At 39.7% G+C, this 144179-nt stretch overlaps 3 protein-coding genes across 6 annotated transcripts; 1 reads left to right on the forward strand and 2 right to left on the reverse strand.

Annotated features, from left to right (window-relative positions):
• Positions 1–11031: 11031 nt before the first annotated feature.
• On the reverse strand, positions 11032–73739 carry RNF144A (ring finger protein 144A). Of its 4 annotated transcripts, none has more exons than XM_048935938.1 (9): positions 73479–73738; positions 57970–58059; positions 37926–38071; positions 22825–22929; positions 22570–22630; positions 21344–21551; positions 20109–20256; positions 18726–18815; positions 11032–15633 (listed from the first exon to the last, which is right to left on the reverse strand). In XM_048935938.1, exons 3-9 carry the CDS (start codon positions 38058–38060, stop codon positions 15502–15504), a joined length of 879 nt encoding a protein of 292 aa, XP_048791895.1. In that variant the 5' UTR covers positions 38061–38071; positions 57970–58059; positions 73479–73738; the 3' UTR covers positions 11032–15501. The 4 variants fall into 4 exon arrangements, with proteins under 4 accessions (XP_048791895.1, XP_048791896.1, XP_048791897.1 ...); XM_048935939.1 differs by lacking the exon at positions 73479–73738 and adding an exon at positions 72963–73076; XM_048935940.1 differs by lacking the exon at positions 57970–58059 and having other exon boundaries at positions 73479–73739.
• A 1335-nt stretch (positions 73740–75074) lies between these two features.
• On the reverse strand, positions 75075–82160 carry RSAD2 (radical S-adenosyl methionine domain containing 2). Its single transcript, XM_048935935.1, has 6 exons — positions 81830–82160; positions 81192–81353; positions 80322–80551; positions 79180–79329; positions 78110–78142; positions 75075–77574 (listed from the first exon to the last, which is right to left on the reverse strand). Exons 1-6 carry the CDS (start codon positions 82158–82160, stop codon positions 77410–77412), a joined length of 1071 nt encoding a protein of 356 aa, XP_048791892.1. The 3' UTR covers positions 75075–77409.
• Positions 82161–87895: 5735 nt separating this feature from the next.
• CMPK2 (cytidine/uridine monophosphate kinase 2) lies at positions 87896–94067 on the forward strand. Its single transcript, XM_048935948.1, has 5 exons — positions 87896–88226; positions 88306–88420; positions 89245–89446; positions 90828–91061; positions 92502–94067. The coding sequence occupies exons 1-5, from the start codon at positions 88137–88139 to the stop codon at positions 92620–92622; spliced, it is 762 nt and encodes a 253-aa protein (XP_048791905.1). The 5' UTR covers positions 87896–88136; the 3' UTR covers positions 92623–94067.
• Positions 94068–144179: the final 50112 nt, after the last annotated feature.

Below are 144179 nucleotides of genomic sequence, written 5' to 3' on the forward strand. Positions count from 1 at the left end.
AAAAAAAAGTGAGCAAATCAGGGAGAGAAGCTCAGCTTTGAACTCTGCCGCCCAGTACTGTGAAATGAATAAATGAATGACTCTATAGAGTAGAGGGCAGAAAAAATCTGGATGAGGTTTAACAGAAGCAAGTGTAGAGTCTTGCATCTGGGGAGGAATAATTGCACGCGCCAGTACAGCTTGGGGGATGAGCTGCTGGAGAGGAGCTCTGCAGAGAGGGACCTGGGCGTCCTGGTGGATGACAGGCTGGCCATGAGCCAGCAGTGTGCCCTTGTGGCCAAGAGGGCCAATGGCATCCTGGGGTGCATTAAAAAGAGCGTGGCCAGCAGGTCAAGGGAGGTGATCCTCCCCCTCTACTCTGCCCTGGTAAGACCTCATCTGGAGTACTGCGTCCAGTTCTGGGCTCCCCAGTACAAAAAAGACAGGGATCTCTAGGAAAGAGTCCAGCGGAGGGCTACAAAAATGGTGAGGGGCCTGGAGCATCTCTCCTTTGAGGAAAGGCTGAGTGAACTGGGTCTGTTCAGCCTTGAGAAAGGAAGACTGAGAGGAGACCTGATCCAGGTCTATAAATATCTAAGGTGTGGGGGGCTGAATGGCGAGGCCGGACTCTTTTCAGTGGTGAGTGGAGACAGGACAAGGGGAAACGGCCGGAAACTGCAGCATAGGAAGTTCTGCACAAATGTGCACAAGAACTTCTTTACAGTGAGGTGACGGAGCACTGGAACAGGCCGCCCAGGGGAGCAGGTGGAGTCTCCTTCTCTGGAGACGTTCAAGACCTGCCTGGATGCCTACCTGTGCTACCTGGTGTAGGGAACCTGCTTTGGCAGGGGGGTTGGACTCGATGATCTCTGGAGGTCCCTTCCAACCCCTACAATTCCGTGATTCTGTGATTCTGTGATTCTGTGAAATGAAACACACCAAACATAAATACTGCAAATCTATCATTGAATGAGTATAAGAGGGAGATAAAAATATATTTTTAAGAAATAAGGCTCCCTTGCAAATCTCTGTTAGTTTTAGACACCTTTTTAATGTCGCAGTGTGTATCCCAGACTGATGTGGGTTGGGAACTTGCTGTGTTACTGCAAGGTAACTAAGGTAACCAAGATGTTGGTCTTAGTATTTGCTCCTAACGCTTGATATAATAAAATGCCCATAGAAAGAAAGTATTAGAAAATCAGTCAGAGATTTCAGAAAAGCAGTATGCAGACATACTTTATTAGGAAGACATCAAGTCCCTACCAGCAGGGCCAGCATCAGCTGGAGCAATGCATCCTCCTACAGAGTCTGCAGTACCCAGACCTGTCTGTCTCTTCAGGGCTTGAAACCTTTCACCAGCTGTGTGGGGTCTGGCTGAGAAGTGCCTCTGGCTCCCATTAGCTTCCTATCAGCATGCTTAACCTCTGATTTTGGGAAACAAAAATACTGACTGGCACAACACCTCTGAAAGGGTGCCAGTCCCTGATTTCAGCCCATCTTCTGCCAAGGTTAAATTCTTTTCTAGTTTCAGTTTCATTTTTTTTACTTCCGGTAGTCAAGAGGAGTTTCCCATGGGCACTTCATCTGCTTCATCAACCTTTACAACCACATGACTCTTAATAAATGTTAAGTGATGAGATACTGTGGCTACAAGCTCACAGGTTTTGGTTTGTGAACTTGTCCTGTATTCAGAAGAAACATGCCCTCCTTTCCGTGACACTGGCACTGAGGGAAAACAAATCCATTTGGGTTCAGCCAATGGGAACTCGGCTGTCACTAAGGAAAGCGTCCTGCTGGCTGCCTAGGCTTGAACAGATCTGCATTGTGGGTGCAAAATAACCTTGATATGCACTTTTCTACACAGATGGCTTATCAAAAACAGTAAAAATAGTATTTTATATAGGTGTTCTACTAAACACTGTATGCATGGCTTTTCACACCACCGTTTTACACTTGCTTAATTTGCACTTCGTGCTTTTTCTCCTTTCCCTTGTATTTGCTTTTTTTTGTGTGTGTGTTTATATTTTAATTCACAGATGTTTGCTTCCTTTTTTTTTTTTTTTTTAAATAAATGCAGTGTCCTCATCTACTTTATTCAATGCCTCTCCCCTATGTATTTGTCTCATTTTTTTGTCCCTTGTCATGCTATAAATTCACCCTGCCAGATTTTCAACTGACACTGCTCATATCCAAAATATTTCTCGGTTCTTAGTTCTCTTTCACTTTTAGTTGACTACTGGTTAAAACATATTCTCTTTGGCTACCTGTGTAGTCTTGCTGTTTCACTAACTGAGTGTGCAGAAGTGGCAATTTAGGAGTGTGGTCATGGGAGAGAAGGCTTATTGGTGCAAGTCAATGCTCTTGATTACTGCACTGACTACGGCATTACTACTTGGGTCTCATTAACTTCATTCATTGAAAATAATGTTATTGGAAACAATATCTCAACTAAATTACAATAGCAACCATCTGAAAGCATTCTAGAGCAATTCAGGTGCTATGAACCTTCCAGTATAATCTGTGGTCAAAAATAAATAACAAAGATACAGAACACAATTTCTCGCTTGTCTCTTGCTCGCTCTCCTTTTGCCTTCCAGGTTTCTTCAGAAAGCAGATCCTAACAATACATGTATCCAGTCTGTGAAAGTAATGACAAACAAAAAATTATTTATTTATTTATTTATTTAAACTTCATTCTTCCCATCCAGCATCCTTAGAATGTCCACAGAAAATACTCCAGCTATTCCCCATTCTCCGTCTGGGGGAAATGCTTGTACCCACTGAATATTTCTGTTGAAGAACTGAGCAATTATATTTCCTTCTCCAAAACTTCATTTAACAGAATGTCTGTGTCTTTTGGTGCTCCACGTGTGGAGAAATCAGGAAATGTGTTTGGACCTCTCTCATCCATCTGGTAAATGGCTAGATTCTCCAGCACTCTGCCTGAAGGGTATGTGCCAATGCGTTGTTCAGTGCTTATTGCTACTTTTCTCATATGTTCTTAGTCAATTGTTGCAATCTGTAGCTATTGTTCTGAGTTAGGAATTAGTAACAATATCCAGAAAATAGTTGTGCAATACCACTAATTCTTGACGCCAACTTTGTATATCACATCTTGCATCTCCTGGAACTTCCACTGTCATCAACACATCTTACGCAATATCTCCTAGAACTTCTGTTGAGACATCATAGGCAAATAAGGATGGAAGACTTCCAGTTAAAGTGCCCTCCAAGTAACACTGACTGCTTGCTGAGGCTTGAATGATGGTGGTATTCACAAGTCTTCAGAACTGCCTAGTGCCTGTCTTCTGAGGGATTATCACCTTAGATCAAAGACTTCTCTCACAGCCTTCATTTAATCAAAATTTAAATGTGAAGTAGTACCAGAATACAGCATTTTTTTTCTCAGATGAATATTCATCCTGCCATTAAATAATGGTAGGCTGCTAATTTTAGTTATTTAATAACCCTTAGCTCACAAATTATTAGAATACTGCATTTTTACCATGCTGATATACTGGTATCTTAGTGTAGCCAAATCTATAGAAGGCCTGAACCCATCATACAAGTCAGGTCCTAAATAGCAAATAATAAAGTAGGACTAGGGGATCAGAGCAGATACAGATATCTGAATTTAGACAATGTAAACAATGTGAATCCCATCCAAATCTGTCTGTATGACATTTGTCTGTATGTCTTTACTTTATCAGTATGAGAACACACTCATGGCATTCCAGGCCCAGTTCAAAACCAAAGCTAAAAGTGATATTTGAGATATAACATAAATCTAAATTCAAAAAATTCAAAGTATGTGTAGAATTTAGAATGTGTGCTAATTTAATTGAAAGACAAACAAAATCAACACAGAAAGTCATACAGATACTGTTCTGCCCTTTCAAAAGCAAACTTGTGTAAACTTTCAATGGTAAGACCATTTACTTTCCACAGAGGGTTAAACATGTTTGGAAATCATTTAGAACATTCATTCCTCTGCAAATGAAATGAAATGAAATGAAATGAAATGAAACAAAATAAAACAAAAGAAAATAAAACAAATAAAGATAAAATAAAATAAAATAAAATAAAATAAAATAAAATAAAATAAAATAAAATAAAATAAAATGACTTCCAACAGGGAGCAGCATGCAATTTATAAATTGCAGTGTGCATATTGAAATAATTTTCATTTTCTACTTTACATATCAAACAACAGATAGTCTGGCTACAAAATTATACTGACACTTTTCAGAGGAAGCTGCTGGTAAACCTCATCGTATATTCAACAAAATATTCTTGCTTGTCTGCAAGAGAAGTTGGTTGCCACTTTGCTCCCAAACTTTGTTACTCCGTTTTAGTTAGAGGTGAGAGGAACCCTGCCTGTATCTGCTTTGCGATTCTTTGGTGAGCCTTTTGTGTATTTTAAAGTCGACAGCTTAAGAGACACAGTCTGAGAGGAACTGCAGAGCAAGGAACTGAATCAAAACAATCTGAAGTTTTGGAACGTAAACCTAGTCCTCCATATCAGAAAATGAATGCAGTATATGACTTTAGCAAAGCAGAGCATAAGACAAAAATGAAGAAGTTGGAACTTTGTATATGAATGAGCAAGTGAGAAGCCTGCTAGGCCTCATCAGTTTTTCATTGAGTTCCTTCTGTGTACCACCAAAATACCTTTCAGGCTAAAGCATCACCATATCAAGGCAGGCACTGAATGTTTCTCAAATGAAATACATTCCCATATCTAAGCCTGTAAATCAAATAATTTTAGATAAATTGTTAACAGCAACACTCATTGAACTGTTCTTATTAAAAAAGATCAGGTTTTGTTTTACCCATAGGTAGAACTTACTAAAGACTGATAAGATCTATTTCTCTTGATCATTTACTGTTTTGTGGTTTTTTTTTGTTTGTTTCTCTGAATCTTGTTTCGTATCACATCTTAATATTAATTCAGTCATAATGACCATTGGCAGCTTGCTACATGTTCAGTTCAAATTAGTGGCCACAGAATTTATTCACCAGAGAAAGAGAAGTCTTCCATAGCAATGAGTGTCATTGATCTTATTTGGGAAAAAATAAATCACAAGGCCAGGCTAAAATCAACATCCTATAAACACAGAGGCCATCTTGCCTGGATTATACTTAATTTTGAATTCTTTCTGTTGCCATGATACCAGGCATGAAAAAGAACAAGCCAGGCATTGAAAAGAACTCAAGAGCTGGTTGGAGATTTGTTTTTTCTTGTGTTAAACATTGTAAGAAAATCCCATATTAGTGAAATAAAAGTAAGCAGTAACAGCAGAAGGGATTTTCCTCTTTGTGAAGTGGAAGGTTGTAGGACAAATATCTTTTGAAATCTTGCTTATTTAAGAGAGTAATCATAATGATTCAGAAATGTTTTGTTAGTGCACCTGATTCTCCTCCTGGCAAATCAAGTGATTAGCACCTTCTCTAATTCATGCAAGCTACCTTTACTTACTACTCCTTTGCACCCACCCACTCCCTGCCAGCAGGAGCAGCGCTCAGCCAGAGCGCATACAAACCTCACACGGCCTGCATGTTAGCTCCTCAGAGATGATAGGAGAGTTGAGTTCCTCAGGGTGCAAATGTCTATTTTCAATGAAGGACATAAAAGACACTCCAGAGAGCTGTGGAAATTTTTTGGAATTTCATGTTCTGACCATTTTAATGGACTTTTAAGAGACTATGAGATTTTCTTCTAAATAGAAAAGGTTTTCTTTCCCCTACCAAGAAGCTGAACACCCCTTGTATCCAGAAGCTTTTATAGTTCCCATGTATCATGCATGTGGTTGATGAACTCTCAACACAATAAAGCTCTGTAAAATCCTTCTGTTGAAGCATCATTAGTGTTTTTTTATTGTGACACTCCACGTAACACAAACTCCCAACTGAGACCAATAACTGCTGCTTAAAGTAAGGCACCAAGAACACCAAAGTCATCTCTAGGGGCCTGTCACATACCTGGAGACTATCACCTCTAGAAGAGATGACCACAGGCATTTCTACTGACTGCTCTCAGATGACGGACAGGGAATGGACATATACTGTGCACTAAGCAGAATGGCACTAAGCACCATATTTCATTTCTCTGTCACCTCATTATATATTCAATCTCATGTTATAGAAGTAACAGATAGAGAGGTGCCCTTTTCCAATGCATCTCTGCTTTTCTGCTCGGGATCTCCTTGTTTTCTGTTCCTTACCTTGGGAAGCAGTGAAGTGGGTCCTGCAGACACATCTCCCAATGGTTGTCCTTGACATACAAGTACAATGCTGCTCTGCACCTAGAAACCATTTACCACTGCCAAGAAGCTGTGACAGTCACAAGCAGCACCAAAAGACCAGAAGTGACCTGCATTTGAGAAGTTTCTCATTCTGTACCCAACTGATCATTGCTGAAAGCTGTGGAAAACTGTTGAACACGTGGTGATATCAAGAACAATGTGCTATCAGTCTGGTAAGACACACTAAGCTGCACCAATTGTACTTTTACGAGGGTGGACAGTGATATGACAAGGGGGAATGGTTTTAAACTAAGACAGGAGAGGTTTAGGTTAGATGTTAGGAGGAAGTTTTTCAGACAGAGAGTGGTGATGCACTGGAACAGGTTGCCCAAGGATGTTGTGGATGCCCCATCCCTGGAGGCATTCAAGGCCAGGCTGGTTGTGGCTCTGAGCAGCCTGGTCTGCTGGTTGGTGACCCTGCACATAGCAGGGGGTTGAAACTGGATGAGCATTGTGGTCCTTTTCAATTCAGGCCATTCTATGATTCTGTGATTAGATATTTGTGGGGTCTTGCAAAGGACAGCTGGAGCCAGCTGAAAACCATGCTCCAAACACATCCCAAACAGGCTGGAACTGGCATGACCCAGAAGGTTCATAGGAGTCCCTGGAAATTTGGCAGGAAGATGGCAGCAGCCGGGACACCACATTTATATAATCATCAGCAGTCATGGTTTGTGTTAGTGCCAGCAGGATCCTGAAACACATCTCCATGCTACAACAAATACTAGAAACTAACTTTTCACTGTGAATTACACAGATGTGGGGTGGGGGGAGGAGACACAAACATTTGGCTGCATATAAATAGAGCAATAGAGAACCAGAAGGGCTTACAGCAAACACTCATTGTAGAGTGCCTCCTCAGCCAAACATGTTGACTGCTAAACGGATGGCTGGAGTTATTGTTTGGACAGTTGCATTGTTTCTGCTGAACATCTGTATTGACGAACACAGATACGACAGCAGGCGTGGGTAGGAAGGGAGAAGAGAATAATTTGGCTCAGCAACAACATCCGTCAATTATAAAATATAGGGAAGGTGCAATATTATTAGCCAATGCATTATCTGTTTGGAACTAACTGATTTTTAGTGTTCCCCCTCCTTTTCTTAGTGTGACTAATCAGTGCTCTCTGACTAACTGGCATTTTGAAACAGACCTTTCTCTCATTTTAGATTTATGGACTGAAACATCTCTGTGCTTAAATCAGTTTCCTGAAAGTTCAAACACACAGGCTTTTCGACTTTCAGAAAAGGTTTATATACTGAAAGAAGAGGAGCAATAACATATGTTAATATCCAGAGCATCAGCATAGTGTGCAGGCTCATCACAGTATTGTTATTTTTAGACAAGACATCATTACAATTAATTCTGTGCAAGTTTTGAAACATATACTATAAAAACTTGAGATAGAGATGTCATTCATATGGATTTCTGTTCAGTACTCTCAAAGACAGCTATTTCTTTTTGCTTGTAATGGTGTTCAGAGACTGCACCCTGGTGGCTCATGGCAGCAAAAGGGCTTAAAATACGCTTTTGAGCGCTTTTTAAAATGCACTAAAGAAACACCTATCCATATTCCAGCTCAAGTGTCATTCATTTGAGCTGTACACATCATAGAAGCCTCACATACACAATCAAAATGAGTGCGTCTAAAAATAAAGAAATAAATGCTGCATCATTCTCTTTTGACAAGGCAATTTTCAGATTAAATTTTGCACAATCTGTATGCGTTTCTTCTGCAGGTAATCCCACAAAATGTCAGTGTTGTCATCAAAACATGAGACCTCAGGCTTTTGAGGCAGCATTTCTGCCACCCATTAAAACACCATTTCAAGTGACAAAAGAGGAAAAACAATGTGTGTGCTTGTTTTTAATCATTCTCAAAGAACACAACAGTGCAGATCTCAGGAACGCCCAAAACTGCAAACAACTTGTGACAATTGAAACAAGTCATTGGCAGAGAAAATCTGTTTCACAAGCACAGCTCCCTTTTGTACATGCTCACTCTCACAGCAAAGTGAGCAGGACTACTAAGAGGAGCCTGTTGCACACCTTAAAATTGAAACACAAACTCACTAAAAGTAACATGAATATTAACCTGTTTTAATGGGCTCTGAGCATCCAATTTGTAGCATACATGAAGTACTACTTACACCTACAGGCTTCTATTTTTAGTTTTCCAGGTGCTTGGGGGGGAGGAAGGCAGTGTTCTGAAAGAAGAAATAATTAAATTTTATTCCCAACACACTATTTTCAAGCTGCCAAAAATATCCCAGAGTCTTTATCAGTCTATTCAGTATGGACAACTTACTTTGCTCCAGGATCAGATTTCTTGTTCTACAAATTTATGCAGTAGAATTTCTACTTCCTGAAGACATAGATATGCTACACTAACTAGAAGACATATTTGACATTTAGGAACATGCTGTGCATAAAAATAAAGTACCACACATAGGCTAGACACACACATTTACAACTGGATTTTAGAAAACAATATTGAGTTAGGATACCTACAACTTACTCTCAGGGCCTCTCTTCTTTGGGACTGAGGTTTAAATTTAGCATTTTGTACTATTATTTATTACAGCATTCAATTCAATTTCAGGTAGGAAAAATTAAAAAAAAAAAAAAAGCTGAATTTCTGTTGTTTGTATGTGTGAGTTGGTTTGCATCATCTACATCACTGAAACATTTGTCTATGTGAATCACAGTCATTATCACAGACATTCATCTGGAAATTCCATATGGGAGCAGAGTGACCTGGTTCTAATTTGCACCTGGTATCTGAAAGCAGCATTTGTGCTAAGGACTATAAGAGTAAAAAGATGCATTGCTCAGTTTTAGCTATAGAATCATAATATGCCTGGACAAAGCCTGTGGCCTAGACTTCTGTGGTCAAAGTGGGTGGGAAAAAAATAAGTATCTTTTAAGTGGCTGAAAAAAAGCTGATTAGGCTGTCCAGACAGCTACCTTAACAAGCAGCATAGGAGGGCAAGGGAATATCACCTTCCAGGAAATGGCTGAGCTTTTGCACTGACTGACAGCAGTTCAGGGAAAGCTGAAAGTTAAGACAAACCTCATACTTAGGTGGTGTCAGATTCAAGGCTCAGTCTTCATTCCCAAAAAGCTGAGTGTGGGTAGAAAAGGCTTCCTATACTGCACAAAATCAGACTTTAAGTCTAGATGTGCTGCAGTCGGGTAAGCACAAAATCTGTAAGAAACATCCTCTATGGTCTCAGAATAAAACTAAAACTGAAAGCCAAAATAACGTATTGTGGAAACACTTTCTTCTGTGTTGTCAGTGGCAACATTTAGCATCACCTCATAGTGTAAGTAATTCAACCCCAGCAGTTATATGTCTATTTAACAATGCTACATTTTTGTGCTGTATTTGACTGTCTAAATCATTCAGATCCTGGAGGACAGTTACAGGACTGATTCTGAGTCATTCTCCCACCCAGTGCCCAGGTACAATTTGGAGTTACTGTGGCATTAGGACTATTCCTAGTTTGCTTAAATGCTCTAATTTTAGACAGGTGGGACCCTGAAATCTGTGACTTCACATCCTCTTTCCACAGTTTCTTGGTTCTCTTATTATAGACCTTTTGTACAGAAACCTAGTCACATAGTTGAAGGCATTAGTAAGAAAGGCCTTGTGTGGCAAGGTAAGCTGAACCTCGAATAAAGACTAAGGAAATGCCCAAGAGGTTGAATGTTACCAAACTGCAGGAAAATTAATTGCAAGTGACTGAAAACTAACTCTCCTCTCTGAAAGAAAACTGCAAGGCAAAACAAAGCCTAATTGGAAGCTAAAGACCTTGGTAGCAGAGGAAAAAAGCAGAAAGATTGCTTTGTTAATGATACCTGCTCCTAGAATTGTTCAAATCCCCCTGACATTCATGCACTGCTTTCTGACAAAGTAATTGAAGAAAATACCTCTTCTGCTCTTCTCCTTGAGGAGAAAAATCATTATGTTCAATTAAAGGTGTGAATGAGTAGCAGTGAATAACTGCCTTTTCTTAAATTATAAAGGGTGGAGCACACACTTTTATATGAGCTATGCACACCTTATTCTTTTTGAATAGATTGGGCCTTTTTTTTTTTTTTTTTTTTTTTTTTTTAAATAGGGCAAAATATTTCATAACAAATAAGAAAGAAACTGTGGGGACCAAAGAAAAGATTGCATCCAAAACTGCAGTTCAGGCAGAATATAAACTGCTTGTTAATGGAATAAAGAACATGAGAGCAAATTCCCATTGTTACACAGCTAAGGATGTTCTGTTGTTCGAGAGGTTGGGCTTTGCCTTAAAAATCTCAACCTCAGTACCAGCAGCTGAGGTGAATACAAACTACTCACTCTGGAGAGATCTGCTTCAATCCTCTCCATCAGAACCAAACTGTGGTGCAAGCACATACTCATGGCTCAGAGTGATGCACAGCGGAGCAAAATTCACCCAGGAATCGCCTACAAGAAGTGCCTGCAAAAGGGGCTGTACCAGAGACTTGGTTGTGGGTTGGGTCCATCTCCAGAGATGCCCAGATTCACTCTATTGGCTCAGGTGGGAGACCAGGAGGCAGAAACCTCAGCTATGCCCAGAAATGAGGTAGAAAGCCGTCAAAGTTGTGTGTGCTCTGAAGTAAGGAGAGGCAGGTAAGCAGAAGCAGTCCTACCATAACAGAAGTATTTTTCTTTAGCGGACACATAACCTTGAAAAATGACTTGGAAGAATCACAAGAGACATATTCGTTTAAAATATCTATTGAAATTACAAATTAAACTCTTCAATATGATTCAAAGTACAAAACACAACATTAAAAGGCATTCAACAGCTCTTTTATACATCACAGTGTTAGTGGCACAAAATGTACTTACATTTCAAATACATCAACAGAACTGTTTTTACACTTGGTCAAATACATTATTTGTACATATGCATGACTTCTTCATGCTTATCCCTATGCAAGTTTAAAATACATCCATGGTAAAATGATCAAGAAAGGTTCTGTTATGTACCACGTACCTGTACCTAATGTTTCTGGAATTCTGATGAGAGATACACAAATCAAAGCAACAAAGACCGTAGGGCTCTAAACACAAACAGCATGCCTTACTTAGTATAAGTGCACTAGCAATTAAGCACTGATGCAGGTTTTTTTGATGTCCTTAATATCACTGTCATCAACAACCACCATTCTACCTGTTTTCCTCTGGATTGTAGATAATATGTGTGAAACGTATAAGCTTTGGTTTTAAAGAGCTAACCTGCACAAAGCTTTATGCATGCTGCACCGTATTGGGATGAAAACTGTCTATATTAAGTATATTAATTCCTATGCAGTAGAAGAACTACAGATGAAATGCATGAAACTTCATTTTTATTTTCCCGCCCATTCCAATTTTAAATGAAAAGCACTTCATCTTTTTCTGATCTATGAATCTTTCATTGGCAGCTCTATAAGCAAGAGAGCTTTTCTCTAATTTTGATTGTGTTTCCTGCATGTCAGGGTATTAACTGTAAGCTCAGAGTTCCACCATTCAGCTCTTATTTGGGATTTTGCCTGGATATTTGAGGGAAGATCATGCTGCTTGGTACATGGGAGAAAGTATCCCAAATTCTTGACATGCTGAAGTCAATAGTAGGAGGTTTTAGGTTGACAGACAATATGAATTAAATTGAAGTATTAATGTAAATCTATTGCAAGCATTTATATATAACCTTTCATCAGAGAATCTTGAAAGACCTTAAAGCCAAAGAATTTGTCCTCACAACTCTCCTGTGAGGTAGGTGAACATTGGTCCATCCGTGTAAAAGATGGTTAAATTGAGAGAAAAGGAGATAAGTGACTTGTCCAATGTCACGTAGGGAAGACCCAGTCTACTGCCACTGTGCTGCTGATCTCTCTCGGGGCTGACTTGAGCCCAATGGTAAGTCTAGGGAGATTCAAAGTCTCTGGAGCCTGGACTCCACGCTCAGTCCGATGCTCACAGGACAAGACACTATTTCACCCCAACAGAACGTGCAAATAATGTGCTGTTACAAACAACATTAAAAACAGCATATAAGATAATGCTAACAAACTAAATAATAGCATAGCTATAAAAATGCAACAGAAATCATGCAGCAAATCTCATTTTTCTGATGAAAATCTAAAAAGCTGTTGTAACAGACTTTCAGCGGAAAAGCAGCAGACATTCACCTCTCCATGTCACGGGGCTTAAATGTCAGAGTTTATAATAATGTATTTACAATTCCACGTAAGGGTATCAAAACTCACACTATCAACAGAAACTATAACATAAGAATATCCCAAATTCAATGTACCATTGAATATGGATGAATATAGACAGACATACGCTATGTTGGAAAAAGACCCAACATTTAAAAAAATTCAAAGAAACAACAACAACAAGAAACAGAACAAAACCAAATCCCCGAGAACATACATGGAATGATACTTAGCATACCTGAAAGGATTAGGTATTTGGGAAATATGTGCAGGCATATAGTCGACCCTAACATGATATGAATCAAGAGATATGTAATGAAAATCTCCCGTAGCAATTCAAGTACGTTGAGATCAGATATGCTGGCAGAAGTACAAAGTCTTCTGATTACACATAATGTTATCTGCAAGTATCAATTATATACATTTTTTAATGTCCATATTTTTGAAGGAATTCTTTATCTTTCCCTTTTAAAATTTGGAAATGCATTAATTTTGACATTGATTATTAACTGGCCACAATACTGTGGGAATCTTCAGCCTTACTATAGTGCCACAGAAAGGCTGTCTCTAGGTAAGGCACAGTAGAAATCAAATCTCAGACAAGGACACTCCAGGTGCTGTTAGGAGTTGATCACACCTCTGCTATTTCCTATCATCAGTCACTGCCACATACAGGGAAAACCCTTAGCGCTTCTAATTAGAGGAAATTAATGACCCAGGAAATCTTTATGTCCTTTCATCCATTTATTTTTCTGCAAACTACAGGGCCAAGGATGAAAGACCGTAGTTGAGCTTTACCACCCTGCCCTTATGAGCTTACCTGCAGGAAACTGTCCTTTGCAGAAGGGTTGCCATTGATTCTGCACCTGGAAGCTGTGACTTGGGGCACATGGGCTTAGACAGTGCTCTTCCACCAGGGATGGGATACACACTATTCAGGCTTCCCTACAGATATTTTGGAACAGCTAAATAATGTTTAATAACAAAGACATATGAAAGGACTATGATAACAAAAATCAGATATTACAGTTAAAGATCTGAGCTGTACCTTGCCATAAACAAGCTGAACACATCAAAAAGAGTTCAGACTGTTGGAAACCCGCTGTCCTTTTCCTTCATATAATCATGGCTGTAGTCCTTAAAATCAAGTAGAATAAGTGAATTGCAGATGACTTCCATTTCCCAGAACTAACACCTGTGTTTAGACACATTTTGAATTTGGATACCGTTAAACTGGGAAAGAGAGGGAGGGGAAGAAATCCAAGAGATGTTTTACCAAAAAACAGCACCCTGTATCAAAACTGTACCCTGCAGTCTTTATGTCTAGCGGGTGAATATAACAAAATAAAAGGTAATGAAAAGCAGGAGTTATTTTCCTATGCTTGAGCTATGAAATCAAATTCCCAGCCTGTGAGAACAGCCAGAAGCTGCTGCATTTAAGAGGCTTAATACATTTTCAGTGCAAAGTTATCCTGGCTTCAATGTATTCATCAATCTCAGCACACTGACAAAGCACAGAAATAAATGATGAAAAAAATGTAGTCAAACTTCAGTCTACACATCATTCAGAAGATTTTCCTCTGGTATTACACGCAGACACGCACATCAATTCAGGTGCTTCATATTTCATGGAGACAAGTTATTAATCAAATTTCTGCTGGCTTTCAAATCAAAGCAAAATGGTTTCCAAATAAAATATTACTAAAGAGAAACTACAGTGATTAACAGTAGGTTGACTAGCACACTTTATTACCCTGGAAACACACAGCACTGAATTCTGCAAAATTATTACATCGAGTTAGTGATTATTTGTAAAATGAAAGCTTGTTTCATCACAGTATTGTTATTAAATAGCACACCCCATAGATATTAACTCTGATAATGGGCTAAGTAGTTTAAATGTTAACTTCCACAAATATCCCAGGCATTTTTTTATTATTAACTTGATGATCTTGATGTATTTTTATACGTAGAAGGAAAGATTCACTGATAATCCAAGAGCCTGCTAAATAGTAAAACTAGTCCTGTATTTTTAATACCTGCCCTAAAGACAGAAGCAAACTATTCTGAACTCCCAAAATATTTCAATAGCACAGCTATTTACACATTTGGTTTAAATAAGATTATCTATCTATATAAAAAAGATTGAGATACCTGGATTAGAAGTTACATAGCCCTGTAAGTGTAGCAGAACTCCAAACAGCAAAAAATAACAATTCAGAAAAACACTAGTGGTCCAGCGGCAACAATACCATCACTTTTAAAAGAACCTTGATTAGATTGCAGGTTTGTGTCACCACTCAATCATACAGCTTCATCAGTTTGTTTTTAAAATGTAGCTTTCAGTCAAACAAATTTCTAATAAGACTTCAAAATATTCCAGGAAGGCAACAGGACTAACTTTGTCCCTTAGTCCCTCCCCATACTTCTAGAAAGGCATTGGATGGCCTATATGCACCTTATTGACTTTGTTATACTTGCAAAAATATGCATTAAAAAGGATGTTGTGATAGCATTAACAAAAACACATAACAAACATGGTAAAGTCACAAAAAAGTTGACTATCCAATTAAAATGATAGACAACTTACATACACACAGGAATAAGACATCAAATTTTGAAGCAAACAAATATGCAGAGAGTTTTGATTTATATGCATTGTTAGCTTGTGCTGTTGAAGTCATTCAGCACAGTTCCCAGTCCTCCAGCAGGGCCAGAGAAACCTTTTGCATTATGTTTTAGCAATATCACCTCTTCCTTTCAGATAGCTACCTGGGTCCATGGTCTCCCTTAAGCACCAAACTTGCCTTTCATTACTGTCTTTGTCTATTACCACTTGATCTACGCAACAGTTCCTGGAACCAAGACTGTGAGTCAGTGAAAAGCAGAACAGGGCAAGTAAGGCTACAGCAATGTAAGTGCAAGAGAGAAACATCAACAGCAATAATAAAATCAAAACACATGTTGTGATGAGTCCAATTTTCCCTTGGTCTAGGTAGGTAGAGGGTCATCATCTCCTTTATTACATTTGCACTTGCAGCACAGAACAAATGGTGTAGCAAGTAAAAGGAAAGGGGAGGCCACCAAAAGTAGAAGACCAAATCCTGCAAAGATTCCAACCACCTGCAAGACAAAGGAATAGCACTGTTAGGGATGATACCTGTCTAGATTCTGATGACATCAGCACAAAATCAGTGTCTTTTGGAAGGATCTCAGCAACTGCCACTGGCCTCACCAGAGCTGCAGCTTTTTCCTGTGTGTATACTATAGTCAACTCCCCAAGTCAGCAAGCACAAGAGAGTAAATGTCCACGTGTTGTTGCTACAGTCAGAACCATGCTGCAGAATTCAGCTCCATCACACAATGTGAGGCAAACAGCTATTTGCCTATTTTATTTTTGTTGCATTTGGAATAGCTAATGAAGCAACTAACTAGGCATTTTTTTCTTGAATCAAGCCTATTAAATGTCATGATCGAGACTACAAGACAGGCTCCTACTTGAGATGCTCCTCTCTTTTCCTGGAGAAAGTTCTGAAAATAAGCAGTTAAGGTTCTGGTGTCGTTCTGGAGAATCTTCTCACCAGCAGAAACAGAAGCTTGGAAATCCCAGTCACAGACTACAAACACTATGGGCTGAAGGCCAGCTATGCATATGCCTAATGCTTTTTTTTTTTTTTGCAGTCAAACCAGAGCTAATCCTGCTCTTTCAGGGGACGTGACCTAACTCTACACAAAAGCACTTGTTTTTTACATTTACATTATTGATCATCCCTTTCACAGAAGGGGCAGAAGGCATCAAATCATCCATCTTCTCAGTATGTCAAACTATTAGTCTCTACAGAGTTTAATTTGGATTTTTAATTTTGTATTTTTTATTATTTTTTTTTTAATTTAAGCAGAGGGTCACTGCTTGAGGAAGTTTCTCATTTGTCATAGACAGCTGCAACTGTATGCCTGCAAATTATTGAAGAAAATCACTTAGATTTATTCACATGAGAGTGTCTGTGAATAAGTTTGAATAACGGAGGCAGGAGGGGAATGCTAATCTGCCAGCAACTCCTTGAAACAGAAGGCAAAATGAAATTACAGTGCAGTCCTCATTAAGAATTCTCCTAGCCAGGGCTATATAAGCCACTTCAACTAGCTGGCAAATATTTAATTTGCCTGGGAAGAGAAGGGATGATTTACGAGTGCTTTTGCCCGCCATGCACCATTTCTCTTGCTGATTGCTAGGTACTTCTCTCTTGCAGTTCTATGAGTGAGGCATTTTGGAGCGGCAGTGGCAGGAGATGGCGCTGTGGGATAAACAGCGCAGTGATAAGCAGCTCCCACTCAGTCTCCTCACCTTGCACCAGGCTCTTCCTTCGGCCTTTGGCTGTCTAGGCATAAGGAGATCAAGCCTCCTTATTCTAATAGTACAATCTCTTGCCAAGAGAAATTTCTTTTGCAGCTCTAGTGCTGTGCACATTTCATTACTTTTTTGGAATTGCTGACAATCTGATGCAACTTCCATTTACTACTCTCTGCATTCATTTGCTACTGACATAAAATAAAGCTAAAGCTTCTCATCTTCACAAACCATGAGCTGTATGGCTTTGCCTATCTGTTTGCAGCTCATGCAATAAAGTGCACTAGAGGTGAGATAGAGCCACGCTGGTAGATGCCGAGTCACTGGACTGGACCGACACCTGCCAATATTTATGAGATGCCTATTTACAGCTTCCTTTCAGCCTCATCATGGCATTATTAAAGACATGGCTAGGTTTCACTTGAATTTTCTGTTTGTTTTGTGGTGGTTTTTTGTTGTTGTTGTTGTTTGTTCGTTTGCTTTTTATTTCATTTTAACAGTAGGTTGCTGACTGAGGGTTACTTATTTTCCACTTGGTTCCGTTGCTTCTGAAGAAGTCACTGCCCTATGCAGCACCAAACCATTCCTTCTGGACAAAAGAAATATATCATTTTTTTTAAGTCACAAACAATAAAACAAAGTCTCACTTCAATTTTCCTTGGATAAATACTCAAAGAAACTTAACATAAGGAAATGAATTCAACACTGAATTGCCATTAGTAGGTTCAGCAGAACTATATTCTCATTGGAAGAAAATTCTCTCTTTTTTCTCAACAATGACTGGAACATCAAACATACTGTCAATCAATCACACTTGTATTAACTACTGTTGCAAAGAACAGATTCCAAATATAGAGTGAATCCCCTCTATTACAGATATATAAAGAAAGCTTACGTACATTAACTTCAGTGCTGTGGAAGGAGAAGGCTGTGATCCTTCTCATATCATTTGTTTGTCCAGAATTCAGTTTATTCTCAAACAGAAAGAAACCTGTACTTCAAGAAACTTAATTCCTCCCAAGCTAAGATAAATATTTACTGGCAGACAGTTAATTTAGGAAGAGATGAATTAGATACCTAGATGTTCTGTTATCTCTGAAATGACTGCCTAATTCACAGCAGTAGATTAGACAAAGTCACACTGGCATTTATATTACATGAATGAAAGTAGTGAAGACAGTGCTTTTATTACAAGTATTCACACTGGGTCCTGTCAAACTGATTCTAGACTACAAGAGGTATCCTCAGACTCTTTGTACTTGTCAGTTTGAATCCACATTTGGAACTACTAATAAGATCACTGGGTTACACGCTAGACTACCAAGCTCTATCTAACCTCCATGAGTGAGTCAACTTGAAGCCATAGCAAGATACTGAGCATAGAACAGCCTGGTTGAAAAGGACCACAGTGATCATCTAGTTTCAAACCCCCTGCTATCTGCAGGGTCGCCAACCACCAGACCAGGCCGCCCAGAGCCACATCCAGCATACACAGGCTTATTCCTTTCCAGTTCTGTACTGGAAGCAAAAAACCTCTTGGAGGATAAGTTTCCCATCTGACTGTAGGGTGTTGGCAAAACAGGTTTCCACCGCATTTACTGAGAACAGATTTGGACTGGGACTTTACTTATTTCAGCAAACGTAATCCTTTATAGTTTTCCATGGCTTTCTGCCACAGGGTGTCCTTTGCGGGAGAGCAAACTGTTTTTCTCCAAGCTGCTGCCCTCTTTAAGCTTGCTATGGACATTAGCTACCATTCAGAACAATTTTACTCTGAGATGTTAAAATTAATAAAGCAAAGGAAGGCACTGTTTCAGTATTGTTTCTCTGTAGATCCATACAGTGCTTTTAAAGATCTGAGTTTTACCTGTGTTCTGTGCCAAATAACAGATGCCCTGGAGTGTCCCAGCTTATTTCGACAAGGTCCTTTGTCATAATGTATGAGGAGAAAGTCATCCTACAAAATATTAAATAGAAAAGTAGGCAATATGCAGAAGTACAAACTGTTCTTCAAATTATAGAATACCACTTCCTGAGAACTTGAAACCAGGAACTGTACAAGAAGGTAAAAGTTTGATAAAGTGAACATGACCAGGTTCAACCTTTCCAAAGTGCCTTTGTTTACAGTTAAGTCTCTTCACAAATGGGTTTGTATAGGAAGTCTTAAGTGTATATAAGGAATCTGTTCTCTCAAAGGCTCTTAACTCAAATATTTAATGCTAATATCAATTTTAGAAAGAGGATCCAGGAAGAAAAGCTGTCCAAGATACATATTATATACGCACACATAAGGAACAAAGGAGAATAAATACTTGTACCACAGGCTTCCCAAGCTTGGTTTATTTTATTAATTGAAAAATAAAAGTAAGGCCAATACCGATTTTTGAGAAATGATTGTGCCATCTGTCCTACCATCCTTTTACAGACAAGCCAAGTACCAGGGTAATACTCCTTTTTAACTGCGCATTTAACAAGCTTGCAATTGTAGGTCTGTTGGTAAAACATTAAAACGGGACAACCATAGGATTTGATCACTTTGAGTAGCTTTTGGGAGTCTAAAACTTTTCCTTTGCTATTGTTAACAATGCTATAAAATAGAACGGATGACATGGAAACAGATGTTGTATATTGTATGTATTCTGATCTTCGGGCACAATAACAGGCTGGTTTAAAAAATGTAAACACAGCAGCAGCTTACATATTGACAAATTCCTGGTATGAGAGTAACATTGCATTCTTTTTGATATATGAGATCTATTTCTTGTCCCATGGAAACAATAAGCAGTAAACACATCCAAGTTCTAGCCCCCTGCATGGTGACACACCAAATCTAGTGTTTGTTTGTTAAACTTCCACAGAACTGAGAACACTCCTATACTTATCCTGTAACTTCTTCACGAAAGGGAACATTGAAAAGTCAGTGCTAAATAAAGCAGTATTAAAAAAAGAGGCCAAAAACTCCCACGATAAATGCCTCATAAAGATTGAAAACAGAATATTTTCACAAAATTTTACTTCATAATGATTATTTACTAACTCACATGGACAAAATACTAAGATCACACAGGTCAGACAAGTAAAATGGAATATACAAGTTCTACTAAATTACCAGCATCAGCTCTGGTGGGTCCCAGTGCATCAAGTTATGCAGAAGATAATGATCTAGTATTAGCTGATAAATGAGACAGCTGGATAGCAAAACAATGAACTTCTAACATCCTGAGAATGAGAGTGTAGTGCATCTACTCACATCGAGAGATTCCAGACAGTACCAGCAAAAGGCATGTTTGCAGTTCTTACACATCATTTGGGCACAACCCTCGTCTCGTTCAATGTAAACTTTACACTTTGGACAGCGCTTGATTGGAGCATCGTCTTCTTCCATCTTAAAAACGGAACTGTCGGAGACAGTAAGGAACTTATAAGATATGGGGCCATGAGAACTCAGAGAAGAATTTTTAAGAATTGTGCTCAGAAGTTATGCCTACTTTTTCAAAAAAATCTTGAGATTGCATGTTTCTGCTTTCCTTGAGAATCTTCTCTAGAAATTTCCCTCCAGAACAAAAACCATTTTTGAGGAATGCTGTTATTTCAGAGTTGATCTCTTCATCTCTAACACTATCCTAATGAAGCATAGTTCATAAGTTACAATCAGCACCTCTTCTTCTTGTCTTGTACCACTACGTAAAACTGTAGGACACTCCATCGTGCAGTGGGCACAACAAAGAGGAAACAGTGGAAGAACATTTAATTCCACGAAGTAGCTTTATACCCTGCAGAGCTTTTATTCATGCCAAACACTGAAATATGCCTTGAGAAATGTAACTTCCTGTAGCCACTGCCAGTGGGAGATACAAGATTAACTGAAGGGGAATCAACTGATTGCCTTTTAATCAGTGGCTGGATAACAGGACATAAAATCTTTAGTCATACTATAGGCAACCATGTCACAGAAAAATGCTTTCAATACATGAAGTGTGTATGAAACTCCAAATGCAGGTAGCACAAACTGCTACTGGCACATTAAGCTCCAAAATACTAAGGAAAACTCACTTTAATTTTTACCTAAGGTAAAGAATGAAGTAAAAAGTAAAAGCAATGAAAAAAGTAAGGAAAATAGATCAAGCATTCTAGCTTTCCATGAAGTTAACAGAGATTCTATTCTAATCAAGCGTACACAAGAGCACATGAACAGGAACTCATCAGGACAACATCCTAGTCAAATTTTTCCCACTGGGGCAAAAGAGCTGTTGATAGAGGTTGAAGGAGCTCCTTTGTGCTTTGCTGGGAATGGTGACAAGGGGTGAGGCAGCTGAGAGGTCTATTCCATGTTTGAATACACGTTTATAAAAATCCAAATGACTAGATGAAGGAAAACATCTTTAAACTAAAAGTCTGGAAATTGCTTCTTTACTATTCATATTTATATTTGTTAAAAGATTCAGTGTTTTGTTTCCAAACACTTGATTCTTTGCAATACTTTACCTTGTTTCTCCTGGAAGAAAAGAGATTGGCATGTTCTCCTGACAGCCTTGACCTGGATGCCAATTAGATTTGCAAACAGAGCAGAACTCAATGTCACAGGCTTTGCACTGGACCAGCTGGGGACTCTGTGGGCTTGATTCCTGGAGCTGGCAAACTGCTTGGCAAGTAGAGGATGGACACCAAGTCCGACATGGATCCAAAAGCACTTCTGGACGGGGACATAAAAGAAAAAATTTCAAAGGACCGGCCTTACACAACAATATATTTCAGCTGAGGTTGACTGGCAGGGCATTCAAAACCACACGTTTTCAAAGGAAGCTTTTTAATTTATTCTACTCACTTAGACATAAACCTTGCCTGCTTATCAAATAGGCACCAAAGTAAAGTGGGTTTCCAGCATCAGAATTAATTATTCATTTTCATTCACTGAACTAAACTTGTTCCGAGAATGAGATGTGGTATTTTTCTTCAGTTGTGCTTAACAAACAGTTATATACAGTTATATACCTGTATAACTATACAGCTATACAGGTATAATGTATCAGAAAGTGCTTTTACAGTGCCTTGCTCAGTAGGATTATACTTTCAGTTGGTTTCTGCACTAACAGCCACAAGAATAACAAGTGTTATCCACTTTCATCCCTCTCTCAGAGGCTGTTTACTGGTAAGTTATTTCATATTTCAAAGCCCACTAGAGTCAATAAAAACTCACCACTGACTTTAGTGGTCTCTAGGCTGGGCTCTTCCCTCAGCAAAAGCCTTACTCTAAGTTCTCTGTGGTCACATACTATTTACAAGATTTCACCCAGTTCCACATCACTGAAGGGAGCCAGTCAGCTTATATCTCATAAAAATTAACAAGAGTCATATTATGATTACATACATAACTGCCTAATATTTATGTACCAGATTTTAGCATAAGGGATATTGGTGGCTTCTTAAAAAGAAACAGGCTACCTCTCAAGCAACACTCAAAATAGAAGTCACTCCCTCTCTCAGTTACACAGCAACACAATACATAGTAATTTTCTTTCCTTGGTTTATTCCTAGAACATTGCAATGGGCATCACGCCAACAAAAGCAGAAACTATGTATACATTTTTTCTTTCTGACAATCACGCAATTAACGCTCATGATCTTGTGCAGAACCAGATTCTGACTTTTGGGGTTGCTGAGGAGTGATACCATTCCCAAAACTTTGCACTGAATAGCGTTACATACATTACCTCTTTCAAACTGTAGTTTCTTATACCTCTGCATGATTTCTGATGCAACCATGCACTCAATCTGTTGAAGGAAGAAAAAGATAAATTTCCAATTAAGAACAGAAGGGACATTTTCAACAAATGGAGAGAAAATGTTTGACCTTTTGAGAATTGTTAAAAATGTATGCTGGCAACAATGACAGCGGTAACATAAGAGCAAGATACATATAGACATTATGGAAAGAAAAAAACCAACAATCTGCAATAAAAACATACCTCATTTTCTTGCAAATGACCTCTCTTTGGGCAGGCAGCATCAGGGCAGCTGATTGCTGTTTCTAGACCTTCTTTGATCAAAAGTTCCACATACTGTTTTAGGCACTGTAAGAGAGCCAAAGACTGAGTTAAGTATTCCACCAAGAATAAGCCACTCAGTATTTTAACACTCTTCCTCTGGAACTCTGAAGAACATAAAATTCTTTGACAAAAATATTGATGTGTCCATTTTACTACCACGGCCTGTACTCACAGCATGTATTGTGGTTATACTCTCAGGTAAAAAATAGCAAGTTCACTTCCTCATCAAATAATTTTTCCTCAAATTAAAATATGCAGCAAATTAAAAATAAATAAAATAAAAATAAAATAAAATAAAATAAAATAAAATAAAATAAAATAAAATAAAATAAAATAAAATAAAATAAACAATAGTGGGGAAGAGACAAATCAAACAGGGAGCTAAGGGGAAAAAAAGTAAAAACCTGGCTCCAAAAATCTTTGTGTGATGGGAAATCACAACACAGCGTAGTAGGCAGCAACTACCCAGAGATAGATGTCTGTCAAGCAGACCAGAAGCAAGGAATGTATCCTGCCTTCTGTTTCTAGAGAATAATTATGTAAACTTCATGGTATGTCTCCGTGCTCCATAAGAAGCAAGAATGTGAGAATTAGGACTCCCAGAAGAAGTACAGTTTCCATGGGTACTGAATAATAAATATTAGTGGTACTAATACTTTTTCTCTCCTAGCAACCGTAGCACCTTACCTAAGTCATAACTGAAAACATTGCATCTGACATATTGGCACATAGCATGACTGTCAACAAGAGAGAGGGCAGGGGATTACTTTAGAAAAAGGGCAAGCCAAGCCCAACCCTCATTAGGTTTTGAAGAAAATCTGTCCCTCTACCTCCATACTTCTCCCATCAAGGTAAGCACACAGATGCCTGCTAGGGAGGTGAGGGCAAAGGCTAAGGGAGAGAAACCGTTTTCTCTGCAGATTCCTCAGCTTTAGTCAGCCTGGTGCTACACAGTAAGAACAAATGAGGGTCTGTTTGCCACTGGGCAGGTCACACCATGGTGGACACCTCATGAGTTCAACTAGTACCAGTATACAGCACAAGCCCAGCACCAGCCTGGAAAGGCCAAGGGCTGAGTCAGCCCTGCTGAACCCAGCTTTCTCCACTGGAATTCACTGGACAAAGCAGTCTCTGCCCTGCAGTCAGGTCACAAGGCATGTGTTTGGCCCAGCCCTGCGCATGTGGCTTGTGGCTGCTGTGGTCCAGGCTTTGAGTCTACTCACTCAGCCAATCCATCTTCAGTTCCCTCTCATAATATGTCTTTGCTGCTTCTTTCAGTGAACCTATCATATAGCTTAGTGGTTTGTTTTGGATTTTACCTCTCACATCCTGATTACAGCAAAAACTTCACTTTCTACCCACATAATTTCAGCTGCTATGGTACATGGCTCTGCTGGTGACAACCTGCCATTGCCTTGATAGCTTGCAAATCATTTCTGATTCTCCTTTCCTGCCTCTCTTACTCAACAGAGACAGCAGGTCTATTTTTGGGGGAAAAGAAAAACAGACTAGATAATTGATATCTTTAGAAGTTTTATATGCATTAGAAAAACCCTTTGTGATGAATCAGAGCCTACATCTTTATAAGCAAGGATTTACTGGAGATAACAGTTCATTTAGCAGATGTTTGACTTGCAAAAGGTTTCCAACATATCACTTTTATATCTGCAGAGAGGTGTAGTGGTTTGAGAGGACTGCTAGCAGCAATGACAGCAGAATGAGCTCTGCAAGAGCCAGGCCCTAGGTTGCGTGCCTTGGCAGGCTATGATTTCAGCTGGAATGAGGTATTAGCATGCCATAATGACACTATTGGCTCTTCCCTTTCCCCTCCATTTGCAGATGCCAAGTGTGGATTAAAGCAAAAACGCATACAATTTTAATGCCAGCACTTAGCACTTACAGAAAGTACTTTTCGAGCTGAATGAGTTTTGCTATCATTAATCATTAATGTGGTTAATTCCCTCAGCCTGTTTGGGAGCATCGCCAAAACACATTTGATTTGTTTCTCTTTCTTCACATCTTCCAAGGAAGAATATAGCTCATCCCTGCCACAGGCAGTGTCCAAGGCTTTCCCTTTCCACTGATGTGGCACTGGCACTATATACTCAAAACGAACCCAACTAAGGTGCACTTACGATGCTGTGCTTTCTGGGAATAGAGATGCTGTCTTGAGGCCATGAAGTATCAGTAGTCAATTATGCAGAGGATTAAACATTTTGTTCACTCAAGACTTCTCCAGTCTAGAGATTTTTCAGGTAGAAAAGGGGTAATCCAGAGAGGTTGCCAGGAAGTTTGAAGCAAAGGCTACCTGTGCCATGGAAGCAGATACAAAACGTGCCACTTGCAGCAAGAAAAAATTAACTGGTGCAGTACTGGAAATGCACCTCTGTGAAAGTAATACAATACAGTGTGTAACTGGGCATCTAATTCTAATGTAAAATTCATTAAAATACAAATAACTTTTATAAAAAGGCAACAAATTGCTGCTCATATTCTGTAATGGTGTTAGGGGTCTCATATTGAGAGAAAATATCCTAACAGTCTTCCCACTAAGGCAATAAGGTACTGTATATGATGATTAAAAAAATGTATAAATCACCCAAAATAACATTCAAAATGGACTGTATTACATAAAATTCCTCAGAGAAGTGGGAGCTGAAATTAGGAACGTAATGACAGAATAAGGAAAAGTGAACAAGATATCCTTCCTTTTGTATACTGGCTCTTACAAAACTAATATGTGTCTTTATTTTTCTTTTAATTGACACATGTCAAGGGAGAGTTACTCATACTTGAAGCAATACTTTTACTGAATTTAATTGTTTCATTCTTTAAAATACTTTGTATTTCAGTAATTAAGTATCTAAATATTTAATTGAGTCGTACTCAGGGACACTCTAAACCTGCTAAAAAATGGCACTATTTACATATACAGCTTGATATAAGAAAGCCGGAATAAGACTAGTTATTTTAGAAAAATTAAATCTTTACTCTGAATTAATAGGTAATAAAAATAAATGTTTCCTTTGCTTTCAGTTTTGTACTCAATTTCTGTACTCTGACAGTCTTCATGCTTAGACAGCATGAAGAAGGATCAAGTGTGTTGTAGTTTGTTCCTGTAGTTTCAGTAATCACTAAAACCATATGTACTCCTACTCCTTTTTGAATACTGAAGTAAAACATGTCCTTTTATGATATTCTTTAGTCAAACTACTGTATTTTACAAGACAGCTGCAAAAACAGGTGTTTGTGGCATACATTTCTGTCCAGTGTACGTATCGTAAGCATACCGAATGATTTAGGGGAGAAAAGGAGTCATTATGGTATGACAGCAATCCAGGAGATTACTAAATTGAAGTATACAGATCTACAGCATTTTACAAATCTTTGCATTTTCCATGGAATCATAGAATTGCCTAGGTTGAAAAGGACCTCAAAGACCATCTAATTTCAACCCTCTGCTATGTGCAGGGTCACCAACCACCAGACCAGGCTGCCCAGAGCCACATCCAGCCTGGCCTTGAATGCCTCTAGGGATGGGGCATCCACAACCTCCTTGGGCAACCTGTTCCAGTGCATCACCACCCTCCGAGAGAAAAAATTCCTCCTAATATGTAACATAAATCTCCCCTATCTCAGCTTAAAACCATTTCCCCTTACCCTATCCTATCCATCCTCATAAACAGCCATTCCCCCTCCTATTTATACGCTCCCTTCAATTACTGAAAGGCCACAAGGAGGTCTCCCCAGAGCCTTGTCTTCTCCAAGCTAAACAAGCCCAGTTCCCTTAACCTTTCTCCATAGGAGAGGTGCTCCAGCCCTCTGGTCATCTTAGTGGCCCTCCTCTGCAGCTGTTCCAAGAGCTCTGCATCTCATTGCACAGCATGTTTCAGGCTGCAAGTCAAGACTCATTGCATGCCTCAGTTGCTGTCAAACAGCATAAGATCAGTAAGAGCAGACTGGTTAGTTCCCCTGAGCAATACACTTATGCTTTTCCCTGTGATTGCATACTCTTTGTGTGTTCCTACTCTGTCCTTTTTCTGTACATCACTGTTGTCCTTTCTTACCAGTTGGTGTCTCAATGACTATCTTCCACCTGGTAATCTAAGAATCCTCTTGTCATTGCTGTTCCCCTGACAAAGGGCTGGATAGCATCCATTGGAGGAGTTTAGGTCTAAACCCATTCTCCCACAAAGACCAACTGAGAGCCCAACTCAGGTTTACTATGAGCTTCCAAAATAAGCAAGGTATACTTCTTCATTTTATTTTATTTTTGTCTTTGCTTCAGCGATAGAGGGCTAAATAAAGGAACAATTTCCCACCTGAAGCTGCCAAGCACAGCCAGATATTTAAGACTCTGCCCAATGAATTGTACTTCTAACCTTTGTACATCAAGGACCGTGATGCTCAGAAAGGTAGAATCACAATGACCTCTGAGGTGCTGTTGCTTTAGAGCTGAACATTTTTGTCCAACGCTGTAAAGATCAAAGCGCCCTATGAGGATCTAAACTTTCCCTAACTTCCAGACTTTAACATATAATCTCACTCTGCTACATTTAACTCAAACTAAACTGCACAGGACACAGCAAAATCTCAATGTAAAGAATTAAAATGTCTGGATTTTTTTTTTTTTTTTTTTTTTCTTTTAGAATTCCTGCAACAATTATGCCTGTTTCTAATGAAGATGCTTTGACTTGTTTCTTCTGACATTCAAAACCAAGATAAAACTACCAAAACACATACGAAGAAAACTTCTGTTTTTCCCATATGGAACAAAATCTACCATCTACTTTGAGGGGAAAAAAAGTGTTCACTTGGTCTTTAAGGTAAGTTTGCAATACAGATGCACTGAATTAAAAACATTTGGAAGTACTTATGGTGAACAACTTCACTGTTTGAAACAGAAGACCACAGCTTTTCAAAAAGTTATAGCAAGATTGCCATTAAGAACACTCTATTGCTAGTATCACAGGAGATAAGAAATGACTTTTTAAGATTACATTTTTCATTTGAGAGTTGGGCAGGCAAGAAGATTATCCTGTATTAATTCCTTAACTGTTGCTACATGGATTTTCTCATAATGCAGACTTCTAACTATACTAATGCTGCACATATAAGTATCAAGTCATCCGGGAAATTTCATAAATAAGTCAATGGATTTAGAAAGGCCGAAAAGAGTGACAGGATTGCAGAGCCAAGTATATCATCACCATAACATTCGATTTATTTCTTAAAGCTTTAAATTTATTTTAGTGCTAGCATTAAGCCACAGTCCATCCCAAAACAAAATGTGCACTCACAAAAATCATCACATGATGGCATTGGTAAAACAGCCAGGAGAACAATCCTTCACTTTGAGCAGACAATCTCTATGTACTGCATTCTACTTCAGGGACACAAGGTTTGATGTGCTTTCTTCAATGTGGGAGATTGCTGCTTTATTTTTTTAACAGAAATTCTGATTCTAAAATTAGTACTCCTGACTTCCAATGCAAAGAGGGGAAATGGAAAAAAACATTGAAAATAAAGTTCATACTGAACAGTAAGACATTTCCAAGACAATTATTAGCTAGACCAAATTAATAAGAGTCCAGCAATATCTCTATCATCTGTAAAATAGGATTAGATTAACCTCCATAAATATGCATACATAAAATAAATGTATGCACTCACCCATATATTTATTGAAACTTACATTTAACAACAGGAAGAGATAGGAAATGCTGGTTGGTATTTTAAGCTTTACATTACAAATGACACCAGTCTAGGTGAATATAATCTTTTCTTTTGGCCTAATAATCAGTGAAGAAAATAAATATGAAAAGACAAGAAGTGAGGAGTATTCAGCACCGTTTTGTAGCTACACATCTTTGTGCTAAAAATATACTGAACCAAAATTTAAAATCCATGTGATAAAGGTACACTGATAAGTAGGAAATATTAAAAATACATTTCAAAACAACTACTTAAAATAGTTTTGTAACATCTTTATACTCTGCGTCCCAGGATTTTTTCTTTATGTTGCTCAGAATTGAATATTGGGAAGGTGGTACCTTTTCTTGTCAGAAGAGAACATGATACCAAGGTTATTCCACTGCTCTGTGCTAATTCCATAAGCCAGTTCCACAATCTGTCTGGTACATAGGTTTTTATGCTGGTAGACACTGTGTAAGTCTTCAGGGTAAGGTGATGTAATGCTAGTTTTTAGCTTTGGATTAGAATAGCAAATAGGAAGCAGAGTGCAATAATCTCAGAAGGGAACTGGGAGAGATAGCTAGGGTATGAGAGAATGAGTGATTGTTTGCTACAAGTAAAAAGCAGAAAGATGAATTTGGGTGCCCATGTCTCAGATAGTGGCTATTATCTTTGGAATAATGCTTTCCTTCCCTTTAGTCAATACAGAAGATTCACTCTGAACTGGAGAAATTTTCCTTGAAGAAATTATTGTCTAAAGGAAAGCAAAGCTGAACAGTTCCAAAAGGAAAAACTCCTCTAAAATAAACAACAGCCTACAGCTGGATATTGTCTGGAGAGGACTGAATCATGACTGCACTAGGTTTGAGCCTGAGGCTTCCTTAATTTTTGAGGAGTAGGAATTCCAGTAGCCATATATTACAGCTATATGTTACATTTCTCAGTGTTTCTGTAGATCTCCTAAAAGCAACAAGACTGGCAATCTGGTGCTGAAAAAAAAAAAAAGTGCTTTTAATGTTAGCATTTTGTGGAAAGAAAAAAATACTTTGTCAGATTGCAGCGGTATATTTAGAAACATAAACATGTGAGAAGAAAAACATTGTAGTTTTCTTGGAGAGCTTTTAAGCTTCTTCCAAACTTACTGTTTTTTGTGGTATTTTTTTCTTTTCTGTGTGTGTGTGTTAAGGAGTTATAATCCTGCTCAAACTTATTCTTACTTAATCACAGGCTCAGCTTTAAAATGCTCTTGCATTGCTCTTGCTGCTCCCTTGTGCACAATTCCCTATTGCAGATCTACAATCTGGCTTTTTAGTATCACCTTAATCCTATTTAAATGACAAGTGATTTACAGGGAAATATTTATGTATGCTGAATCATAAATATCCCTAAGGCATACACACAAGCACAGAGGTGATTTTTTTCTCTTTATTAGATATACTGTCACCTGTTACAGACCAAATCCAAGAACACAATCTACATGCAACATCACAAACCTCCTAGATCTGAGACAGATGTACATTAGACAGATGTTTAAAGTAGAATCAGAAACATTAACAAATCATTTCCACTTACCTAGATATTGTGTCAGAGATAAGAATTTACTTTCAAAAAAAAAAAAAAAAAAATGCAGACTACCAAAATTGCATTTGTTATTAAACTTCTATCTGAATCATCATCCTTAATAAATCACATGAGAAAACAGTCACTTGATACTTCAAATCGAATATCTGAAAGCAATAAAACATTCTTGCCCAGTTACCCTTTTTTATATCCTTACTTTGGCTGAGGCAAAAATCATGCTACACAAGCGCACAAAAATTCACTCTAATACAAGAATCTACATGGTTCTCAGTGGAGAAATATCTAGTGCCAAATTTGGTTGCTTTTTCAGTCAAAAGACATGCGCTGAGAAATGAACCTTGGCCAGCAAAAGAGGTGGAAAACATGACAGGTGATAACTGCTTAGTACCAAAGTATATTATCCTGCTATAGCCCATATTTTCAGCTTAAATTCAGTCACATCTTCTTGCCCATGGATAATGACCAAATGATAGCTTGTCTGGAGAAGATACCTGCAACCTGTTCTACCATGCCTCAGGACAAACTCCCTGGGCATCCTTCCCTCAGATATAAAATTTGTTGTCCAAAGGTCTTCATGCTCTCATGAGCTGAGAGGACATCAGGCTAGGAAACAAGCCAGCTGCCAGCCCAGAAAGAGATTCAACTGGTGCAAGTGTGACTGTGCTTAGTGCAAAGGAACAGCTCTTGATTCATCCTGCGGACATCAGGGAAGAGTTGGCTGCATTAGTTCTGCCTCTTTCCAAATACTTTCTGACTGTACACCCAAATAGCAAAACACTCACTGGCATACACTGCTTAGTTGATGCAAGCAACTTGCAAAGATTATGTATGTTAGTGAAGGGGTGCAGCATTTGTCTGCACCAGTGTTCGGCTGTGTCAATTTGAAGACAGGGAAGTTTCACTTATACTGCCATCCGTCAACAAATGACTAAGTGAAGCAATAAGGAACATAGCATCATCAAGATGCAGCTATTTTCAAGGAGAAACATCTCTTAAAGAGAAATCCTGTTGACTTCTTCAGCAGGACAAATGTCATTAGAATAAGGCTAATACTCTTTGAGGCACAGCAAGTGATGTCTAGGGAAGATCATTAGCAGGACCAAGTAGCAGAAACTACATAAAACTGAAAAACAGCTGTGTGTTTCCAGCTGAATATCTCAGTTGAAAAAGGGAAGGCAAGGAAGACTTACAGCTGCCTACATTCTTAACTGTTTTTTTGTATGGCCATGCATATGTATCAGAAAACAGTCTTCCCTTATACGGTTGCATGAGAGAAGTTACATTTTATTTTTCCTTTTTAAAATTTCAAAACAGAATGAGTACTTTTGATTTGGAGGCCAATACCCCTGCAGCAGAGAAACTTTGCCTTTCACATGCAAAACAGTAACCAAACAATAAGAAACTAGTTTTCACAACATCTTGATAAAGACAACTAATGTTTATCTTGCCCAGTAAAATCACCCTAGAGAGGGGAGAGATGAAGGCTCTTAATCAAGCCCAGCTTTCACTTAGAGCTCTGCAGTTCCCAACTGCACCTTACTGTGCAAACAGGCCAGTTCATTATTAAAGCAGGGAGCTTTGTCCTCATAGCACCTGTGAGCCAGAACCTGAACTGCACTGTGAACTGCTATGTAAACACAATGACCTGTGATCACAAAGCCTCTACTGAGGCACCACGTGTCAAGATTAGTATCAGTTCTCTGTTAAGGTTTCAGGGAAGTGAGAACAAGCAGCAAGCTCTAAGCATTGCCAGAAGCTGGTGGGAAACGGGGGAAAACGTTACTGCTGCTAAAAAGTACCCAGAGCTCTATAAAAATGGCACAAACCATTTGGTTTTCCCCTTCCTCCTGTTTCAAAGCAAGTAGGGCAGCTCCCTTAGCTGTATAGGGAAGGCAGCCAGGCTCTCATGCACTCTTCCCTGGTATCCTCACTGCCTGGGGAAAGCAGAAACTGCCTCATTTGGAGTGAGGGAGAATACTGAGTAACCTTTGCATTTTACTGCAATTCAGTAATGCTCTTTGTGCTTTCAGTCCAATGGAATTAAAAAAATAATGCTTGCTGCCACTTACAGGCAGCTTAATAATGTTTGTCTTGTTGCTCATAGGTCTTCCATTCAGGTCTTCATCCTACCAAGGAGCTCAGTTTGGGAAATGTCTAGAATTAAACTGGTGTGTACAGACAGCCATGATTAGGCAGATAGAGTAATCCTGGTTAAAGAGGGGTACTGATAGCAGGATAGTCTATCACTATACCTACTGTCATGCTACCTGAGACAGAATATGCTTAAATAAACATTCATATCATTTAAGCCAAACTCAGAGGGACACCTAGAGCACCAGAAAAGATGAACCAGCTGTCTCCATGGCTTAAGGTGAGACTGTGGATAAGAATCAGGGTATGAGTATCTCCTAACGGAGAAGTTAATACTGCTATACCTGTTTTATAATACAGTCACAGGCAGTTATGGAAGCAGAAAGTAAGGCTTAAATAGATGTTGTTTTATTTTCTAATTGCAGAGCTTGTATCTTGCATCTGAGTAGCCTTCCTCCTTTCCACTGGTAGTAAGTTAGCAGATGAGTGATTAAAACAGATTTCTCCATCAACAAAGACAAACTCTCTTCCAGGCTTTGCATTTCTTCAAGATACTTGCTTCCATGAACTCCCCACTTGATTTTTTTTTTTTTCTTAAATTGAGAAAGAAAAGCAATGAATCCATTATTACCAGTATGATCAGTACTACATAAAATCTTGAATAGAACTGAACTGTCTCATATCAAGTCAAGAGGATCTTAGCTTGGCTTGAGAAAAAGTGCTGGCATCACTGTACTTGCAACACTATTTAAAATCATCTGTATGCTTTATACAGTATTTAAAAAATGCAACCTGGAAACAGATCTCAGCAGCTAACTTATTAACTGGAACAAAACCAGCTGTAACTTAAGTACATATACAATTGATAAGGTATCAAGGGAACATCCTGTCCCATAAAACACACAAGAATTTCAACATAGATCATGAAGTGGTGAGAACTGAAAGCAGCAAATGGACTAAATACGCTCCCCTTCTACCTCCTCTAAGAAAGTAGACAAAGGCTAAATAATAACTAAAGGATTTTGGAGCAGTATCTACATACTTTGAACATACTCTACATATAATAGATTCAGTAGACTGTACTAAGACAAGTAGAAATACACCTGGCGAAGTATTTGGCCTGCAGGGTTTTGATCTTGATAGACCAAGTTGTAACTCTATATAGATATATATGTACAGAGAGATTTTATATGTGTGTACATACTACATACATACATTTGTGTGTGTGTGTATATATATATATGTGTGTGTGTGTGTGTATATATATATATATATATATATATATACATACATACAATTTTGTTCTGGCTTCTTGCTTTTATGTCAAAGACTGGAGGTAAACGGTGACCTCTGCAGTGATATGAAGGAGGAGAGAAAGAACAAGAAGTATCAAATAGAAGTATGAAAACTGTTTTTGCCACAACTCTTGCTCCTGACTCTGAGCCTTCAGTCTAAACCTCAGCAAGCTGAGACAGAATATTACACAGAGACCTTTTAAGTGCAGCATTACTGGCCTGTAGGCAGAATTCAGATCACCATGCAAATTCCTCAATCCTGTAATATTTCTGTCTGCAAGCCTTCACTCCCTTATAAGAAGCTCTGTGGTAAAGACTGTCTCTTGCCAACACTTATACAATAACACAAAATTGCTATTCAAAAAGACAGAATGGGGGTCTCCCTCCCTGGTGGAGCTGGGTTGAATAGAGCAGATTGCCACTCCTGAGCTGATGATTCAGAGAAGCTACAATTTCCCACTGTATTATTTTGCTAGTTGTGGCTACTAGTACAATAAGTCATCATGGTTTTTTATTGTTATGATTGTTAATGCACACACAATGCTATTGAGCTCTCAGGTTTTTGTACATTTGCATCCATTAGGAATATACCTGTTGTTTGACTGTTTGATATATCAGAGAGACAAAAGTCTAGAGAGCAGAAAGGAAAATAAGCTGCCTGCTGTTAGCTTTTTGTTTCTTCATTTTCTGAGTACTGTCAACATCTTTGTCCTCTTGCAATCAGGTCAACAGGGGAAATCTTGTGTGCTTTTTAAACTGAATCAAAAAAGTAAGACATTAAAGCATTTTAAAGTCAATTTTTCATACTATAAATTAGCACACAGGAGGTAGCCTTAAATTTCAAGATCGTATGTCTCGTAGCAGTTGCTTTTCCCAGGAGAAGTAATTAATTTTGCATGTTTTGCTCAGAAAGCTTTCATGATAACATTCATCTCCTTATAGATGGAAATTGAGAGTAAAGCAAACACAATCACTTCATTTTTGTTAGATTTATTTTGTGTTATGTGGGTTGCTCTGAAAGTAATGCCTCCTACTTATTTCCATGGTAAGTACAACAGCTACAAAGAGCACAATAACATCATCTGATAAACCAAACTCTGCACCAGCAAGGGTGACTCACTGTTTCACAACAGCTACGACAGTGTCACTGCTAAAACACACCACCTACTGCCTCGCTGTGCTCATATCTACTATTCGTTCTCCAGAACTGTTCAGCAAGCACCAATTAATGTTAGTGAGAGTAATTTCTTTTTCTTGCATGGAGGAATTTAATTGCACACTTTTATTTCATACACACTTCCATGTTGGATGCCACTTTGTTAGAATCTTCCTCTGCTACCATTTGTCACATGGCAACAAAATGTGAAAGAATGTGAAAGAATAATCTGGCTGTTTTCACCATTTATATTGAGGACTACCCTGATTTCCAGAAATATCAGGTTTCCAGACACATGAAAGAACACCACAGCTGTCAATTTCTTCCTACACATGAGTTATACAGACTTTGGCCTGACTAATTATGGAAATATTTTCATAGGAAACTTATTAAGCTTTAGGTTGTCCAGAAGGTAGAGATGAAGGCCTTGTGTTCCCATCATTCTGAATTCCTGTTCTGCCCAAATCAGTGGTCTGCCCCTTCAAATGGCTGAAATTGATTTCCTACCCTCAGCCAATGAAAGTAAGGGTAACTTTATTTTACTTTTACTTTGCAAGACAACTTGGGGCAAATAAATTTTTCAGGGCACTCAAACATCAGCTCATACAAATCCTGAGGTAGACAAGATAGGCTTGTTCTCCTGAAAAGGTCAAAACAGAATTAACTATTCAAAACAATCAAATAAGGATGTTAAAAATGATCATTCCAGCTGAGTAGAGGTGAATACAGGAATCTAATTTTAACATGGTAAGTTTACTTAGCCTGCTCTTAGAACCTGGTCTATTAGTGAAGGTTACTTCACTATATGGTGTATACTTCACTATATGGTTTAGTAGCTTGTGGCACTGATAGGAATGGGAGGGTGGTTGGACTAGATGATCTTGCAGGTCATTTCCAACCTTGTCATTCTGTGATTCTGTGATTCTTTATCATCATAGTATCTGTAACAGGTTATACCTTCCAAAATGACACTAAGAGCAAGTAAGCAGACGAAATAGAAGATAAGGGATGGCAGCAAACCTCAGAAGGAACAAGATGGCGCGGAAGAGGCATTTGACAATTAAGCCTTTCAGCTACCTCGTAAGAGTTACTGAAAAATTATTGAAAATAAAATATTCTCTACACAGGAAACAGAGACACAGAAAACTCAGCTGTAAATACCAGAACTACCCATTGTACAATAAAGAACAGTTTTCACGAAGTCCAACAGTCTGTTTTTTTGTGAAGCCTGTTATTTTATATGCTTTTGCATGCTTGAGTAAACACTTCTTTCAGAAGTGCATAATGAAGCAGTGCTCATTTTTTAATTGTACAGAAATATTGTTTACAACAGACTTCATCTGTTTACCTGCCTGTGTATGCATCTCTTTTCCCATGGAACATCAAAGGGAAAGCTCTTTGTGACAACTTGGATTTTTTGGAGTATGACATGTATTAGAATCTGAGCTGTTCACATTGCTTCTTTTTTGAACAGTAACAAAAAGGAGCTGTCTCTTTTGTTGGCAATTCTTGATAATCATCATCAGAAGAAAAAAAAAAACAAATTATGAAAAAATAAGTAATATTTCTAGATAAGAAAAGAAGCAGTAAAGACCACTTAAAAATTCTGATGCCAACACCAGAAAAATTCCACTGAAAAGAGCTTTCAAGTTAAAAATCAGGTGATCCCATATCTGAACCTATAGTTTCTCAAGAGTTTATGATGCTCAACATCTTTGAGTAAGACATATCCTAGAAATTACGTTCTTATTGGTGTTACTGCAAGTTTTCCACTGCTGAACAATTAGAAGATTTTCGGTGTACTTGCAGTCATCACAAAATTAAAGGATCTGATATTTTTATTCCAAATCACCATTAGGGGTGGGAAGCTACTATTACTATTATTTCTCTGTTTATAAATTAGCAATATTCACGTATTGTGAGGATGATCCTTGCTAAACATTAGATTTGTGTTCATCAGTGTTTTCCACTTTAAAGCCATTCCAGGAATGTATTTGTGCAATACAGCAATTAAAAGAAGCCAACAAACTTTAAATGATTCTAGTGTTATAGAATAAAAATTAAGATCAATAATATATGAGACACTTCTCTACTTCTTCTGGCAAATTCACAGCAAAACGAAACAAACAACAACAGCAAAAAAATCCAAGTCACACATAGAAGAGAGAGCAAAGTGAATAATCTGGCTAAGGATGTAGCTGTGTACAACAATATACTAAAGCACTAAGTTAATTTTATTTACTTTTTTAATAGGAAAACTGAGATATTTATTTGCTAGTCTCTGTGTCAAGTGTGCAGCACCAGCACCCATTAATGGGATGAAGTCCAACAAGACCAAGTGCGAGGCCCTGCATTTTGGCCACAAGAACCCCAGAGAACACTACAGGTGTGGGGCAAAGTGCCTGGAAGACTGTGTGGAAGAAATGAACCTGGGGGTGTTGGTTGACAGCCAGCTGAACACGAGCCAGTAGTGTGTCCAGACAGCCAAGGCCAACAGCATTCTGTCTTTTATCAGAAATAGCGTTCCCAGCAGGGCAGGGAAGCGATCATCTCTCTGCACTCAGCACGGGTGAGGCTGCACCTTGAGTACTGTGTTCAGTATTGGGACCCTCACTACAAGAAAGACATTGAGGCCTCTGGACATACTTCAGGAAGGGCAACAAAGCTGTGAGGGGTCTGGAGCACACGTCTTATGAGGAACAGCAGAGAGAACTGGGATTCTTTAGTCTGGGGAAGAAGAGGGTCAGGCAAGACCTTACCGCTCTCTGCAGCTATCTGAAAGGATGCTGTGGTGAGGTGGAAGTTGGCCTCTTCTGCTGCCTATCTACTCATAGAATTAGAGCAAATGCCTCACGCTGTGCCAGGGTAGATACATGTTGGATGTTAGGAAAAATTTCTTCACTGAAAGAGTGGTCAGGTGCTGGAATGGACTGTCCAGGGACGCAGTAGAGTCACCATCCCTGGAGGTGTTGAAGAAATGTTTAGATGCTGTACTAAGGGACATGGTTTAGTGGAGAAATACTGGTGGTAGGTGGACCGCATGACCTTGGAAGTCTTTTCCAACCTTGGTGGGTCTTTGATTCTACTTCTAGTGTAACATCAACACTTCAACGTGAAGCACACTCAGTAAAAATGCATATAATTTCTTCAGTTAAGAATTGCGGATTGTTTTTTATGCCTAATTAAAAACAAGGCAAACTCACCAGAGTACAGAAGATGCATTGGCATTGTGCTATTGTTGTCATCTGCTCCACAGGATATTCACCAAGGCAGAGCTTGCAGGACACTAATGGGTCAAGTACCAAGTCCCAGGTAGGCCTATATCTTGCTGTAGTCATTGCAGAGCAGTCTGAAAAACAGAGCAAAAGTCAAGATACTCCATCACTTCCTTATATTGATACTCTGCACTCTTTTGCTATTGCAAACCCCATTGTCAGCCTCTGCCTGCTACATATTTGGAAGCAATATAAATAGCAATGGTTAGTTGGGCAGTGTCAGCACTTGGAGTAAATATACACCCCCTGACTGACAAGGCACTCAAGCAAAAGGAAAAAGCCATGGGATGCACTGACAAAATGTCATGTGAGCAAGCAGGATACATCCTTAGGACATGGATTTACATCTGACATAATCTCATGCCTAATTCTTGTCATTTTCAGCAGGAGTTATTAGCTCACTTTGACCTACATTGATTATCCATTATTAAAAATACATTCCCTAACGTCTCCCTGCTCCAGCTACCCAAGCGATATATGCAGCATTTCTTCCAAGAGCTAAACATCCATTATGTCCCTTTTCCAACCTGATGGTATTACAGCTCACAGCACCAGATATTTTTGTTCCTAAGAGCATGACAGATTGATCAGTTTGCTAAGCTAATTTTAGAAAAAACGATATTCTGAGCATCCTCAGCATTTCTAAGCTTGCTTTTTTCTCTCAACCCTTGCACTATGCTGAAAGCACAGCTTTGCTGCAGCGGTAAACAACTGGGACAAATAAGATGACAAAAAATGTGCTATAAAAAGTTTCTATAATACTTATATATCATCCTCAAGACAGCAAAAGGATAGGACTATGCAGAGCATCTTTATCCTAGGTTTCAGGGCCCAGATGGAGAGTTGTCAAATGACTAAGGAGAAAGAAACAATCTCACACATAACAAATGCATTATCACAAAGAGGAAAGATAATTTAAAAGTTGCACATATGGGGAAGAAAAAGCAAACAAAAACCACGCTCCTTCAAATCAGTTAGGGAAATTTATGTAGTATATCTAATCTTAATGTCATATTTACTACTATTATTTTGTCATGGTGATACTGACCTTCCCGAAGCGGAAAATTCACATCTCAGGATTGCTGAGAAGTTGCTTTATCTCACCACCCCATTTCCCCAGATTAGCTGTTTCCTTACTTTTGCCCACATAGGACAATACAATACTCCAACTATACTCACAGCTTTTTTTCTTTTTCCCCTATTTGCACATGCATGAATTTCAGTATCTAAAACCTAACATCTACAAACTTCCTAAGACCAACAGAACCATGATAACTATGACCTTTCCGTCTTTTGCTGAGATTTAGGCAAATGTTCAAGCAAAAGATGGTATTTTGCCCTTCCCCCCCCCCCCCCCCGACAATCACATGGAGAATTCAAAGCAGTGCTTGTTAAGTCTGAGCCTTTGATACTCAATTCATTGTGGACATGACTCCACCAAGGGCTCTAAAATCTTTGAAACAAAGTGATGATTTTACATTAGTTTTCCATTCTAACGCATTGGAAGAAGCTTTTTAAAAGGTACATCAAGGACAATAACAACAAAAAAAAGTAGATCCTTGTCATAATTCGTTCTAATACAGCTATCAGGGAGAAAATATAAAACAATCTCATTTTCAGAATGGGATCACTTGCTCAGAAAACCCCTACACAAACCCCACAATTTCAAAGGAAACAGGTAAAAGAGCCCTGCAGAACAGCTCATCAATAATGGCTCCTAGACACAAAATAAGAATAGCTGGGCTGTCTTTTCTGAGACTAACATGAAAGTGCAACACTGTCATACAAATCAGAGCCTAAGATTTTGGAGACTATTAGACTACTGTCAGTTCTCACTACTTTTCCATTTAACACAAGGTACCAGTAAAAATTTTCTTCCCAACTCTGGTGTATCTGACATTTACAGCTAGAATTATGAAATATTTGAGAAGCAATGATCAAATACCATCCAATCTGCTTTGTATCAGCTTAGTGTCCTTTGCTCATCCTGCCCAGTTTATTGCACATCTGCTGCTTATGGCAACAAGGAGATGAAACCAGCAGATGAACAGTGAAGAGAGAAATAAGTTATGGATGCACTTGCATATGTCAGGCAGACAAAAGTTCTAGCAAACTTTCTTTAGAGCAAAAATGTAAAATTTGACCCAATTCAGACTAAAAGATCGCCAAATATACCAATATGATGAAATCCAGACAAAAAGAAGTTTTAATTATATTCAGTGCCTATCAATAAGTATAGGGGAAAATATTAACCATTCAGCTCCAAGTCTTACCCATGTTCCCTAGGACTTTTAATAGAGGTTTACTGGTATCACTGTGATAATTCAATTTTCGCAAAACAACTGCAATAACTCAATGAGAAATATTTCTCTTATTTGTCCTCTTTGGCAAAGAGTGAAGCAAAGCAAAACTTCCTCCAAGCTAGCATCCTGCAGGCCAAGAGAAATGGGTTGTCTGATAAGACTTGACATCTAATCCGTGACTTGAGCTCAACCACAATGATAACAGAAAGCCAAATCTGACCATAGTGTCAAATAGCAGAAGACTAGCCTGCTTCTTGCTTACCCTTCTTGCCAAGCAGCTGCTGCTGAGACAGGAATACATGCAGCAGAGACCAATTATCTCCCTTTGATCATAGGGGCATGTTTTTTTTTTTTTTTTAAAAAAAAAAAAAGTGCTTATTTGATTCTCAAGCCACTTACAAGAACAACAGCTCCATGCTATCATTAAAAAAAAAAGCCAACAGCTTCAAGCTACCAAATTAGTCTCGTTAGTTTTTTTGTATGTCACTTTCATAGCAGCATGCAAAAGGTAAAAGATAGCATCATAATAATTTTCACCTTTGACTGAAGCCTACTGCAGTCTAATACACGTGTACATTCATTACAACCTCAATTATTTGCTAAATCCATGTTAAAGTAGTCTTTTAATTATGATGTCTTGCAATCATTTGCAACAGGAAAAAAAGACAAACAAGAATTATTGCCACTGGTGGCACCAAAGCAAGGAACGTGGCCTCTGCCACTTGGCATTGGAAACCATGCATGGAAAGCTACTATGTTCAAGTGGAGTACTTCTGCTGGTTATGCTGTAAAGAAACACACAAGAAATGAAGCTTCCCAAAGCAAGAGTCCGAGATTTGCTTCACAATCATCTGGCACGCAGTTGTAACTAAATAATGTTTTTGTATTTACACACATTGTGTTCTCCCAGCAACCCTACAAATTCACAGAAGACAAATAACTTTCAGTCAAAATGTGATAATGTTCCATAGCCAGGACTTTTATTGCTTCAGATTGTGTTCTCACATGCTTTTTAGTGATGTGCAGTGCTTCAGGAAGAACGTAAAGCAACAGCAAGAAGAAAGAAAAAGCAACTAAAAGAAAATGTAGAGGACCAAACCAGCGATAAATAAATACTGGAGTATTTCTATAGTGAAGAACATCAGTTATAACTCCAGACATTAGAAGTTTTTTGAGTATCTGTTAGTAAGCCGTTGGAAGTATAGATAGTAAAGGTACAGCTACAGTTCAATCCAACTCCTAAGCAAATTTTACCCCAATTAATGCTCATGTCACTACAAATTGAGACTGGATTACCAAATTCAACACATGCAGTTCACAGACCCTGGTAACAGATGAATCGAGTCAGACTTATTAGACTTAGAAAAACAGAACAGAAGATAACTTTCAGCTCAGACTTCAAATCCAGCATGATCATAGTCGCTCTCATCTGCATATTCCTGCATAATAAATACATCCATATACAGTAAAACTGAATCTGTAACAATATGGTAATGCAGCACATTTTCTAGGACAGAATCCTAAAAAGCCGGAAATAGAAATCACAAGAAACAGCTGATGTAATTTTTTGTTTAGAGCTTTCTTTTCCTAAAGAATCAGCAACCTGATTAATCGACTATTTAATTCTGCAGCCATGTGCATGTCCACAGAAAAGACAAACCACTGCAGAAAGACATGGAAATGACAGAAATCTTGCTGCTGTAACAACATTGTTAATACATTTCAAATGTGATTGCAATGCGTTCTGTGAGATAAGTGTGGAGGGAAAAGGAGCAGTTCATTATTTCTGCACAACTAATGACTTAAGTGAAGATAAATGGGATTCCTGACTTTAGATTTTGGCCTACCTAACAGACTACTTTGTTAAGTAAGAACAAATGGAACATTTGATCTCTGATAAGCCTAGAGCAGAACAATGCCTTATTTCCAAGCTTTTGAACAGTAAGATCAAAATGTAAAAACTTCTGTGAAAGCAAAGATCATATAACTTTTTCTTCAATGCAAGTCATTTGAGAACTTATAAAGCTATACAAATTTTTATAGCACTTTTAAGTCAGTTTTTCATGGCACTGTAGAGTTAAGCTGCAATTGCATCAAGTTAATGCTTCATGAGTACAAAACCAACTAGGTGTGAAAAAAGTGCAAAGAAAATACAGTTGAATAAGTGGTCACATGCTGTGTGCTTTAATTAGTGGTTCTTTTGCACCAGGTAAGACTCAAAATAGATCTTCCAAAAGAATCTTAATTTCAGCTCTAGACTAGGGATATGTTTAATTTCTAAACTAAAACAGTTAGTCATGTACTCTTAAAGTCACATGCCTTAAAGTTTCATCTTAATGTCTAACTATATTTACTGGTAGGATGAAAAGCAGCTCTTTTAGAAGTCAAAGGAAAGGATTCAAAATTGGTTCTCATTTCTGTTGCCCTTCTTTGTCAAAGTAATTTCAGTTAATATAATCCAGGCTATATTTTCTCCTAGAAGGAATCAAACACACCTGCTATAGTACAGTTTCTCCAAATATTTTACTTCTTTGGAGAAAAAAAATAATGCATATTTCTGAAGTGAAGTCATGTGCAGAAAGGCTATTACATGGCACATTGGAACCAGAGCTGGTTGCTATACTTTTTAGGTGAATATTTTGGCTGTGAGAACTAAACTACTCTGGGACTCTCTAAGCAGCCAGAGTTGTAGCTCACTGCACATGAACATCTTCATGTTCTCTCCAAGGGGACAGTGACTTTTTGACATGATTGAGGTTGGTGGCTGAGGGTATTCTGTAGAGCCTCACAACTTGCATTGTTTTTCCTCTGACAGAGTTTGAACTGGATATCATTTTCTCCGTTTCTAGGCTCTTTATGGATCATCAGGAAGATCATACAGCTTGAGAAATATGGAGAAAGCATACATGACAGAATTCACTAATTAGTAAATATTTTTGTTAATGCTATCAGTTTTGGTTATGTAAATGCACCATGGCTTTCTGATTAGGTCATTTAAAAGCCCCTACATGAAACAAACTAATGAATAAATTTACCCACTAAGATTTTTTGACTGTAAGAACTGTCAAACAGACTTAATGGCTCTTGCTTATCAATCCCAGTTAGTTACAGGCACCTACAACTGCATTAACTAACTGCTTCTGGACCTTCATCTTCATGAACTACTTGGGAGGTACAGAAGAGTCATTCTGTCAGTTAGCTGTCAGGCAAACTAACACACAAAAGGCTGGACTTAATCAGTGTTTGGAGATGACTGCCTTCCACAGGTTTGTAGCCTACCTTCCCTAAGCTCTTAAATCCTGCCCAATATTTACTTAATTCTTAATGTACACTCTTAAATCTGATCCATAGTCAACTAAGCAAGTCCAGTGAATACCAGCTGTCCTTCAAATGATATACCATGACATAACTTTTCATCACATAAGGGTACAGGAAATCTTGTCAATGCACAATGTACTGTGAAATCTTGAGCTGACCTCTACTCTTCTATTGCATTGGTTGACCTTCAACACCAAGCTTACTATCTCTGTTCTGATCTTCAAGTGATGTTATGGCCTGCGCCTAAGATAGATAGACCACGTAAAGGTTTGGAGCTCTGCCAGCAGCTTCAACCTTCTGGCTAATAAAGCATATGACAAATGGGCTCCCTCCTGATTGGAGACGGAATTGAACTTTTTAATGATCCAGGTCTACCCCACGAATAGCCAGTGTTTGTTTGCTTAATCTTCTTGGCAAACAGACAAATAGGTATGTACGTAACTATATTTTTCGTATAAGCGTACTATAATGTATACATGAAATATAAAATAAAAGTCAATGACCAAGAAAAACTGAATAGTACCACTGAACAATAGCATCAAGAGTGCAAAAATGTACTGGACTGCTTCGAAGACACATGATTGAGTTAGGGGAAGCTCAAAAAAGTCTGCTAAACAGGCCGGCTGATAGGATTTCTTCCCTCACACAGCCTTTTCTTACTAATTAGATATCATGTTAGAAGGCATAAAATGAAAATTTTAACATCTTGGCTTGGTTACCACACAAACCATGAAAAGTTTTAAAGTATTAGAAAGGACAATTTTTAGATCTATTCATGCATATAAAGTGTTGCCTATCAAATGAATGGATAGGTGTAGAGGAAGAGATGTTACAGGAATAAAGAAAACAAATTTTAAAAAGCTTTAACTGATAAAGATGACACATCAGAAACTCCTCTTTTGTCCAAAAGATAATCTGTAAGCTGAGACGCAGAAGTGCCTCAGAGTGCAAGATCCTATCAACTGTACTGAAAAATGCAGACTGTGTGCAATGTGACAGAGCCAAAGAGTTTTCTGACCTTGCATCTTCCTGTGTTTGTCACCAGCTACAGTGCCACTGTGGCTTCTGGAAGCACTGCCAACAGCAGCAACCTGAAATAAACTGGGAGTGGCTGTTATTCAGGCCCTGTAGGCCTGAATAAAACAATTTGAAGGGAAAATAAAAATTGTGGTGAAAGAAAAGAAAGAGCGGGAAGATAAGAAGGTATGGGGAAAGATACGTAGCTCCATCCTGAGCAGGAAAATCTGTCTCTCCTACTATAGGAAAAGCCTGTAAGCACAGGTACATCACCTGGACCTGAGGTGGGCAGAAATGCAGCACAAACATTCTGCTCTGGAGAAGATGGGCCTGCACATCTCATCTGTTCACCTTAAGAGTCTTCATTAAGAAAGCCCATGAATTCCCAGCTGTCTCCTATTGTTTCTCTACTGCATTGAGCCATTGCCTTTGAATAACAGAGCCAAGAACAAGTTAAAAATCTATGATTGTTACGGCAACAACTAAGTTCATGTCAAAGTGTGGAAGACCTGGGGTTAAATCATTAACAGTTAAAACGTTTAAGCTCTTTGAGTACTTGAGAGACAGGAAAATCAGCTGCCCACAGAATCTTGGAAATAAAGGTTCTCTCCATATGAAGAATGATACTTCACGTTGCTGTTCTTCCCAAATTCAAACAAACCAGAACGAAGATTACACAATTGTGACAGTAGTCTGTCTGAGATCAAACAGACTGAAACAATTCATCAGCATCCTGACCAAAAGAACAATAGTTCAGAGGAAAAAAACAAACAAGCCAACAACAGCAACAAAAACCAGCTTGCTTCTCCACTGACAATTGACTAAAACAAAAGCACTATAATTGTTCTTAAAAGGAATTGTGATATGAATAAGCATTTCAGCAGATGCTGGCAAGAGCACGGAGACATTCAGAGTGAAAGAGTTACATCCTGTTGACTTGGCTCTGTTTATCAGAAGATGAAATCAGAAACAATTAGACTAGTTTCCTGACTGAACGTCTTCAGATTTTGCTTCTACTGAAAGAAAGTAGATAGTTACTTAGTGTTTAGATTTCCAGAGTATTACGCATCTTGTAGCTACCACCTTTGTTAAAATAATTCAAGCTCAAAACCATAAATACACCAAGGGCTAGCACTCATCAGCCAAGGAAGGCACCAAAGTATGCAGTTAAGAGCTGTTTAGTGTTAACATAGTAAAGTGAAGATATTTGATGCTTTCTGGCTATCTAAGCTCCCATTACAGTTACAGGATGAAGGTGCCTACTTCTGGCCATGTTGTCTAAGTTTGGCAGTGCTGCTGGCTACGCTGACTACAGCTCCACTACTAGCTGTCAGTAGCCTATAGATGCCTGCATTTCAAATACCTTAAATCTTATATCAGTTATCACTAACTGGCAGGGAGAAGTCACTCATGCCTGAATTATTTCCTAGCTTGTGAAGTTATAACAAGTTTCAGACAATTCCACGGCTCTCTAGGGTAACATATCATTTTATTATTTTCCAGAAACTCATAAACCACCCAGTCACAAACAACTGCTTCTCTTTGTCTTCCCTCCCACCCCTAGTATTTTCCCATTTCGATCTTTCCCTCAACTCTTTTCCTCTCCACCCTTTTCCTCACTTCCTCCTATTCTTTCCCCCTCTCTGCTTACAAGGAACTGATGAATTAGTGCTCCCTTTGAGCTGTCTCCACAATAACAATAAATCAGCAAGGAGCAGTTTGAAACTTTAACATACCACAAGGATTTTCTTTTCCACAGTTGATTCCCCTAGAAAAGTAACAGCTATGTTTACACAAAGCCCAAATAACACCAAGCTTGAGCTCTGTGGCTTTATCATCTGTTGGCAGCAGATAGAAGAAAAAGGAGGGGAAAAGTCTTGGAAGCTTAAAGCTAGAAACCACATTTAAAGCTGTGTGAAATTACTGACAATATGTGAATATGAGCAAGGGGAGTGGAGCGCTAGTTCTGACTGAGACACTCAGAGACTGGTTGAGCAATTCCCTTGTTTCCACCAAAAGGAAATCAAAATTTGTCTTCTTTTTTTTCTTGCAATTAGGAAAAAAAAAATGCTTGCTTTGTGCATTGTCCAGCACTGCACTTCCATTGTGCTTTACATGTCTCAGATGAAGGAACAAATTACTCAGGAATGAAGATACCCACTGCAAAAGCTCTTATTGTCTGTTACTTCTATTTTAAAAGTGAAACTTAGGTTTTATCAACAGCTTATACCCCAGCTGTAAGAGATATCCCCATATATGCTGCAACTGTCCCATAAAGCAGGTAAGCCTGTAGCTGAAAATTGCCTTCAGAGAGGGATGAGGATGGGTTAGCTTACTACAACTATCTTTGTTCTTCTGACTTCATAATCAAATTTCAAACATATATTTACGAGACAGCATTTTCACAGCTTCCGGTGCTGACAGTAAGTTCCCAGTCTTGTCATTCAGCTCTGACCCTCAGAGACTAGCATGAAGTCTTCCTGTGTTCTGAAGAATTCAGAAGACCCAATGGAGCATGTAGAGTCAATGGGACTATTAGGAAAATTCAGTCTAAGACACTCTCTCAATTGTTGGTACTGGAGGAAGTAGGACTTCTAGAATAGATTGTCTACATAATTTGCCTTTCACTGACTAAATAGGAAATTTTAGAGATCTTTAAAGAAAGATTATGTTTGTTTAATGTCAGGCACCTCAATAATAAGGCACCTCAGCCAATAATAAACAACAAGGGAAAAAACACCAAATTTTCTGGAGGAATTCCACCTCCTGACACTTAGTGGTATGAGCTGTGCAATTAAGCTGAATTATAGATCATTAAGACAGGTTGTTTCTTTCCTTTATTTTTCCCCTCAAATTCTGAGGAAACGCTGAGAAATTCTCAGTGCATCGTGTAAATGGGATTTATCCTGATCAACAGTATTACCTACTCACCTTTTCTCTTCATAGCACCAAACTGAAAAATGGATAACAGTGAAACACAATGGAGAACTCCTGTATCTCTCACCAAACAATTCATCGTTAAATAGTATCAGATGCCTCATGTGATAAGAATAATCCATCTTGTAAAAATATTTCTTCTTACACCTACCCACTGAGTGTGGTGGTTTTACAGCTAAGCTTTAGCAAGCCACTCTCTCACATCACCCTTATCCCCTAAAGGAACAGTGGGAGAAAATATGATAAAAAAAAGGGCTCAAAGGTTGAGATAAGGACAGGGAGATCAGTCTCCAATTACCATCATGGGCCAAACAAACTCATTATAGGAAGATTAACGTAGTTTATTGCTTATTACTTATAGATTAGATCAGTCAAAACTAAAAATAAACTAAAAATTCCTGAGATCATTAAAGATTTTCTCTTTTCTCTAGGAGAAAAATGGTCTGCCTTTGAGTAGAGTGCTACAAAATTTAATAGTATTATTGTCTAAGGTAGAATCTCAGTCACTCCAGATTGGCAAACAAATTATTGTGTGAATAAACTGTGTGTCCCCAACTTTCATTTTGCATATTACAGAATGACATCTTTCACCTACTTTTCTCCAAATCAGATCCCAACATGACATTCAATCACAACATGGCTGGACACAGATCTCTCACCCACATAGAACAGCACAGCTAGGGAACTTATAACATAATAAGGATCTGTCTATAACTCAAGGCAGACCTCTAAATTGGTCTATGCTCCTACCTTCTAAATGATGGTCAAGTCGCATAGCACAGGTTGTGAAAGACCTTCAAGGAATGCAATCAAGGTAAAGCTCCCATAATCGCTTGAGCCACTGTGACTACATACACAAGAGGACAGTCTAGTGATTAGAACATTACTTGAGTTTACTGAGAGCAAGAAACTACTGCTAACCTCTTCTGCCACAAGCTTACAGTGTAACTCAACAGTTCAGTTTACTCATGCCTCCAGCAGACATGAGATCTGGTGGTACCTACCACATCACATAAGCCAGTGGGTTGAAAGAAAAACTATGCATAACACAACTGCAACAGCACTGGCAGAAAGACAGAGACCTGTTGGCTGACGAAGCAGCATACTGGGACAATTAAAAAGATAAGGGATGAAAAAAAAAAAAAAAGAAAGAAAGAAAAAATGCAGGTTTACCACAGCAGAAATGCTGCACTTGAGGCTCCTCAAGCTAAAGTTTTCTAAATAAGAAGCACTGACAAGTTAAAAATCTTTGATTTAGAGAATGCGAGCAGAGGAATACTAGTAGACTTTTCTCCACACAGCTCTGTAAATCTGAGCACAGCTCTTAAAAATCAATAGGTGTTGGTCTTTTGATTTAATCATTTCTAGTTCCCACGTTGCTTTCTCTTCTTACTCAGCAGTTAATCATAGTAAGTTAAGATGCTTTTGGAGCTTGAAGTATAGCTTTTGCTTCCTCATTTATAATAAAACTTTAACAACAAAAGCTACAGGGGTCTCTGCATTTGCGAATGGCTCTCACTGCCAGCTAATTAATTTAGTAAGGATGATAAGAAAGTGATAGGACTTTGCTTTCTTAACCTTTAATGTTGTGCAAGACACCTGAATATATTAGAACTCTCCCCCAAATAATTGTAGAAGGTACTTCCAACCTAAATCATTCTGTCATGCCCAGTTCAGACATTGAACGTTATCACATGCTGTATACTCATAAAAGCAGCGCTGGGCTGTGGCTCTGAGCATGGCACACACATTTTGCTTCATCTTTGATTCCTCTGGGTTCCTCAGTCCTGGACAGACAGTGAACTGGATAAAGCCCAGCAGAGGGCCTCAAAGATGACTGGGCCTTGTAGTATCTCTGGTATGAGGAAAGGCTGAGAGACCCTATTGAGGCCCTGGAACGTGTTCAAAGGAGGGCAACAAAGCTGGTGAGGGGTCTGGAACACAGGCCATATGAAGAGAGGCTGGAGGAGCTGGGAATGTTCAGCCTGGAGAAGAGGAGGCTCAGGGGAGACCTCATTGCTCTCTATAACTTCCTGAAGGGAGGTTGTAGTGAGCTGGGGATTGGCCTCTTCTCTCATGTCATTAGTGATAGGACCAGAGGGAATGGTTTCAAGCTACAGCAGGGGAGATTCAGGCTGGACATGAGGAAGTATTACTTTTCAGAAAGGGTGGTCAGGCACTGGAATGGACTGCCCAGGGAGGTGGTGGAGTCACCGAGCCTGGGGGTGTTCAAGGAAAGGCTGGATGTTTTAGTGGGAGCTATTGGGAATAGGTGAACGGTTGGACTGGATGATCTTTTAGGTCTTTTCCAACCTTGGTGATTCTATGATTCTATGACCCGGGGCTGTTCAGCCTGGAGATGAAAAGACTGAGGTGGAAATCTTATCAATGCTTATTAATATCTAATAGGCAGGAGTCAAGTGGATGGGGCCAGGCTACTTTTTGTGGTGCCCATCAGGACAAGGGGCAACGGGCAAGGACTGGATCTCAGGAAGTTCCATCAGAACGTAATAAAGAACTTCTTTGAGTGTGTCAGAGCATTGGCACAGGCTGATCAGGAGGTTGTAGACTCTCCTCACCTGAATGCTTTCCTGTGTGACCCACCTGCTGTAGGAAACCTGATTTAGCAAGGAGCTGGACTCCATCTCCAGAGATGCCTTGCAATCCCTATGAGTCTGTGATCATGCAGGAGGAGTACCAAAATGCTACCACACTAACACTTTCTCATAGGCTACAGTGCTTGTTTGCTTAGTTGTTGAGTGCATGCAGGGCACAGAGACAGAACATTTATTTATTCTCAGCAGAGAGATCTGGTGTGCAGCGTAGAACGGGGGAAATTTGACAAGATTTATTCTGGCAAGGAGGAAAAAACATTTCTAGGGCAGCTTACATTTGTGCTCATCATTCTAAGGGCTTATAAAGAAAAGATTTAAGAACAACCAGTTCGATGAATAGCTTTCTTATATGAGTTTTGATGATTTTTAAAGAAACTTAATATTAACAGCATTTTCATTTTACTTCCTAAAGAAAGAAACAAAATGAAGAAACAACATTTATATTTCAAGCATTGATGTCCCTAAAAATATATTCCCTAAGCTATTTTATGAAATGAGCTCCTCTTATACATCCAAGCAATCAACTAATGAACAGAAAGGTCACGTGAGTTTGTCACATGGAAACTATATCCATGAAAGAGCTTTCCCCTCCCTTCATGGCATTCCCCTCCCTTCATGAAACACTCACCTCAAGTCTCATACCTTGAACATACATTCTGTCTGAAAAAATCTGGTTTAGAAACTCTACAGATAGTCAGTTGCTCTGTATGGGGAGTGCTGTAGTGAATCACAGGTTTCAGAAGCTAAAATCATAGTAATAAAGTTATAAAACTTGACTAATAAATATCCTCAATTTACTGCTTCAAAAAACAAATGGATGAATATCAGGATTTTGTGTTCAACCATTTTTCTCTAGGCCCATTTGGGTGTCAGAAAACGTCTGAAGCAGAATTTGACTGCTCTAGCATCTTTCCTTTTGCATGCAGCACTAAAAAAAGTGATCATCTCAACCATTTAATACTTAAATGCTAAAAATAGAGAAAAAAATCTTAGTAAAATAAAATTTCAGTGGAAAGAAAAGTTATTATGAAGAAGGCCAAATTAAAAAACGGTAGTTAAAGATATTCTACACTTTCCAGATGCCACGTGTTGAAATTGGAAATAATCCTACTATCTAAAATGCTCAACTCATGCTTTCCCAAACTAAACAAGAAAAAACCCACAGAAGCCTGCTTTTTCTTTTTCTTTTTTTTTCCAGCTTCTGGGAAGATCACAGATGAGGTCGTTTACCACAGTCCAAGCCAAGTTACATGGTACTTGCACAGACATACGCCACCCACCCAGCTCAAGACATAATATCCTATTTAAAGAAAAACCACTGTACTAAAAAACAAATCTTTTCTGTAAGTTCTGTAATAGTTGCTTTTTCCTATTTTACTTTAATGGTGTTTTATATTAAGGAGATGGCAAAACAGCAGCTACATTGGTCTGACATACCAGTTTTAAAATAGAAACGGAGAGGAATTGCTCCAGAGGTTCTAAACCAAACAACATGAGTGGCAACCCACTGTTTAAAATTAGCTTTTGTGGTTTGTTTTTAGATATTCCTAGTAGCAAATTCAATCTGATTGCTCTCTCTTGGTTGACTTTATTGTACCTAGCAATCTAGGAGACCAGTAATAGAAATTTCATTTAAATATGGCTATTAATGTTTCTAAAGATAGCCTATTGTATGAGTAAGCTTTGTCACAGGCTCTAGATTTCCCGTCCCCCACACACATCACTGTCGCCCCTGTAGAGGACAATAAGTTCTTGGCTAGGAGTTAAAAGCTCTACGTGCTTTTAGGATTAAATAGTTGGTCAATATTAAAACTAGACAGGAAGGAAAAAAAACTGCTACAGGGAGGGAACGGAACACTGAAATGTCTTTGAATTTCTATTTTAAGACTAATGAAAAGAATCCCCACTAATGAATAACCATCACACCAGATCTGTACCATCTTTATTTTCTGAAATCCCTGGTTAACCTTGACTGACAACTAATACAGAAGTTTGCCTCAATCAATTGGAGTACACTGCCCTTCTGTTTCTTTCTAGCAGGAAACCAATTAAACAGATTCAATAGCAGAGTAGTGCTACTTTAAAAGTACACAGGAGAGAGAAACAGACCAGAGGGCCGCTGCTTCTCCAAAAAGAAGCAGAACAAGCCTTTCTCTAAGTAGAGGGGGAATGTAAGGACAGCACATCTTACAGCAGTGAGCACAAACGAGAGCAAGAGAATCACAACTCAAAGATAGGTGCTTGGAGGCCTTCGCAATTCTTTTAGGTAGGGGCAGACTGTTGTAGGAAGACACCACAATGCAAGAAAAGTTGGGATATCCAATGATTCTTTCATCCGTACCAAACACTACTATGAAAGAAGAGTAGGTAGCTGTTACTACAACAGTCATAAGCCAAGGCAATGCTACATGAGCTTTAATCATCTCAAGTCTGATAAGAGAAGTCATGTACTCACATTAACAGTGTGTTTGAGAACATGACAAAGCAATTAGGTCAGTAACTGATTAATCCCAGGCATATTTGTAGTCTAATCTGTGCTTTAAAATAACAACTCAAGCACTGCTAGCAAAGGCCCACAGAAGACAGTATTGATTAGAGGACACACAGACCAGGAAGAGCCATCCAAATATAAGATATTAAGACATTTAAATCATAAGCTGGCCACATGTGGCTTCTGAATGGCATTTACCAAATGAATGAAAATAACTAGCCGTTTATAAAGTGTATGATAAAAACAGGAGAGTAAATCTTTAAAAAAAAAATAATAATCACAATACATAAAAAAAAGATTATGGACACAAAGCAATGGCATTAGAGTTAGAACGCAAGCTATAGAGAAGAGAGTTCTTCCCCCACACACTGGTCACAGCACTTTGACACTGAGTGGCCAACTGGACATGATTCAAATCTATCAATAGAAGTTACTTGAGCTTGGTTGATGAAGACTGCTCTAATACCTGCTTGTTACCTGAAGTAACCAGGAGGCCTGGGATAGTGGGACACCAGCAGTTGGCAGATGGAAAAAGCAGGCAAAGTGGTACGTAGCGCATAAAGGAATATAATTATCCTGCGTCACAGACAGTTTGTACTCTCTTCTGTATCCTCCACTAACTCTCAAAATTAAATGTTTTTATTCTGGAGAGACTGACTTTGTGTTTTGGTTCAAGAAAGCGTGGTTGAAAAGTGGGTGTTGTGCTTGGAACAGCAAGTGGTGAGGTTTGAGAGGGCTCCAAGTTCCTGGAGAAGTTCGTTCCATAGCCCATGAGACAGCTCCTGCTCTTGCACCCCCCTCAGCTTGCTTCTGCAACAGACTCAGCCACCAACCCGCCTCTTCCTCAGCTCTGAGCTCCAGTCTTTATGGAGAAGCACTTCAAAATTATGACAGACATGAGAAGAGCTACTGAATAACAGGAAAGTTATTAGACAAGCTATAAATCAGCCTTCTACCTTAGTAGCAAAGGAAAAGACAGTATGAAACTTACATCCTTCCTTTGAGATGCAGAGCTCTTCAGCAGCTTTGTTCCCACTGGCAGTTCTTATCCTGTACAACTATTTCAACTCAACTTAATAATTTTAGAGGGAAGTAAAACTGGATGAAGACATGCAAAAAGCAAACTAGAGCTGAAGACAGAAGAAGGAAGAGCTCAAAACCTTGCTATTCAGGATGGGATGAAGATTCAGTAACACCAATATAAGAATCGACATGGAGAGAGCTTTTGTACTGATTTCACTTGGAGGGACACTGGAAAAATACAGGAGAATGAAAAACAGGTAACATAGAACTAGAGATCCAGAACAATCCCTGAGCCTAGGAAGGTACAAGAAAGTTTCTCAAGCGCACCTGCAGTGAATCTCATTCAAGAGGAGAAAAAAGAAGTGGAAAGCTCAGCAACTGAATTTTACATGCTGCAACAAGACCCTCTGCAAGAAACAGTCAACTTCTACAAGGACTGGTCTGCAGTGATTGCTTAATACTTCTCTTTGAAGGTCAAAATACACAACAGCAGACAAATGCCTTAACTTATGTCTATTTGTCCACTTTGCACACTGCCAGTACATTCCAGCACATTTAAATATTGGAATCCTCCTGCATTCCCTATTTTGTGTCTGCAGTGGTCTGCAACCTCTACTCCCTTCTCACTCACTGCACAGGGGAAAAAACTGGGCTATGCCCAAGTCCACCAACTCTTCAAATCCACTCTTGACAGAAAAGCAGCCAGTTTCACATAGCCTGCAATAATCTATTCAGAGAGCTCATTTCGCATATACACAACATCTGTTCAAAAAGCAAATGTTTGCAGCCAGATTTCAGTTCTACAATACACAAAAGGGGAGAAAAAAACCTTCCCATTTAGTTCTCAGCATATGGTACTACCTCCAAAACAGCTTATTCAATTGCACCTTCTATAAATCAAGACTAAGGTCTCCAAAGAGCACAACAGCAACAGAAAGGGGAAAAGACTTCCAGTGTTTGAAACAAAAGCCCAGAGGTGTAACCTACCACTGATGATTTCAATCAAATGCTAAGCTTGTCTGGAATAATTGCAATATACTAAGAACTAAGAATTAATTTTATTTTTTAATTTGAGACTGAGGATTCCTGGCCTAGTTAGGACCATTCTTTGTCACTTTGCACAAACCATAGCAGTGCCATATAAACTACAGAGCAAACAAGGAACACGTGAGCTAATATAAGATACTTTCTAAAATTTTACTTTCCAAAAAGAAAAAAAAAAAGAAAAAAGAAAAAATCATTGTCTGCTTTCACCGCTTCCAAACCTTTCTTTGCTATCAGAGAGGAGATTTCCTGTGAGTAAGGTCAATAGGTTTACTTTCACTTCTTATTTCAGGAACTATAATTAAACAAAACCTACCTAGTGGCTGTTCAAAGTGTGTTTGTCACACTCTGCAGCACAGTTGTTTCTTCCTTTCACAGGCTGAAAAAAACCAAACCCAACTCCTGTAAGCAGTTTATATTCACATCTTAACTAACTTTCATTTCACCTCTCAACATTTCCAAGCTGAGCTCTGCAGCAGCCAAAGGCACAGTTTGGCTACAAAACATAACAGAATAATAACAATAATGCAAATGATGTCATTGGAGCTGGATCATCCACTCTGCACACTCATCCCTGAACCATGGCACACCAACTCAGTTACAGGGATCTCAGCTGCCACCGGGCTTACAGACAGCAAATTAGAATACATTAACTTTGCTGACATCTGATTGACAGCTGATGCCAAGCCAAAACACTGTGATTGCTTCCCTTCACAACAAAATGGAACATTAGAACTATTTAAAGATTATTAACAAGATGACTAACAACTCCAAGAGAAATCTCCACAATCTCAAACCAGTGCTAGATTATTAGAGAAGTTTGCCTTTTTTTGGCAAACTCTGGTTTTCACCATTAGTTCCTTCTCTCTCAGCTAATGAGCAGGAGTCAGCTACAGAGCTACATCTATGAAAGCTTCTCTAAAGAAGAAGAGATGCACAAGCTTTTCTCAAGATACTTAGAGAAGAAAAATCAATCCTTACTGCAGCTCAGCAAGTTCTGTCATTATATTCACTGTCATACTAAGGAAACAGCAGGCTTTTGCATGCTAGACAAGGATAATCACAGTGCAGCACTCTTCTGCTTTGTACTAACAGCCTGAATTATGTATGGTATGTTCTTGTTCGTCACACAAATACCTCATGATCATCTGTATGCCACAAATATTTTCCAGTACAGACTTCTGCCAGAATATGCACCATTCCAGTAATCCTTTAGAGCCATTCCAGGGTGTGCAGGAAGCAGAAATATTCGAAACCAACTCAAATTTCAGCTATGGAAGAGCACAGTGAGACTGAGCTGTTCAGACTTGCCACAGAAGAGACTGATAGAGTCCAGAGTTGCTTCACGTTTGGCGACCATCATGCATGAACAGATAGGACTCTCCTGGGAGAAGGATGGAAAGTTGATTTCGGTGAAGAAACCTGGGGAAACCTGGCTTATTTGTTTGACACATGGATCAGGAGGAGATATAATCACTCCCTTCATACAGATTACACAGGATAACACACATCACAAAGTACAAAATGAGTTATCTAAGCAAGAGAGATGTCTGATGTAGTTGACTGCCAGACAAACAGGCATGAACTTGTCATTATATGTTTATTATAGAAACTTGAAGAAATATTCTAGAGTAATATACATGCACCAAAAGTTTCTACTACATCTTCCCAAAATAAGTAGGGGGAGCAGAAATAATGATTACTTGTGAGATGAAAGTTTATGAAAGGAGAAGTTACACAATCTACAGTCCAAACTGTAAGGGACACAAGAAATCATTTCCAGTTCTTCACGTTAAAGTTTTAAATCAATTGCTTAAAATAATAATAATAAGCAATGAAGACTTGTTCAATTTAATTTTTTTAAGGAAGGGATACTGAAGATGCTGAGACATTCTGGTTCAAAATAAATTCTATCTATTTCTTTGCCTTTCTGTTTTTCTGCTGGTAAAAAAAGAGTGTGACAAAATATTTTTTTTCAGTTGGTACAAAAAGAGTGAGCGGGAAAGAAAATGCTATGTGAAAAGTATTTCAATAAACTTTACAGTTAAGCAGTACTTCTTCACACTAAGACATGTTACTCAAGTTAAACATGCACCTTTTTGTATAAAAAGTCAATATATAAACTCAAGCCAATGAGGAAATGGCTATGCTTTGTTCACACTAGATTCTTTTTGTGCTCAGAAAAAGTCACGCAAGAACACTGTTACAGTTTGAGTGCTAAGACAAGGCCATCAGTTTGAAAGAAAAGGAGAAAAAAAAAATCTGCTAGTCTGCACATATGAGTTTACAATACTAGATGCATGCAAGTAAAAGTCACGCTTCTCAGGAAAATGGAAAACCTTGAATATCTAATTACAAGCTCAGGCAAATGAAAAATCTGAAATTTACATTAATTTCCACATATGGCAACATATGAGGGTAAACATAATGCAGCAGTTCCAATGTGAGTGATATTTACATGATCTTTTCTAAACCTCAAGCAGAATAAAAATGGAGACACTTTCATTATTTACAGAGAATTTTTACTGCCTTCTAGAAGGCAAGGAGATTAGCACGTGTGCTACATTTTTTTTTCCTTGTTGGAAATGCATTTATCAAATACATGAACAGTTTGCTATGGCATGAGTACAGATAGATCTATAGCCAACTCAAGAAAGAAATCACTTCTTTTCTTACCATATTTCCTTATTTGGATTATTACTGCTGGTTAAAATTGAAAGCATAGTATTGTGGAACACCAAGCTACTAAATCAAGGAATGTATATGAAAGCAAAGCAGGCTGTCATGTAGAGTTTGATGAAAACAATAACCTAATCAGCCTATTTAAGGCAGGACAATAAGACTGTGCTTTGAAGACAGTTATGGAAATGCACAAAAACAAGTCTCTGTGCCCTGCGCTTTTCTAGGAAGTTAACTGGAATGCAGATTCTTGCTTTTTTCCTACATTTAATTGGTAAATAAGCCAGCTTTTTTCATCATAGAGCTCCATAATTAAAAACAAACTTTAACAAATTCCCTCCTCTGTAGCAGTTCAAGCTATGTGGTTTTGATTTTTATGGGACAACACAGCAACAATTCCAGAGCTTCCATAAAGCCCTTCTCTCATGGGCTTTCTTTCCAGCTCCTGTTGGCATAAGAGTCCTAAGAAAGAGTGGCTGCATTGCAAACTCCATCTGCGTGTGCCCAGGATAAATGCTGCCAAGACAATCAATGCAAGCGCCTACCACAACAAGCTCTCCTTTGTCAGTCACAGGGATCCCATGAGACAGCACCAACCAGTCTAAGAATTTGGCTCGATGCAGAGGTAGACAATCCTAAAAAACAAAAATAAGGGTCAGACTTTATTTAGATTGACTGTATAAAACCGGAACTCACCGCTCTGTTCCATCAATGAGCTTTGAAAAGTGGCACAGGAGGTCTTAACAAAGACAAAAATTCACCTCTCGACTCTTTTTGGCTCAAGAAGCATATGGGATGGGATAAGTCTTCCTAAAGTGACACGATGGAGATTTTTTAATGCAATGTATTTTTGCACCTGAAGAGGAAAAATATATCTTATAACGTCTCACACAGATGCAAGTCCTCATGGTCAGAGCTTCACAAAAGTATACTCTGAAGGATCACAGACCGCATACAGCAATAGATTCAGGGACTTCTTGTGTGCAAGAACTACACTGCATTAAGGCAGTCCACACTCTTAACAAAGCATTCCCTTAAACTGTACCAGGACAACATACATACAAAATCACATGCAAAACCCACCACTTTGAGCAAAGCTTGCCCGTGGGCAGAGCATTTTAATATAATGCCAGGGAAGAAGAGGAATTCAGAATACAGCAGTTGGCAGGAGTGCTGCTTTCATTCCAAGCCATTTCCCTTTTTCTGATTTATCCAAGTGTTACTTCTGAGAAAGAAACCATTGCCTCAGCTCCTTTTCAGTGAATACTCAGAAAACCTACATCCTCAAACGGAGTAAGTAGATTTTAAACATGAAAGCAATCTTTTATTACTTCGTTCATTTTTCTTTAAAGCAGTTTTGGAATTGCTTACTGCCACACACACAAGATTCTGGTTTTCCTTAATTTCATAATCATGAGCTTTATTAAAGTAATATTTTAAAACAGCTGTATGTTTCAAGACATAGTTTAACCTTTGGAAGTTTTGAAAATGAGCATTTAATTCCTGCAATGTTCTCAGCTTTCACATTGATTTCCACTTAGAGAGATATAATATAGAAAAAAAAAATTAAAAAAGCTCTTTCACACTTCAAAAAAAAAAAAAGAAAAAAAAAAAGAAAAGAAACGAATAAAAGAAAGAACAACAAGCATCAGTAGCTAAAAGATTGACCAACAGCTCAGGAAACTTTTGTTTGCACAAGCTTTTATCCACAGGCATATATGCACACGCACTATAACATCTTAGAGCTATCCAACATGCTGTTCATCCAACTGTTGTCACCAAAAGGAGGTTCCCTCCTCCCTTCTTGCACATTCTCCTCACTTTTTAACCTTTTCCTCCTACTTGCTTCTTTGCCTCAAATTCTGCTTGAAAATTAGGAAATAGGACCAACTATCATTATTGCCCTCTTCCCACATTCTCTTGATGCTTTGAAGAAGAAATGACAATCAAAATCTATTTTAATTATGGTACATCTGCTAATAAAAAAAAAAAGTGGCTTCCTTGAGCTGAAGGTCAGAGGGAACATTACATGTACTAGCTGGTTGGTCTGAATTCTAGAGATTACCTGAGTCCCAGCTAGTCTGAAAGCTAGACAGGCTACAAACACTGCCCAAGCATGTGGTCTGCCTTTATCTGGACACCTCAAGAGATTTACTGCTTTTGGGAGAAAGAAATTTCTTTACTTTCTGGAGAAAGAAATTTACTGACTTGAAGAACTACATCCAGTAAGCTTTGCATGTGGAGGTACTTCGTTTTAGTCAGTGACTGTAGTTGCATGTCTGTCTAAATGGGAATGGAGACTGGAGGAGGGTGGAGGGAGGGAGGCAGATAGAGAGGAAAAAAAAACAAAGGAAATCACCTTCCTGCAGCTTCCTCCCTTTTCTGCCTTTCAAAGCCTGGAGAAACCTAAGGAAACAATTCCCTTTTCATCAGTGTTTGCTCTTGCACTGTCTCTTCCAGCCCCCAAAATTCAGGAGAACCTCAGGGATTTACCTCCTATTTCAGGCCTTTCCTCCCTTAGCTAAAGTGGAAATTTCAGTCCTCCTCTCCAGCATTTTCTTGAACACACTCAGCTACTAGCTTAAGCTCTACAGAGAGACAAAATTCTTATATCCCCTCCCACACAAGGCTTTCCCAGAAGGCTCTCACTTCATTAGCGGGCATCCTGCCTGTCACCCAGCCTGCAGGCTGATCATTAGAGGCAAAGTGAACTTGCCCATCTAAATCATACAGAAAGAACATGCATAATCCACATAAAATGCAGTTTTTCCTCATCAGATAACCAAATTGCTTACTCGGGTACTCAAGATCTTCCACCTCTTAACAAGTTTCGAACAAGAATTTTGAAAAGCATTCTGAGAGGACCTAAGGAATTATCACCTTCTCTGCATGACACCTTGCCCTTGTGAATTAAATGACAAAAATGTGTCACATCAAAAACAACAAATCCCCTTGTAATTTCAATTATCTTCTCACTCTGTTTTCTCTTGAATATTTTTCTCCAGTGTTTCAAGAGTCAGCATCCCACTTCTGACCTGCCCATGACATTGCTCTGCTGCTGATGGAGGACAATACATCACACAGGTGGACATGACAGAGCCACCTACCTGACGTGTTTTAGATGTTTGTCTTTGGATGACTGTAGGCCTGCCCTAAAATTACCTGAACAAGGACACAATAAAACAAATGCTCTGGCAGGTAAAAAAATAAAAGCTGCTCATAACTCATCCTTTCTACATTAAATCACTACCAGAAATTGTTTCAGCACCGATAATTCTTGTGGCTTTTTTTTTTTTTTTAATACCTCCTACAAGTTTTCAAAAGACCTTTTAAAGATGGGATAACTAAAACCAGATGTGAATTTACATATTAAACTGTCATTAATGCTTTGCAAGGAGAATCCTTCTTTTACAAATCCCAGCCAAGGATAATTTAATCCTTGTCCTTCTTCAATCCTTCCAGCTATGCACTGGTAAGCTAAATGAAGTTCTATATGCAGTATGCTTGCAGAGCTCCTGCTTTCCAGGATGCTGTCTCCCTTGCTACAGATGCCCAGAAAATTCCTGCACACTTATATTTGGTTTCCCTCATTAAAAATAAGTTACTGTTGTGACTGCTTAGTTATCTATAAAATCTGAGAAAGACAGAGTGGTAATCAGTGTAATTGGCTTTTCCAAAAAAAATAAAAAAATTGAGATGGTGTCTGCTCTATGCCCAGTCCTTCTGGAGCATTTTCATTTCTAGTTTATTTCCTACAGACATCCACTTGTTAATATTTCTGCTGCTCCATTCACCCGGCATGTTTTTGCTGACATGCTGTAATGCCTCTCCTAACAAGTAAGCTCCATTGTACAAAGCCACAAACTGACAGGCAGAATTAGGAAACCTGCATCAGGCTCAGCACAGAACCAGTGACAGATGAGGAAAGAAAGGCTATGGGATCTGCTCTGTATTTATGTGACAGCCCACAGTTCATCTGCTTTTGTGTCAGCCAGGAGTAGCTAGGAGGCACAAATGGCCGTGAAACTCATCTCCGTCAGCTCCATCCTGTCAGAGCTGATGATGCATCTCATGGCCCAGCAGCCACAGGGTCCAAGGACAAATGCTTCAGGGCAGGGAGGAAAAAAGGATGAAATTTGACAGTTTATGTGCACAATTTCAGTTTCAGATTCTCACTTTTGCTTACTGTAGGGACAACGTGTGATTATGCAAAAATGTAAAACCCTCACTGGCATCTTTCAACACTGTCAGGAGATGGCATTTTTGCAATCCTACGCTGTCACCAATACAGAGAAAGGCAAGAATCAAAAGGGTGATGGTAAGATTCCCTCAGCTACAATCACTCCCTGGAGAAGTGGAGGAGCCAGAGACACAGTACTTTGGGCAAAGGGAAATTCTGCTGTGCATGATGTTCACATGCCACGCCAACCCCAAGTCCTGTGATCCCTGGGCTAAAGAGGTTACATCTTGAAATATTTAAACAGAATGTAGCCATAGTATTCAGTGAAGAGAAAAATGCAGAGGGCTTTGGGTAAAGCTCTGGGCTGTTTGGTGTCAGCTAACTCTGCTGTTCTTTCAGTCAAGAAGTGAAATCCCCATGGACCTCTAGGACCAGCCACCCAGCTGCTCTAGTCCCTCCTTTTGGTTTTAACAGATATATAACCCATGTCATTCTCTCTCTTGGCAAACATAATTCAGACTAGCACAGCTGAACAGTAATTCACCTAGATGATTTGTGACCATAAAATGCTTTCTTATCAGATCCCACATGGGAAGTTCTAAGGAAGCCATGTGATTTCATGAAAGCAGAAGGGCTCAAAATACAGTGAGAGAAGATGCTTTAATAAAATCCACTCACATCAATGCATCAGATACAGAGTGTTGAAAATTGGGAAATGTATTTCTAACATGGCGAGCAAGACAATTTAATTACAAGGTTTACTTTGAAGCTGACAGCTATTACTTCTCAACTAACTCCAGGATGCACTTGCAAAAGAATCGTCATCATTTCAGATTTGTAACAAGAGGTGGTCTTCTCTTGGATTTAACTATCAGGTTTACTATAATAGTGCAACAGAAATCCATACACAATTAAGCCTTTATGAGAAGATGACTCCCCTGCACACCTGCTCATTAAGAAGCTGGAGTGGAAAACGTCTTCCCTTTATTTATTTTTCCCTCCAGTGAAGAACAAACATTCAAAAGCTACTGTTAACATAATGAAATCAGCATTGCATATTTATTTTACTGCAGGAGGTTTTGTAATGACTGCATTTGAAGAGCATTTGGAGGGAAGCTGAAGAAATAAGGTATAGATTCATCTGAAAAGGCAGATGCAGGCATATCACACCACTTTGAACAATTTCTGTACAATGCGGAAAAAATTGCTTTTTCCACATGGCTTGCTAGTCTAGTTTCTTAAGGAGAAATATTAAAATATTGTGACTATCATTTGCATAGAAGTGCCAAGTGGAGTAATAAAAGGCTGAATTTTAGAAAACTTCTAACTATCCTTCAGTCACATATGAGAATATTAGGCAGTTTTTTTCTTCCTCCATTTGCAAAAACTCCTTGAAGCTATTATTCACTGAAAACACTAAACAAAAATTAAGCTGCTGTTTAAGGGCAGCTTCAAGCTGACCTGCAATTCTGCACAGACTTAACCAAATCTCATTTTGACATTCAGTCGCAGAGGGAGCAGAGAAGTCACTGCTCATCTCTGACACTCTGAAATGCAGAAAGTATTCTTCTGGAAAAGACTAGTATTTCGTTCCCAAGAGCATGTTTATTTTTAAGTGCCATAGATTTGTATTTTTGCAACCAAGAATCATTTGAATTGCCTCTTGAAACTCAGATGCACAGGATTGACTGGGTGAGCAGAAATACATGGGGTAAGTCCAAATTCCTTTTGGACTGCAAACTGTCCATAATTCATGAGATGTTTACAGGTACAATAGCACACCATTCAGCCTACAGCCAGAGGGATGGAACTGGAGTGCTTTGGTTGCTGCTGGCTGTCAGTGCTCCACAGCCAGCGCAAGGGCTAAACAGAAGGCAGGGAGACACTGGTAGCACAATGTTACCTTGAAACATGCACTCCCTAAGGTGTCAGTATTTTGTGGCAGGTACTCTCCCTACAGCTGTAGGATGTACAGTATCATTGCTCTTCCCATGCATCTTGTGTTATACCAGCATGCTCACCAGAGTCACTATATCAGCTGAGCGGATTGCGGTTTTCGATGGGAAAGTGAGTTAGACAAGGAATATAGAATTAATTTTCTGCTTTATGCTTACCATCTGAAAAAAATCAACAGATAAAAAAAAAAAAAAACCCACCAAACCACCAATCCCTTAACCTAGATACAAGCACAGGAGACCACAGGGAACAGAAGAGAATGTTAAAGGAGATGGCAATGATCTGAACAAGAACTGTCAGTAAGGAAAATACTGCTCTGTAAAAGAGCACACAACCCGTCTGTGTGCGTGCCATTGCTCATGTAGAACATGGTATGCAGCACTGTAATTCATAACACCACAGCAATAAAGGCCCCATTCAGTCTGACTGCCTCTACCGCTAACACCAGATGATCCTCCAAGAAGTCTCCGAAATAACTCCAGTCCTCCCAGTCATGCAGTACTGCTCACTCAGTTATGTTACACACAAGCTTTCACATCTTGGAGAAGATGAACTTTTAATGCGTACCACCAGATGCCCAATACTCTTGTTCATTTTATGACAGACTGCCCTGAAGCCACTCTTTGTGTTTATGAGATTTGCATATGTGGGTACATACCCAGAATAGATTACATCTGCCAAAACATACTGCCTTCAGATGAAGATCTATTTAACTGTATTTGCTGTATTCTTTTTTGAGAAGCTCACATCTTGCTTTCTTTGACAGTTCCATTGCAATTAACCATTAATATCCACAGGAAATGCCAACATTAAAAACCAGCAAGTACTTTTAGGAAATAATTTATGCAAAACATCTCAATTTTAAAAAAATTTATCCTCATTTTACTGTTTTAATGTAGTGAATGAGTAGTAAGAAAATAAAATTGAAGAGTCTTTGTTATTGCTACTGCTGTTATTAAAAGTGACTGTTGTTTTTAGAGAATGTTAGGCTTAAAGTTTTCAGGCAAATCAGAAACGTTTTCTGACTGCTGCAGAGCTCCCAACTCTGTAGGTCTATGTTAACTGTAAATGGCAAAAGCCTCCTAATCAAAGTTGGTTTGTCACTTAGTATCCCTAACAAAGCAACCAGAAAAGAATAGCTATCATGAAGCCTTCCTGAGCATTTACACGTGCATCAAAATACAAAGCCCAGTCAAGATGCAAAGCAAGAATGTAGTTGTTTTTTTGTTTTTTTGTTTGTTTGTTTGTTTTTATTATTTCTTACTGTCATGTCACAGCATTCACCATTTCAAGCACTCAAGTTCTTTATATCCTCACAAAATAGAAATGAAACAGTCAGGGCTATGATGATGAACGCTGGGGGAGAACTCTCCAGGGAAATTCTGATACACTCCCACTCGAGTACTGAAACATTTAGGCAGCAGAGACTTTGGCACCTCAGAGTGGCTAACGCAAAACATTTGGGCTCATGCATACAACATCTATAAAGAGGACTTCCCACACATACTGTAGAAGACCTACTTACCAACACCAAGACACAAAACTCCTGCAACCCTCTCAACAACGTTCAAGTGCAAAGATACCTCCTGTCATCCCAAACACCACCCCCAAATATCTGTTTAAAGGCAAGTCACTTGCTTTTATTTTTATGAAGTTACCAGCATATCCTGAGCTGTTCTCTTTATCATCAAAGAAATGCTAACCCAACAGTGCCGTTCCATACATACTGGCTTTCCCCCTCTCTTGTCAACAGTGATGTGAGCAGCTCACTATGTGAACAAATGGCATTTTGAATTGCCAGAAGTTCAGTAGGTTTTCCAGTAAAGCGGGGGGAAAAAGAATTACCTTATTGCTCTTCTTTAGAAGGCTGTACCCCCAGACTTTTACCAACTTCTCAGCACAACTGACAAACATTTTAAAAAGTCTAAAACACGTTTATCACAAATCTTTAAACTAGGAGAGATCTAGACCTTAGTGTAACCTGGCAGATTTCTGCCAAGTCTTTCAGGCCTACTTGCCCAAAGTCACTTTGACTACAAAGAAATTTTGAGATAGAACTTCCTTTCTTTTATATCACACTTTGGTTTCTCCAGATTCCTAAGAACTTAAAAAAAAAAAAAAAAAAATAGGACTGAATAATTCCTGTATCATAGATATTAATGAAGGCTCATGTGACAGTTCCTTTTATAGTTAGAAGGCGAATAGATTTCCATGTTAGTTGAGGTGACTTTGGTAGGACATTCAGATGTAACAGTCCACTTTTCGTTTTACCCTGGCACTTTCAAAGTTAAATTTTTAGTTAACATTCTGCCTACGACACCACAAAATCTATAATTCTAAAAGAAGAAAAAAAGCACAATCTTCGCCCTTCTTTCACACCTCCAGATAAGAATGAGTTGGTATCACAGTGTAAAACACCCAGTTATTTCAATGAAAAGAACAGGACAGTCTTAAAGTGTGATAGTTGAAGCTACATGAGGAAAGATCCCAAGGTGAGAGGCAGAAGCAGAAATCCTGTATGACCCTGCTGCCCTTCCAGTGATCCATCCTGAAGACCTTTCACACAACAGAAAACAAATCTGTGATCTTCCTCACAACAAGCAACCAGCCTCCTGGAAGCACTTATACCTTTAACAACAATAAAGCTTCAAAGCAATAGCCTAAATTGAAAGGAAGGGAACACAGCCATAAACACGAGATTTCATTCACATCTGTGAACTTCAGCTGTTTAAGGAGCTAATGGAAATGTGAAATGACTGGTGAAAATATTTAGCGCTAACTGACAGTTTGCTAAAAAGACTATCACACTCTTTGGATTTAGATGTCATCTAAGGATTTGTCATAACTTCATTTTAAGATAAATATCCATTGTGAACTGAAGCTAGAACTGGATTGCTGCTCCCTTTGAAGTTAGATTTTTTTCAAACTGTGTAAATTTGAAACAAAAGGTAAAAGAAAAGTGGGTTATCAGCCTACTAACGTTGTAACTATTGGCAGATCCAAAAGGAACAGGAAAACAAGCAAGAATTGCTTGTTTGCTTCACCCTAAGTAATAGTCACTGGTAAAGTATACAGAATGGATTTTCAGACATAAATCCATACAAAGTCAAAGTCTGAGACTGTTCCTCCAGCAGGATATCACATCGCAGAAGAAAGGAGGTAAATATGAAACACGACACATCCTGAATGCCACCAGATCAGATGCCCAGAGATGGCAGCCATTTGATACCAGCCAAATTCTGGAGGCTTTTGCAGCATAAGAAACTGCAGCAAAGCAAAGGATGAAATCGGATGGTGCAGACAGGCTCCCTCAGAGTCACACAGTTCCAAAGCACAGGGCAGGACCAATCAGCTGCACTGGAGCCAACAACAGCATGGACAGCTGCCAGACTCGGCAGCACTGCTTGGAGCAAGACACAGCACAAACATGCTCAGAGGAACAGTTCCCAAGACCAGAGATCGTCACTTCACTCAGAAGATAAACAACCTATCTCAGAGTCCTGAGATGAACTGGCACCCTGCAGGTGAGCATGAGCACAGGAAGTGCCATGATCTCCTGGGCCTCTGACTGTTTACCATTAGAGCTGCAAACAAGATAGCACATGAAGTGGCTGGTGTCAACACAAAGGTCACCGTCACATTGTGCTTAAGGACCTTCCTTTGTGGGCTTCACCTCTTGCTAACCAGCCTGAGGAGCTGCCTGCTCTGCTCAGCTTGCAGCTTACCAGGGGCATGAAGCCCTGACCCAGCAGCAGGGTCAGGAGTCCCGCAGGCTGATGACCTGGCACATGGCTAAGCTGCTCAGCATCACCCCAATCCATTGGGATCCATCAGGACAGCCCTGCAACCCTTTGGCCTACACAGCCAGCAAGTCAAGCCCTCAGGGTCAGCTGAGGCCAGGCTCTGGGATGCTGCGAGTACAAACAACATGCTCGAGCTGGCCCACTGCTCCCAGGCACAGGAATAAAACCAGTGCATTTTCCCACTACAGCTTTGCTAGAAAGCTACACACATGAAGACTGACACAAACATACCCTTCTAATTCACTGTAGAGAGAAACAGTCTGCAAACTTTTCAAGATCTAAGGTGTTAATAACTATAAAAATTGAAAGAGAATTGAAAGAGAATAAGAAATGCTAAAATGAAAACCTTTACTAAGAGTGGGGTTGGGTTTTTTTGTTTTATTGGTTTTTTTTGTTGTTGTTGTTGTTTTTCTTTTTTTTTTTGTATGTGTGCATACACTTTCTTCCAAAACTGTAATATTCTCTCTTCACAAATCAAACATCTCCTCAACACACATTCCTTGTCAGCACTTTTCTGTCCCACAGTTAATGGAAGAAAGTGGGTGTAGGTGTTTTCTCCTCCAGGTTCCAAACACAAGAAATACTTTGTACATGAGGGAAAGTGATGATACAACATTAACCAAACCACCACAAAGAAGAAAACAGAAGACAAGAAGGTATGTTTAATAGATATCAGTAAGCAAAAGGGACCAGTAGAAGCAGATTGTTTACATAAAACCAACACAGAGGAGAAATAAAAATGGAACTGCTTCAGTTCGTATCCTGTCATACAGCAGGCTCCATTCAGGGAATGACCACTATTCACAAAAGCTACCAGAATCGTAAAGCTTCTGGGTCTCTGAAGAATTGGTGTTGCAACACAAAGCTAGAAAAATGGAGGAAACAAGTTGAAATAACCATTTTAACAAGAGAGAATTAACATAATGAAAGCACAATATATTAAGTATTTTAAAACAATACAACAAACAGAAGTTTTGAGGTTTCATTTATTTTTCTCTCCTCATGCACTTTCAGTGTATTATGAAGTTGCGGTTAAAGAATAAAATTAAACATTTGCTCTTTCTCCATATTCAAAATACTAAAAGGAAGTACAAAATACTAAAGGAAGTAATAGTTTAATTTCAGATAAGGTCAAAACAAACAAACAAAAAACAACAACACCACAACGTAAGCTGTTTCGTAAGCAACTGAGCCAGCAAAATCCAGTTTCCTAGGAATGCGTGTGTCAAAGTGGTAGGAAGAGTTCAGGCTGCAGCCACTGCTTCTGCTAGGATCTCTCCATCTGCTCAGGCTGCCTGCTGTCAGCCCACTGCTGGGTTTATTGGAGATAAGCTTCTACCCCTCTTGTAAATGCAATTGGAATTAGTCAAGAGGTTTAGAAGTTATTAAGAGCTAGAGTGAAAGACAGACATTCACAGAGGGAGTTGCACGTAATCTCTATTTTCTTAGAAAGCCAGGCTAATATACACACTGACTGCAAATAGCTCAGCCTTGAATTTTCACTTGCTGTTACAAGATCACACTAGAGATGTAAGCCTGGCCACCCAAATCACAGGGCACTGTTGTAATTCCATCTGGATGCATGATTTTCTGAACACAGGCATAGAGAAATAAAGGAAACTTCTTTGTTAAGCAGCAGTAGAAGAACAAGGCAGATTTAAATAACCTATATTTTTCTTTCTTGGAATACAAACATTGTTGGAGGCCCATAAAAACACAACTGCCTTAAGCAATACGGATATGAACAAACTTCACTGCAGCGTAACCAAGCTCATAGAGTACTGCATTTGTTTCATTGCTTCCTAGAAGCTATATACACAAACAAGCTCAAAGGTAGGTTGGCTCAGGTAGGGTTCAGTTTTCTGCCCTCTACCTGCAGCAGAGTAGTTATGAGGGATACTTGACAACTGGCACATCCCAACAGCCTGCAATGGGCAGGGACTGCTCCCAGTCAGCAGAACCATAGCTTGGTGATCAGCACATTCAAATCAGGAGAGAGTGCACATCAAGGGCAAGATGTTGAGAAAGAGAAAGGCACCAGAAATCAGGGCAAAGAGTGCTTCAGGAAAGCACTGTGGCTGAGACACATATTCAGCTCTGTCAGCAGTACTGCCAGATCAGCCCTCTATACTGCTTGGAAAAATTACAGGGTAAAAAATATTTTTTACTTACTATAAAGTAATATATAACAGCAACAGATATACATGACCTATAGAAAAAGAGATTAATATCTGAAAAATTAAGAAAACTACATACTTTTGTATTGATCTTCACCAGCAATGAGACACGAAGCAGACTATCTGGTAAATAGCAACAGCAGAAATAGGAAGCAAAAGAAGTTGATCACGCAACAGATTGCAGAAGGGCAATAATGGACTGTTGCTTCAATATCGCTTCCCCAGTTCCTATTTATATTCCACACTAGCTAAAAACTCAGGAATCCTCCACAAAGGCTGACATGTCCAACAGCTGTCAGGTAGCATTTAATTCTATTTACATGGCTGGAGCTAAGGCAAAGGCAGGTTGAGCTGAAGATGTGATCAATTCACAGATTGCATGAGCTCATGGTAGAGTTTTATAACAATGGGGAATAACTACAGTACTCTGCAAACTGGATAGGAAAAAATTCCAAATGAAATGCCAAAGTAAATACAAACACTCCAAACACTCCAAAGTTTTGGAAACTAGCTGCTTATAAGAAAAGTTTTGATTAATGCAAGAGGAGCTGAGCACTTGTACACAGCAAAAGAATTTGTGCCTGAGCACACAAAGTCAGAGTCTTATTTTCCAGATGATCTTCAAGGTCCATATTCACTACTAAGTATTTCAGATGACCCTTTGGATGTTATGTGGTGGGGAAAAAAAAACATAGAATTGTTTGAGTCGGAAGAGACCTGTAGAGGTCATCTAGTGCAACTCCCCTTCAATGAACAGGGGCATTTACAGCTCAGTCAGGTGCTCAGAGCCCCATCCAGCCTGACCTTGAGCATCTCCAGACACAGGGCATCCACCACATCGAAGGCCACATTATGTAAGCGTTAGCCCACCTATTCCATCCTAAGTTGTTTCCACTTTGTATGAACAGGGTGCAGTCTCATTAAGCTGGCACAGCAGTACCTGGAAAATAACATGCCAGATCTTCCCATATAACAAGTCTCTGCCTTGCCATTCTCTGGATGAAAAGATGGAAGTGATCTTATAGAAAGAAAATGCCATTGTCTTGCCAAAACTAGAACCAACTAAAGAAGGTTTCATTTCTCACAGCAAGTAAGTAACAAGTACCAAAAAGTATTTCACTTTCTCTGTTCCTCTTTTCTTTCCCTCACATAGCAATTTGAGGAAGGTCTCCTACATGCCATCACTGTAAATATCACCATGCAGTCAAGGTATTTGAAAATCAGTTTTCTGCAAGCACTCGCAGCTTCAGCATTCAGACTTCACAAGCAGCAAATCTGTATATCCTACTCAGTTTGAAGCATACAGATTATGAAATAGAAAGTTATGCCCACTGCTTTGCAACACGCAGCCGGAGAAGAAAGTGTGTTTTCAACAGCTTACCTCAGCCATCAGAACTAGAAAATAAAAATTAGCATTATGATCTTCTTGCCTGATCTCCTTCAAAAGGTCAGTGAAATACGAACATTACGAGCTCCTTTCTGCAGAGGAAAATAAATGCCTTGTAAAAAGAACAGCTGACCACAGCCTAAGCTGGGGATAGCAGAATCACAAAACCCAGCTGAGCAGTGTGTTGGCATGTAATTTCTTTCCCTTTCCTTTTTTTGCAACTCCAGATAAAAGACAAGACATCCAGTTAAAAGCAAATCTCCCAGTCAAGCCATAGCCTATTGACACAGCTGCCTATCAATACCATATCCACAGGAAACAAGAAGAAATGCAACACATACTGATTTCCCTGTACGTCCATTCTCTAGGAGAGAAGGGGGCTACATACACAGACCAAACTGCAGGATGATCCAAGCTGTTGTTTTTCCCTACATCAGCTCTGGGAGGGCAAACAACAGCTCTTTGCCAGCCTATGAGAGCACTCTTGTAAATACAGCAGATACACTAAAGCCATTCATACCCACCCCCTCCCTTCCCCCCCCATGGCACCACAGCCAAAACTCATGGTTAGGATAGCAGCCTTGTCCTTTGGCTTAACTGAAAGAAAAGTTGTCACAAGTTATTTGAGAGGAAAAAAATACAAAATACACACAAAATTGGACAAAAACACAGAATGTAGCACTGGAAAAAGCACTAGAAACAAAAACAGTTCATGATAATACCTTTTTCTGCAAACTGTGGCCTTAAAATACCAAGCTATGCAGAATCCAGATTGTAAGTGAAGATAACTTACGATATTCAAAGATAACACTGTTTGAAGATAATTCATAATGCTACACTTCAAGGGCAAAACTCTACAGTAACAGCTTGTAGATGATAAACACATGATTTGGTCTAGCAGTTCCTAGAACAGGAACAAAGAACATTTGGAAAGAACAAAAATTAACCCTTGGTTTTACCCAAAGAATGTCTCAATCAAAGGAGTTGCATCACATTGAAACATTGCACTCTTATTTCAAGCACAGATGGCTTCTCCCTGTCACGAGCAATATTCCAATTGCACAAGAGGATAATGAAACTTCATGTCTAGGGAAAGGAGGGGAGGAGGAGTAAAACTTCATCCCAAGGGAAAAAAAAAAATACTATCTTTTACAAGTAACTACTAAGCAAAAGTAAAGAATTCCCCCCACCGCCCTCCTAATTCTTCTTATTTAATCTTATTCTAGGTATGTAACAAACTTCAGTTTGGGCCATTTTGCCTTTTTGCCTTACACAAGACAGTTATTCAAATTCTCCTACAGCTATACAAGTTCTCCTCCTTTGCCACAAAGATCCCTTGAGGTGTGAGCACTTTGTTTAAAGCACCAATCTGCCCTGAACATCCCCTGAACGCAGCCTCCTTCCTCCACCACACTCCCTCGCTAGATCTCAGGTCCACAAGCAAAACACACAGAGTCAATGAACAAGGCCAGCGAGTACAAGCTGTAAAGCCAAGGAACTGGAACTGATGTCATTTCCAGTAGCACTCTGACCAAGAACGTCTCCACTTCAGCTGCAGCCTCTTCTAGGTCAGCACTGATAAGCTGATGTGAAATGAAGCAATCCCATTTCACAACATAAACTGTTGTTTGGCCTCACCGTGAACAATATAAACATATGGATCTATTTATAAACCATTCTTCCTACTTATTGCAGAACACAGCATGACTTGTTCCAGAGTAGAAATAACAGTATTTCCAAGAACAGGCTGAAATTTGGGCAGCTTATATTCACCTCCTGCAGCCTGCCCCAACAATGCTCCTTGTTTAGAAGCCATAGAAACAAAGTGACACAGAGCTGCTACTTCAAGAAGATACCCTTGGATTCAAGGGGAGAGCAACCTTGTTATCACGCACGTGGCTTCTGACATTGGAAGGAAGGAAAAAAAGACAAAACAAAACAAACAAAAAGCCACAAACACAATGGCAGCATCTCTTAACTGCAGCAAATTAAGCTAAAATAAGAGAGACAACATCTCCAATTTCTAGTTCTTTACCCTGTGACCCGAACGAAACCATTTCTCTCCCAAAACCACACCGTGTGTTGCTGAGAACGGACTGCTGGACGGAGGGCGAGCTCCTCGATGTAAATCACAGGACAGCAGGCGCACAACTCCCCAGAACCGCTCTCCTCCCCGCCCCGCGACGCCCGCTGGAGGCTGCACCGCGGGCAGCGGCTCCGCCGGTGCGCGCCCATCCGCCCCGCGGGCGGCTCCGGCCCCAGCGAGGCAGCGCTCTGTACACCCCCTCCCCGCCGGGCGGCAGACGGCAACAGGACCGCAGCACCGCGCGCCCGCAGGGGCCGAGACCGGCGGCGGTGAGCCGGCACCGAGGACCCGCGGGCCCTTGTGTAAAGGCTTTCGGGAACCCCGCGGCCACCCGCTGTGAGGACACCCTTTCCCCCCCTTTCCCTCCCAACCCGAGATCCTTAGCAGAGCCTCCCAGCAGCATCTCTCCTCCCAGCAGCACCCTTCCTGCCGCTGCCTCTCTGCAGTCCCCTGCCGCCGCCTTACCGCTCCGTGCCGAGAAGGTTGCGAAGGTGCGCGGCGCTACCCGCTGGAACCGCGGCCGGGCGCCGCCGCCCTGCGCATGGTCTCCCCCCGCCGGCAGCCACCGAACGAAGTGCGCGCGGCCGGCACCGCTCGCGGGCTTTTCCCCAGGGCCGGTGGCGGCGGCGGAGGGTGGGGAGAGGGCGCGCGGGGGCGGGCGCGCCCACAGCTACGCGAGCGCCATTAACCGCCGCGGTGCCGCCGCCGCTTCGCTTTGAAGCGGCCGCGCCGCGCTGCGCCGCGCCAGGCGTTGTGGCGCCCCCTTGTGGCTGCCAGCGGTGCGGGGATGCCGGGCTTTCCCGTTTGGCAGCCGCGTTGCTCCAAGCAGCGGCCGGGTGTGCCGCGCCGCGCCGCGCCGCTCTCCTTCCTTTTGTCCTGCCTTGGCAGCGGGCCCGGCGGCTAAACAGGTCGTTCGGCGGTAGGAGAGAAACAATGAGGGTTTTACAAAGGAAGGCAGAAGGATTCCAGCCTTGTTGCCAGGAAAGGAAGAGTGAAAACATCAGGAAACCACGAGGCTGTTTTGCAGGTGCTCTTTTGCAAGCATTGTTTAGTAAAAAAGACAAAATCGTCACCACGAAAAACAACACCACCGACAAATCCCAACAGCTGCTTTCCTGTTGTTGGCTTATGTGTGGAGAGCAATGGGGAAGCACAAAAGAAAGCAACGGAGCTGCAGAGGTGGGCAGGGGAGTCCCCACCGTTGTTCTCCATCCAGCACTGCCATTGACATCCTGCAGGCAGAGCCTGGTGCTAAACACAGGCCTTGTCCACAATAACAGCTCTCATGAAGGCAGTCATTATTCAGCTATTGTGGGTCTGGGCTACATTGAAAAAAATAATAATAATTTAAAAAATAATGACGGGCAGACTTAGGAAAGTAGAAAATTTTATTGCAATGTGTAACATACTGGTGTAGAACATTCAGCACAAATTATGTGGCAGTATCATTCAAAAATTTTCTCAGCATTAAAATGCACTGATCTTCTTTCACATTGAAAAAGAGTGCATCATAAAATGCATCTTACACAACAGTATTATCCACTCAATTATAACTCAAGTTATAATCCTGCTAATTTAAACTGAACCAATTCTCCCCAACTTTCATCTCAACAAGCTTTAAAAATAGCCGCACAGTGCTGGTAAACTGCAGTGTAGGGTGCTCACCTTGTCTGACCCAGTGGCTGCACTGCTATGGGATTACACCTGAAAATGCAATTGGCTTATCTGTGTTTGCAGGACACAAATTCACACCCTGACTCTCTGATGTGCATGTGTAATCCTGCAGCCTGGGAGTGGCCCTGTTGAATGCAATATTACTTCTCTGGCCTCAAACACAGAATTAAAGTCACAAATCTATCTCTGATCCAACATGAAATAATAATAATAATCTAGGTTAATCAAGAAGCAGCCAACTTTCTTTTTTGTTTTTGTTGTTGTTGTTTTTGTTTTTAATTTCATACCAAAAATGAATTTTGCATATAAACATCCCAGTAGCTATTTATTAACTTCCAAGTTTGTCTGTCAAACTGTGTTAGGCAAATTCTTCATTTACAATGTACACAATGCAGAGTCCTGAGCATTTTAAGAAATAACTTAGAACCTTGTGATTAAAACCATCCTCCGTGCCTTAGTGTTCAAACTATTCACAGCGCTTTCGCATTCTCAGCTCCTTTTGTTTATCTTGCAGCTTCCTCCAGCAGCACAGCGATCTCTTGGAGCACAACAATGGCCATTTACAGAGCAGAACACTCAGGGAAGCATGGCAGGATTTCTGGCTCTGAATGGGGTTTTGTGCACCGCACATCTGCGCGCCGCGATACAGCTGGCGTTTTCTGCAGCAGCGGCAAGCGGGTGGATTTAGTGGCACAGGGATGCACTAAATCTTTCCTCGGGCTGGGGCTGAGCCAGCAGCAAAGGAAAATGCTCCTTTTCTATCATGCAGCGTCGGTGCTGAGGAAGAAGACAGACTTCACGCCTGAGCAATGGGAGCACAGAGGAAGTAAAGCACTGCAGTCACATGGATTTGTGCTGCCCGTAGTTGGCACTCGGGCAAAACTCCAGCAGAGGTCAGCAGAACAGCTGCCAAAAGACTGTGGGGTTAATGCGTGTGGGCCACATTTAAAATGTCACCGAGTATAAATAACGAGAGAAAAAAAAATACAGAAATGCATCGGAAGTGAGGGCAAGATGCAAAAAGGCAAAGGAGCACCACTGAGATGGTGCATTTGCAGTTAGGGCAGTAAAAACAGAAATGGAAAGAACTGTAAACTGAAACATATTCACAGTTTTCAGAGGTGCATCTTTTTGCTCTTCAGAAGAACCAGCTCCTGTTTAAGAGCCTTCCCCGTAGTTCTGAAGATGCATTGGGTGAATGCAAGACGTTTCTCTTTCAAATGTCATTAAAAATATGGGTACAGTCAGAAAAGGGAAAGAAGGTGTACTGTGCATAGTATGTTTAATGCATGCTGGCTTCCAGCGTTTGAAAGTATTCAGACATTTGAGGCAGCCTGGGCAGAAAGTGCAATAGGCAGTGAGAACAAGCAGTGCCTGCTCACTGTTGTTTGTGCAAAGGTTACCCCTAGGTCCCCATATAGAGCTCTGGGGAGGATGGGACCATTAGCTTTGAAAAACTGTAATTAGAACACTATAAAATTATCAGAACATCAAGCAAGCAGGCAGCACATTTAATTATCACAGGGTGTTTTTGTTTGTCTATTTTCTATTACATATTAATGCTGCCAGCTTTTCAAATCACAGACAGCCTTCAGAAAACCCCATGAGTTTCACTCAATATCTGCTGGTTAGCAACCAGCAGGTAAGAGCCAGCAACCTTTAAAAGAAGCGTACATGATATACGAGCCTTGTTGTTTGCACATCCATGCCTTAGCAAAACAAAAAGCATGGGAAGAAGCCCTGCCTGTATTCAAGAGAAGACACGCGTGAAGTGCCTTACATATTATTCACTCATTTCAGAAAGGATCTTGAACAAATCTGTGTGCAAGTGGCTGTTGAAAATAATAAATCAACTTTTGCAGAAAAGAGGAGAATGGACAAAGTTATGAATAAAATGCAAACATTGTTTCCACTGTAAATTTTTGTCAGAACTGAGGTCATTGTCAATGTGAATCAAGAAGTTGTTTGTTATTGGGTAAAATTCATTTTCATGTTTTAGGAGAAAAACAATATTCTCACATGACTAAAAACAATATTTTCAGAGAAAATTACATCTGCCAGTATTTTTGCAAATGCCACATGTGTATATGGAGAGGAGGGAGAAAAACAACAGATGCCTTTAACATTTTAAAAAGGAAAACTGTTATTTTTTTTTTAAATCCCAATTTCCTGTTGAGTATATATAATGATAACAGCATTCTGACCCTCTGTTATGTCTGAAAAAGATGTGGGCTGTTTCCAAAGGATTGCCTGTGGGCCCTCTTGTGAGCTGGCAAGGAACTGCAAAAAGCTGTATGAGGAGATAAGAATATTTCCTCCTATGAGTTTGCACTTATCAACCACTGCAACTCTATATAATGGGTTTGCTTGTTTTTGTTTTTTTTTCCTACAACCACACTTATCTTAATACTGTGTAAGATACCATGTAACAGGATCCTAATGGTTTGCCATTAAGTCCTTCATACTTCTATGAAAGCTCTGTAGCTGCTCAGTAACATTCAACCAGTGAATGAGTAAGAACAAAATCTGCATCCTAAAAACATTTGACACGTTCATAGAATCATAAAATCATAGAATCACTCATATATCAAGTTATACATCAACCTGTATAGTGTACCATATTGTAGTTAGCAGCAATCAATACATATATACAGCTAAATAAATGTACACATGTATACACAATCTTCTTTTGAAAATGCACATCACATCTCAGTGCACAGAGTTACCAGTCCAGAATCATGTCTGCTTTACTCCACACATACTTTCCTCCTCGTTTTAGGAACATCTTTTCATCAAATCCACTGAATTTTATTGCTGCTTCTACACCAATGTCCAGGATAGACTTGGAAGGCTCTTTCCGTCCATTTCTACAGTTTAGAAAACGCATCTGGAAAACCATTATGAAATAAGTTAGAAAGTTAGTTTGCAAAAGCTTAATTTTTCTACAGGATTAAGCAGAATGAACTTGCATTGCAATCCCACAGCAGCCTGTGTAAGAATATGAGGAGTATCACTGCAGTCCTCAGATGGCTCAGTTAGACACAATGACATACATTAGCAGGAACAAAGCCTTACTACAAATCCTGAACATTTAATGCTTTTCTTCAACTATGTGTAAAACAAGCATATTCTTTGAAACTTAGTTTTCAGGACAAGCTCTATATATTTAAATTACAGGAAAGCAGCAATGACATATATATGCTTTAAGATTTGCAACATTAATGCATGCAAGCCAATGGCAGTTCCTCCTTATGTCACACTTATATTCATTTCTCAATGTGTCTGAGAGGAAGAAATCACATTTGTACTATACAATAAAAAATTATTTTATGGAATGCATAGAAAAAATTAAGTTGGCTATTACTGTTGTACATGTGAGCATATATTGACAGGCAAATATTAAGAATAAAACATAGACTTACGTATTCATCCAAAATGAGGTATGAATCCCTCATCTATAATAGATTAAAAATAAAATATTAGTACACAAACGAAAATTCTACTCTCATGAAAGTCAAGGACAAGACAAACAAATTATTCTTTTAAAGCCTGATCCAAGTCCTTGAACCAGAGTAGTGTCCTCCCATGGATTTCAGTGAATCTGGATCAAATTTACAGGAATAAGTCACAGGATTACTATTATGACTTATCACATGAACAAACCAGAAATCATTTGAATATGACATCTTAAAATGTCAAATTCAAATGTGGGTTTTCAGTTGTATTCGGGTGCTCTAAATAATGTTCAAGTTTGCTGATAACTTCAACATCAGCAAAAATTACAGTTTTGCATTCTAGAATGATTAAGTCATTTGCCGAACAAATGACATGACTATTTAAGCAGGGCTGTTTAATTATCACCTCAGCAGACAGAGATGCCAGTGGTAATCTCCCAGATCAAAAAGCTCTCAGGTCTGCACAAGGAAATAAGCCAAGAGTAGAAATAAAGACACACTTCATGAACTAAATGGGCATTTCCTGGGTATCTCCTACTTGTCTGTCCACTGCTCCCCTCCAGAAAATTACCTTCATAAGTGAAAGGAGAACCAGGAGTACAAATTGTCTTTACTGTGATATTGAACCTTATCAGACTCTTAGGGGACGTGTATCCAGTTCCACAGGTATTTAGAGTTCACAACTCAACTGTGGAAATTTCAGTTTCTACCCTTTTTGTAATGATACTTTTTACATCCACATAATTCAGCGGGCCATGCAACACTGTGACAGGAAGCCTACCAAGACTGAGATCAGTGAGTTTTTACCCTCCCTTTAATTAATAACTTTGTCCTCCTTAAGAAGCCTTAAAGAAAATAAAACACTTTGGTTTCCACTGTAACAAAACCAGGAAATCAGGTGTTGTCTAATTATCTCTATAGCTCTTCTAACCCAATATTAATAGAGAAAGTGCTAATTACCATGACGCCTACTAGTTATCAAATACCTTTCCAGTTAGCCACAAAATAAATTTATGGAAAGACGGTCTCAGTTTTACCTTTTGATTAGATTCAGGTACCAAACAGGGGACATCTTTGTGGCGTTCCAGGAACTGCTCGAAGTCTTCATCGCTGATAACAAATTTATCTGCTTCTCTCAGAGCATCTTCCCCACTGTTCTCCCCTTCAATGATTAGGCACTGGAACACCTGAAAACAAAACACACCATGGTATGATTTTATGACTTTACGGGCCTCAGAAGACTTCAAAAACCTTCAGTAGTCTTGGTAGAAATATCTTTCAATTTTTTCTATCAGTGAAGCCACACTGCTAGAAACTGTGATTAAGTGAATACTATACGAAAGATTTATTACTTAATTAACATTGCATAGTTGTATGTGCAATTACACAATCATGGTTCTTGACCAGATTTCTACATAAATCTTAATTGCTCTAGTCTTAATGAGGGCTTTGATAATCAAGGCCAAGAACAAACTTCTGACTGAACCTTGATTATGATAGTTATATTACAAATGTTGGTAAGTTCTATGTGGCATGCAGACTATCAAGTCAACCTGTATCCTTTATTATTTTAACCTGACTGGGAACTGCAAGTTTAGCTAGCTTCAGATGACCACAAAAGCAAATAGAATTACAGTATCACAGAACAGTAAGAAATTATCAGACAAGTTGTCTCCTTTCTCTAAGTCTCTACCCATGTTTAAACTGATAATATAATGTATCAATTAATACAGTGCTAGTAGACTATGTCATATCATATAAACACTGTCCACTAATACTCTGTAACAGAACATTAATGTATAAAGTTTTATGCTGCTAATTATATATCATTCTACACTACCTTCTCTTCATTTTCTGTACATGACACATTTTAATAAAGCCCTTCTGTCTTATTTTTAAAATCATTAAAAAAATAGATCTACATATGGTAAAATAGTAATTTCCTGTAAATATCACAACAGAGAAGATTCTTGACATACTGAGCTCCATTTAAGTGCAGAACAAGAGACAACCCATCTCAACAACATGCAGCACTGACAAGATGTCCCCTATTATCACCCCAGGCTGGAGCTGGAGCTCTGACCGAGCTCTGACCATTAGACTTTCAGAGTATTACAGAACCTCACTTCATCATTGGTTTTCTCTGAAGAGTGACCTATAATGCACACTATTTTCTTACCTTCCAGCGCACAGGGTTGAGTGCCTTGATCTGATCATTCATATCTTCCTCAACATTAAATCTGTTGATCACGGAGTTTATTTTGAAAGCAACAGCATAATCTCGGCACCACTGCCTTAGTTTATGCAGATTTTCCACGTGGTTCTTCTTTCCTTGACCACGGCCAATTAAAACGTTGACTTCCTCATTAAAACTATCACATGAAATCGCCAGAATGTCTAAATATTCACCTGAGAACAAGTTTCAAAAATCAATACGCAATATGCTTTTTTTTTTTTTCATTTGGAAATTGTTGTAGTCTGCCTAGCCTCATTTCCTCATGGTCTATCGCCAAGCATCATCCAACTACAGTCCTGAGAAATCATTGCATCAACCACAAAAAAACACAGCAGTGTTATCTTCAGAAGGCACATCACCCTTCTTGCATTATGGAGACAGGCTGAGTTATTCTTTTATTATGCTATTGTACCACAGAGGCAATAGAACTGACTGAATGTGTAATTAACAGTATTTCATTGTAAGTTACTCATGGTTCACAGGTACTGTAATCACAGAATCATTAAGGTTGGAAATTACCACTAAGATCATCTGGTCCAATCACCAACACATTCCCATCGTGCCCAGTAACCATGTCCCTCAGTGCCACATCTCCACACTTCTTGAGCACCTCCAGGAACAGTGAATTCATCACTTCCCTGGGCAGTCTGTTCCAATACTTCACCACTCTGTCTGAGAAAAAAAATCTTTCCTACTATCAAACTTGAAAATGAACTACTAAGAAGACATTTCCTAGCATCCCTTCCAGAAGGCTGCCCTAATCCGTTTCTCAAACCCCACAAGCGCTTGTTTTGCATGATGAGCTTTTCTTACCATACTTCTTGAACCACCGTTCTCTAATCAGGCTGCCATTGCTCACAATGCTGACACTTGGCAGCTTCAGCTCCTCCTTGCAGAACTGGACCAGCTGGCCTACAAATTCACCTCTGTCCTGAAGAAATGGTTCTCCTCCTGAGAAATTTATTTTCTCCATTCCTAGAAAAGGACCAAAGAATGATGTAATGAGCCCATCTGCCTATTGACCACTACTTTCCAACACTCCACCCCAGCTATATGAGGGAACCTGATCATGGCAGTTACAGAATGACTTAGAATCATAGAGTCATGTGAATTGAAAAGGACTTTCAAAGGCCATCTAGTCCAACAGCCCTGCAATGAACAGGGACACCTACAGTTCGATCAGATCCCCATCCAGCCTGACCTTGAATGTCTCCAGGCATGGGCATCCACTGTGTCTCTGGCCAACTCATCCCAGTGACACACCATCCTTACAGTAAAAAACTTTCTTCTTATACCCAGTTTTAATCTCCCCCTTCTGTTTTGAAACCATTTCCCCTTATCCTATCAGAACAGACCCTGCTAAAGTGTCTGACTTTGTCAATGCCATTTGGTTCTGCTTGTCGTTTCCATGCATTCCTCACCCTACCTCTCCCAGTGGCTCCCAGACTCACCCGCCTCCTTGAGCATTGCCAGTCCCCGCTTGGCTTCCTCCAGGGGCAGCACGAAGGAGGTCTTGGCCGTATGGAAGCAGAAACCGCACTTGTAGTTGCACTGCCTGGTGAAGTGGTAATTGACGCTGGTGGGCGTCGGGACCGTCTCGTCCTTGTCGTCCCGGAGTGTTGCGGGGGTGTCGGGGCTGCAGCCCCACCGCCGCCTCCAGGAGAGCAGGGGCAGAACGAGGGGCGTCAGCTGCCAGCACAGCGCGCTCAGCCGCCCGCACAGCGCTGCCAGAACCGCCCGCGCCAGGGCCAGAGGCAGGTGACCCAGCACGCCTAGCAGCATGGCTCGGCTCGGTTCGACCCGGAGAGGTGCACTGAGGTTCAGCTGGATCGGCTCTATTTGGCTCGTCTTGTCCCTGCTGGGTTCGAATCGGCACGGCTCAGCTCAGCTTTATCAGTTTATCTAGCCTAGGTTCGGTTCGGCTTTATGATGCTCGGTCTGTCCGGCTCGGATCTCACACTGCAGCGAGAAGCCCGGCGCACCGCTTTTAAAAGAGCGGCGGCATAGCCCGCCCCGCCCGCCGCGGCACGGCACCGCACGGCACGGCACGGGGAAGCGCCGAGTTTCGCTTTCCTTTCTCGATGAGAAGAAATTTGGCTCCGAGCCGGCTCCTCTCGAGCCCGCGGTCTCCGTAGGGCCGAGCGCTTCCAGCACCTGAAGATTCCTACTGGGTGTGGGCTCCGTGGCTTCAGTTCTCACAGTGGTAAAGGGCAAGGCAAGGTGACAGCTGAGCTTGTGTTCTACTGAGCATGGTGAGGCCCTGGCACAGAGCAGCTGTGGATGCCCCATCCCTGGAGATGTTCAAGGCCAGGTTGGATGGGGCCATCCATTTTGTGGCAGGCAACTCTGCCCACTGCAGGGGTTAGGAGCTAGATGATCTTAAGGTCCCTTCTGACTCAAACTATTCTATGATGCTACAATTCACTCACAGAATCAAAGAATCACAGCATGGCCCGGGTTGGAAGGGACCTCAAGAATCATGAATCTCCAACCCCCCTGCCACAGGCGGGACTATCAACCTCCACATTCCATACTAGACCATCAGGGCCCCATCCAACCTGGCTTTGAACACCTCCAGGGACAAGGCATCCACAACCTCTCTGGGCAGCCTGTTCCAGCACCTCACCACTCTCTCTGTAAAGAACTTCCCCCTGACATCCAACCTCAATCTTCCCTCCTTCAGCTTAAAACCATTTCCCCTTTTCCTGCCATTATCTACCCTTGTAAAGAGTTGACTCCTGTCTTGTTTATAGTCTCCCTTTAGTTACTGGAAGGCTGTAGTGAGGTCACCCCACAGCCTCCTCTTCTCTAGGCTGAATAAGCCCAGCTCCATCAGCCTGTCTTGGTAGGAGAGGTGCTCCAGTCCTCTGATCATCTTTGTGGCTCTCCTCTGGACCCTCTCCAACAGCTCCTTGTCTTTCTTGTACTGGGGAGCCCAGACCTGGACACAGTACTCCAGATGGGGCCTCACAAGGGCAGAGTATAGAGGGACAATCACCTCCCTCTCCCCGCTGGCCACCTTCTTCTGATGGAGCCCAGGATACTATTTGCTTTCCAAACTGCTACTCTCCTTTAGCTGACCTGGTCCACTAATGGCTGGACCATAACAGACCAGTCTTCAGCTTTCCCCTTAAGCCAGTGCACAGGTTCCCTATCAGCCTGCTGGGTCCATGTCAGCAGGGTGGGAAGAGAGCCTCCCTGCTGGGTCTGGCCTTCATAACACCACCTTACAAATGGGTTGTTGCTGTATGACAGGAAATATCTCAGCTCCTGAGGGTTTCCAAAATTGTCTTGGAGTTTATCAACAGAGGCCATTTCAATGAGTTGTCCACGTGAGATGTGATCCATGTGCCCTTCCAATTCCTTCAGGTTTGTGTAAGACACAAGATTAAGGATGAAAGCAGGCTTTTCTGGTATCCTCAGTTCTTCCCTCTCTTACATAATCCCCTCTGCTTCATGTTAGAAACTTTCTCACATTGTATCTTCTCTACCCCAATTCATATTACTTTCTCACCTAATTTCTAACTTATATCACATTCAGCCAATGCAACCACAGGGAGTACAGTTTTTTCCTTTCCTTGAGTTGAACATCAGATGTGGGTAAAAATCAGGGACCAGACAAAAGACATCTGTATGTTGGTGTCTATTTCAGGGGAAATTTTTCACTCAGAGGGCAGTGAGGCCCTGACACATCTGCCCAGAGAGCTGTGGGTGTCTCATCCCTGGATACACTCAAGGCCGGATTGGGTGGGACTCTCTGGTGGGAGGTAACCAGTCCACAGCAGGGGGATTGGAATTGAATGATCTTTGAGGTCCTTTCCAACCCAAGCCATTCTATGATTCTGTGATCTTTTACTGAGAATGCTTGTGGTAGGTAGGCACAAGATCTTAAAGACTTCCACTACCGCGTCTCATATGGCGGATATATTCCAAAATATGTAATTTTCAAAATCAATTGAAATTTTTAACTATTATTGATTTATCTCAACACAAGATTTACATCTGATGCAAAAATACTCTGAGAGTATGCCTGAATAGTATCAGTAAAATAAAACATGAGCATTTTTGAACGGTGTTCCTTTTTGAAAGAGGGGATCTGTATTTCCATAGGAAAAAAAATGTACAGAGAACTTAATACTGAAGTTTACTCAAGACTTTCTGTTCTTCATAATTTTCTCTGAGCTTTCTTAGGAAATGGCAATTACGAAATCTCTCTCTAATTTTTGCCTCAACTGTTTTCAGATGTTGTTCTCTGCATTATGTGCAAAACCTATGCCTGATTGTTACTGCAATGTAAACACAGACCTGGATGTGTCCTCTGAGGATGTACAAGAACTAGCAATCTACAGTAAATGTTGAAAGCAGTGACTGATTTTCTGGCCTATAGCCTTCAAGAAGAGGTTTGGAAAAGCACAGTGGTCTCTATAAGTGGCAGGAGATCTGACTTTCTGTCTCTGTTCCTGATAGGACTCCTGCAGTCTGAGAATGGTATCCCAGAACTCAGTGCATTTCAGTTCATCAGATATGCATCAAAAATATTTTCAACATACACGTAAGTTTTCAGAAATGTTTGAATGCTGCTGTTAATGGCAAACTGGATGGCACACAGTGATGGGAAATGGTTTTAAGTTGAGGGAGGGAAGATTGAGGTTAGAAGTCAAGGGGAAGTCCTTTACAGAGAGAGTGGTGAGGTGCTGGAACAGGCTGCCCAGAGAGGTTGTGGATACCCTGTCCCTGGAGGTGTTCAGAGCCAGGTTGGATGGGGCCCTGGGCACCCTGGTCTAGTATTAAATGGGGAGGTTGGTGGCCCTGCCTGTGGCAGGGGGGTTGGAGATTCATGATCCTTGAGGTCCCTTCCAACCCTGGCCATTCTGTGATTCTGTGATTCATGACTGGCATAAAAGAATCCAGCAGGATATACGTGGCTATTACTGCTGTGCACCCTTTTTGCTAGAAAAGTAGAACTTTAAAGTAATGTTCCAGGAGAACAGTGCTTTTCACATAGTTAGCACATTTGCTCTTCAACATCATTTTCCTGTTGTACAAAAGACAGAATGATAATAGTACAGTTGAAGAAAGTGAAAAAATGCTCAATGTATGTTAATTTCAAAACAGATTTATATTCTCTACATTGATTCTAAACACAAAGATCTGCCTTGGAGAAAAAAAGGCAATTCCATTCTCCTCTGTTTTTACCCGGCTATTCCTGTATAATTTGTTGTGAAGCACCTGAAATCTTGCACAAATATAGTTTTAAGTAGTTAGCCAGGAGAACAGAAAGCCACACACAAAAGTGATCTCTTAAACATACTATTAAAAGAAAAAGAAGCACTGGCTGCTTGGCTCTGGAATGCTTGTAAACAGGGTGAGATCAGTGTGGTGGGTGGGGAAAATGGAAAATGGAAAATGAAAGTAAACATTCAGTCATCAGGGAAAGGCAGCAGTGCCATCAGGAAATAAGGAAAACAGATAAGCAAGGAACCAGAGAAGTCAATGAGGAACCAGGTCAGTTTTCAAGCAAGACTTGACTGTGAGTCAAAGAGATGAATTAACAAAAATGTAGCAGCTTCAGTGTAGGGAAATGTAACACAGTGCACATATGAAAAAATAATCAAAGCCACATTTGCATAATGATGAGTTCAGTAGTTGCACTTCCATCTCAGGAAAGACATCTCAGAGTGCAGCTACCTTCCTGAAACCATTGGCTCTGTATCAGCCAAAAAAAAAAAAAAGTCAACAAAAACAGTACCAAGCACTGAGAATAAGAGAGGTGGCATTAATTTGCTGTTCTGTGCAAACTGGGAACATAGAGCTATACTTTGAGAAGTGGTACAGTTCTGGTCCCCGCATCTTAGCAGGATCTCTTGGATCTCTTGGAAGGATCTCTTCCTCTCTTGGAAAGAGTCCAGCGGAGGGCCACAAAGATGGTGAAGGGCCTGGAGCATCTCTCCTATGAAGAAAGGCTGAGTGAACTGGGTCTGTTCAGCCTTGAGAAAAGAAGGCTGAGAGGGGACCTGATCCAGGTCTATAAATATCTAAGGTGTGGGGGGCAGAATGGCGAGGCCGGACTCTTTTCAGTGGTGAGTGGAGACAGGACAAGGGGAAACGGCTGGAAACTGCAGCATAGGAAGTTCCGCACAAATGTGTGCAAGAACTTCTTTACAGTGAGGTGACGGAGCACTGGAACAGGCTGCCCAGGGAGGTGGTGGAGTCTCCTTCTCTGGAGATGTTCAAGACCCACCTGGATGCCTACCTGTGCGACCTGCTCTAGGGAACCTGCTTTGGCAGGGGGGTTGGACTCGATGATCTCTGGAGGTCCCTTCCAACCCCTACAATTCTGTGATTCTGTGATCTCATGGTGTTAAAGTTGTCCTTGGAATCAAATGAGCAAGGGGACTGAGCAGCAGGAAGGGCTCTCACTTCTACATGACAGACCTTGAGGGGAAATCTAAGCCAGCTTTACAAAATCATGAAGGTGGTAAACAAGCTGAGTGTTGAATGGTTATTTACCAGAGTCAGCTATTTTATAAGTAGAGAGCACTTACTGAAAGAAGTTTAGCAGAGTGTACTCTCTTTTGTATTCAAGACATCGAGGCCCTGGAGTGTATCCAGAGAAGGGCAACAAAGCTGTGAGGGGTCTGGAGCACAAGTCTTATGGGGAGTGGCTGAAGGAACATGGATTATTCAGTGTGGAGAAGAGGAGACTCGGGAGACCTTAACACTCTCCACAACTACCCGAAAGGAGGCTGTGGTGAGGTGGGGGTTCAGCCTCTTTTCCCACATACAAGTGACAGGATGAGAGCGAATGGCCTCAAGTTGTGCCAGGGAAGGTCCAGTTTAGATATCAAGAAATATTTCTTTCTCAGAAAGAATGGTGAGGCATTGGCACAGGCTGCCCAGGGAACAGTGGAGTTACCATCCCTGAAGATGCTTAAGAAATGTGGAGATGTGGCACACGAGAGGAATGGTTAGTGGGCATGGCGGAGGTGAGTTGACAGTGGAATTAGATGATCTTAGACATCTTTTCCAGCCATAATGATTCTATTCTAGGATTCTGTGATATTCAGAAATTAACTTGGGTATCTCCAACGTGCAGTTTTCCAGCTATTTAAAGGGCAAAATGGGACTGCTGCAGGTTCTCCTGTTTTATAAGATAAATATTTCAAAAAACTACAAAATCTACATTTTGGACAGCGTCAGTCACAGCAGCGGTAAAGAACTGTGTGATCATACAATGTCCTGAGTTGGAAGGGACCCACAAGGATCATTAAGTCCAACTCCTGGCTCCACATCAGAGCACTCAAAATCCAACTCTACGCCGGAGGGCAGTGTCCAAACGCTAGGGGCCGTGCTCACTGACCTGGACAGCCTGTTCTATGCCTACCGCCCTCTGGTGCACAGCCTGTTCCTAACCCCTACCCTGACCGTCCCCTAACACAACTCCATGCTGTTCCCTCGGGTTTATCGCCGGTCATCAGAAAGAGGAGATCAGAAACATAAATAAAAAAACCATCTGTCTCTATCTTCCTTTCACTTTCACTTCCACCCCAGGCACGCCCAGCCTGCACGGAGCGATTTCCCGCGGGGAGCGCTCCTGTGATCCACCAAACGAGGAGAGGCGTAGCAGAAAACCTTTCCCCCAGTGACACAGCCCTGGCTTTTCCTCACAGACACGAGTCACTTTCGTTTCTCGCCGGCTCCGCCACCGCCCGCCCCTTTCCTCGCCTGGCCCCAGTGCGACAGAGGCAGCGGGCGGCGATGCTGCGGGGCTGCACCGCGGGGCCTCCCGGGCCCCTCCGCCGCGCCCTGCCTGCTGCCGCCTCGGTCGTCCGCCTCCGCCTGCGGGAGGTGAGCGCACAGGGGGCCGCGGGGCGCTCCGTTCCGTGTGGTTGGCAAGCAGGTACGAAGGTTTAACTCTCTCCCGCAGTGCGCGGCGCGGATCCCGGAGGCCGGAGAGGTGCTGGACATCCTGGAGAAGTGCCCCGAGCGTCAGCGGAAGGGAGAGTTTCCAGTCGTGGTGTTTGAGGGGCTGGATGCCACAGGTAAGAGCGTGGTGCAGTAAGGGTTGTTGGGAAGAGTAACCACCATGGATTTAAGACACACCTAAGGCTTAAAATGTCATAAAAAAAAAAAAAAAACAAAAAACAAAAAAACAAAAAACAAAAAACACCAAACTATATTCAAAAATTCGAAAACTCAAAAATTCTGAAAATTAGACTTAAGACATGAATAATTAGCCATTATAAATACCAGTCTACCTTCTCTCATTTGCTGCTTTTCACTCTATGGTTGAATTCTTTGTCTGTGTAAATGAAGAAACACAAAGTGTGGTGTGCTGGAAATCGTAGTTCTTGTGCAGATTATGAAGCGTATTTTTGTTGACAAGTAAACTCAACTACTGGAGCTAAAGTAGTGGTGGGCTGGGAAGCTGGCAACAGTTTGTCTCAGGGAGAAGAATGCATTGCTTCTGAATAACTTTGTTTTCTGTATTTTTGTCAAATAGAACTGAAAATTGCTTCTAAAAAGCAAGTATTGGTTGATAGCACCCACACAGATTGTCACATAGTAAAATAATGTAAATGGATATGTAGAGAAATTGGCATTCAAAATGCATTTAAAGGAGTGAATCTAGAGAACTGCTGGAAGGAAAGAGGAGGTCCAGAGAGCTGAAAGTGGAGTAATTAATACCCTTTGAGTCAAGCTCACAAACACTTTCCACCGAAAGCCTTATCACAAGGTACTCAGGCTGCACTGGTTTCAAAACATGTACTCCAAATAGAAAAATAAAAGCACTTTTCAGTTATTAAAATTCAGCTGTATCTGAAGTGATATATAACTACTGTTTCCTTTTGTAAATGAAATGCAGGCAAAACCACAGTAACACAGTCAGTTAAAGATGCCCTGGGTGCTGTTCTGTTAAGGTCTCCGCCAGCTTGCATCAGCCAGTGGAGGACAATATTTGATGAAGAGCCAACACCCATTAGAAGGGCCTTTTATGCTGCGGGCAACTACATCCTTGCTTCAGAAATAGCAAAAGCATCCACTCAAGCACCTGTGATTGTAGACAGGTTTGTATATTTAAGAAGTCCTCTTACATCAGTACCGTCATTCAGTTGCTCAGTGGAAAGAAAGAAAAGAAAGGAATAGAAATGAAAGAAAAAATGGGAAGGGAAGGGAAGGGAAGGGAAGGGAAGGGAAGGGAAGGGAAGGGAAGGGAAGGGAAGGGAAGGGAAGGGAAGGGAAGGGAAGGGAAGGGAAGGGAAGGGAAGGGAAGGGAAGGGGAAGGGAAGGGGAAGGGGGAAGGGAAGGGAAGGGAAGGGAAGGGAAGGGAAGGGGAAGGGGAAGGGGAAGGGGAAGGGGAAGGGGAAGGGGAAGGGGAAGGGGAAGGGGAAGGGGAAGGGGAAGGGGAAGGGAAAGGAGAAGGAGAAGGAGAAGGAAAGAGAAAAAAAGAGAAAAAAAAGTGAAAAGTTGCAAGGGACCTTAGGGAATCATTGAGTCCAACCATCACTTCCAAGTGAGTGCCTACTAAATGTTAAAGCATGTTACTGAGAGCATTGTCCAAATGCTTGTTGAATGCTGGCAGGCATGAAGCATCAACCACTTTTCTTACTCGTAATAAAGGATGTCTATATGTACTTTGAAACCCCAGGCATGTTTCAATAGATGTACTATGGCCTCCTCCCCTCCCATTGCCCAGAATTTGTTTGTGTATCTATGAGTGGTATTTCTAACCAGCCTTAACAACACAGAAATGTATACAGTGTAGTACCTCATGGTGGTGGGAATGTTAATCACAAGTGAAATGGGTAGCCATTAATAAAGATCATCTTCACTAACATGTGGTTGAAGACCTATGTTTGCTACCAAATTTGCTGCATATAGTGATATAGAAATCACAAAAAAAAAAAAAAACAAAAAACAAAAAAACATGGTTATTGGATTTGAAAAGATTACATAACACTCTCCTTTTGGCCTCATCATATGAGAAGACTTTATTTTGATAGGAGTATCTGGAACATTTTACCTAATGCATAGCTTCTACCATACCTTTTAATTCGTAATTCACAATGATTCTGACTATTATGGAGTACTGTGGCAATTCTGGATGGCACAGAATTTTTTTTTTATAGTTGCCTTCGAACTCCCAGCATCAATGACCTAGTCATTCTTTTACTTGTGGTTATCATAGAATCAGCAGCATAGAATCATTTGAGTTGAACAAGGACCTTCAAAGGTCATCTCATCCAACTCCCCTGCAATGAACAGGGACATCTACAGCTAGATCAAGTTGCTCAGAACCCCGTCCATCCTGACCGTGAGTGTCTCTAAGGATGAGGCATCTACCACCTCTCACAGCAGCCTGTTATATTGATACTTGCCTCCTATGTTGTTAAAGATCTTGTGTCCATTCTAAAATGTCTTTCGGTCCATTCTGTATTTTCCCAACAGGTATTGGCATAGCACAGCTGCTTATACAATAGCCACTGAAACAGATGGTAACATCCAAAATCTTCCACCAGATCATGATGCTGTGTATAAGTGGCCTGAAGACCTGCTCAAACCTGATCTTGTTCTTCTTCTAACTGTCAGCCCTGAGGAGCGAGCCCGGAGGCTTGAAGGTCGAGGCCTGGAGAGAACAAAGGAAGAGGCTGAGCTGGAAGCTAACAGCTTGTTTCGCCAAAGGTATACTTTAATGAAGGGTAAGAGGATGGAAGCAGTCTTGGTTCCTGTGAAATCAGTAACAGAATGTTTAGCTTTTGTTACCGGGACGAGGATTCCTGTATCTCTACATTTTGTGGAGGCTTTTTTGGTTTTGTTTTTGTTATTTAGAAAAGATTCATGGCTGATGAGGAGGGTAAATTTTATCATTTCTAATTAAACATGTTTGAAAGCTACAGGTAAATAATTTCAGTCTCCCATACAGTCAACACAGTCAGTGCCACCTTCAGTGTGATTCAGCTGAGCAGATGCTAGGAAACTAGTGATCCGAGCATAAATATCTAGAGTAATCTGATGTGTTCTAGGGCATCTTCAAGAGGCTGACAGATATGACACACAACCTGTGCACCCTTTCTGGGTCAGCAGTTGGAAGCTAAATGAGATTAGACTACATCGTCTCAAGCAGCACTTGAAACACATGTTTAGGCATCTGAATTGCACCCTAGATATCCTACTTAGGGTGAGCTGAATTGCTGTTTAGGCACCTCCAAATGTATTGTTGACATCATCATTTTCTGCAGTGGGAGCTTGCATAACTAGTGCTCTTGTATGTACCTCCACATCAACACCTGGATGTAGGTGTCTATATACACAAATCTCAAAGCTGAAACTTACCTCTAGACTTTTAGCATTTATATTGATGGCACATATTAAAAAATATATTACCTAATTTTGACAGAAGCACTGTGCAGACATACAGTGGGGCCTGTGTCAGGATAGGTGTACTGAGAGAAAATGATGCCATGTAAATATCATGGGATCATAGAATTGCTCAGGTTGGAAAAGACCTTCAAGATCACCAAGTCCAACCACGTCCTAACCATACTGCCCTAACAACCCTCTGTTAAATCATGTCCCTGAGCACCACATCCAAATGGTTTTCAAACACATCCAGGGATGGCAATTCAACCACATCCCTGGGGAGCCAATTCCAGTGCTTAACAACCTTTTCTTTAAAGAAGCATCTCCTGATATCCAATCTAAACTTCCCCTGACTCAACTTAAGGCTCCCCTTGTCCTGTCACCTGCCACCAGTGAGAAGAGACCAGCCCCACTCTCACTACAGTCACCTTTCAGGTATTGAAGAGAGCAGTAAGGTCAGGTGTTAGAAGCAGAATGCCCTGTTCTGGACAGTTTCTAGAGCTAAGCCATAAAGAAAGAAATATATCAGTGACATGCCATGTGAATATTGATATGGGTCTGGCAATCATTGTCAAGGAAACTATGCAAGTCTCAGGTCTTCCTAATAGTTCATTGCTCTTTGCAGTAGATTTCATACCTAGTTTCATATTACATTTTTTTCCATTGCTTCTGCAGTGCCAGCACTTTCTTCTGAGACCGATGACTAATGCCATTTCACATTCCTGCAATTTGTTTTGTTGCTCTTGTTTTGTTTTAAAATAGAATTGAAGAGTCGTACAGAAGGATGGTGAATCCTGCATGCCAAGAGGTTGATGCCAGTCCCTCCAAGGAAGAGGTTTTCAAGACAGTGCTGCAACTAATTAAAAAACACTGTGCCTTGTGAAAGCAACTTCTTTTTATTAACACTTAAAATCTACTTTTTATTGTCCCTTTATTTGTGCTAGCTCAAAATGCCCTATGTTGTTCTTTGTTCCCTGGAAGAACCTTTTATTTCTCCTGCCAACAGCAGTCTGGTCAGGTTATCAGTTTCACTGATGTCTACCGCACTTTTATGTATGAAGCAAAATAGCATTCACACATTGTTCAGCATTCCTGGTAAAGCCACAAGCCTACCAAGGTCTTAAACAAAGTATGTGAGAGTCCTCTCTGACACTGCGACACTTCAAGATCCTGTCAGATTGTATCATCATCATCATGAGAACTTGTTCCTGCCTTCACTGTGTATCAGAATTCACTGATTGCAGCAGGAGCATGAGACGTACAAGGAGAGGATAAAATGTAATCCAGCAGTAAAGCAATGAGATGATCATAACTTTCTGGAACAGCCTGATGTTGCTTACTGTAATAAAGGATGAGCTGCTGTGATGAGCTTCCTGTAAGAAGTGTTTCATAAATACAGGCTAGTAAGTACCTGGGACTCTAAGGAATACAGTTCATGCCTGTCAACGTATGCAAATGAAATGTAAATTCATTTCGGAGGGAAAAAAGAGAACACAGACATGTTAGAAGCAGAGAACATGAGATTAAAAGCATTGGTTAAATGATTCTTAAAATATCTTTCTACAAAGTATTTTCTCTATCCTATAGGTTTGTCAGTGTAAGTTTGTGTTCTTTTTGAGAGAATGTGAAATGACAAAATGCAGGGAATTGGAGCAATGAGGATGATGGCACTCCAGTTTTACTCATAAGTTGTTTTGTTTTTTTTCCCCACATGTTGAATACAGAAGCAGGCTACCAGCAAGACTTCAGCCCTGCAAAGTCTTATTTTTTATGTATGTTTGTTTCACTGTTACTCATAACTATGAAACAAAACGTATGGCTAAGCCTTTGGGGGTGTCAGAAGTGAACTGCAGTTCCAGAAAAAAAAAGAAAAGAAAAAAACACTAATAAAATGCAATTTGATTTAAAACACTGTGGTTACTTTGCTGTGTTATATGCTGTGTAATATATAATATAATTATGAACAAATCCAACTTGTAAATTAAAATGAGTAGTATTGCTTTGGTTATATCCAATCTTTATATAAAAGGTGATAAAATAACTTCCAAACCCAATGATTTTAACGTAAATAAGTTTTATTGAACTCTTTTATCTTTGTGAGTATATGCTGTTAATGTAATGTATTTTTACATACTGATAATGTATGCTGCTGTGTTTGGTGTGTTATTCTGAATAACAGTAGCCTTGGGATCTGCCATGCATGTAGGCTGGAAATGCATCCTTGTGGGCGATACGCTTATGAAGCATCCAGGTATTCAGTTATTCTCAGATAATCACTGAATTCCACATGTGGAGGGCATCACTGTGCATGGATCGCTAGGCTACCAATAAATAATACACCTGACCTAAGCATTCTCTGGCTTTTCCAGGTGAGAAAGCACCTGGCCTGAAGAACACTGAACATTTCATGCCAAGCAAAAGTTTTATCTGCTTAGTGAGTTGTGAACTGTTTTGCTGGGAAGTTTAATGGCCACAGGAGGTCAGGGTTTTTGTTTAGGTACTTAAAGATCTGAAGTTCCAAACAATATTACCCAGATTGAGGAATTTAGGCTAAATCTTGGTAGATCAAATTGTTTTTTTGTGTATCTTTGAAACATGATTCAAGAAAGACTGTGGATGGGCCCGTGTCATAATGCTGGCCACTGACCACGAGCCCTTGCCAGGCAATCCCAAGCATGTTCATCCTTCAGCATCTTCATTTATTTACCGCTGGCGAAGGTTGTCAGCCTAAGGGTAAAAGATATGCCAAAGAATGTTTGCTTTATTACTACCCCAGTACATATAGCAATTTGTTAATTTACTTATTTACTAATGTAGAACTGGCTTTAGGACATGGTATTGCAAAGATCCTGCTGCCAGGAAAGTACATGCACAAAAAACTTAAAATTAAAAAGTTAAAAAAACTTTGAAATTCTTTGAGGTACTGCTTTAAAGTCAGTGAATGCAGCCCTTACTAAAAAGCAAACATATTTGTAAAGTTCAAGTGTTTCCTTAGGTATAAAATAATACTTCTATTGGCTCGAGTTAAAATTTTGTTTTGCTTTGTTTTGTTTGTTTGTTTTTGTTTTGTTTTGTTTTGTTTTTTGGTTATTGAAAACATCTCTGAGAGTTTTATGTGAGAGACTTTTGCTTGACACTGTATTGCATTGCATTGTGTAGTACCCACCACAGTATTTTAAGCACTTTTTTTCTATTTTGATGTAATCTACTGCCTTTTTGTTTGTGTTTATTTATTTATTTGTTGGCAAAGAGTGGATCAGAAGTTTACGTAAGGTGGTATTCAGTTTCTTTAACGCAGACATTGTGGGCCTGTTCACCTCCCTGAGGTTGCTGAGTTGTCTGTGCAGAGCTGCCAGTCATGACACAAGGCATTTGGGTGAGCTGTTCATCTGCAGGGTGGCAGCTGGAGGCCTGCAGGGATACCATATGGTGCCTAAAATGGCACTGCTCGCACTTTAAAGCAGTGAGAGGTTAGAAAACAGTGACATAGCCTGCTTGTCTGTGCCTGTATTAGCAGGTGGCATGGAATGAGGAGTGCAGCTCCCAGTGTGTACCTTACAAGTATTTTGATGATTCATTTCAGATGAGATCCAATCTTGTCACATGGGCTGGTCTTGCATTAGCAGCTGCTATATGTTCCTGCACCAGATCTGCTGTTTCAGCTTTGAATGGAGCTCTGTTCACCAGGACTTGTACACAGTGCAAAGCAAAGCCTGGTAAGAAGGGGTGGTCAGGAAAACACTTTGAATGCATGTTCCTGATCCAAGCTAAGATGCTAAGATAGGTGCATTATGTAGATGCAATGTGCATCTTTTGCATGTTGCAAGTGGAGCAGAAAGGCTTCCTAGGAAGCAAAATAGAGCTTGGGTCCTGTACCCTCAGCCTCCATACTCAGGGCTAACCTTGAACATGCTACAGCATGGTCCATACTCTTCTCTTTCTTGTAGTGGTACCTGCTAGATGGGAGCAGGGGAGAATGTGTTATGGTTTTCTTCTTTATTCTGTATTTTGTGTGCTCTTTCCACACCATTACCAGCTCCTAGAAATTTGCCCAAAAATGTGCATGCTGCCTCTGCTATCAGTTCCTGACAGTTGTGGAGGAAGGAAAGTCAGGACCTACTCCAGGGGACTTTGGTGGAAGGAAAAATGTCTTTCCAAGGCCATGATGAACAAAGGCCTCAAATATTCTTTTTTTTTTATTAAAAAATATATTAAAAATATATATATATAATTATTTTTTATTAAAAAAAGAAGGAAGGAAGGAAGGAAGGAAGGAAGGAAGGAAGGAAGGAAGGAAGGAAGGAAGGAAGGAAGGAAGGAAGGAAGGAAGGAAGGAAGGAAGGAAGGACAGTGAGTCATTGCTAGCTGTCTGTCAGAATTCATTAGCTTTTTCAGCCCCAGTTCCCCCATTTTCTTAATTTGAATATTTGAAGAAGTGCATAAGATGGAATTGTTGCTGCAGGGAGCTGCACCAACTTTGATCTTCTAAATGGAAAACTGTGTTCAATAAAATTAAATCATCTCCTTTGTAAAGAGAAAAATCATCACCCTTTGGCTTAATTTAGTTAAAGAAATGTAAGATTTATGTAAATATGCAGTCATTGTAATACGAAGCAAAACTTGAATACCCTGTCATTAGTGTAAGCCCACATTCTGTGTTACCAGCTGGTCAGTCATGACCTTTCATTCAGCCATAGAAACAGTGCATGTCATGTACTCCCAAACAGGAGAAATATAAAGTGTTCCTATGTCTGCAAATTCATTGCTTATGAGAGGAGGCAGACAGATAAAGCCCTTATTTAAGCCTGCAGCAGGCACAGGAGGAGTTCCAGTGGGGTCAGTTAGTGCTCCTGCTGCCCACCCCCATCAGTGCCAGCTGCACAGTGCAGGAATAGTGCAGTCTGCACAGCTGCTTCATCTTGGAGGTGGATTTTTTCATGAAAAGTAATGTGAGCAAGCAGACACATCTCAAGAAGACTAAAGGAAGAAGTTCTCAGAGGATCTAGACCACCTCACACAGCTGGAGTCTTCTCAGTCAGTCTTCTGGGCCAGCAACTCTAAAACTGTTGTCATTGATGTGAATACTCTCTTAGAGAAGCAGTTCCAAAGTCTTGGTTCTAGTGGTATTGGTCAGGCTTGCATTATGTTGGAGTGATGAGTAATGAATGATGTACCATGCTAATGAATCTCAGCTATCTTAAGGATATTTTTAATTTTCACTCTAAAATCTTAGAATCATAGGATCACAGAAGCACAGAACCATGCAATCAGAATCACCTGTTGGTTGGGTTGGAAGAGACCTCACAGCCCACCCACCCAACCTCTACTGTGGGCTGGCTGCCCTCCACCCACCCAGCCTTGTGTGCCTCTGGGGATGGGGCATCCACAGCTCTCTGAGCAGCCAGTGTGAGCACTTCACCACCCTCATGGCAGAGAAATAGAGTACAATGCTTCTGTTAAAAGTTGTTGAAAAGCACTGTCATCTGAGCTTTCTCACTCCACAGAATTTTACTGGAGATGTTCTCCTAAGAGCAATATAGACATCCCTAAATAATGCAGTTTGTAGATTTTAATTTTTTGCCCAAATAATGGGGGTTTTGCTCTAATTTCATGTCATCTACAATAAATTTATTTGGTAAATGAATTACAGGCACTTTATTGAAGGGAAAGCCCTTGCAGCTAGCTTTAACTTGTGGTTCTCAGCATTGGAAATGGCTTTGGGATAAATTGTGGTGTTGGGATCAGAAGCCTATAGCTGGGTGTCACTCAGCTTCCCCACAGGAGTGCAGCTCTGCAGCTACCACCAGCACTGCCATATGATGCTTTTAGTGCAGTGAGGAACGCACCTCCAGAGTTCATCTGCTTTACAACCACAGCTGCCTCCACTAGAGGATGCATCATCTGGGCAACAAACTGCTCTCAAGGTGCTGTAAATAGCCTCTCCTTTACATGTGTGGGAGTTTCATTGAGCAGGCAGATAGGAAATGATCAGAGTGTGGTCTCTGTATAGGAAATTGATACTCGTTTATTTGCAGCTGCAACACAAAGGAAGAATCTCTATGTTGCGTTGCCAGTGATCACCTAAAATAGACTCCCTTACTCAAAGTGTTTGATCTTAGAAAGAAATTGCTTGGCATTTTACAAGGGTTTTCCTAAAAATCTGAACCTGTTGGGTCAAAACCTGTTGTTCGCATGACCCTGCAAAAACACTGGATCTGAGGGGTAAGATCAAAAGAGCAGCTGAAGTACTGTCCTGGAGAAAGGGAGCAGAACACAGCTTCTCATATCTGCAGATTCACCAGCAGTCCTAGGGGTTCACCCCAACAAAATCCCTGGAGGGCTGCACATACCTCACAAACTTGATACAAGGAGCTGCAGAAAGACCCTCAGGGAGGGGAGAGGAATCCAGTAGAAGTCTTTCAATTCAATCAAACAAACCTGAAAGCTGCTGCAGATTTGCAGCCCACTGGCCAGCAGGGAGGTTTGAGCCAGGGAGGTTTGAGGAAGGCTGTGCTCAGCAGGAGCTATAACAGTGAATAAGACAGGAAAAAAACGGGATAGTCATACAAATGGCAGACTCAGAGAACACACATTTCCCTCCTGAAGGTCATACCATCAAAGGCACAAAAAACAATTTAAATACTGCACTTTAAAAAAAAAAAAAATAGAGATATTCCTGTTCCAAACATTGATCACCTATTATGGAGTCACACAGATGCAGGATTACAATTCTGTGGCACTGCAAGGAAAAAGGACTAGATGCACAACATCCTGACAGATAGCTGTGTGTGTCTGTGCCTTTATGTTTGTGCACTTGCTGGGGGATGGTGTAGGGATTTAAATTTGTCTCGAATCCATAGGTTAGTTCAATGACAGGAATGTTTTTCAAATGCCTCCCACATGGAAATATCATGCACATCCATAAGGGATGGCAAATGAGGGTCAGCAGATCCCAGAAACTCCCCAAGCTGCCTGTGTCGCTCCCTGGTGAGTAAAAAAGGATGAACACACCTAACCTGATCTGTGCAAGGGAAACTTCATTGAGTGTAATGCTCCACATGTGTGTTCCTTCCCCAGATCTGAATGCCATTTAGCACACTTCTAAAAACACTGAGTATGTCTGTACTGTGATTCTGTAGTAGAGCATGACTTCTCTCACACAGGAGAGAGAAATGTGCTGATTTCTTAATCTTTTCCCCACAGGGCTACAAGAGCAGGAACACTATTATTCCCAAAGCAATTTTAGCCTGACTCTTACCTGAGAAAAGAGAAAGAGATTCAATTTTTTAAGGTAGGGTAAAGCTCTGAACCATGGTTATGTCTTCCCAGATTGCATTTTGTCAATCTCCTGTACAAAGGAAGAGCATTTCCATCCCTGTACTTTCAAGGTCAGTGTGTGAGCCTTGGTAGTCTTTGCACTGGTAGAAAAAATGATTTAACATGGACCTTCTGCTCAGATTTTTCCATTTCATACTTTTGGAGGCCTTTAAGCTGTGCATAACTGCTGCACTGAGTTCCTTGATCAAAGCCTACACTGTGTAAGCAACTCATTTAGAGTTCTGACTCCATCTTTGGCAGGTAGATATCGAAATATACTGTGTTTATCAATTTTTGGAAAACATCAGCAGTAGGGATAGGAGAAGTGTTTTATACGTGATTAAAACTCTCAAACTCACATACTGTGTGATATAGTTTAGTAGCTTGTGGTGGCAATGGTGATGAGTAGACAGTTGGACTAGATGATCTTATAGGTCATTTCCAATATTGTGATTCTATGATTCTATGATTCTAAACCACACCTAGCCACACAAGAAGCTGCCTGGGAAGCTTCTGAAGTTCTACTTCTATTTATATACTTCTTTCTGCCTTCACTTGGGACTACAGATGGTAAAGTGATGAGAAATCCCACTCTCAGAGTGGTCTGTATCAATAAAACCACAACAGGCTTGAAGGCTTCACGGGAGGCTTGTTCTTACCATTGTTTCACCTCTCTGAGGGTTTGTTTTTGTTTTGTTCTTTTCCTCAGCATCTGCACTTACTGAGAAAGAAATGAAAATGTTGTAGATGGTGTTGGTTCATATCCTGTATGGAAAAATAAAGAGGTGAATGATTCTAGCGTTTCTCACTGCCAGGTTAAGGAGTGGAATTGGAGGAATTGATACAAAAAGGGAGTAAAGAGATGGTCAGTGGGAAGGAAGAATCAAAAGATTTTGGCCATCTAGCTCTTAGTTTTAGTTTACACATTACAGAGAAACAGCTTCCTAGTAATATCAGACCTTTCTTTGCTTTGAATTGCAGTACTGGGGAGAAAATGGGCAGAAACATACTTGAACACAGCTGGAGAAAAGCCAGAGATGCCTGTTGCATCCAAGCATGCCATTGCTATGGCTCACTGTAATGGAGAATGCCCTGAATCCATCCTCAGAACATCCAGAATGTCTGGGGCATCAACAAATAAGATGAGAAGTAATGGCCTTACATTGTACAAGTTTCAGGTTGGATATTAGGAAACATTTCTTCTCAGAAAGAGTGGTGAGGCAGTGGCACAAGCTGTTCAGGGAGGTGGTGGAGTCAAGAAGATGTTCAAGAAACTTGTGGATGTGGCACTGAGTGACGCAGTTAGTTGGTATGCTGGGGATGATGGTTGGTCTAGATGATCCTAATGGTCTTTTCCAACCCCGATGATTCTATGATTCTATAATTCTATGATTTATATATATATATATATATATAATTCTATAATTCTATGATTCTAGGAACATTATTGTTTGCTTTTGTTCCCTGGGATGCAGACATTGTCAGTGCTGAATGCATGGTCTTCAGAGCTGGTGTAAGCCACAGAAGACTGGAAGCGCATCTAGCTGCCTTAAGAGCAGTTTTGGTTTGGATTTTTGTTTTGTTCCACTACAGATTATCACTCTGAGCTCTGATATTTTTCCTCAGCATGGGATTGATGGGTTCCACATGGTGGATTTGGAATCTAAAGTCCAAATATGAAGAGTCTCTGTGCTGAACCTTAGTCTTTTGCAGGAGCAGATCATTAGGTCCTGCTCACTGGTTAGAGGTGGTTAGTATCTCACCCTGCTTCAGGATGTAAAAGGCAGAAGTTTACAGCCTCCAGATGTAATTATTTTCATGTGCTTCAGCAAGAATCAAATATTTGAAGCAATGTATGTGAATTGTTTGAAGAAACCTCAGAAGACAACTCTGTCCCCATGATCTGTTTTAGAGCATAAAAGGGCATCAAAGGGGCAGAATTTCTCTGTTTCTCATTTCTTTTGTGAAACAATTTCTTTTCATCCCAGACAGAAGCAGAAATCTTCAATTGCATGTTATTTTGTTATTTGCAACAAGGGCTCTCTGCTGGTCTACATGACCAAATCATGTCCCTGATGCTCTGTGCTGTCTGGTTCAGAAAGGAGTGCTGCCTCCAGATATTATGTTCCTCTTATTTTGATCTCTGCAAAAAGTATTCTACCTTCTGTACCATGAAATCTGAGGCCCGAAAGGAGATGCAGGAGCCAGGTACCCCTGAGGTGGCTCAGGAGCAGAAAGGCCCACCACTCAGAGGAGGTGATTCCAGCTTTTGGAAGCTTCCCTTGGAGGTCTGGAGGAGGCCCTGGGGCAGGGTGGCCAACATCTGACAAAACAATCTGCTGGAGGCCTCCTGGAGGGAACTCACAGAGCTTTCTGATGCTCATCCAGACTGTTTCACACAGGGAGCGGATCTGGCACATGGGATGTGAGCACTCTGATTTCAGAATGCCCTGTGCCATAAACACTTTAAAACACTTTAAAAGCAGCAGGTTCTGTCAAATTGCTGCACAAATTCTGTCAAAGTGCTGCACAACAGACAGCTGGCTATGACCCACTTAACTCGCTCCACTCACGTGCTGGCAGCTGCTGAGATGCCAGCTCTTTTTCTTTAAAGTTTCTTTTCTTGCAGTGTTTTTATTAATCCAGTGTATTAGACATGCTCATGTATGCAGGGAAGTCTGCAGCGCGTTAGAGGAATGCTGTATCTTCTGATGTTTTCTGTCGTCCCACAGCCCATCCTCTAGAGATTCTGTACAGTTGATATGCAGCCACGAGAGGGAGTAAGAGGACCAAATAAAACGATTTGGGATGTAAGGTGCGATTATAGCTCCAGATGAACACAACATCATTCGTGATATGAAAACATAAAAATAAAGAGGAAGAACAGAAGGGTTTAGCTCAATAGGTATGAGGTCTTACTTAATTGAAAGCAAAAACACAGCTTAAAGCCATTTTGATACATGTGGTAAGCATTTTTTTTTTCCTTTTTTTCGCCTTGTTTTTCCAAATTCTTGGTTTCTTTCTGTAGAGAGAACTGCCTAAACTGCCTAAGCTACCAAAAGGCACAAAGATGTAGCTTTCACATATGCCCTTCTGCTGCCCCTCTAAGAGAAAAGGGAAAAAGAAATATTAAATAAGATGATTCTCATGACCCTTTATTTGGGCAGGGTTCAAACACAGTACTTCATTCCTACAAGAGCACTGCTGAAGCAAGGTTTTCCTTTTCTATCATTGTTCTCTCCCAAATCAGATTCTCTGAGATAATTATGTAACTAAAACTGACAAGAAATGCATAAATGAAGTATCTAAATAATACTGTGATCCCATATCCCTTATGCCTCATTTGCTTTATACATCTGAAGTAAATGCATTCTAACTTCTTCCCCTGCCTAAGAAACTGAAGATGTTAATCCACTAAAGAGAGTAAAAGTCTTCTATGTTGCAGGTACCTAGGCTTTACTGTCTTTGATTGTTATAACTAACATAAAATAACTGGATTTTTTAATGATAGTGTTTCTTGAACAAGTGCATCCTGTTCTGGTTTCCCATTCAACTGTACAGAAGGGGTGCCACAAGGTTACAAACCAGTGATTTTGATTAAAAACTCAAGATTCCCAGAGCTCTGCAGCGATGTATGCTCTACATTGATCCACTGTCCTTTTACCAAAGTACCTTTTGTGCTTCTTGAGTTTTATCAGTTTGCTTTATTGTAATAAGTTCATTCAGGGCGCAATCATGAAGGGCGTGCCAGATTTTTCCATAATACAATCTTATTTTTCAATGGGCTATAAAATTCACTCTTGGCTGCAACTTGACGTATGTAGTAGAGAACCTGCTGCTTTTAAAGTGTTTCTGAATGCCTTGAAGCATTCTTTGAACAAAATTGGGCTATTAAGAATAGGGGGACTGCACTCCATAATATGCTGCTTCTAAAAATCTCTTTCAAGTCAGTAGGAATTCTTCCCCCTCCTTCTCTTGATATCTTTTAGGCCAGAAGTAATGAAAGGAGCCATAGGAATTAATGGTGTTAAAGAAATTACAAAATTGCATTGTGTAGGGAACATGTTATCTCCACACTGTTATACTGAATTTTGACCTTAAAGCAGGGGAAAAATTTACTGTTGAAGAATTTGCCCTCAACAACTGCAAGTACTTTGTAAGTGCATACCTCTTCTAAACAGAGCAAGCAGCAGTACTTGTGGCAAAACTTGCCTCAAATCTGTCCTTTTAAGACACCATTTTTTAGTTTTGTATACTTTTGCCAGCATTTTCTGACTTGACTGTCAGAAATGTGCCTTTAGCTTCTACCCCACAAAACTATCAGCATCTGGCAAGGTCACAGGCCTCTGGGGTCTTCCCATTCATTGCAGCTCAGAAGACATTGGCTAAGGTTACCGAATGGCCCCATCGTGACTGCAGGCTGATGGTGAGGCTGAGAAGAGTTCAGTATCAGTGTCGCTGTCTGATTGGTTCTGTGACATCAGGGTAAAGATCAAAAATTGGTTATGAGCCAAAAGCAAGGGACTATATACTCAAGGGCTCACAGTGGAGGACTGCATTCTGCTTCTGCTGGTCTCTGTGTGTATCTCAAGGGGAAGAGTTGGAGGCCCAAGTTGTAGGTGAATGAGATAAGACTCACAAAGCTCAGTCCAAAGGGACGTTTCTCCATATCTTTGTCTCACATGTGACAGAAAATAATGGCATTCAGAAAATGGATTGAGGTGGGGTTTTAGTGAAACCTCATTAATAAGAACCCTTGTCTCACTATAAACATTAAAGCAGTGAAGGGCTTGCAGTCATGGGAATGTTGGTTGGGTTGCTAAAGGGGAGAAACTGCTAATGCTGACCTCTGACTGTGAATCCTAAATGAAGGTAAAAATTTTCTCCCCAGCTCTTCCAAAGATGCAACGTGATCACTTTTTAAATTTTTTTTCAAAGTTGATATCAAATTTCTGGACAAAGCTTGGACCCCAGTGGTGTTCCCTGGAGAGCTACCTCTAATCTGTGACACATAGCTTCTTCCCTGGCACCTCTGTCTCTACTTTCTTCATTCTTCATCCTTACTTCCTCTTGCACCCACTGAAGATCAGTGTTTTAGTCACCTTCTCCATCATTTCCTTTACACAGACAGATGAGCCAAGGCCAGAAGCAGATCCAGCTGAGCCCCAGGGCTTTTGCAGGGTCATGTCAAACTCCATTTGACCTGATTTCTGGACAATCACTTATTATTATTATTATTATTATTTAATATTATATGATTTTATGTTACATTAAATAACTTCTCATTCACAGGTGTCAGTTAAGCGAGTGTGCCTCTCCCTGTAGGGCCTACCAAAAGACTTCTGATGTCTGCAGCAGCCCTGGGCTTTCAGGGTGGCAACTGGATTCAATAAGAATTATGCTCAGAATAAAGAAAGTGTCCTATGGTAAGTAAAGTGCCATAAAACAACATTGTATAAAAAAGCTGGGGCCTGTCATTTCAAGTCAGGGTTTAATAAATGAGGAGAAAGTATTGATGTGAATATTTTTGTCCTCATCCATGGAAGGAGAAGAGTGAGAACTGTTCATGTCATAGGGATACTACCAGGACAAATCCATATTGGAAGCATTTGTCTACTATCCCAGTGGAGCCGTAGACAAATCCATCAGGAAATGGCTGACATGTTTCCCATCACCGAAAGTTTCTGCAGGGTTATTATTATTAATAGAAGTAAAGCTTTCTCAATTTATTTCAGCACAAAATATACAGATATTTATTCAGTTTTTTTTTTTTGTTTGTTTGTTTGTTTTTTGTTTTTGTTTTGCTACGGACAGAAAAATAATAGTTTTAGTTTGTTCAAAAGGTGCACTATGGTTTGATATATTTTCCCTTAGACATAATTTTTAGGAAAAAATAACACATCAGATTCAATTGGAGTGGAAACACTGTGAAATGTCAGAAACTGACTAACTGGGAAAAAAGATCAAATAATTCTCTAAGATATTTATTATTTTGAGGAAGATATGGGAGATGCTGTTGTCAGTGGCTACCTCCAAATGCAAGTGGGGCTAAAATTCTGTGGGGCTAAAATGCATCCATATCAAAGTGTGTGTGGTCTTTAGTAAACAGCATTTCTGCTTTTAAAATTGCTTAAGTTCAGAAAGGAATGTAGCAAGAGGACTCAGTGTAACAGATTACCAAGGTACCACATTTAAGAGAAGTGTGATTACTGCTGACCAAACTAGATAAAGGACTACATGCAAAATAAATCAAAGGAAAATACATATTAATATTGGTAAAAGTAATATTAAAGCATAATTCTGACAGCTTCTTTGGAGTGAGCATCTGCTTGAGGTGAAAATCAGGATTAAGTCAAAGAAATTAAAATGGTGCAGATGACAAGGACATCAGACCCAGGTTTACCCAGACAGTCAAGAAGCAGTTTGGAGCAGGTTTCATTTCATCTGTGCATTAAAATTGTACCATATATTTGAGTAAATTCCCTTAGGAAACCTAAGCCTGAACTCAGGCAGTGTAAATGAAAACACAGTTTTAAACGGACAGTGGTTTGTACAGGGTGATTTTCTTCAGCTATCTTGCTCTGGCATATGTTGTTGTTTTATTCAAAAGAATACACGTAGTTTGAAATCATTATGTCTTTCATTGAAGACAGATTGGGTAAAACTCCTTATAAAAATATTTCATATATTTTCTAAATGCTTTCTTCTGCCAGAATCGGCAAGGGTGCATTATCTGGAGTGCAATCAAATGTCATGCTAGAAAAGCACTAAAGCCTTTTTAATTAAAAACGTCATAAAGGCTTAAGTAAAATTATAACTGCTGGTTACTGTAATCTTCTTAGAGGAGCCCTTGTGTGTGTAGATGTGTGCTTGTGCATGTGTGAGTGGGGTATAAGTGCAGGGGAAAATGAATCCTGTGCAAACAGAGGAATACAATGTCTGCAAGGGCTGATCTGAACTTGCAGCTGTGTACACCCCCAGCCAGGCTGTTAACCCTTCCTTGCTCCTGCTGGAATGCTTCACAGCTTCATAGGTTCACGTATGGAGCAAATGCAGTGCAGAGGTGAGCATGGCCATTAGGCGAGATATGGATCTTGCAATGGATGCGTGAAAGTTGAAAGTTACTACTTCAAGGCACATGCTGCTTCCAGCCAAATACAGTCATAGTATCATAAAATAACCCGAGTTGGAAGGGATCTACAAGGATCATAGAGTCCAACTCCTGGCTACACGCAGGACCACCCAAAAATCAGACCATATGACTGAGAGTGTTGTCCAAGAGCTTCTTGAACTTGCTGCCCCTATTCCCATCCCAGCAGTATCAGGAAAAGAAAGCATTTCCACCTCCAGCTCTCTGTTCCGTTTCCTATTTTATACCCTTTTTCCTTCAGTACTCTCTTAACTAAACTCCATTGAGACTTTCCCCTTCATCCTTCATTCCCCTTTTTCTACTTCTGCTCCCCTCAACTACACCCCAAGATTTGCCACCATTCAGCCACCAGGAGCAACACTGAATTTTGCCCACATGGCCCAGAAGCCTTGAAAGGCTGTTTAAAGTTGTAAAGTTCCTGCTGCAGTATTCTGAAATTGCACTTTATTCATACTTGCCTATTATATTAGCCATCAACACCATGTAGCTTTGAAAACCAACCATCAGCATGTTGACATTGACAGTTTAGGCGTAATATGATGGTGGAGATTTATTCTTTAAAGGACACACTTTGGTTTTGCCATGACACCCGTGCAAAATGGTAATGTTGTGTTTCTGCAGCTGTTGACTGCAAGGCATGCTGAGTCACCAAACACCCTGCTCTAGCTGTTACTGGTATAATTTTTATGTGGTGTCTGAGTCCTACTGTTCCCTTATGTAGGTACAGAAGGTGTGCCACAATGTGGACTGAAGGAAATTCAAATATTTTGAGGAAAAGAATCACTGAAGTGGCCTGAAAGCTGAAACATCCTGTCATTACAAACCCACTGAAGCAGTTTGAGATCACAGTCAAAAAGACCCTGATACTCCCAGGTGTGTGCGTATTCTGGAAGCCTTGGGATAGACAAAGTACACATTCACATCCTGCTGCTCTTGCACTTGTATATTCTTTCATATCCATCATTAAAGATAAATAAATAAATAAGACTGGTCTGGTTGACTTCATCTAAGTGCTCAATGGCATGTGCCTTTTTGTGCCACTGAAGTAATTTTAAATCATTTTGATTTGTTACAGTGAGAACATAATGGAAATGAAAACTCCTTGGCACTTGCTTTCCTGTTCTTCAGCTATTCCAGGTGTGTTTATTTGCAATTCATGAATTTTAAATCATGAACCCCTCGTGTTAAAAAAAAAAAATACTGTGATGAATCACTTGCTTCATTCTTCTTGTATTATGAGGATGTGTGCAGTATGCCCAGGTATTGCAGTGGTTTAAATGACGTCTGCTTCTGTTTTTTGGTTGTTTCAGAATAAATGTGGAAACAGACACTGTTTAGGAACCTTTGAATATCCTATGAGAGATTGGTTGAAAAGGTCATATACTGGTTTCTGAGTTGGTACACTGAGACTAACAACAACTGGAAGGTTGCATCCCTACAGCTTCTTGAGTCATCTTGTGGAAACCAAGAACACAACTGAACTTGAAGACTTCAGTATTAGTTAATTAACCACTGCCATGAATATGCTAGTAATTCAGGAAACTCATAACCACACCCAGCTGAACATGCAGGAATAGCTGAGATCTGTAGCACGTTCTGGCTGCACTCTGTCCCAAGGTGTTTTCCTGAGAGGTCCACATAACAGATCTGAATTCAGCATTTTAAGCCACAAGGGGTGGGTGTTCACACCATCTGTGCCAAGCAGACACAGAATGCGCTTTAGGTTATCCTAGGTAAGGTAAATTGCCTAGGTTAATGGTCTAATTTATACAGCTCACTTCATGTCAAGTCTTCCACTTAATGAAAGCACACTTGAATTACATGGGAAATAAAGAGGGAGCAGAACTGAAACTTGTAAAAAATTCTCCACATGAATAAACTGAAACACATTTGTGCTCTCCGTCATCAGAGATGTCAGACTACCTTTCACTCATTACAACTCTGAGAGTGAGCCCCGTTCCGCAGACTGGAAGTAAATGTCTCAAATAGAGGCAGTTTCCTCCTGTTAGAACTATTAAAGAAATTAGCAATACTTCAGGCCTTTATGTTAATAGGTGAATATAACTTCTGCTCTCTGCTTCAGTATGACTGCAACCCATTTCATGACAGTCAGCCATCGCAGTAACATAAATAAAATAGCACATCTTCAGCATGGAGAATAGCTCTCTGCTTGACAGGACTGAAGCATGTTACATGCAGGTGGCTGGCCCGAGATGAGAACCAGCCTGGGGGTGCTGGGGACAGTGCTAACACCTCCAAGCCTCTGTGGGCTGTGGTCTCCCTCCCTCTCCAGCTGTCTTCTAGGAAAGCTGGTGGCAGCAGGTGAAGCTCACATGCTGTTTGCAAGCTAGACATTGTTCAGGCACCTGAACTGCTTCCAAAACAGTTTACCTAGAGCTTGGCTTTCTGCCAACAGCAGCTTTGGTGCAGCCTTTGTGCTTTCTCTAAGTCCTCTCTGGTGAAAGATTGGGTTTTGTAATACAAAGGTTTTTGAGGAGCAATAGAATTATGGACTTGTTAGAGTTGGAAGGGATCCTTAAAGGCCAACTAAGTCCAACTCCCCTGCAATGAACAGGGATGCTTACAGCTCGACCAAGGTGCTCAAAGCTCTGTTCAGCCTGAGCTTAAGTGTCTCCAGGCACAGAGCTTCTACCACCTCTGTTCCAGTGCCTCATCACTCTCATTGTAATAGTAATAATAAATAATAGTAATAAATACAAGTGTGACATTTGGTACCTGCTGTTGAAACGGAGGCACAAACATATGATAAAGAGGCTGGCTGATAGATGGGGACATGTTGGGTGCACTACAGTGATAAATTGTTTCCCTGTTATGCCTTCGAGACAGAAGAGATGCACATATGGCATACTGGCATACTGTCACTGCTGTATTTCCATCGTTGCAGAAAGCTGTGAATATAACAGTTCTTCCTAATTGATTAAGCCAGCGCTGGTCAATATTAAACTGACAAAAAGAAATAGGCCTTTGCTCTACATTAGTAGTGATTTTTAGGCTGGGCTTGATCTCCTGTTATGACAGTAAAGCTCTGTGTACAAGCTCCAAACATTACAGTCATAGTAGGAAATTCAGAATGACTGTCTAGGCATTATACACACTGAAAATACACATCCATAGAGAAACTAGTACTGTGCAGACATGTGCAACAGCTGTTTCAAAAGAAGAATCTGTAAATTTGAGGTTAACATGCTGAAAGATTAAAGGGCTTCCTCCATCAAGCAGGTTTCAGTTTCCACACTTATGAGGTGGGTAGGTATGTATCTGACTGCCTCTGACTTCTCTCCCTGAATCGCAGTACAGCATGGGATTAGGATTTAATGTGAGGCTGGGGATATACTATTTCATCATCACCCTGGCCTCTGTGCTGTTACAGAATATTAATAATACTCCTTCTTATATGATAATTCATTAGACCCCATGGATGATTTTCTGTGTAAGCAATTGTATGTTCTGACACTGTCTTCCAGCTCCATGATTAGGTTATGACTGGTATTGCTGCCTATACTTTGTCTGTACCCCAGCTGCTGTCTGACTGTCAGTGATGCTCAGAATAAGAAGCAGTGCAGGTGCCCCCTGCTTGGTGCTGACTCAGCAGCTGAGATGCACTCTTACTGCTGTCCCATTACTCACCTTTGTGCTTCATAGTGCTAATCACAAAGCTCTGATTCTCTGTATTCTCCCTAAATGAAATAATAAAGCTTTTTCTTCCCCCTCTCCTTCACCTCCACTCCAACGAAGCATCAATGAGGCAGAAATATTCAAGTGTTGGGCCGTAATTCTAATTTCTGTGCAGCAAGCGCAGCACCAGACAGGTGTTTTGAAATGTAAATGAAAGGCAGTGTAGTGTGGGACACAGAACACAAACCGTTGCAGAAGACCCCGGTGCAATGAGAAATGTGACATCTATCTGTTTAATAGGGCACAGGCCTGTGTAATGAGCAGAAACCACACATTTATAGCCTTTCCCACAGCCCTCTAACTAAAATATCAAGCATATTCCAAGGAGGCAGGAGGTGGAATAGCGCAGCTCTGGTATAATGTGGAGGGTAGGGTACAACAGCTCAGTTAAAAGGCCTCTGTAATTCACATAGGAAGGGTGTGAGAGGTCTGCTAGGTGAGGCAAGAGCTAGCAAACAGCAGCAGGCAACACTGGCTCCAACAGGCATGATGCTCAGCAGCCAAAAGGTTATGGATAGGTCTTCAGAGTGTGTGCTCAGAGTAGGTTTCTAAGCAAGTTATCCATTTCCAACACTATGTGCTTGTGGTTAAAGGGATTAGCCAGTGGTAATCCAGTTCTGGCAGAGCTTAACTTTCAAAAATAAGGGAAAGCTTCTGCAGTGGACACATTTTTGGCTGTGCTGGCCAGGGTGGAGCGTTCAGTGGGTGAAGGAGCAGGGGGGTGGACAGCCTCCACTCGCTGCTTATCTCCATACTGGAGTCCTCTACACAACCGTCAAAATAAAATAAAATACAATTAAAAAAAGGCTTTTATTGGCAGCATATTTTTAGGCCAGTTTGGATGACAAAATGCAGAAACCAAGCAGGCAGCCTTCTGGGGAGGGCAAGGTTTGTGTGAGTGTAACTCCCAGCACTGGGCTGCCATGTAGGAAATCATTCCACCACTGTCCAATAGCTGCCCTGCAATTAATGGTACGTTTGTATGTAAAGCTTAATATTGATCATATGGTCTTACACAACATGGCTCTACAACCTTCGGTGAGGTTATTTTAGTTATTGGTGCAAGCAAAGAATGTTGGTGGAACTGCATGTGGCAAGGGGGTTGGAGATTCGTGATCCTTGAGGTCCCTTCCAACCCTGGCCATTCTGTGATTCTGTGATTCAAGGTGAAAAGCAAGAAGGATGCAGATTGTAATATACAAGACAAATGATACAACAGTTTTCTTGGTATGCTGTTGTATCTTTCTGCTAATGCTGCTTTGAAAACTGCTTTTCACATACACTTATGCAAGCTCTTTGGCTTGCCATTAAATATTTCAATTAGCTTTTAGTTTTAAAGGCTGCTTTTCAATGCTTCAACCTTTTCTGACAGAACCAGAGCTGATGCTAATGACATCAGCATTGATGTCTATCTCACAGACCATAGCAGGTCTCTAATTCCATCAAGGGAAAGACTTGAGGGGTTGGCTAATGTCACCAGAAACCCTCAATGGAATTACAGCCTCAATTGGGAGGGTCTGGAATATTTCACTTGCTGCAGTATGGTGCTGGAATATTATCATCCTGCGGTCTCTCTGAGGCATAGTTTTATTGAATTGTCCTGAGCAGTGTGGAGAGATTAGTGGGAAGATGTGTCTGTTACCGCTGGGCATCAGTGGAGATGTCTTCAAGGGTTTTGTAAACCCACTCCACCAGCAAGTTGCTCTGCTGTAAAGGGCTGGATTCCCAAAACCACAGAGGGAGGGTTACTTGGAGGCCCTTTGCTTTAGGAACAAAAGGTTATGCTTATTATATTGTCCTGAGTGTTAGGTTTAACCCTACATGTGCCCGCACTAATATTACCCATGTATTACCAATGTATTTAAAGGTATGTCATAGCTGAGGCTGCTTGTTGCCTGTTTCAGACTCTCCTTTTCCTTTCCCCTTGTTGTAACATTAAGCTTTTGGCACACTACTGTTCAGATGACTGAAGATTTTACTACATGAAGTCACCCTGCTCCTGCTTCTATTCCCTTGGAGGCTGGAAAACTTATTTCACATGAAGCCATAACATATGTGTGTGTTCATACGCTCTGCTGGGTGACAGCTGCAGCTGTGCACACCTGTGCAAGCTCCTGCAAAAATGTAACAAACCAAACCACAACAAAAAAACTTTAACAAGGTGAAAAAAAAAAAAAAAAACCCAATAATAATACAGCAGGTTAAAAAAAGACATCAGTGTTATACAGTTTCACTAAAACCAAAATACAAAGACATATGGGCAGCACCTGGGCCTGTAGCTGACCCCACTCTCTTCCCCCAGGAACATGGCTCTCCCTTGCTGCTGTAGGCAGAGGTCACCGAGAATACTCTGTTTATGTATTTCTGAAGGCTGTTGTGGTATGAAAGTTGCCTAGTTGCCTTCTTTCTCCAGATTCTCAGCACACACTACCCAAAATTTTCTTATCAATGTTGAGGAGCACTTCAATACCACTTTTGGCCTCCTCCCACCCCCAGCACCCCGTTCCAGTTAGACTGGCAGAGTTGCTATCACACACACTCTCCTCTTAGTTCACTGTATGCTCCTTCAGAAATTGCTCTGAGTTATGCTTCCAGGCTACTTCAATATTGTGGATTTCCAGCACAAACTGAAACCTAATAACGCTAATGAACAGAGAGCTTTTATCTTGCTTTTTTGCCAAGTTCAAGTATTATGGCTCAAACCTTCATAATTACCTCCATCATTTTATCTGTGATTGCTTAGTGTGATGATTTCATGAGTTTTGCTGGGGAAGAGGTAATCTAGCCAGGGAACATTTTCAGCCTATCTGGCAGCCTTTCTTTTCAAAAGATGCATTGTTCCTATTGGAGTTTACTCTACTATTTCATCCAATTCATCTTGACATTTTGCTGCTTGCATGGTGAGCTCTTAAGGAAAGAGATAGTTTAGTCTTTGTCCTCTTTATCTCTACCCTCATCTTGTTTGTTGTTAGCCTTGAAAGCAGAAGCAATGGCTATCTATACGCCAAAAGAAAAAAACAACTGACTTCCTTATAGTTTTATCTGGGCTGCCTCAAGCTAATTTAAAGAAACAGTCCTGGCAGGCCATATAAATGAGGACATAAATGGTCATAACCAGTCTGGGGAGACTTTTAAATGCACCTAGCCGATTTAAGAGTGCATATCTAATTGTGCCTAAATCACTTATGTTCTTTTATAAAATTCCTTATCTCCAATGCTCTCCTGCAGTAAAATGCAAGAGAGAGTGGAGTCCTGGACCCTGAGACTGTTGAATTTCTTTTAAGGACTCCATTCAAGGGAAAGAGTAATCAAGCTTTGAAAAAATGATTCTATCTCTCACAAAGAAAAAAGAAAAAAGAAAAATTTTTTAGTCATTGAATTGTCCTGAGCAGGGTGTAGAGATCAGGGAAAATATATGTCCTCTCATAGGTTGTTCTTTAGGTTTTATTTTACCCTGGCAGCATCCTTTTCTTGCAAATGAAGCATAAATCTTAAGATTAATACATCTTTTCCAAAATAATCATATGCACTCCTTTCACAAAATATATGGAAAGCATTATATTCCCAGGAGAAGCTGCATCATTTCCCATCTGGAAAACTCTTGTAACTAGTCCTGAGAAGATAGAACTGTTTTCCCATGATTTTTTTTTCTTAAGCCATCTTATTGCAAGTTAAAATGGAAATTTTGGATTTTATGAAAGACTGGATCCTTTTTTTAATTATTGTTATTTTATTTTTTTTTAGTATGTCCCTAAATTTGGAAATGTCAGAACATTTATTTTCAGAATGCCAGAAGGTTTATGTTCAGTAATATTGAAGGATTTCTTTTACACCATGGCAAATCACAGTATAAAATATTAAATACACTAGATGTATTATATAGAGAGTAACATTAATATTTAATCTTTAGGTCAGAGGAAAATGCATGAAAACCATAAAGCCAAATCAATTTATTTTAATACTAGTAAACATCTTTGTGTTGTTTAAAGAAAACAAAGTTCTATTATTAATTTTGACTTGCTTTTATTGAATGTGAAAGTTCTAGCTTTGCCAAAAATGCCATCTTTTATCTTGAATATCATCTGCACTTATGTTTGTCTGTCTCCAGAAGGGTATTGTACAACTGGTAACAGTATAGAGAAGGTCAAAGGAGCTCAAATGAGTGGAGAGCCTGCTGGGATCAAAAGCAAATGTGTTGGCTGGGAAGAGGTGGATGAGGGCAGATCTAGCACCATGATAGGCTGTAAAAAGCATGCTGGGACAGATTATTCATTTTCTTTTTCAGCAAGATAAGGAAGGACCAGTGATGGAGTCAAAACAAATGAGAAGAGCTGGTATTCTACACAGGCACATACAAGCCATGAAGCAAAATTCATGTGGGTCAAAGTTTTATCATAGAATCACAGAATGACTTGGGTTGGAAATGAACTTAAAGATCAAGCAGTACAAACTCACAGTGCCATGGGCAGGGACATCTACTAAACCCAGCTGCCCAAAGCCTCATCAACCTGGCCTTAAACACTTCCAATGGAAAGTTATCCATAAGTTCTTTGGGGAACAGTTCCAGTACCTCACAATCTGCACCATGAAAGATTTATTTCCCATATCCAATCTAAATCAATCCTCTTTCAGCTTAAACTATTTTATTAGCTCCTTTTATCTTAACTTTCTGAATAGTGGATGAACTTCAAGGTGAAGACCAACAGCCAGTCTGCTGAGCATGAACATGTTACCTATGGTTAAGGAAGTCCATGAACTGCAAATAGTGGAGGCTGGTGATAGATTAACAAAGTGTCCATGGGTAGCAGCATGACAACCTCCTTTCCTGGTCCTCCTTTTTGCTGTCTGGACATCTGCTATGATTCAGCACAGCTGCTGCATATATTTACATTACCTCACACAAGCTTTTCTTGTATAGCTCCTGGTTCAGCAGCACATCAGTTGTCCAGTCAGAGGTAGGACCTGCCTGTGGGTGTTATCAGCTCTGCCTTATGCTGCCCTTGCCACATGCACAGCAAAGACCAGAGCAGCCTACATTTTTGATGCCTCTCCAGCCCAGCTCTCCTTTCCTATTTCTTCCCCTAGCAGAAGACACAGGGTCCCCCAGCTGAGTTAAGGACAGCAGGGACCAAAGTTTGTGTTGGATACCTTTGGATCACTCTGTGCAATCTTTTTAAAAGGTTTTCCAGAGTCAAATCCTGAATCTATCTATGAAATTGCCTCAACATCTTTCAGAAACAATTTTTAAGACCTGAAACTTCTTGCTTGTGTTAGACAGAAGCAAAATTGTTGCTTGGTGTACATCATTCCCAGAAGGCAAACAACCAAGGTCCCTGTGGAATCTGTTCTCAATCCCCCAATGCTGAATCGGCAGAATGCAATTCTCCTATGTGAAATATTGCTTAAAGATGTAATGAAGAAAGCAAGTTCTTCATGTCAGCTAATTTTCAGGCTGTCATCTCTCAAGCAATGCAGCAAACTTGGGATGTACACTGGAAAATCTAGAGGGAATAAAAGTAATGTGGTTAGCCAACTAACCACTGGGTGACACTGTTGTTCCATACAGCTATAGCTGGAAGGCTTCATCTGATAGTGAAAATGTGCCTTGTAAAAGAGAAGTGCAGATGTGAGGCTTTAAGTGTTTAGTGTATTCTGTGTCTTAGTGCAAGGGGCAAATTCGTTGCATTTGCCTTTGTGTATGTCCTCACAATTAAATGCTGGCTTTCATTCCTTAGCGTTTAGGTTAAACAGCCTGATTCAATCTAGATTTAGCCACTACTGCCTGGGTTCTCCAGATTCATAGCAATGAAGAAAATAGTAACTTCATATGTCACACAGGGCGGCTTTACTTACAACATCACTTAGAAGATTAAAAATAAATTGAAGCATATGTCACTTCAAAGGGGGCAAAAAAAGGACATCTGCATTATTTGATGCATTAATGAGAAAGTTCTGCTGAGTTTTGATTTGAACTGTATGGGAAATGATGCGATTGGTAAGCTTGCAAGTTAAACGTATTTCAAATGAAATTGTTTCTGAAATTTGTATTTAAGCTAGGTTAAGGGATGCTTGCATTTTATACTTTGCCTTGTGACATCTTGTTCATAAATTGAGCTTTACCCTTTTAACTTGAGGAGTTTACAATTAAAAAAAAATATCAAAGCAATTTAGCTACAGATATCTAAGGCTGCATTTCAGTAGAATAAGCAAGAACAGCTCTCCTGCCTGGGGCAAATCTTATCATCCATGACCATCTGTGCAACTACAAACTAACTACCTCCGGGACAGCATGATTCTGTAGACATAGGCTGTGTACTAGCAAACTAACATCCATCCATCCATTCCGATTCCCACTCCCAGCTCTAAATCCTCTTTGTGATATTCTCTGCTCCTTTAAAAGAGAAAACAAGTGTCTTTGTTTTCCTTGTATATCAAATACCCTCCAAAATGTGGAGGACCAGATCATTTTTATCTTTCCCATTCCTACCATGGGGATAAGGATAACTAAAGGTCAGTAAAGCATAGCTGGATGTTAGAGATGCATAAGCAGAAACACTCATGAAAAATTAACGAGGAATGATATGAGTTTCTCTGTGCCATCTTGGTACTTCTGGTTTGTATGGCTTGACTGAGAAAGGTTTCGTTCACTCTGAAGGAAATATGACTTCCAGGAGGCTAATGTTCTGTGTTTAATGCATTAGTTTTTCCCCCTGGGGCTCAGTTACAAATGTGGCTCAGGCCAAATTGATGAAATATCAGTTAATATGTAAGTCTGACAGCTTGGAAGGACACAGCTGCAGCGATCTAGGGCAGTTCTGAGATGATAGAAAAAAATCTAAATCTATGAAGGCCACTATTTGCATATGTGGATGTTTTAGAGGGAGACACCAACAGCTTATTAATGCAAGTAAGTGTAATCAGACTGTTTGTCCAGAGATAATTTCTCAGATGTTCATCCCACAGGGGAATTTGGCATGGTAAAAATCCCCAGGCCTAAGCCAGAACATTTATTTTGTTATAAGTATGATATTTGTGCTGCTTAAAGATTTCAGATATGTCAACTTTTTCATGTGTATATCATGACTTTGTGAAAAATTGGAGTGTGGAGACATGCCAAAACTTAAATAAAATGCCTTTCATTTGGCTTATCCTGAAGCTATAGGGATTGTTCCAGCAGAAAGGAGGAAGGTCCAGCTTCAAATCATTTCCCACACAGCTACATTCTCAAACATATTTTAAACTCATGTCAAGAAGCCAACAAAAATTTGCCTTTTCATACAGAGTAGCCAATGCAGGTGGCTAAATAGTATGCACTATCAGATTTAAAAATGTTTCCAAATGCTGTTCTGAAAAATGATTTTGGGTAAAGGTTTTGCACCTATAATCAGCTGATTTTGTGGACTGGGCCTCTCTTCAGATCTTAGGCTGAATCCTTCCATCTGTCCATGAAATGGTGGCAGAAGCACAGCCAGGCCAATGCAATGTTCCAGTCCCCTTCCACTGCAATTTATTAGTGTGGTCATTAGCCATCGTCTTCATATGGCACTTCCAGTGCTGCAATGTGACCAGGAACTAATACTCATGGCACTGGGAGAGGCAGGGACCATGGGGACATCCCATCCGTGAGAACAGTCTCATGTTGAAAGAAGCCCTGTTAAGAGTCTGTTCGTCATAGGCCGATTCAGGTATGTGTTCTGTGGGAGCCAGTGTACCAAAGTGTATTTCTCTCAGATAACCCAGCATGCTCACATATGTCTCTATCAAGCTCTGCGTTGGCCCAGAAAGCAGCTGAGAGGTATATAACATAACTTGAGGTTACACCCCGCAGATGGAAGCAGTTAGCTCTTTGTAGCCTGAATGTGCACCACAGGGACTAAGAGAAGCCAGGAAGAGAAAATCTCTCAGACCTGGAAACTACTTGCATCCCTTTAAAAAAGAAGGAAAATCAGAAATGTCCTCTTTCTTGTCCATTTTTCTTGTATTTTATATAATAACCATATGAATGAATGATTTTTTTGTCATGAATTTGAATGCATTCAAGTTTCAGGGTAGAGCTTCTGAACTTCAGATTTTTTTACGGAGGATTTGATGGAATCAAACAATAGGTGAAAAAAAATAGAACGGGATGAGACTTAAAGTTTTAAATAGTCTCTAAGGTAAATGGAGAAAGACGAGAATAAATCTAAGTAAAACAAACTTCATGCTGATAAATACCTGAGCATTTCACTGATTTGTGTCCAAAATGACTTACACTGTTTCCCACTTTCAAATTCAAACCTCTTGCAAAGCAACTTTTCCCCAGTTTTCGCAAAACTTTACGCATACTTGATCATGTCTTGATAAGTTGTCAGTGCTAAGGAACTCCAGCTCTGTATAAACTGTCCCAAAAAACTATTCAAAATGGCAAGAAAATTGCAGTGCAGAGATGAAAGAAAATGAAATATTTATGGAACAAAGCATCTGATGAGAAGAAATTAAAACGTCAGTCAAAACAATAGGGTTTATAAAGCCAAACTAATTGTGTTTAACTTTCACAAAGCCCTATTTAGAAAAGTTAGCAATGATTTGATGTTATTTGATGAAAAAAAGCCTTCTCTGACTGTCTCTGTCTTTCAAAAAGAAATGCTTTTAAAGCAAGTTTTCTATAAAATGTCTTCAAACAAAGGGATTTCTAGGGTCAGAGTTGCTAGAAAACACAGGCCAGACCTTCAGTGGATGTAAACTGGTATCATTTTAGGCCAGCTGGAGGAGTGCAATTTATACCAGCTGAGAACCTCACCCTCTGTGTCTGATGCAAAGCAAGAACAGCAATGGTGCTTTTTCCAGTACAGAAACATGCTTTTATTTCTCATCTGTAGGCTTTGGCTACACATTTCCCTTTTAAAAGTTTAAGCTTCTGAGTGAAAGCTGTTCAATTAGAGCATTAATAGGAAGGAAAATAGTTGCTTGAAATTTGGTAATGCCATTTATGCTTTCAGAACAACTAGCAAATGTACAAGAATTTGTTTTCACTGCAGTCATGTAAAATAAATCTTATTTTCCCACTGTATGTAGTGGAGACACTGCAAACCTGAGTTGGGTGAGTGGCTCATGGCCAGCAAACAAACCACTGTCCTCAGGAGACAATCCGTGTTTGCCTTGCTTAGTGGCTTCAGATAAGATGAAGGCAGAAACCAACAGTTATGGAATTAGATTTTGCTTTATAATCTCTTTCCGCAAAGGCATAAATCACTGCTGTACATATATATTCTCTTCCACTGGTGTTGAAATAGAAACAGTCACTTTCTGCCATTACAGTACAAAACTGTGTCTGAGCAGTGATATGCAAATAAATCTTGAAGCACTTTTTCACCTGTGTAAAAAAAAAAAAAAGAAAAAAAAAAAAAAAGAGGTCCAATGTGTTCAAATGCATGCCAATATTTTGAATTCTCCTCCATCTTGGTTATTCTGTGTCCCTGTATTATTCTTGTACCCCTAATATGAGGGGAAGAAGCGTTGCTCTGTACATTTACTAGATGGTGCCAGAGTACATTTCTGATTCGCCCACTTCTCATGTGGTTGGAGCAAAAACCTTGCCTTTTATTAGAAAATTCTGCACTAAAGGATAAGCTGTGTGGTGCTGCTGATCTGCACTGCTGACTGCACAATGTGAAAGGCAAAAGCTTAGTTATGCATAGAGGAGAGGTTGAACAAGGAGGTAGGAAGATTTTTCTGTCTTTCAAAAGAAGAAAAGGTATAATCAATTATTTTGATCCATTAGTTAATGGTATGAAACCAGTAATCTAAGGAAATATTTGAAAAAAAAGCAACATCAATGTATCTGCAAACTACTAAACGTATAACGCACTACTAATGTTGTTAAGTCATTTCCACCAGGGACTCATAACTTGACAGGATTGTTTTGCCTTCCCCCCATCTCTTTTCTTTTTCCTTCTTTCACCTTTGCCACAGCTCTGCAAGCAATTAGCATGGGTGAAGAATTGCTAGAATAGAGTTTTTCCTTGATGTGCGTATGTCACTGCCGTAATGTTACTGGAAATGTATTAATTTAAATGGTGAAACTAATTGCCTAGAAAGTGACAGCACTGAATGTGCTCTCTCATGGACGGTTCATTGTTGACAGCGGCCCATTAGGTATGATATTACGTTGGCTATAGTAGCTCTACAAGGAAAACAGCATCGTTATTACTGCTCTGTGTTATGAAAAATCATTCCTTGCAGCTGTGAGTGCTTAACATATACCTGAAAGGTAAGCACAGTGGATGAAATGTGTATCTCAGTTAGGGAGTGGTGAGTATATTGTTATATTGACATACATTAGTATTGGTAGAGCATAATAAAATATTTTTTTAATTATTATTCAAATGAAAATAACCAGAGGAAAGCCCATTCTGAAAATACAGTTCTCCTGGACCAGCATCTGGTTTTGAAGAGATCTTGGCACAATTTAATTGTCTTTTTTTGTACACAGTGGAGATGTTCCCAGGGTTTGCAAAGCAATTGGAGAAAGTGCCTTCTGTTTCATGGCCTTGTCAGCCTCAGAGGGAGAGGATATACTTGGAAGAATTAAGTTCTCCTGAATGCCATGGCAAAATCCACAAACAGGAAGATGACCCCTATATTCTCAGGTACTGTGTGTAGATTTACAGGAAGAGATGGATGAAGAGTGGAGATGATGCACCTTGCAACTTGAGCTTGAATTAAAACAGTTAATGAACTGCACAAAGAGAAGTAAATCAAGCAGGCAGTGTGTGCAGGGCTAATGCATTCTTTCTGCACTATAAATATTTGTGTTTATGAAGATTAATGGACTGAAACATTTTAGAGTGAAGCCTACTGTTTACCCACGAGCTGCAAACACGAGAGATAGCTGCAGTGTGAGTTTCCCCACACTGTCCTGTTAATGACCTCAGCTGTGACCTCGCAAGTCCTTCTGAGGGAAATGGGGAAATTTAGTCCAGACCATTTATGTCCATTTCCTGTGCAGAGCCATGCAAGACACTTACTGCTGATTTTGTAATATGAGCTAATGGCAACTGCATGATCTCAAGATTCTTCCTACTCGAGGTCTTAGTCCCACTAGACACCATAATGTTAAAAAGAGCCTTCAAACAGAAAGCAAAGCCTTCAAACTAGTGCAAAACCAGTCTTTAATGATTTGAGAAAGATGCTATGTAGCTTAACTATAATTAAATGAAAATTTGCCTGAGCCTTTGTGCTTAATTATGCTGCAGTAGTTGGCTTCGATTCTTAAAATATTCTGCAAAGGATTTCCTACTCAGGTGTAGTCTAAGACATGTCATTTAAGGAGAGAAAGAACAGAAAGAGAAGGATAGATCTAATCTACTGAAGGGAGATACCAAAGGAGTTTGGTTATTAATTGCACTTGTGACTTCCAGTTTGCCTAGTGGAGAATTCTGAGTTTCCACAAAACATATTAATACTCTTTATGCATATCTTAAGATAAATTGCCATTACAGGAAGTGTTAGGGAGGTTGATTCTCATTAAAGCTATTTGATCATGCTCCTAGTTTTGCAGTTTTACATCCTGGCCCCAGTACATGCAGTGGCTGAATTATACTCCTGCCCAGTAAGGTACAATGAACCAGTGTACTCATGCAAGCAAAGAGGCAAGATAGGTGTAACAGTATTTGCAGAAATTCCAAGGGTGTGCTGGCACTAAGAATTATTTTAAAAAATAATGGAAGGATACTGAGAAAATATTAAGATAGAAAGAGCTCTTGCTATGGACCTCACTGCTGTACTATCAAAATTTACACAACCATTAATATATTTACACTTCCAATACCTTTTTTGAAGAAGCAATCATTTTTCATGTTTTTGAGATAAGGTACTATGGCACAAGGCATAATAATTTATTTTTCTAGTGACTTCTTTGACTGAGTCTGGAATTCAGCCTATCTACATGTAACCTGCCCACAGTGCTTTGATGGCACAATAAGTCCATATTTGGTCCTGCCTAGACAGAAGTTATTGCAGGACTTCAGATTTTATAGTGGTAGTGTTTATATTACACAACGTAGTGCTTTGCTGTGAATCTAATTTTATGATTTACAGAGTGCAAAGTTCTATTGAAAGAAGACTCTGTATTTGAAGACTCTGTATTTGTATGAATCATTTTAATTCAAATAATATCCAGATTACAAACACACTGCTATAGCTGCAACTATTCATGAGTTCATAATTGCAGTTTGTTTAATAACTTTCAAGACAATTGGATATTTCAATACAGAGGAGTTTTCAACCAGAAGCATATATAATTAGATTTTGCTCACCAAATAAATTAAATCAGGGAGAGAGTAAGCACAGATTCTAGTCTGTGAGTTGTGACTGGAGATATCTTGTTGGGAAAGGCTATAGAAATATGTTCATTGTACTCTTTGTGTATACTTTCAAAACAGTAATTTTTTTTCAATGTTACTGCAAGGACCAGTGCCAGGACATTAAGATCTCCAGATCCTTTCTGATCTTATCTGAATCAGAATCACAGAATCACTCAGGTTGGAAAAGATCTGCAAGATCGTCTACTCCAACCATCCACCTACCAGCAGTATTTCCTGGCTAAACAATGTCCCTTCATAAAATATACAAACATTTATTTAACACCTCCAGCGATGGTGACACCACCACCTACCTGGGCAGCCCATTCCAGTGCTGACCACTGTTTTGGAGAACAATTTTTTCTTAATATCCAACCTGGCCCTCTCCTGGTGCAACTTAAGGCCATCCCCTCTAGTCTTATCACTAGTTATGTGGGAGAAGAGGCTGACCCTCCCCACCATGCCACAATCTCCATTCAGGTAACTGTAGAGAGTGACAAGGTCTCCCCTGTGCCTTCTGCGTGATATGGTTTAGTGCTAGTGGTGGCAATGGTGATGAGAAGACGGTTGGACTAGATGATCTTATAGGTCATTTCCAACCTTGTGATTCTATGATTCTATGATCTCTTCTCCAGATTAAACAATCCCAGTTTTCTCATCCACTCCTCATAAGACTTGTGCTCCAGATCCCTCACCAGCTTTGTTGATCTTCTCTGGAAATACTCTAGGGTCAAGATGTCTTTCTTGTCGTGAGGGGCCCAAAACTGAAAAAAATACTCAAGGTGTGGCCTCACCAGTGCTTAGTGCAGGAGGACGATCACCTTTCTCCTCCTACTAGCAATGCTATTTCTGATACAAGCCAGGATGCCATTGGCCTTCTTGGCTACTTGGGCACACTACTGCCTCATGTTTAGCTGAGTGTTGACCAACAATCCCAAGTTCATTTCTTCCACGTAGTCTTCTAGCCACTCTGCCCCAAGCCTGTAGTACTGCCTGGGGTTGTTGTGGTAAAAGTGTAGGACCCAGAACTTGGTCTTGTTGAATTTCATCCCATTGGTCTCAGTCCAGCTTGTCCTGCCTGTGCAGATTCCTCTGTGTAGCCTTCCTACTCTCTGGCAGATCAACACTTTCACCCAACTTGCTGTCACCTGCAAACTTACTGAGGGTGCACTAAATCCCCTTCTTCAGATCATCGATGAAGATATTACACAGGACAAACCTCACTACTGACCCCAGGAGAACAGCACTTGTGACCAGTCACCCGCTGATTTTAACTCCATTCACCATCATAGTAATCAGACAGGAGGAAACTACATAAGCTTCAGAACATTACATTCCACATAACATTCAGAACGTTAGCATCTTGAAACTATCAAGAAAATGAATAAATTCTGTAAAGTAGTGTTGTTTCCTCTTGTTTCCTTCTTATCTTAGAAGATGAGGAATTGTTACAAAGATCACTGCATCAGTATAAGGCAGGTTTTGTATCAGGTCCAATAATTATTAATTCACAATGTGTTATAGGGCATGATCAGACATAACAGTAAAATAGAAGATTTTTGTATTAAAATAATAAAATAAGACAGCAAAACAAATATTTTCTCATCAATTTTCTAGCTATGATCCTGATAGAATGAAGTTCTGAATGCTTTAGAAGGGCTGAAGAGAAGTCTGATCAAATCATAATAAATAAGGGCAAAAAGATTGCAATTTTCTAATCCTTTGAAATTTCAATACTTGGGGAGTATTTTAAAACTAATTCTTTCTGCCTCGGTATATGAACAAAACAAATGGTAAAATAATGAAACAAAAGAGATGAGTCTTTCTTCCTCTTGTCACTAAACATCCTTCCTGAACATATTTTATAGGTACAAAAAGTGAGAAGGGGCAGAAAGGAAATGAGGAAAGAGAAAGGAATAAGAAATGAAAAACATCAATATATATTTCTCTGGGCAGGTCTGGTAGAGAGTTTTAATACTTAGTTCCAGCTCCTTGTTTTCCTGAACAAAAGGATGAATTTATTAGATACATGCCTGGGTCTCTGAAAAATCTGTTTTAATGTTGGAACAGGTTTTCAGTTCTTTAATATTTACACATGTAGTAAATAACCTACCTCCTATTTCAGTGCTATAAATTTTTTCTGCTCTGTGGATTTTACAGTACTAGATTTTCTAACCTCTTCAATAAAGCATGGCCTTTGGTATGAAAAGAAGAAGAATCCCATGGTATTTAAAATATCTTTCTTCTGACCTTTCTTAAGGGTACATCCGATTTGCAGCACTGTATAATGTGTTCACAACCAGCAAGACTACATCTTGAAAATCATTCAGAATTGATAACATGTCCCTATGCACATGATCCTCATACACAATTTCTTTTTCTAAAGAACCTGCTAGGAATCTGAGTTTGTTATTTTAAAACTGACAATGGTGGTGCTGTTTAGTTTCTTTATTTTATTCTGGGGCTTTTTTAGGGGTTTCAGCACTCAAAGTGTTTATACAATAACAAATTAAGAAGATAATACTGCTCCAGGCTATGCAAAACAATGCAAGGGCCAGTACAGGCCAAGCATAAAAGACTTCCTAATCTGTATATCTGAACCTACTGCCTCTGTGACTGTATCTGATAGGCAGTGCACACTTCCTCTCCTTTGGCTCTCTTTTTTTAAAAGAATTTCAATACTCTCTTAAGCTTTCGTATGAAAAATGCAGAAGCAGGGCATATATCAAGATGAAAGGATATGGTCGAAAAAGGCACCTTTCCATTTTTATTGCTAGCATTTCTTTTTTCCTTTGTAAACTTTCTCTGTCTCAGGCAGTTACATGAATATACTGTCAGTCCAGTTCCTTTCAACACTGTGTGTTTGAACTGATCCTTGAGAGATTTATATGGTCATAGATACTTCTCGCTGAATTTATTCTTCATATTTATATAAATTAATGCTGTTCCTATCAGAGATGGCTCCTGACAATAGGCTTCCCTGTTCAGGAGCAGCACTTAATGTTTTGTGTGTACTGGTGAATTCCCCATAAAGTAACTCCACTCTATACAATATAAGAGCTCAAACCAATACAGAGTTTTCTTTAAAAAAAAAAAAAAAAAAAAAAAAAGAAATAAAAAATCACTAGAAGGAACAATTCATGATAGAAAAATGACTAGCTCAACAGCACATAAGATTGTTTTATGAAAACATTTTAGCACTGATAACCACATCTTAGATTCAATCTACAGCTGATGGCAAGCCATCCTTGTATCTGTTCCCACTGCATGTAATTAGCTTCTAACACATATCCACATCATGCGTTTTAAATCTTCCTTTCATCTTTCTACTGGAGTACTGATGACTCCAACAACGGATTCTTGAGCAAGCATTTTATGACAGATGCTCTACATAGTCATTTTATATCTGCAGCATCAATAAAGCAATAAAACTTAATTGGTTACTTCAGCACGGAGAAGCTTATTTCTGACACCTTGAAGCTGCAGATTGACAGGCGGGTTCACTCAGGGGGAGAGAAGGGAGGAGAGGGTGGGTCAAAGCCAATATTGCTTTGTGAATTACTTCTGATAGTTCTGGCCTGGTAATCAGCCCCATGCTAGATGAATCACAGAATGGATTCTGTTTCCTAGTTTCAGAATCCTGGATCAGAATCTTCTGTTTCCCAGTTTACCTGCTGTGCTGTTTGTGTTCAGTTGCACTAGCACAGCAGAGCACAGTTAGGGGAGAGGTTTAGATTCCATTGTTTGATGGTCAGCCCCAAAGAGTGCCAGAAAAACAGCTGAACACTCAAGCATACTACAAGATGTAGTGTAGATGAATCACTGGGATTTCTATCTGGAAATGAAGAATCCTGTAGGTGATGCTAAGCAGCAGATGAGACTAATGGATAATCCTAAAGCCCTGAAACCTCTTGATTTTGGTTTATTTTGGAAAAGAGATCTTTCACCACTCTCTGAAAAGAGTCTGTGTTCCTCTACATGATGCTTGTGTTATTACGGAAGAGCCAGACTGGATGGTCAAACAAATACAAGGAAGATGGTTGCATACAAAAATAGCATCCAAAGGCAACCTCTGAACTCCTCCAGTATGCAGAATGTAGCATGGCTCTGTTTATACTTTTGTAACACTAGAAAAAATATATATTCCATTATTCTTTAAAGGTTAGTGCAGGTGTCTTCTATTTAAAATGAAAGTGGAATTCTTGATATAATTTTGCAGATATCTGTAGCATAGTTTCTGCTTGAAACCAAACTAAAGGAAACCAAACACAACAAGCATAATTTCTGAACTGCAGAAGGAAATGAGAATATGAGTGTATATCATCCCTTCCTCAACATTTATTCTTATGTTAATAACTAACTGGGATTTTATAATTTCCTGTTGAACAGCCCCATTTATTCATTTATTAAAAAAAATAAATAAAACAAAGCTGATTTAGATATCACAATTGGAAAGCACAGAAGACACTGACTTCTGGCTATAGTCTATGATTATTTCCTGTCTTCATTAATTCTGCTCATTTAGATCAGATATGATGCAGCAGTCACCTGGGCTATGATGGATCTTCTGTGAAGGTTGTGGTTGGAGGTAGGATTTTAACACTAAATAAAAACACAACACATTGTTATTAAAATACAGACATTTTTTGGCAAATTCTGCTTCTGAAAATATTGCTCAATTAGTCCTGAGCTTCTATGACAATAAAACTCTGACTTCAGTTTTCTAGACTGTCACTACTTTTTTTTTATAGAGGGTTGTACTCAGTGCTCCTGGGCAAATACAGAATGATTGAGACCTGGGAAAAGAAAAAATTGTCCTCTCAAGCTGGGCCACTAAACATGGGCCACAGAACTACAAGGATAGGGCACACACAAAGGAGCTCAGCTGCCATTATGGCCAACGTTCAGGCCTTCTTTGTTCATCTCCTCTGCATCTTTCTCTAGCTCCTCATCCCACCAACCCAATCTACCACCTGCTCTGAAATAGGAAGCTGGTTGATAAAGCAGGTCTTCAACCACTGCAGGAGCTGCTGTGAGTCCCTGGCCCTCCTAGAGAGCCCAGAAGTTCCACAGAAAGTCCCTGCACTGTTGGCTTTCTGCAGTCTCTGAGTGGGAATCGATAGCAACACTCGGTTTTAGGACCACAGTGATGACAAGGGCCTAAGAATAAATAATTTATGCATGCTACTATGATGCTCAGTGAAATGACACTGATAGGAACAACATCTATTGGTCTATAAACCTCTGAAAGGTAACACATTTGCAAGGTTGTTTGCTGGAAAAAAAAAGAGTATTCAAAAGCAGTTCTCTGTGTAGACCTTTCAATGAAAAATATAGATTGGTTTTGGTCAACAGTTTGTGACAGTCTGTATTCTTATCTCCTCCTCACTATCTCAAAACTGGAGTTATCTTTAGATATGGAGCTCTTCCAAAGGAAAACCTTTAAAATCAGAAAGCACAGGCCAGGTCTTGATTTCATCACTGTGAACAGGACCAGGGGCTGTGATATTATTCACCAACCATTTGAATAACTAGATAAAATTGATTGTTTCCTTATGGTTTGATTAGATTTTGTGTCAGTTCTTACAGTGACAGATTTAGAGAAAAGTAATAAAAAGACAATGTAATTTAAAAATCAATAACGTGGAGGGGGGGAATGCAGGCTGGGAAGTTTTGTGTAGTGGATAACACTGTACAGCAATGTTTGGTTTCTTCTTTTATCTTTATTTATTTATTTATTTATTTATTTATTAACATTAAATAAATTTCTAGGGATTTTTATCTTTTGTAACGATTACAGCCCTTTTGCTGAGCTCATTTCCATTACACAGTATTATTCCAGCTGCTAGGCAAAGAGATAATATGCCCTTCATTAAAAATAGCTAGGAAGGAGAGAGTAACATAGCCCTTCCCACCCTACCCTTAACAAACATCTCTTGTCTCTTATCTTTTTTTCCTACTCTTCCCCCTCCCCCCCCTTTTTTCTTTTTTAATTTCTTAACACGCTATTCAGATCTTTTGTCTACAGAGAAGTTTGATTATGCCTTAATCCAAATGGCCAGTTCAATCTATTTTAATCCAATTAACTGATTCAGACTATGCTGGGTGTCATAATCCATTTCTTAATCCAATTAGCTATTGTCATTCTGACTATGGGTGAGGACTTTGCAGAGCAGAGGCTGTTGTTTGTTTTCAACTGCAGAAGCAACATGATGCTGCAAGCTAGTTTAGACTGTTTCCTTGGTAGCCCAAACAAGGAATGAAAAAAAAAATGTCAGCAGCAGCAGTTGCATCCTTCATGGGTTTGATCTATTTTATCAATAATTAAAGGTGGTAGAACCTGATTTTCATGATTAAATTGGATTTGCCTCTTTGATTTTTATTTTCTTTTTCATGGAACTGAATTTAAATATACCACAGTGTGTGTGTGGGGGGGGGGGGGGGAGGGGAAAAGGTGGGGGAGAAAAAAAAAAGCAAAAAAAAAGCTTGTAAATTGAGCTGCTTTAGCTTGGTGTGCTCAGCATGCAACAGTTCAAGGCTTCCCTCTATTTCATGAAAATCAGATCCCTTGTAAGGAAATGCAAAGTGAGTCTCTCAGTTCCATAATCAGTTGTGAAAATCTTGCCCTTTGTATTTTCCCTTTTCGAGCTAGTAGATTGAGCAGCTTATCCAGGGAAATGCAAGCTAGGATTTCATTAAAACATTTCAATTACTTTACTTTCCTATTGAGTCTGGAATATATATAAACATATCTGTTAGTTCCAGTATTATCATATATTTTAGGTATTGAACAATATATTTCTAAATAATAGTATTCAGTTTTTGCTTTTACCTAATCTGGAAAAAAGCACTGAAATTATCAGATTTCACCTTTTATGGAGCTAAAAGTGACATTTGCTTCACGCTCTATTGACTCCGTAATGTATGGTCAAAGATACAGTGGACACACTGTTTTTCAAGGGCTTCTTGCTTCATTAAAATCCTACTCACCTTAGAGGTAATTAAGCTTCTCAGCTGATTCTCTTTGAGACAACTTGTGCAGTCTTATCTGAAAAAGTTTTGAAGTCCTTTTTTTATGAAAAATTAGAAGAAGAGTTAAGCTACTACTGGACAGTTTAAAACTTTTCCTTCACAGTCTGAATTTATGGTTTATGTGTGTGCTTGGAACATGAGTTAAAAACCGTGTGAAATGCACACCTCAGCAATATATTCTTTTACAAACATTTTCTTGATTCTAGCATTCAAGAACATACGCCTTAACTTTTCTACAGTGTTATTTTAAAAATAAATCTGAATCTTCCTTTTTTTTTCCTCAGTGTAAGAAAAAGCAGTGTTTTCTACATAAATTATGTATGTTCCAAAGTAAAAATAAAAGAGAGACAGAGGGAAGATGAAGTAAAAGAACTTTAGGAAAGAGGAAAGGGATTACTGTAAAGAAAAAATACAAAAATTTCCTCTCCGAACTTATTGTGTTTTTCTGTGTTATTGTCATACTTTCTATAGATACAACACTGATATTTTTTCATTGTGAATTTAAGCCATTTAAAAGGACTGGAGGTGTGGAACATTTTAATTACATGATGTTGGCAATGAGAATGGTAAACGTTACATGAAATAATCACTTTGAAAATAAATAGTGCTTCATCAGAATGTTTTTGCTGTTCACTCTTTTACAGAGTAAATTGGTACTGATGTCAAAATAAGGTATTCTCCAAGCAGCTGAAGGCTATAATGTGCCAGACCCCTCCATGGAATATTGTTTCTATTTTCCAAGGATCATGCCATCAGTCTGCAAGGATACTGGAGAAATAACCAAGAAATCACAGGGAGTTCAATCCAGATTAAGATTCCTAATTTGGATCATAGAATCATCAAATTATAAAATGGCCTGGGTTGAAAAGCACCACAATGATGATTTAGTTTCAACCCCCCTGCTATGCGCAGAGTCACCAACCACCAGACCAGGCTGCCCAGAGCCACATCCAGCCTGGCCTTGAATGCCTCCAGGAATGGGGCATCCACAGCCTCCTTGGGCAACCTGTCGCAGTGTGTCACCACCCTCTTAGTGAAAAACTTCCTCCTAACATCTAACCTAAACCTGTATGACTTTAAAACCATTTCCCCTGTCCACCCATGTAAACAGTCATTTTGATTCTCTGCAATTATATCTATGGACTATGGACCTGCATCTACCTGTAGGCAAGTCTCTGTACTTAGGGCAGAGATGATCACAAAGACTGTTGTACATAATCCCAACATGCAAGAAATTAAAGCCTGTAGCGGGATTGAGCCTTTTGATCACTGCTTGGAGGTGATGTTTACATGCAGCTCTTTCATTTCCTTTAGATCATACAGTATCCTTTGCTGCTGAAGCTTCATAAGCAAGTTATTTTCTAGAAGAATGTACAAGGACACAGTAATGGAGGTTAGCTGTAGCTATGAATTTTATGAACAGTTTGATGGAAACCACATTAAATGGCAATATCAGCCTACAAATCAGATTTGTGGTGCTCTTATTCCAATCTGGTGTTGAGGGTGATTCACTGTGAATTTGCTTTTCATGGCCACCATTTCATGCAATGCTATTTATCAGCACACCAGCCACTTGTCCTGTAGAAAACTCTGGCATAATGTTTTAGCTTTAGCATTAACAACTAGCATTTTTACAGTGCTGTTCATGTTAACAAAGTAAGTACTGTAAATAACATCACAAAACCTACAGTAATTTCCTTTTTTTTGCAATGTCCATGTTCACTGTACTATCACCCAAGTTACAAAGCTGTCACTTCCTGACTCACCACACATTGCATCTTACAACAGTAACGCAATTTCCCCTCAGACAAACACAGTCAAAACGTAGGCTTAAGGTGGTCCACAAGAGGAGGAATAGCTGAGAGGTACTACAAAAAGAAAGAGTTTTCTCAATGAAATGAAAAATATCCTCTCTTGGTAGCTCAGTCTGAGTGAGAGAGATGAGGAAAAGTAAGGGTGTGAGATCTTAGAATGTTAAGTATTATCTATGATGAAATTGACCACTTTGTTCTTTTTTCCTATTTTGATGAAGTGTGATGATTTATCCAAATATAATCCTAGTATTCTCTGGCCCCTGTAGTCCAAATGAATGCAGATCCTTTGGAATCTTTGGCTGCCCCCTGACGTTCAGTTCTCTCACTTGAAGGCTGTGTCTGAAATAGGGTCAGACTGAGCAGTTCCCATTTCCCTGCAGCCATGCGAAGGTAATATATAATTGATAGACTTTTAAATGTATTACTTAGAAGGAAGGAATCAAAGAGCGTGTTTTAAATAAAAGCAGCATATATTCATATGAAGCTTTTCCCTACAGCTTGTTCTGGAAAGGCAGCAGTATCTCTGGCTTTCTGCAGAATCTGTTTCTGCCTCTCCTTCTTAGCCATTCAATCTGTTTCCCTAGCCATTTTCTGACAAGCATCCTATCCTTTCTTCTCAGGAGACTTTTATCTACTCATTAGCCCTTACATTTCCAAGCTATGGGCTTGGAAAAATAAACATACATCTTACTAGCAGACAGGATGCCATGTCCTTGAGGTTAATAATTTTGCCCATTATCTTTGAAGAGTTTGCCTACGTATTTGTTCTGGGAAGCCAAGTATTGCTTCCTAATTAGTTTTCTATGCATCCCACTGTAATTTAAATCAATACACTTACAAAGAAAATTCCTGAACTCAGTACAACTTCACTGCTCAGTCACATAAAGCATTCACTGTAACACTCTTAAAATAGTCACATAATTTGTTCATTTATATGAAATGAGATCAAAATAAATGCACTTAGCAGAAAACAGTGAACCTTTTTTTCACCCTTTGAAGGCAGTATTGTATCCCTCTTTTGTGCAGAGCAAAGCTGATGACCTTGCCAAAGCCCCTTGCTGTGCAGTAGGGCCCCTTTGCTCTGTCAGTAGAAATATGTGTTTGGATCCAGAGGTCCCAGGTTTAATTCTTACTGTTGACATTTCATCTTTGCTTGCAGTGGTACAGCTTACGGCTTCCATACCTCACGATGAATGCAGAGACAATCTTTTAAGCTTCAAAGCAATCAAAACTGAACAACATTAGTTTTTAAGTCTTTGATTCTTATGAAAAGAAAAAAAGCTAGCGAAGACTTTTTAGTGAAAGAACAAAATCTGTATGACAAGAATAGCCCTGGAAAGAACCACATACCTCACCAAGCATGCAGGAATAGTAGCATACAAAATATCTTGGTTAGAAAAATCTACAAGACATCAACTGGAAGCAGCTGAACAGGATGTCTAGGAGATGTTGAGACTACAAAACTTTTAACTCATTACCTGAATGGAAAGACCAAAATAACTGTAACACATTTGAGAAAAAAAAGGACAAAAGATAGGAGGGAAATCTCTAAAATCAAGAGTGAAAGTTATTTAATTCCTGAATTTTACATCCTTTGTCCAATTTTTATGGAGAATCCGAAGTTGATGGAAAAAAAAAACCATAAAAAATAGGCATGCTGTTGTTTAGTGATTAGTTTTAGACAAACTTTTTCCAGAAGGGTTTTATTCACACATTACAACACTTCAGCCTCGATGAAGATTCCTAAAAATAAATGTCTAGGCTTCTTGAGAAACCTCAGGATTTTCTATGGATGCTGTAAATATGCTAGAAGGCGAACACGAACCTTTCTGAACTGGCTGTTAGAGGTTATGTGGAACAACTTAAACAGCTCTTAATAAATACTAAACTATACCTAGGATGTATATGAACTACATGTTTATGATACTAGATATAACTGAGAGATTTAATTCAGTCCTTTATGTTCTTATGTACTTCGTATAATAATTAAAACAAGAATATATATATATGCGTGTATACCCTTATAGGCCTCTTGCTGGAACAAGTGGAATAAATTCCTTGTATTTCAGTAGGAAATGAACCAAGCTCTAACACAGTTGAAATAATAACTAGTAACGTATCTGATTTGCTAGCATCCTCAAGCCACACACAATATCCAGATCAGAACTAGATTTCCACAATTCTCTCTGTATAAAATTAAAATGAAATTGTACCATCTTGTTCTTTCACTAATTCAATATTCCTTACCATTAAGTTCCTCTTCCCCTTCCCCTTCCCCTTCCCCTTCCCCTTCCCCTTCCCCTTCCCCTTCCCCTTCCCCTTCCCCTTCCCCTTCCCCTTCCCCTTCCCCTTCCCCTTCCCCTTCCCCTTCCCTTTCCCCTTCCCCTTCCCCTTCCCCTTCCCCTTCCCTTTCCCCTTTCCCCTTTCCCCTTTCCCCTTTCCCCTTCCCCTTCCTCTTCCTCTTCCTCATCCTCTTCCTTCTCCTTCTCATAGATTAAGGTTGATACTTGATATTTAGCATTCAGCTTGCATTGTGGTGCGATTGTTGTATGTTGTATGACCAAGAATATATAGAAAAAACAACTCGGCTCTGAATCTTTCAGGCAAAGAGCAGAGAGAGTAAATGCAGTGGCTTAAGAAGACTAAAGAATTCAAGTGACTTTTACTTTCACTTAGTTGTGAAGTGTGTGCAGAGAGAAGATATTATGAATAACTATGAACGGAAGTCTGCTACGAAAAATAGCATGTAGGTAGTCTCTAAACAGTTGTTTCATCATAAAATCTGAAATAATTTTCTGTGGAATTTAGTGTAATTTTCTTAGTTCTCTCAATGGATTTAAGGTAGCATTTGTTGCTGAACTCTAAAAACTAAGCAGGCTTGCTTTCCTCCTTAGCAAAAGGATTACATGTATAAAAACATATGATATATTCCATTAAAAGTGTTGTCGGTCAGGAGCACGAAGAACCTGCATATTCCTGTCCCAGCAACTGTACTCTGAGCCAGGTGTAGCCCTCTGAGGGTGGGATGAGGAGGTAATCGTTTCAGAGAAATTGTCCAAAGAGCTGACAGGCTGAAGATGTGTGCAAAATGACAAATTTTAAAGTAGCGGGGAATATTTCCAAGAAATGTAACTGAATTCTGAGTACAATGTAAATATATTAGCCCAGTCCCTGGCATGGCTTGGTAGTTAGGGTGAGCCAGTGGCCATCACTATTAATTCATTTGCATCTAGAGAGTTTGCATTCTAGAGACCAACAGAAAAGACATTGCTGGAATAGGTAAAAAATGCTCAGTTCACTCGGACTGGTGATCAGCTTAGTACTGCACACTCTCTTTTATATTGATTCCAGAAAGATCAGTTAAAAAGGAACGAAAGTGGATAAAAAGCAAGTGGCTATCACACCTTTCACAGGATGTGTGAGAGCTCAGGGTAGGGAGAGAAGAGTTTATATGGTTATGTCTTTGTTTGTTTAATAAAAAAACAGACAGTATAATAAACCTCATTTCCATGAAATTAGCATACGTGTAAGGCTTTGTACGATCTAAGAAAGGCACTTTGTTTGAACACATAGGGTATCAAAATCCTCATTTGAAATCTTTAATTAACTTTTTCTGCCTCTTCATTATCAATCACTTATTTCAACTAGTCAGCCTCAGTAAGCTTACTCTGGTGGCTAAGAGATAAGACATTTAAGGAATAAAGAGTCAACATCACAGATGCTTTTATTTATTTTGCATTCAAATTTGTCCAGAATGCTTTGGGGTTTTTAATCAAAGACTGAAGTGAATGGAGCACTAAAGCTGATTTGGCTGTATACTTCCTGATGATTAAAAATATGAAGGTTCAGATGTGGTATCTGAATGAAAGCTTGACAAACACACAGAGACTGAGATTTTAATGCACACAAAATTTCTCTGAGTATTACTTTAACAGATTCACATGAGATTTTGCAGAGCTTTTTATTTACAGATGTAACCTTGGAATGAAATGAAGAAAATGTACAAAGTTACTGGTCTGTAACTAGAGGTGAACCAGTACCTTAAAAATAAAAAGAACAACTTTCATATGAAGTCTGGTAACTTCTGTAGCAAGCAAATGTGCCAAGTTGCATGATCATTTCTGTATACAGAAAACCCTTTGACCACTGTGTTATTACCCACTTCCTTACATGCTCCATATAGAACATGAATCGGTTACGTTTTGCAAGTCTGATTTACTAGCTTACACTGTAGAGATGTAATTATTTTTGTCTTGAAAACTCCGTAGTGTTCTTATAGAACTGAACAAGATTCTAAATGTCACAGTAAGAGAGCACAAAATGGCTTGTCTCAGTAAAAAACTGGAAGATTACGGAAGTGCTGCAGCTACCTCCAGGATCGCTACAAGCTATGAACACGATGCACTCAAAAGGAAGGCAAATTCACATCAATACATTGTGAAATGTATTTCCAGGGGAAACTGAGAAGTACTTGTAGCACCGTAAGATTCATCATGGACTACGTGCAAATAAATTAATGTGAATTATGTGAGTTATTGTGAATTAAATGAATGAAATAAACACAGTCAAAACATGGACCAGTCACTGATGTGTGATCATCTCTACTACAAATTGCTGGGTTTGGATTTTGGCCAATAAACACTTTCCCAGGTAATGCCTGAGTACAGTTTAAGAGCTAAGGTGGGCTGGGAATCATAATCAAAAAAGTGCTAAAAAACAGAGAAATAAGTGCTTTCACTTTGTGTAGGTCTGATCTGCCAGGTCAGCAGACCTTCTTTGCATATAATGTATTCACCAATACTGGTGTGGCCATCTTAATTAATTAATTCTTTATTTTTAATTAAATGTTTCCAGTCACCCACAGTCAGGAAATACGCATTGAGGCAACCCTCAGAAAAAAAAGAAAGATACTATGATGACAAGAAAGATATTGAGGCCCTGGAACGTGTTCAAAGGAGGGCAACAAAGCTGGTGAGGGGTCTGGAACACAGGCCATATGAGGAGAGGCTGAAGGAGCTGGGAATGTTCAGCCTGGAGAAGAGGAGGCTCAGGGGAGACCTTATTGCTCTCTATAACTTCCTGAAGGGAGGTTGTAGTGAGCTGGGGGTCGGCCTCTTCTCTCGTGTCATCAGTGATAGGACGAGGGGGAATGGCTTCAAGCTACGGCAGGGGAGATTCAGGCTGGACATGAGGAAGTATTACTTTTCAGAAAGGGTGGTCAGGCACTGGAATGGACTGCCCAGGGAGGTGGTGGAATCACCGACCCTGGGGGTGTTCAAGGAAAGACTGGATGTTGTGTTGAGGGACATGGTTTAGTAGGAGTCTTTAGTAGGTCTTTTCCAACCTTAGTGATTCTATGATTCTATGATTCTATGACAAAGAAATTTGAGAATTTAGTTTACAAAAGGAGATTAGAAAACTTTGACTTGCCTAAATTCATAGAAAATTTGACTAAAAATACATAGGTTGCTCTGCAAGTGTTGCCTCCAATTTATTATTGTGGAAACTACAACATATGCAAAGAGCACAATAACACTACTTGACAAATTCTCATCTACAAACTTTTCAACATTCTACAATATTTTTCAACATAGCCACCAACATTTAAGCATTTTTACAAATGATGAACATGAGTCTTCATGCCTCACTCAATAAAACCTGCACCAACAGAGCTGACCTATAGCTTTTGTTGGTGCTGCTGAAATGCACCACCCACCTCCTCACCATGCTCACATCCACTGTTTGGTCTCCATAAACATTTGACAGGTGTTGATGAATGCCAGTGGGTGGAATTTCTTCTGCATAGAGGAATTCAATGAATTTGGATTAGAAGTAATTTTGAAATTAGATATCTTTTCTATCATATTCTCTACCCTCAGGTTTTGAAATGCTTTCCATGACAAGGAAATACAGTAATTTATTTATGTTTACATTAGCATAGTTTTACTCTCATTGGTCTAAGGACTTGAACCTTAGGATAAATGCTACTGCTATGAGATATGCAACAAAATTGTTATGGCAGGCAGCACAGTTGTCATGCAATCATCTGAATTAGCTATTGGTTGACTGGTAATTTTATTAAAACAGATGAATTTTCAGCTCAAATTCAGATTTAGGTCACAAGATTCAAGAGACCTCTTTGCCTTGGAGGAAAGTTGAATCTGTTTCTTACAGACCTGGTATTGTAATGAAAGGACAAATTTAGCAAAGGAATAAATAAGAACAGTTTAAAATTAGAATGAATGTATAGCTCTAGTCACTATTAGCAAACGTGCTCATTGTTAGAAAACAGAGAGTGAATGAATCTCTTGTTTATGGAAAATTGGCACATACAGTCTGTAGCTTACAACATAATTTATAGAGTTTTCTGTAGAGTCCTGGTAATTATTACTGAACTATTCATTATTGATCTCATTTGGAATGTTAATGAATTTAAATCCAGCTTGTTGAAATGCAAGAACAACCACAAAAATCTATTCTTTTTTGGCAATTCTTCATTCAGTGAAGCCAATGGAAAGGGTCCCAGTAATATCAAGAGATACCGTATCTATCGGATCCAGCTGAATGTGGCTCCATAGTTGTTTTTATGTCTGCTGGGTTACTGCTTAACTTCATGATGTTTTTAGTAGCTGATATGTGACACGGCCCATGGCACCATTCCTAGACTTACTTACCTTACTCGTGGGTATTGAAGCTTAAGCAAAATGAAAAATATGTTGAAATTGTTTGTCTTTGTCAGGAAGGATCTTAATCCAAGTGCTACAGACAATGTAACCAAGATCAGAAGAATATCTCAATTTCCCAATTGATTCAAAAATTAAAAAGTCTACTGATAGGACATTAGTCTTGGCCACATCTAAATCATCATGAAGTTCAGCTACAGCTTGTGAGTGAAAGTACATTGTAGGTCCCCAAAGCAGTGGTGTTTGTTAATGCTTTTCTGTGGGCTTGGAGAAGGTGGCAACTTCTAGCAGCTAGTCTGTTTTTCACTACAAGAATACCACTGTTCTTAGATAAATTAAGTGGAAGATTTTAAGTAAGTATCAAGACATGGTTAAGTGTCAGGAGCTGTGTGAAGTACTGATTAGTCTAATACCTTGCTAGTATATTCTGTTTTCCTTTTGTTGCTGAAAATAAGTTGGAAAAGAAAAATACTGACTTGCAAAAATGGTTTGAGTACCAGGAAATTGTATCTTACATTGCTAGTCTTTAAAGAGCTCCGTATGTTTAGCTTGCTCAGAGGTATTTAAAAGGTAACTTAATTACAAATAGTAAATGCTTGCACAAAGACATGATTACTCTTACTAGAAGACTCTGACTTTGTGGAGTCCATAAAATTTGCTCTCAACAGATTAGAGGTAGAACAATTTTGAATGAAAATTGTGTGTGTATTTTTAAATAAAAATGTGCTTAACCATCAGGGTACATTGCCAATAGGCATGTAGATTTTTTTCTTCTTTCTTGTTGTCAAGTAAAATGGAACATGTCCAAACATGCATGTTAATTCCAGCTGTAAATAACTGGCACTGGACATGGGAATTACTGAAGGATTTTTTATGGGTTGTTACATGCAGAATGGCAGATCCTGTTGTGCTTTATGCTTCAGTCATATTTAGACTATTTGACATAAAGATTGTCATACTTCTATAGTTTCATAATGATGTAATTCCATTTGCTAAACAAAATGGTAAATAGCAAGAATTTTCTTTCCCTTTCTCTTGTTATTCATTACATTGGGCTCACCACTAATGCATTTTCATGTTTTCCAGTATAGTGCAAAGTTTGGTTCTCAGCCTTTGAACATCTGTTTGGAGCAGTTTGTTTTTATTTTCTCTTCCCAGTGCCTTGTGTTTTTGTCATTGTTATTGTTGTTGCACTTTTTTTTTTTTTTTTTTTTTTTTTTTTTTCCTTATTGGAAAGGGGGAGAAGAGGAAATTTCTTAGTGGATAGGTCTTTTTTTTATTCTGTTTTAGCATTCATTTGCTTAGTCTAAGGCTTACGTTGCATTTGCTAAAGAGAATAATTATATTTATAAAAGCCTAGTTTTGAGGTGTAAATTCCACCATCTTTGATTACTCCCTTCCCAAGAAAATTTGACTCTGCAAAATGATTGCCTGTATAATAAATTGTAAATAGGTATGAGAAAGAAACACTAAGTCAGGTGGAATATATTAGATCAAAAAAGCTTTGCTGTAAGCAACCTGTGGACAAGAAACTGAAAATGAGTCAGCAGTGTGCCCTTGAGCTGAATGCTAACAGTGTATGGGAGTGCATTAGAAAGCGCATAGCAAGCCAGTCCAGGAACTTATTATTCTAGGTTGTTTATGTATCTCTTGTGAAGGTACACTAAATCAGAGAAATTCTGTGGGCCTCCTGTTGCAAGAAAGACACTGAAGAAGCAAAAGGCTGAGGAACCTGTGTTTGTCCCATCTAAAAATGGCAAGGCAATTGGTGTGTTTAGAAATTAAATGAGCAGTTAAAGATGCTGTTACAGAGAGAAAGAGACTCAAAATTAAACAAAACAAAACAAAATGGATCAAGGAAAATATCTTTCATAAGAAAAAAGAAACACTCTGTGAAGGTTGTCAGTTATTTCTGTCTCTCAGAAAGATTTTAAAATCTTTTAGAGATGTAGAAAACTCAGCTAGACAAGGGCTGAACAACAGACCTAGCATTGGAACTGGATCATCTTTGACTTGTTGTTGGGCTAGATCACTTCCTGAGGTCCCCTTCAGTTTAAACCATTCTATGATTCTAAATACAGCAGTACCCAATTGTAATTACAGGGGTTTTGGCTGAAGTCTGCAGGGTCAGAGCATGTGCAGAACAAGCTTCATCCAGCCTATAAAATATCACTGAGATATACTTATGGGAAAGGAGTATGGAGTCAATTATATCAGAGCAAACTGCTAACAACTTATAAAATTTAATTTTCATCATGAAACATGCAGATCATTTTATTCCTGACCTCCAGCTGTGGTGTATTCTAAAGAAAGGAATCAAGACCTTAAACTTCTTTATGTAGTACATGGAATGGTAAGGAAAAGTCTGGGGAATGTATCTGATATATGTCCAAGGCCTGCACTGTTGAAATGAGATATAACATTCATTAGTAAATGAATTTCTGTAAGCGCTGAAACACTATGACCATTTATATTGAATGATGAATCACTGCAGTCTAAATGAGAAATGACACATGCATGAATAACTGAAGCCAGGTAATTGCCTTCCAGGAAACAGTCTTTTAGCTATCTGGAAAGAAAACTTCATTGGGGGTTGCTGTTATATAAGTTCTGAGCACCAGTTAATAGTTTTACGTGGTTTCATATATTTAAGGTCAGATTGAGCCATCAGATAAAGAAAATATTTGATGGCTAATCAATTGGGCTGCTATTGAAGATTTTCCCCAAATAACATATTCTTTTAGAATGGCATCTGATATTATTTTGAGAATATTATTAGAACATATTAGAAAGTCCATTACAATGGTCAGCTTGTTCTTAAGTGAACCATCTCCAGTTCTAACATCTGCGCTTCAAATTCAAATTTGCCTAGCTTTAACTTTGTAACACCACACTTTTATGACTTCTTCTCTCACACAGCAGAATCCGATAGAACATTCATAACTTTATTCCTCCAAGGACACTTTCTTATGTCTTTTTTCAATCTTCTAGCATTTTATGAATGTGTGTACATTTCATATGTACATGCAATCTTTATTATAAATTCTTATTTGTTATTTTTAAGCCTCATGATTTAAAAATGTTTATCCTAAGTAGATGTTGTCTAATTTCTTCCTAAAGCTTATTAATAGCTTACAGATTGCTTCCCTGCCCTCATATGGTATGAATGCAATATTGTTTCTTCCCATATATAGAGACACAATATTTATTAAAAACTTCTTTGCACATCATCATTGACAATTTTACAATCTTCATTTGGTAAAGGGCCTTTATAGAATTTATTTAGTTCTTTATCCACTTTCAAAAAGTATTTAAAATATTTTTAGCTTTGCTATCCTGCATGTTCCATTGTAGTCCCATGCAACTTTTGGTAATACATAATTCTTCTTTACAGTTAGCACTTCACTCTTTTCCCCACCAGTTACACTTCCCTTACAACTTTTTACTCATTCCTTTGTCACTGAACCAAAACAAATTTTCAGATAGGAGTTGTCCGAGTCATAACTATACGGAACGGAACTAGCTGGACACTTAAATTCATCTGGAGTTTTTTTTTTGTTTGCCTTTTACTTGTCAATATTTTTCCTAAGATTTTTCTTCCTTCATGTTTTCAAATTAGTACATAAATTGGTTTGAAGCATTATGCATGTTCTTTCCTATATTAGTGTTTGTGGTCGTGTCTGTTCTTAATATAAGGTCAAGATCCCCAGTTTCTAGGCAACCACTGACTTCTAATGCCATGTTATTAAGCTTTATCTGGCACAATGATGTCCAAAACAGAGTCACCTTTTCTTGCTATAATTCCTTTTACATTATAAAATCTATAATTCTAGGAATTCTGAAGAAGTTCCAATACTAGGTACATAAGATTGCCAATATGCGTTGCTCAAATTCAAGTCCATCTAAAAGCATGATTTTTCTTCTTACACATAATCAACAGATATTTAGGAATAAAATCATTCTCATACAAGCAATGACTCATTCTGTCTTCTTCCTTCCTTCCTTCCTTCCTTCCTTCCTTCCTTCCTTCCTTCCTTCCTTCCTTCCTTCCTTCCTTCCTTCCTTCCTTCCTTCCTTCCTTCCTTCCTTCCTTCCTTCCTTCCTTCCTTCCTTCCTTCCTTCCTTCCTTCCTTCCTTCCTTCCTTCCTTCCTTCCTTCCTTCCTTTCCTTCCTTTCCTTCCTTTCCTTCCTTTCCTTCCTTTCCTTCCTTTCCTTCCTTTCCTTCCTTTCCTTCCTTTCCTTCCTTTCCTTCCTTTCCTTCCTTTCCTTCCTTTCCTTCCTTTCCTTCCTTTCCTTCCTTTCCTTCCTTTCTTTCCCTTCCCTCCCTTCCCTCCCTTCCCTTCCTTCCCTTCCTTCCCTTCCTTCCCTTCCTTCCTTCCCTTCCTTCCCTTCCTTCCTTCCCTTCCTTCCCTTCCTTCCCTTCCTTCCCTTCCTTCCCTTCCTTCCCTTCCTCTCTTTCCCTCCCTCCCTCCCTCCCTCCCTCCCTCCCTCCCTCCCTCCCTCCCTCCCTCCCTCCCTGCCTCCCTCCCACTCCTTCTCTCCCTGGATGATCTTGAAGTTGTTTTCCAACCTTGGTGATTCTATGATTTTGATTCTACAATTCCTGCACACTTTGCTGTGTCTTCCCCTTTTATGTACCCTTTTCTTAAATACAGTCTATCCTAATGTCTTCCAAACGGAGCTGTCTTATACATATTTATTTTCATGCTGCACAGTGCTGAAAATTAACCTTTTTTTCATATACTCTGTTCCTCATTTTGACCATCCTGCTTGTCTCAGTGCTGAAAGCATCCAAAAAATGAACAAGAAAGGAGGAGTTTCCCCATCTCTTCTATGTCAAATTGCATTTGGAACTAAGTTTAAATAAATTTCAGTATCTTTTATTTCTTCAGAACTTAAGAATTTACCTTCAAAACAAGGATCTATTTCACATGCTCTCTATTTCCTTGTTTCTTCTCTGAGTCCTTCACTCATTCTATTTCAGAACAAGTTTTTTGTGCGTTTTCAGTGCATTTTCACTTTTATAGGAGTGACTAAGATATAAAATTAGGCCTATGCAGAGAGATTTGGAATGCATTGTTATCGTTCTAGTCTGTATAGTCTCTGACTTGTCTTGTTGATGAATACTGCTATGTAACATTGCACACCTAAGTTTTGCATTTTAGAATGGAAATTAGGGGCACTTCAACTAGATCTTTAGGACATCTGATAGGATGAACTGCAGATGCAGAGTGGGATGCTGTACTATTTACTCTGAAATCAGTAAAACACTTTTGTCAATTGTAAGAGGAGCTTGTTGAATGTTTCGTAAATCAGAGTGCAGATATGTATCAGTATGACTTTCTTAGAATACATTATGTACTACATTGAATTTTAGAGTTGTAATGTGCTTGCAACATACTTGTTGCTACTTGCAACAGAGAGATTGAAAGATATAGTCTGAAACAAAGACCCCAAACTAGTATTAACACTCAGAGAATGTGACTTATCCCAAATAGTAATAATTTATTAAAGGGGGGAAATGGAAATCAAAGGTTGTGTTGCATTAGAGCTCAGAAGATGGCACTGCAGACTAGATCCTTAAAATATTTTATTTCTCCTACCTTATAGTAATCACTAGTGATATAGTACCACAATAATATTTTATTATTCCTCATTTCTAAGCCTCTGTTCATGCAGAAGTGAGAACCACTGTCCTGTGCTTTTTAAATATGCAACCCTGAAATGTAGTGTCAGCAGTTCTGAAACTTGGTGAACATGTTACATGATTGTTGTTATTTCTTGTTGAAACTTGAACACTTACAAGTATTTAGGAGGCAGTGGCTCATATAAAAAAATTTATACAATTGCGTTATACACTAATATTTTTTGACTGTCCACATCCTTTGAAAAGTGACTATATTTTCTTTTAACTGGATGATTTTCTCCAGAAAAGAATGACCAATCATTTCTTCGGGAATTACAGGCTGCAAGCATCCAGCAATGTTATTGATAAGTATTAATCTAGGATAGATTGCTATTGAAACAGAGAATGAAAACAGATTCTTTAATATGGCATTAAAATTTCATTTCCTAAAGGAATGGAGGATGAAGTTTACACAGTCACCAAGTGGAGAAATTTTTAAATCGCCACATGGAAGCAATCTCCCTATAACGACAGATATTGTGCATTCATGTGAAATAGCTTGATTGAAGAAGCCACTGAAGTTCAAAGAATGTAAGACTTAAATTCTGCCTTTTCTGTTTAAGACAAAGATGGATAATTATAGGGGAAAAAGTTTTTGAAGAGATTGTATGAGATTATACAGAATGCTGCAAAAATGGCAGCAATTGGTTAGAATTGTATTTTGTGTATTTTCACTCTATCAGCACGACTGATAAGAGACAACAAAAGAGGGGTGATTCTC

The sequence above is a fragment of the Lagopus muta genome, chromosome 2 (genome assembly GCF_023343835.1).
Source record: "Lagopus muta isolate bLagMut1 chromosome 2, bLagMut1 primary, whole genome shotgun sequence".
Taxonomy (NCBI): domain Eukaryota; kingdom Metazoa; phylum Chordata; class Aves; order Galliformes; family Phasianidae; genus Lagopus; species Lagopus muta.

Coding starts and splice junctions, on each gene's coding strand:
- RNF144A (XM_048935936.1), bottom strand. CDS start 72,984: ATGGTTTCGTTCGGGTCACAGG. Junction 22,631..22,824: donor GTCATTTGCAAGAAAATGAG/GTATGTTTTTAT, acceptor TTCCTTCAACAG/ATTGAGTGCATGGTTGCATC. Junction 18,816..20,108: donor ACTGTCTGGAATCTCTCGAT/GTGAGTAGATGC, acceptor AATATTTTGTAG/GATGACTTTCTCCTCATACA.
- RSAD2 (XM_048935935.1), bottom strand. CDS start 82,160: ATGCTGCTAGGCGTGCTGGGTCACCTGCCTCTGGCCCTGGCGCGGGCG. Junction 79,330..80,321: donor TCAACCCTGTGCGCTGGAAG/GTAAGAAAATAG, acceptor TTTTGTTTTCAG/GTGTTCCAGTGCCTAATCAT. Junction 77,575..78,109: donor ACCTCATTTTGGATGAATAC/GTAAGTCTATGT, acceptor ATGGTTTTCCAG/ATGCGTTTTCTAAACTGTAG.
- CMPK2 (XM_048935948.1), top strand. CDS start 88,137: ATGCTGCGGGGCTGCACCGCGGGGCCTCCCGGGCCCCTCCGCCGCGCC. Junction 88,421..89,244: donor TGAGGGGCTGGATGCCACAG/GTAAGAGCGTGG, acceptor AATGAAATGCAG/GCAAAACCACAGTAACACAG. Junction 91,062..92,501: donor AACAGCTTGTTTCGCCAAAG/GTATACTTTAAT, acceptor GTTTTAAAATAG/AATTGAAGAGTCGTACAGAA.